At 45.2% G+C, this 144,179-nt stretch overlaps 2 protein-coding genes across 2 annotated transcripts in view; both read right to left on the reverse strand.

Annotated features, from left to right (window-relative positions):
* The window catches only part of LOC138671605 (G-protein coupled receptor 37-like 1), a 16,770-nt gene extending 5,897 nt beyond the window's left edge, over positions 1 to 10,873 (reverse strand). Inside the window, exons 1-5 of the mRNA XM_069759780.1 lie at positions 10,722 to 10,873; positions 10,490 to 10,632; positions 6,904 to 7,025; positions 5,100 to 5,191; positions 1,465 to 1,960 (exon numbers count right to left, since the gene is read on the reverse strand). Coding sequence (XP_069615881.1) covers positions 1,465 to 1,960; positions 5,100 to 5,191; positions 6,904 to 7,025; positions 10,490 to 10,632; positions 10,722 to 10,873 — 1,005 coding nt within the window. The remainder of the gene's footprint in view (positions 1 to 1,464; positions 1,961 to 5,099; positions 5,192 to 6,903; positions 7,026 to 10,489; positions 10,633 to 10,721) is intronic.
* Positions 10,874 to 47,069: 36,196 nt separating this feature from the next.
* Positions 47,070 to 114,594, reverse strand: TBC1D22B (TBC1 domain family member 22B). Its single transcript, XM_069756311.1, has 13 exons — positions 114,361 to 114,594; positions 105,858 to 105,902; positions 94,689 to 94,963; positions 87,077 to 87,256; positions 86,078 to 86,148; positions 79,869 to 79,997; positions 79,153 to 79,218; positions 77,158 to 77,272; positions 71,121 to 71,227; positions 57,843 to 57,918; positions 56,943 to 57,070; positions 56,148 to 56,243; positions 47,070 to 48,200 (listed from the first exon to the last, which is right to left on the reverse strand). The coding sequence occupies exons 1-13, from the start codon at positions 114,411 to 114,413 to the stop codon at positions 48,072 to 48,074; spliced, it is 1,470 nt and encodes a 489-aa protein (XP_069612412.1). The 5' UTR covers positions 114,414 to 114,594; the 3' UTR covers positions 47,070 to 48,071.
* Between the last annotated feature and the right edge of the window lie 29,585 nt (positions 114,595 to 144,179).

A 144,179-nucleotide genomic window follows, 5' to 3' on the forward strand; every position in this document is an offset into this window, starting at 1 on the left:
CCAGCGCTGTATCACTTACTGAACTGTTTGCTGCAGTTTTGATAAAATCATTGTTTTATCTGATGCAGATCTAGCAGTTCTCTGAATGCTGAGCTCTGTATAACCTCGCCCACACCACTGATTGACACTGAGTGTACCCTCTGCATAGGCAGAAAGCTGCCAATTAGTGGTGGGGGCAGGGTTATACATGAATATGAATATGGAGAACTACATGGTAGCAGGTCTACTAGTCCACTGGTCTTAATGATTAGTTATTTTATCAAACTTATATGAAGCAGCCCAGTAAATGACACAACACTGGAATCAGGGTATCTGCCCCTACATAATGCTGAACTCAGATTAGGTGGCAAAAACTTGGTAACAGATTCCCTTTAAATGACTTGATAGTAATTCTAAGGAGACCACAAATAATACAACTGGTCTGAGAAGAAGCAGTACCAGTGGGCACAAATATCTTTCAGTCAGTACAAATCTAGATTTGGATGTGTTAGGCTATGTGCCCACGTTGCAGAAATGTTGCCGAAATGTCCGCAGCATTTCTGCAACTCCCTGCCGCGGGTAAAACGCATGTGGAATTCGCATGCGTTTTCCCGCAAAACATAAGCGTTTTTAGCTTGCAGAATGCTTGCGCTTTACAAGCGATTTGAAGCATCAATAGTAAAAGATAGAATATTAAGAATGATAAAAAAAAATAAAAAATATGGTTATTCTCACCTTCCGACGGCCCCCGGAGTCCTCCCGGGGCTCCCGGTACGTTCCGTTCCCAGGGATTCTTTGCGCGGGATTCTTTGTGACGTCACGGTCGCGTGACCGCGACATAATCTCAGGTGATTCACGCAATGCATCCCTGGGAACGGAAGACGCCGCATGCACCGCTGAGAGCCGGGAGGACTCCGGGGGCCGTCGGAAGGTAAGTATATGAATATTTTTTATTTTAATTCTTTTTTTTTTACAGAAATATTGTACCCAGGGCCTGGAGGAGAGTCTCCTCTCCTCCAGACCCGGGTACCATACGCACATGAAGGGCTCACTTTACGCATGGTGGCCATAGCCACATGCGTAAAGTGAGCGTTTCAATGCAATCTTATGGCGGCAGAATCGCCGCGATTCCGCAGAAATAATGAACATGCTGTGGATTTTACCGCTATGCGATTCCGCAGCTGTGAAATCCGCAGCATGGGCACAGCAACTGCGGAATCCCATAGGATTGCATGGGAATGAGTTTTTTAAGCGTTTCCACTGCGGCAAAATACATGGCGGAAACGCATAAAAAACGCAACATGGGCACACAGCCTTATCCTTGTTATTATTCTGGTCATTAAATAGTGATGCAAATATTACTTCACTTGATTATGTCTAGTAACACAAATTATATTCCCTTCTCTTGAGAATTTCACATTTTGACAAAATTCATTTGTTGCATTTTTTTTGTTTGCGTAATACATAAATGAAGAAGAATCTTACCTCCATAAAGGGTACGATGCGGCAGGACAGGACCCCCAGAAGTCTGCGATGTGTGATCTCTTGGAAAACTACCACGGGCAAACAGAAGAAGAGAAGCAGAAAGTCCCAGAGGGCGACACCGGCCAGGATGGAGTCCCAGGCGCTCTTCATCGACAGGCTGTGCCACACGATGCACATGATGGACAGGTTGCCAACGATGCCCACAGCAAACACCACCAGTGACAGCAGGAGCACTCCGTAGGCACTCAGCGAGTTCTCGCTCAGGGGATACAGCGAGTTTTTCAGCTTTGGTCCCCAGGTCGGAGACTGTGACGATCCATTTTGCATCCGATTCACGTCTGGTACTCCAGTAGTTGGGGAATAGATGAGCCTCGGGTAGCCTACATTCCCAGCATCTTTTTTGGATCCTTCTCCCTGTGACCCTCTCCTGACTCTAGTTTTGGCAGCCGCATGTACTGCTCCTGTGTGTCTGGATCCTTCATTACAAGAGCTGCTCCTGATGTTAGTCAAATGTAAAAACAGGAGGAACAGAACAGAGTCCAATAAAACCCCTGAAAGTTTCATACTTTCAAAAAGACAACAAAAATATCCGTCTTTACAGCAGAGAGGAGAGTGCGGAGATCAAGCAGTGATACTGTGGCCAGAAACAACACAAAGGAGCACTTATCTCTCTGTGAATGCTGCACAATGTCTTTCCCACATGACCTGATACTGTGCCAGACACTTTCCTCATTCCCTATTTACATACATTGTGTACCAGCCTCTGCTTTCTGCTCTCTGCCGCCTCCTAGTGGTGGAACTTAGAGGTCTATAGTGCCGTGCATTTCAGCTTCTAGTGCAGAAAAGCTTGACATCATATACATACAGCTCTGGCAAAAATTAAGAGACCACCACATCCATACCCTGTCATAGGCGGCCCAATCTCCAGACCTTAACCCCACTGAAAACCTCTGGAATGTAATCAAGAGGATGATGGATAGTCACAAGCCGTCAAACAAAGAAGAACTGCTTAAACTGCAGTGTGAAATACTGGTGGAAAGCATGCCAAGACGCATGAAAGCTGTGATTAAAAATCATGGTTATTCCACAAAATATTGATTTCTGAACTCTTCCCGAGTTAAAACATTAGTATTGTTGTTTCTAAATGATTATTAACTTGTTTTCTTTGCATTATTCGAGATCTGAAAGCACTGTTTTTTGTTTTTTTTAATTTGACCATTTCTCCTTTTCAGAAAAAAAAAATACAAAATTTATTGCTTGGAAATTCGGAGACATGCTGTCTGAAGTTTAAAGAATAAATGAAAAAAATACATTTTACTCAAAAATATACCTATAAAAAGAAAAATCAGACAAACTGAACATTTTGAATTGGTCTCTTAATTTTTGCCAGAGCTGTATAATGCACAGCCCATAGTCCTCCATATAGTATAATGCACCCCTATATATAATGCACAGCCCATAGTCCTCCATATAGTATAATGCACCCTTATATATAATGCACAGCCCATAGTCCTCCATATAGTATAATGCACCCCTATATATAATGCACAGCCCATAGTCCTCCATATAGTATAATGCACCCCTATATATAATGCACTGCCCATAGTCCTCCATATAGTATAATGCACCCCTATATATAATGCACAGCCCATAGTCCTTCATATAGTATAATGCACAGTGATCCATGTAGTAGTATGACTACTGGCACTATGTACTCACTGATTTTAAAAAAAGAAACTATTATACTCACATTCTCCCCGCTCCTCCTCCAAGCGGTGTTCTTTTCTGAAGCTGACTTCAGCGTGCAAGCGATGGGAGCATCCAGACACATGCACAACAACATTAGCTGCTGGCCTCTGACTGGTCGGCAGCATGTATTGCTGAGAACAGACCCGACGGACACATCCAGCTGAAGTATTGGCTGGCGTCGGTGGGACCCTCATCCGCTGGGCCTGGCCATAGAGGCAACTGCTGCAACCGCAGAAGTTACACCCCGGATATCACGTGAGCCCTGGGAGAGCCAGTGCTGACACCATTGGGACGGCGCCGGCACCAGAGGAGAATATTGTGTTATTTTACTGGGGAGAAACATGAGTATTGAGAAGGGGTTGTGCAGCGCCACAGGGTCCTGGTCGTTGCAGTAATATCATTCTCCTCTGGGGGAAGTGATGTTATGGTTGGAGGCAATAAAGGAGATCTCTTTACCAGGTACCACAAACATACAGCACATTTCATACTCCAGTCCACCAGGGGAGCCTATTTATTAGGGCACTCTTCACACTTAGGTAAAACTGGTGGCCTGGAGAGGAAGTTAGGCAGTTGCTAGCTGAGCTTTGCTCAGGGAGTTGATCCCTGACAGGGTGGGATCCTGTCAGAGGCCTAGACAGTAGGTCACGGAGCTGCGCCTGCCCCAAGTGCGGCAGTTCCTAAGAAAGGACACGAATAGAGAACTGTATTGTAGAGAGGGTGAAGAAGTCGTAGCAAAGGAGTGGAAACCAGAAGGAGTTTGGCCATGCACTGGCTGCCTCCTTCTGAGGCGCAGGATCTCGATAGCCGGAACACTGAAGGAGCATCAGTCCATTATGCCTTGCTCCAGAGACCGGCAGGTCAGCTAATTGCAAGTTACTGATCCGCCCTATACCGAGGAGGCAAGGTGACACCCACGAGAGGCCGGGGCATGATAGAGTCCCTGTAAAAAGCCTCACACCATCGGTCATACGGGTTTGTACTATCCATCTGGGGGACAGAGCGATAACATCGATAACATCTACAACAGTTGTGAGGACCTTATGAGAGGCTCAGCAGTAAGGTACTACAACACCCAAGGCGCTAGAGGAAGGCTACTGATTTCCACCTGGATAAGGGGACTCTGGATTTGCCTCCAAACCGGCCGGACTCTGCTTGCCCTATGACCTGGTGCCCTGGACTGTGGATGCTGAAGCCTTCAGTAAAAGGTAAAGAGACTGCAACCTCGTGTCCTCGTTCTTCACTGCGCCTTACACCATCCACCATCTTACACACTGGGAAGCCCTGGGGACATACTTCACCTGTGGGAAGGTATACCATCCAGCTGCCATAACATCACCCCAGCGGACCCCTAAGCAGCGTTGGTCACCCTGGCCGAATACCACAGGTGGCATCACGAACATTACCCCTTTAAAGACCTTTCCCTTTTACAACGGATGTCCCGAGGGCCACGGACCGGGTCAGCCACCGTGACATCCCCCTTGAGAACCGATGGACCCGGTACCGAGTACCCCAATGCCCACGGTGTTGCTCCATCTTTGGGAGTAATGGAAAAATAGAGCTTTTTAGATAAGAAACAGAGATACGGCTTTTTTCTTTTATTCTATTATACCCTATATATAGATAAAACCTAATATAGAAACAAAATGATACACCCTGCTCGGAGGCGTAGCTAGGGTTTTGGTTCAGGGGTGGGGGCTAAACTTCTGAGTGGGCCCCTAACCAGGTAACCTTGGTTATAACTGGGTGACACAACCTAATAGTGGGGAACCTCAGCAGATGACCGCGCTGTTACTGAAGATATTAATTTACCACCATATGGTCAGTGGTAAATACCAGCCCTACAGAACATATAAGAGATCACTGCACAGTTACAGATGGTGACTTACCGCTGATGTCCTTTCTGATGGAATCGTTCACTTTTCCCGTCTTTTCCATCTGGCCCAGACCGACATGACAACTTCTTCCAGCAACGACTCACCTGCAGAGAATACAACAAAGACACATTTCACTTCTCATATTCAAGCCATCATAATCTATTCCAAACCTACAGCATGGTGGCTCAGTGGATAGCATTGCAGTCTTGCAGCGCTGGAGTCCTGGGTTATAATCCCACCTTGGACAACATCTGCAAGGAGTTTGTATGTTCTCCCTGTGTTTGCGTGGGTTTCCTCCGGGTACTCCGGTTTCCTCCCACATTCCAAAGACATACTGATAGGGAATTTAGATTGTGAGCCCCATTGGGGACAGTGATGATAATGTGTTAAAAAAAACCTGTAAAGCGCTGCAGAATATGTTAGCGCTATATAAAATAAAGATTATTATTATTTATTATTAACCTGCACAAACTCCTCATCCTGCTGATACCCCAATACTGAGCCGCTGCTGCCCTATGTGACCCTATAACTGCACCTGATACCCCAATACTGAGCCGCTGCTGCCCTATGTGACCCTATAACTGCACCTGATACCCCAATACTGAGCCGCTGCTGCCATATGTGTCCCTATTACTGCACCTGCTGTGTGGTTCTCTGTGCCCTCTAAATTCTAAAACATCCCTCTATAATATAGTAATGCCAGATGCAAGTGCCCTAGAAAACAGTGCCCACATTTTGCCCTTAGAAAGTAATAATGCCCTCTGTGTGCCCCTTTGATAGTCACAGTAACCTGAGTTCCCCTATAACAATAAGGGCCCACTTCACATTGACTAATGTCTCGAGTCTCCCCCTGTACAACTCCCCTATACATAGTATGATGCTCTTATACACAGTATAATGCCCCCTCACTGTATAGTACCACCCACACAGTATACTGACCCTTTAGTAGCCCCCAAACTGCTTGATGGCCCAAGCACTGCATGGTGGCCCCTTCACTGTAATCCCCACTGTACGATGGCCCACTAGATGGCCTCCATATAGTATAATGCACCAGATAGTCCTCAATATAGCATAATGCACTCCCCATAGGCAGACTCTATAGCACAAGGCAGCACCCCATAGGCAGACTCTGTAATATAAGACAGCACCCCCATAGGCAGACTCTGCAGTATAACACAGCACCCCCATAGGCAGACCCTGTAGTATAAGACAGCACCCCATAGGCAGACTCTAGTATAAGGCAGCACCCCATAGGCAGACCCTGTAGTATAAGACAGCACCCCATAGACAGATCCTGTAATAAAAGACAGCAACCCATAGGCAGACCCTGCAGTATAAGACAGCACCCCCATAGGCAAATACTGTAATATAAGGCAGCACCCCCATAGGCAGACCCTGTAGTATAAGGCAGCACCCCATAGGCAGATCCTGTAGCATAAGCCAGCATCCCCATAGGCAGACCCTGTAGTATAAGACAGCACCCCATAGGCCAATTCTGTAGTATAAGGCAGCATCCCCATAGGCAAATCCTGTAGTATAAGGCAGCACCCCCATAGGCAGACCCTGCAGTATAAGACAGCACCCCCATAGGCAGATCCTGTACTATAAGGCAGTACCCATATAGGCAGACCCGGTAGCATAAGTATAGTATAAGCAGCACCCCATAAGCAGAACCTGTAGTATAAGACAGCACCCCTATAGGCAGACCCTGTAAGTATAAGACAGTACCCCCATATGCAGACCCTGTAGTATAAGACAGTACCCGCATAGGCAGACCCTGTAGTATAAGGCAGCCCCCATAAAAAAAAACAAATACCTCTCTTTCTCCTTGTTTCAGCAGTGCTCCAAGCTCCCGCTCTTCTCCTGACAGCAAGCGCTGTGTGGTGACATCATCGCGCCCACTGTCAGTTCCCTCATCAATGCGGTCAGCTGTATCAGCTAAATATCGACACAGCTGACCTTGCGTTGACGGGCAGGGGGGCCACTGCTGGCATCAGCCCCCCCGCCTGGTCAGGGGCCCCATACCAACCTACAGCCAGCGATGCTGATTTTTCCACCTCAACGGGTGAACTCATTAATCTCCATAAATTCCTAACAAAGGTTTGGTGGAACATCAGAAGTTTAGAGGAATACAATGTCACTAAACTAATGATCCCTGTGTGGCCTATCATGAAAAAAAAAAAAAATAAACAAAACAAAAAAAAAAGTTCCTCGTATCATGTTCTCATTCACTTTATGCAGTTAATAGCCCTCTGTGTCTGTACTGTTACATACTTAAGCAGTTAACTGGTTCATGCAGCTTTACATGAACACCTGAGCCTTACACTATGGCTGGTCCGAATAACTATAGCAATTGTTACCATCCACCTCTCCCTTTTCCTCATAGTTTGTAAGCTTGCGAGCAGGGCCCTCATTCCTCTTGGTATCTATTTTGAACTGTATTTCTGTTATGCTGTAATGTCTATTGTCTGTACAATTATTCTCTATAATTTGTAAAGCGCTGCGGAATAAGTTGGCGCTATATATAAATAAAATTAATATTATTATTATTATGTCACTGGATTAATTCCATGTGGACTAAGGGTACAGTTATTCCCAGCTTGGGAGGCAGACAAAACTTTCCAAAAAACATAGGAAGCAGGTTTAACCAAGTGTTTCTTCATACTCATGATTGCTCATGACCAAACACTTCTGACCAAATTAAAGGAAGATTATTATTATTATTTATTATTATAGCGCCATTTATTCCATGGCGCTTTACATGCGAGGAGGGGTATACATAATAAAAACAAGTACAATAATCTTGAACAATACAAGTCACAACTGGTACAGGAGGAGAGAGGACCCTGCCAGCGAGGGCTCACAATCTACAATCTATCTATATAATAATATATACACATGTATTATATATATATATATATATATATATATATATATATATATATATATACATATATATATATATATATATATATATATATATATATATATATATATGTATGGTTATATATATCTATATTTTAATTCTTATTCATTATTTATTTTTTGTCTTGGCTGCTATTGCACAATAATAAAATAATATTTTTTAATATTCCCTGTTATCTTTTGTATCCTTTGGTCTTATCCATATTTGGTATATGCTTCTTCTGTCCATGTAGTGGTTTCATTACATTTTTTGACACAGGTGGTACTGGGTATAGCAGTGATATCATACATAGGGTATACATACTATTGGTAATAATCTGTATATATATATATATATACCTGGTATTTACTCCTGTGTTTCCTTTATAAGGGAAGGGTGAGGATACAGTAGGTAAGGATAGAGCTGGTCATGCAGTGGTTTGGTCGATCGGTGATTACTGCAGGTTGTAGGCTTGCCGGAAGAGGTGGGTCTTCAGGTTCTTTTTGACGGTTTCGATGGTAGGCGAGAGTCTGATGTGTTGTGGTAGAGAGTTCCAGAGTAGGTGTGATGCGCGAGAGAAATCTTGTATGTGATTGTGGGAAGAGGAGATAAGAGGGGAGTAGAGAAGGAGATCTTGTGAGGATCGGAGGTTGCGTGCAGGAAAGTACTGGGAGACGAGGTCGCAGATGTATGGAGGAGGCAGGTTGTGGATGGCTTTGTATGTCATGGTTAGGCTTTTGTACTGGAGTCTCTGGGTAAGGGCTCCTTTTCACTTGCGAGAAACACGTGCGAGTCTCGCATGTTAAAACCCAGCTCTGGCGCCGGCACTTGGGAGCTGAGCGTGCGGCTCCATGTATTGCTATGCAGCCGCACGCTCCGCTCTGGAGTGCCGGCGCCAGAGCTTGGTTTTAACCTGCGAGACTCGGCCGTATCTCGCTGTGTGTGATGCAGGCCTAATGGGGATCCAGTGAAGGGATTGACAGAGGGGAGAGGCTGGGGAACAGCGGGGGGACAGGTGGATTAGTCGGGCAGCTGAGTTTAGAATAGATTGGAGGGGTGTGAGAGTGTTAGAGGGGAGGCCACAGAGCAGGAGGTTACAGTAGTCGAGACGGGAGATGATGAGGGCATGGACTAGGTTTTTGCAGATTCTTAGTTTAGGAATGTACGGATCCGTGAAATATTTTTGAATTGAAGGCGGCAGGAAGTGGAAAGGGCTTGAATATGCGGTTTGAAGGAGAAATCAATGTCAAGGATTACCCCGAGACAGCGAGCTTGTGGGACTGGGGAGAGTGGGCAGCCGTTTACTGTAATGGATAGGTTCGTTGGGGGGGGGGGGGGGGTTACGTGAGATGTGGGAAAGACAATGAATTCTGTTTTTGTCCATGTTAAGTTTTAGAAATCTAGCAGAGAAGAAGGATGAAATAGTGGATAGACATTGAGAGATTCTGGTTAGTAGGGTGGTGATATCTGGTCCAGAGATGTAGATCTGTGTGTCATCAGCATAGAGATGATACTGAAAACCGTGAGGTTCTATGAGCTGTCCCAGGCCAAAAGTGTAAATGGGAAGAGCAGGGGCCCTAGAACTGAAATTTGCGGGAATCCGACAGATAGGGGGCGAGGTGAGGAGGTGGTGTGTGAATGGGAGATGCTGAATGTTCTGTCAATTAGGTATGACGAGATCCAGGATAGGGCCAAGTCTGTGATGCCAAGGGATGAGAGGGTCTGTATTAATAGGGAATGGTCCACTGTATCAAAGGCAGAGGACAGGTCCAGGAGGATAGAATAGTGTCGCTTGCTCTTGGCGGTTAATAGGTCATTGGTGACCTTAGTTAGGGCAGTTTCAGTGGAGTGGTGTGACCGGAAGCCTGATTGTAAGCGGTCGAAAAGGGAGCAGGAAGATAGATGGGAGGACAGTTCAAGATAGACGTGTTGTTCCAGTAGTTTTGAGGCATAGGGGAGAAGTGATATAGGGCGATAGCTTGTGATTGAGGCATGTTTAAAGCTTGAGGGGAAAGCACCAGTTGTTAGTGATAGGTTGAAGAGATGGGTTAGAGTTGGGATGAAGACTGTGGCAAGGTTTGGGATTAAGTGGGAAGGGATCGGGTCACAAGCGGGAGACAAGATTCAACAAGAGACGGTAAATCTTTCTTCGGCTACATCTTCCACATGATTAACCTCAACAGACACAGGTAACCTACAAATTATTAACTTGTCTTCCTATACCCTCTCCAAAGCAGAGGAGACACTATTGCAACATGGCCTCTCCTTTGCACTCATGAATACTTTGGACAAATTTGTCTTAACCAAAGATATTTATCTTTCCTGTCAACAACTGACTTAAACTTCTGTACCATCAACTTTCCCTCGTAGAGCAGTTGCCAAGAGATGAAGAACAGGCCTTTCGAGATCTTATGGACCTTCTGCAGGAGAGTGATTGTCCCAGTACCAGGAGGAGGTTCACTGGTCGCCTTCAATCACAGCCCACACCCTCCTTTACCTTTTTTCTGGCAGTCCAAATATTCTTCACCAGTGTCTGTAGGGATATCCAGGATCTTAGTGTGGACAGAAACAAGCAAAATAATTTTGCTTGAACGGAGCGGCAAGCATTGTTGCATCAGCAGAATAACAAGGATTTCATACCTAGACAAAGCCAGGTAGACAAAGGAGGTAATATGGTACTGTGGCCACATTCTCTTTATGTCAGGGACTCCACACACTTGATTCAACACCTTACAACTTTGATTGTGCCATCTAATACAATCTTGGTGACACTTGATGTGGAGTCACCGTACGCAAGTATCAGACATGATCTTGGTCTGAAGGTGGTAGCCAATTTTTTCAACAAGTAATCCACTGGTAACAGGGAGTTTGATACATTCATCCTTGGCCTACTACATTTTGTCCTAAACAAAAATTACTTCGTATTTGACTGCACCTTCTTTAGACATGTTACTGGGACTGCTATTGTTGCCCGTTGCGCACCCTCCTATGAGAACATCTTCTTGGGGTGGTGGGAAGAAACAATGGTTTACAAAAACGAGAAATTTGCTATCCATGTTTGCACATGGTTACGTTTTATTGACTACATCATCTTGTTTTGGGCAGGCACTATGGGGGAGTGTGACGAGTTCATTACAGAGCTTAATCACAACAATTTTCACATCAAATTGACCTCCACTATGTCCTCTACATCGGTTGACTTCTTGGATCTAAAACTAACATTGGATGGTTCATATGTATCAACATCTCTATATCGAAAACCGACAGCCACTAACAATTTGTTACACTTTTCCAGTTTCCATCCTAACCACCTCAAATGCGGTATTCCCACTGGTCAATTTGACGTGTACGAAGAAATTGTAGTAGTACATCGGAAGTCAAAATCCAGACCAAAGACCTCACTGAACGTTTCAAAAATCATGGCTATCCCAAAAAGATCATCTCGCGAGCATTTAGCAGAACGCAACAGAGTGTTCGCTCTGATCCTCTACAAAGACGCGTAGATGAGTCTACTAGACCTTTAAGTATTGCTACCACCTTAACAATCAAGGCATACATAAAATCCTTGACAAAAATTGGGGAATCCTCGTGGGGAACCCAGGCTTACCCCCCATATTTCAAGTGTATCTTGTATGACAGCTAGACGTGCCAGGAACCTTAAAGGGAACCTGTCACCCCCCAAAATCGATGGTGAGGTAAGCTCACCGTCATCAGGGGCTTATCTACCGCATTCTGTAATGCTGTAGATAAGCCGCCGATGTTACCTGAAAGAGAAAAAGAGGTTAGATTATACTCACCCAGAGGCGGTCCTGCTCCGATGGGTGTCTCAGGTCCGGAACAGCGCCTCCCATCTCCATTCCATGACGTCCTCTTCTGGTCTTCACGCCGCAGCTCCTCAACAGGGCAGACAAAGTGCGCCTGCGCTGGAGCCGCGGCGTGAAGACCAGAAGAGGACGTCATGGACTGAAGATAGGGGGCGCCAGAGCGGACCTGAGACACCCATTTGACCGGACCGCAGCGGCACCGCCCCTGGGTGAGTGTAATATAACCTTTTTTTCTCCTCTTTCAGGTTACATTGGGGGCTTATCTACAGCATTACAGAATGCTGTAGATAAGCCCCTGATGACGGTGAGCTTACCTCACCATCCATTTTGGGGTGACAGGTTCCCTTTAAGGACACCTTATGCAACAGTCATTACATCCGCTCATCTACTCACCTGAACAGGGATTCCAGAATCTATGACACTTACCCCTGTGGGGGTTGTAATATCTGTCAATATACTGTGGCACAGGATGGTTTTTCCATTTCTGTCTCCCCATTCCATATTAGGCCCAAGAAGTCTTATTTCAACTGCAGATCTCGTAACTTGGTTTATGCTCTCATTTGCAGCTGCCCAAAGATATATGTGGGTCAGACTACGCAAGAACTCTAATATATCCACAGCCAAAACTGACAAAGAGAAGAATAAATCTTTGAGCTCTGTAGCTGCACATTTCCTTGATTTTCATAAGAGCTGGCCTTCAGCTTTAAAGGTAATGGGACTGGAGGAGGTCTGTACGAACATCAGAGGTGGGGATATTACTAATAAACTGCTTAGATGTGAGTCCAAATGGATCCACAACCTAAGCATCTACCACCACATGAACTGAATGAGGAACTCTTATTTGCTGGATTCTACAAAAGGGTTTAATTAAAGAAGAGTATGTCAACCCGTTTGTTCCTCGCTTATGCAACTTGCCTTGTTTGCTTGATTTTTGTACAGATCCTCCATGCAGAGCCCTAGAATCTGATAATATACAACATTAACGCCTTCCCGACCTTTGACGCAGCGTATGCGTCATGAAAACCTGTGCCAATCCGACCTGTGACGCAGCATATGCATCATGGCCGGATTGGGCTCCTGCAGGCCGGGTGAAAGGGTTAACTGTAATTTCACCCGGCCTGCAGGGACAGGAGGAGTTGTACTTTAGCCCAGGGGGGGGGGACTTCACCCCCCCCCCCCCCCATGGCTACGATCGCTCTGATTGGCTGTTGAAAGTGACGTTTCACTTTCACTTTCAATCAGAGCGATAGTAATATTTCACCAATGAAAATTGGTGAAATATTACAATCCAGCCACGGCGATGTGCCCCCCCCACCACCACCACCAATCACCTCCCCTCCGTCCTGTCATTTCCTGTCCTCCGCTCCCCTCCGTCCTCCTGTCCGCTCCCCCCACTGTCCGATCCCCCCCCCCCCCGCTGTCCGATCCCATCATACTTACCGACCTCCCTTGTGCCTCCCGGTCTCCATCCGGCTGCTGCATGGGCGCTGCCATCTTGGAAAATGGCGGGCGCATGCGCAGTGCGCCCGAGGAATCTGCCGGCCGGCAGATTCGTTACAAGTACATTTTGATCGCTGTAATAGGTTCTATCACAGCGATCAAAATAAAAAAAATAATAAATAAACCCCCCCTTTATCACCCCCATAGGTAGGGACAAAAATAAAATAAAGATTTTTTTTTTTCTTTGCAGGGTTAGGGTTAGGGTTAGTTCACACTGCGTCTAAGCAGTCCGTTAGATGGACTACGTTACGCTGCTAGCGTAATGTGAACCTGGCCTTAGGGTTAGGGTTTGGGTTACGGCTAGAATTAGGGTTAGAACTAGGGTTAGCGTTAGAATTAGGCTTTGTGCACACGGTGCGGATTGGCCGCTGCGGATTCGTAGCAGTTTTCCATCAGGTTTACAGTACCATGTAAACCTATGGAAAACCAAATCCGCTGTGCCCATGGTGCGGAAAATACAGCACGGAAACGATGTGTTGTATTTTCCGCAGCATGTCAATTCTTTGTGCGGATTCCGCAGCGTTTTACACCTGTTCCTCAATCGGAATCCACAGGTGAAATCCGCACAAAAAACACTGGAAATCCGCGGTAAATCCGCAGGTAAAATGCAATGCCTTTTACCTGCGGATTTTTCAAAAATGGTGCGGAAAAATCTCACACGAATCCGCAACGTGGGCACATAGCCTTAGGGTTAGGGTTGGAATTAGGGCTAGGGTTGGAAACAGGGTTAAGATTAGGCTGTGGTTAGGGTTATGGTTAGGGGTGTGTTGGGGTTAGGGTTGGGATTAGGGTTAGGGGTGTGTTGGGGTTAGGGTTGTGATTAGGGTTATGGCTAGAGTTGGGATTAGGGTTAGGAGTGTGGGGGGGTCAGTGTTAAAGTTAGAATTGAGGGGTTTCCACTGTTTAGTCACATCAGGGGTCTCCAAACGCAACATGGCGCCACCATTGATTCCAGTCAATCTTGCATTCAAAAAGTCAAATGGTGCTCCCTCCTTTCCGAGCCCCGACATGCACCCAAACAGTGGTTTACCCCCACATATGGGGTACCAGCATACTCAGGACAAACTGGGCAACAATTATTGGGGTCCAATTTCTCCTGTTACCCTTGTGAAAATAAAAAAATGCTTGCTAAAACATAATTTTTGAGGAAAGAAAAATGATTTTTTATTTTCACGGCTCTGCGTTGTAAACTTCTGTGAAGCACTTGAGGGTTCAAAGTGCTCACCACATAACTAGATAAGTTCCCTGGGGGGTCTAGTTTCCAAAATGTGGTCACATATGGGGGGGTTTCCACTGTTTAGGCACATCAGGGGCTCTGCAAATGCAACATGACGCCCGCAGACCATTACATCAAGTCTGCATTTCAAAAGTCACTACTTCCCTTCCGATCCCCGACGTGTGCCCAAACAGTGGTTTACCCCCACATATTGGGTATCAGTCTACTCAGGACAAACTCAGCAACAACTATTGGGGTCCAATTTCTGCTGTTACCCTTGTGAAAATAAAAAATTGCTTGCTAAAACATAATTTTTGAGAAAAGAAACATGATTTTTTATTTTCACGGCTGTGCGTTGTAAACTTCTGTGAAGCACTTGGGGGTTCAAAGTGCTCACCACATATCTAGATAAGTTCCTTGGGGGAGTCTAGTTTCCAAAGAGGGGTCACTTGTGGGGGGGTTCTACTGTTTAGGCACATCAGGGGCTCTGCAAACGCAACGTGACGCCCGCAGACCATTCCATCAAAGTCTGCATTTCAAAAGTCACTACTTCCCTTCCAAGCCCCGACGTGTGCCCAAACAGTGGTTCCCCCCCACATATGGGCCATCAGCGTACTCAAGACAAACTGGACCACAACTTTTCGGGTCCAATTTCTCCTGTTACTCTTGTGAAAATAAAAAATTGTGGGCTAAAAAATAATTTTTGAGGAAAGAAAAATGATTTTTTATTTTCACGGCTCTGCGTTATAAACTTCTGTGAAGCACTTGAGGGTTTAAAGTGGTCACCACACATCTAGATTAGTTCCTTGGGAGGTCTAGTTTCAAAATGGGGTCACATGTGGGGAAGCTTCAATGTTTAGGCACACAGGGGCTCTCCAAACGCGACATGGTGTCAGCAAACGTTGGAGCTAATTTTTCATTCAAAAAGTCAAATGGCGCTCCTTCCCTTCTGAGCCCTACCGTGTGCCCAAACAGTGGTTTACCCCCACATGTGAGGTTTCAGTGTACTCAGGAGAAATTGCCCAATACATTTTAGGATCCATTTTATCCTGTTACCCATGTGAAAATGAAAAAATTGAGGCTAAAAGAAATTTTTTTGTGAAAAAAAAAGTACTTTTTCATTTTTACGGATCAATTTGTGAAGCACCTGGGGGTTCAAAGTGCTCACTATGCATCTAGATAAGTTTCTTGGGGGGTCTAGTTTCCAAAATGGGGTCACATGTGGGGAAGCTCCAATGTTTAGGCACACAGGGGCTCTCCAAACACGACATGGTGTCCGCTAATGATTGGAGCTAATTTTTCATTCAAAAGTCAAATGGCGCTCCTTCCCTTCCGAGCCTTGCCGTGTGCACAAACAGTGGTTTGTGACCACATATGAGGTATCGGTGTACTCAGGAGTAATTGCCCAACACATTTTAGGATCCATTTTATCCTGTTACCCATGTGAAAATGAAAAAATTGAGGCTAAAAGAATTTTTTTGTGAAAAAAAAGTACTTTTTCATATTTACGGATCAATTTGTGAAGCACCTGGGGGTTCAACGTGCTCACTATGCATCTAGATAAGCTCCTTGGGGGGGTCTAGTTTCCAAAATGGGGTCACTTGTGGGGGAGCTCCAATGTTTAGGCACACGGGGGCTCTCCAAACGCGACATGGTGTCCGCTAAAGATTGGAGCCAATTTTTAATTGAAAAAGTCAAATGGCACTCCTTCTCTTCCAAGCCCTGTCGTGTGCCCAAACAGTGGTTCCCCCCCACATATGGGGTATCGGTGTACTCAGGACAAATTGTACAATAACTTTTGGTGTCCAGTTTCTCTTTTTACCCTTGGGAAAATAAAAAAATTGTTGCTAAAACATCATTTTTGTGACTAAAAAGTTAAATGTTCATTTTTTCCTTCCATGTTGCTTCTGCTGCTGTGAAGCACCTGAAGGGTTAATAAACTTATTGAATGTGGTTTTGAGCACCTTGAGGGGTGCATTTTTTAGAATGGTGTCACTTTTGGGTATTTTCAGCCATATAGACCCCTCAAACTGACTTCAAATGTGAGGTGGTCCCTAAAAAAAAAATGGTTTTGTACATTTTGCTGTAAAAATGAGAAATCGCTGGTCAAATTTTAACCCTTATAACTTCCTAGCAAAAAAGAATTTTGGTTCCAAAATTGTGCTGATGTAAAGTAGACATGTGGGTAATGTTATTTATTAACTATTTTGTGTCACATAACTCTCTGGTTTAACAGAATAAAAATTCAAAATTTGAAAATTGCAAAATTTTCAAAATTGTAGCCAAATTTCCATTTTTTTCACAAATAAACGCAAAAATTATCGACCTAAATTTACCACTAGCATGAAGCCCAATATGTCACGAAAAAACAATCTCAGAACCGCTAGGATTCGTTGAAGCGTTCCTGAGTTATTACCTCATAAAGGGACACTGGTCAGAATTACAAAAAACGGCCAGGTCTTTTAGGTCAAAATAGGCTGGGTCATGAAGGGGTTAAGGATTGGATTCCATATACAGCAATACATATATGCTAGCCACCTTAGGGAGAGACCCAAGTTGGGCTAAATGTAGCGGGACGAAAGAGACCGAAAAGCCCTCTACTGGGGTGGAAAGAGATGATTTGCATAGCTCCGCCTACTGCAAAGGATTCTGGGTAAACCTGCTATTCTTTGTATTATGCTGCTTGCAAGTACTTTCCGTTTCAGGAAAGCATCCACTACATATACAGCAAGGAACTCAGTAGTGGAATTTGGGAATGCAACACTGTTTGAGAATTCTGGACTATCTGAGGTTTCAGTACCTTATTCTATGAAGGATGGGTATCAGGAGGCGGTGATGGACCAACCAGTGAAGTGGATTCTAATTGACAATTTTTTTTTTATTATGAAACATCATTTGAGACTATCTGGTCTGTGCAGCCAGCTATGAACTTTGCCCGTTGGTGAAATTCGTCTTTGCCGTTGACTAAGTATATTAGATCATGACCTATTTTACAGGGAGTTTGTTTTCGGAACCAAGTGTATACATCTGGTTTCCGCCACGTTACCATCAGCTCTTTGTAACTACACTTTATACTGGTTAATAAGTCTTTTATATGGGTTGATTTAATTCAGCCTCTCTAATCTGTAATTCTGGACTATCTGAGGGCTTTAGCGGCATACACAATATAGGATGGGCACCAGGAGGTGGTGATGTTTTATTGACTATTTCCACATGAAACATTGATAGAGAATCAAATTGTGTGGTTAATTAAGGACTTCGCTTTTGTGGTTAACTAAGTGACTAGATTATGACCTATCCTTTATGGAGGTCTTATTAGTATTAAGCGTACACATCTAGTTTTAGCCACGCCGTCATTAGTCCTGTGTAAGTACACTACATATGGGTTAAAAAAAATTCCCTTGTATGGGGTGATTCAGTTCAGCCACGCGGTCTTACAATTCTCGTCTATTATGTAGACCTTTTTGTTGGTATGTCTCTAACCATGTGTACTAAACACTCCTTTATTATTCCCGTAGATTGTGCATATATTTACCCCATGTGGTACAATTGTTAATTGTGTATCTATTTGTTATACCATTCTCTAATGTCATCTCAAGTTACATCCTCATGTGTTAGGTGTTGCTAATTTGTGGCTAGGGTTTTTATAATTACCCTATGTGTGTGTCTCTCTTCTATGCCTAGGTCTATGTGTCACATGTTTTACTAATATTTTTGCCAATTGTGATCCTCAACCTCTATTTCTTCTATCTATTACACATTATAGACAGCAGATAAACTGTGTTCTATCTGTATGAGACCATGGTCCGTGTCTTTAACTTCATTCTTGCTTTCCATTTAATCCCTTTGAATTTATATTCAATTATATATATGTTAATCAGGCGCTAATATAAGTCTATTGTATTGGGGTCTTTGCCTGTCATCAGTCTTGAGTGAGACCCTGGACTTCTACTATTATTGGCATGGTCTTTACAGGACCAACATAAGGTATATCCTTTTGTAAATTGCTTGCGTATTGTGACAATCCAGGTAAACACACTGATTGAGCATCTCCGGTTACCATGAAAACTTGTTGTCACTTCCGGAAGCGCACAGCTTTGAAGACTGCCGCCTCTTAGTGAGTCTTTACACTTGATTACAATCAGGGCTTGGGGCTTGATCAGTAGCCTTATTATGGGCTTTCATGTTCTTTATACCCGTTAAGGTTTTTAATGTTTTTATCTTTGGAGTGTACTTATATGTCAATAAAGATTTATTACTTTATTTATGAGTGATCCTTGGTATTAGTATGCTCTCTTTTTCTTCTTAGTGTTTGAGGTTCCTATTGGTCACAGGCTCACAGTATACTACAGGTGATCCTTGTTTTTGGAGTGGTACCCTCCATTGCTTCTTAGTGATACAGTAGAGGACCTGACTTTAAAATAGTTTGTAGCAACTAGTGTGTTATAGAGGCATGATCTAGAAACCACAAAATTTTTTTCTGTTCCTAGTGTCATACAGTAGGGGACATATGACTTTCAAATTGCTTGTAGCATATCTTCTTTGTCATACAGGCATCATCCACACTCAAACAATTCTTTCTTCTGTGACTAACACGATACAGCATGCCATATTTCACCTTGGAATTTACTGTTGCTAAAATTCATCTGTTTGAAGTGGTAGTGCAGAGTTTAAAATCTAATTTTTTGTTGCTAATACTGTGCTCCTACCACACTATCTGAGCAACATGACTGGCAAAAAGCGAGGTCGTGGTGGAACGGGAATTAGGCTTGGTGTTCAAGGTGTACGTGCAGTAGGTGGTGATGTTTGTGAAAGCACTAGTGAACCAACAACATCACGTCCTATGCAAAGACAACTGACAACTTCTGTTACTGGACGGGCTACTCCACTACCTTTTTTTGGCAGACACACAGCGGTATGCTTTGTTGACGAGGCCCAGAAAGAGCATGTGCTCGAGTGGATGGCAAAGACAACTTCTTCTTCCTCCACCTCAACATCACACCCAGTACAGTCCACAGAGGTGGCACCCAAATTCCCCTTGCTTCCCCCTGTATCCCAACTCTCAAATCGTACAACTAACTGTACAAAACCACAGATGGGTGAGTCTGAAGAGCTATGGTCACCAGAAGTGTACTCAAAAGCTTCACAGAGTCAAGAGGAGGAAATTTGCACCGATGCCAACTTTTTTTTTAGCTTGGATCCGGGGCAGGACAAAGATGGTTCTGAACAGTATCCTGACCCTCGTCATCAGACGTTAAACCCTGGGAGGAGGTGATCCTGGTGAGACTCAGATATCTGAGGTTCATGCAGACTGTACTGTGCTGTCAGGGCAGGAAGAGGAGGAGGGTGACTCCAAGGGCGAGGAAGGTGATAACACAGAGGATGATGTGTTAGATCCCAGTTGGTGTGAACATAGAGGCATGCAGCTGACTAGGTCATCTGAGGAAGACAAGGTTACGTTGCACAGTACACCGCAGACATGCAGTGATGCAGCCACGATGAGCAATGCATCCTCAGCCACAACTGTGGCTGTGACCAGCAGCATCTGCGGGTCTGCAGCTCGCAGGGGTATCAAGGGTTGCCTAGCCTGGGCTTTTTTTGACACTGCAAAGGGTGAGCCAACTCACGTAATCTGCCAACTTTGCAACAAAAAAAAACCTGAGTCAGGGTAAAAAGTGCAGTAATTTGATTACTACATGTATGAACCTTCACATGCGCAATCGACATGCGCTACTGTGGGAATACCACTGCTGTTTTTGACCAATCTCAGAATGAGCACACCACAACTTTCTCAATCTACTGTAGCATCTCCACATGCACCTCTCTCATGGTCGAGTAGTTTTTCGGTTCACTGTACTCCGCCCTCTCTCAGCATTGCAGCCAGCCCACTTTTGCACAGTTGTGTTCACATAAAAATTATTTCCTCCTACGCATGACAAAGCTAAAAGTGTTATGATCTGGTGGCCTAGGAGCAGCATGAGACGGACTCTGGAGGTGATCCCTGTACTGACCGCAAACCCTGAACCTAGCAGCGCAACTAGAAGTAGCCGTGGGGGGTACCTAACACTCTAAGATCTAAGATCTAACTACCCCTAAAGACAGAAACAGGAAACCTATCTTGCCTCAGAGAAAATCCCCAAAGGATAGATAGCCCCCCACAAATATTGACTGTGAGAGGAGAGGGAAATAACATACGCAGATATGAAATCAGATTTTAGCATAGGAGGCCATACTAGCTAAAAAGAATAGGACAGAGTACTATGCGGTCAGTATTAAAACACTAGAAAATATCCACCATAGAAAATACAAATCACCACATCTGACTAAAGACATGGAGGGTATATCTGCATTTCCAGAGACACAGCTTGGCTGCAAAAAATTCTTCACAGACAAAGCTGGACAAGACAAAAACATGAATATGCACAGAACTATAAGGTCCACAGCAGGTGGACAGCAAAAACAAAGCCAGGACTTATCTTTGTAGAAAAGCACAGCAAACTGGAGAGACCAGCAGGGAAGTAAATCATCCAAAAACAATGGACAACTGGCAGGGACTAAAGAGTCCTGCAAAGCTATATACCCCAGCCAGTTTTGCAATTAGTAGATACACCTGTCCAATCCTGCAGTCCAGGCACAACTGCATTACCCTCTACAACCACCGGAGGGAGCCCAAAAGCTGAATTCACAACATAAAAGGTTGAACTCCACCATCTCCAATCTGTTGGCCACGGAAATGCTGTCTTTCCGCCTGGTAAATACAGACGGTTTCTGAAAGCAGATAGCCATTGTAGTCCCCCAGTACCAATTGCCCAGTCGCTATTACTTTTCTAAGAAAGCTGTGTCTGCGCTACATCAGCATGTCGCAGACATCAACTGTTCCTTGACTAAATCAATGTCTGCCAGGATCCATTTCACCACAGACACTTGGATGAGTTAGCATGGCCAAGGGAATTACATCTCGCTGACTAGGCACTGGGTGACTCTGGTGACTGTAGGGGCAGGCGCTTCTCCACAAGTCTTGGAATCCCCAAGTCTTGCAGGACAAACCTCTATATTTAACACTTCCTCCACTGCTTCTGCCTCCTCCTCTATCTCCTTTTCGGTCTCCACCTGCGCCCTCAACCAATTGAGGATTAAGAGGTGATGAGCTAGCAACTGTCAGATGAAGAGGATAATCCTCCCCTCTCTGTTGTTCATGGTTGGTGGGAGGGGACGGAGGAAACAAACCTAATTTTTACCCAACCACCACAACACAGCATGGGCTTGGACTTCATGGCAGAGCCCAACATGATCCCCGTATAGTTATGATTAGGAATGCTGCTGACTACTGGTTTGCCACTCTGTTAGATCCACGTTATAAAACCAAATTTTGCCAGATGCTATGCGTGCTGGAAAGGGGCCTGCGAATGCTGGAGCATCGAAACACGCTTTTACGCAACCTTAAGAGAGCTTTTCCCCAAGACAGCAGTGAAGCTCACAGTTCACATAGTAGCTCTAGACTTCCAACCTCTGGCACATCAATTCTTCAATGCCAAAACATGAGCAGCAGCATTAGCAGTGGTGTAAGTGGAAGAAGCAATTTCTGTGAGTTCTTTGACACTTTTTTGGACCAGCTCATGCACCAGCACAACAGAGTCCAAGTTTTACACATGGTCAATGAGTGAAGAGGATAGTGCCGGAGTATCTAGAACTGAATATCAATACCATCAGGGAGAGCTTGGACCCTTTCACATTTTGGTCTTCCAAAATAGATGAGTGGCCTGAGTTCGCCTCACATGCCTTGGGGATTTTATCGTGCCCGGCAGCCAACATTCTCTCAGAACATGCCTTCAGCGCTGCTGTTGGTGTACTGACGGATAAGCGCAGCCAGATGTCCCCTGAAAGTGTAGACCGCCTAACTTTCATCAAGTTCAACAAGTCATGGATTTCCAAGGACTTATGAACCCCAATCGCAGATTGTACAGACTAGGTGGTATTGCATTTTTTAGTGTGCTGCATTACTGTCACGTAACTGCTCTGTGTGATATATTTAGTGTCGCTTTTGTGGCTACTGCTGCTGATGTTAACACAAATTTGTGGACATGTGAACAGTCATGGTTGGTCTACATCTGCTGGATTAGCTCTAGTGGAAGACATGTCGGTCCCAATTATACTATTTCTATTCTCGTAACAGTTATTCCACTTCTGTGGTGTAAGGCCCTCATTTTTTAAAATGTGAACACTCCTGGTTGGGTGTCCATCTGCTGGATTGGGAGTAGTGGAAGACCTGTTGGTCTCTATTATACTATCTATAATGGGGTGAAATTGATGCCACTTTGGTGGTGTCTGCCAATAATTTTTGGAAATGTGAACACTCCTGGTTGGGTGTCCATCTGCTGAATTGGGTGTAATGGAAGACCTGTCAGTCCATATTATACTTTTTCTACTCTCGTGAAATTTATGCCACTTATGTGGTATAAGGCGCTCATTTGTTTAAATGTTAACACTCCTGGTTGGGTGTCCATCTGCTGGATTGGGCGTAGTTGAAGATCTGTCGGTTCCTATTATACTATTTCTACTGTGGTAAAATTGATGCCACTTCTATGGTGTAAGGCCTTCATTTGTTTAACCCCTTAGCGACCGCCGATACGCCTTTTAACGGCGGCCGCTAAGGGTACTTAAACCACAGCGCCGTTAATTAACGGCGCTGTGGAAAAAGTCCATAGCGCCCCCCAGAGGCCGATTTTTTCCGGGGTCTCGGCTGCCGAGGGTAGCCGAGACCCCAGAGAACATGATTCGGGGGGTTTTTAACCCACCCCGCATTTGCGATCGCCGGTAATTAACCGTTTACCGGCGATCGCAAAAAAAAAAAAAAAGCGATCTCTTTTTAATTTCTCTGTCCTCCGATGTGATCGCACATCGGAGGACAGAGAAAAGGGGTCCCAGGTGGCCCCCCAATACTCACCTAGCTCCCCCGATGCTCCTCGTGTCTCCCGGTGGGCGCCGCCATCTTCAAAATGGCGGGCGCATGCGCAGTGCGCCCGCCGGCCGGCACCAGGAGAATCTTTGGGGTCTCGGCTGCCGGGGGTAGCCGAGACCCCAAAGAGCATGATCGGGGTCGGTATTACCGACCCCTGTTTTGCGATCGCCGGTAATTAACTGTTTACCGGCGACCGCAAAAAAAAAAAAAAAGTAAAGTGTAATTCTCTGTCCTCTGATGTGATCGCACATCAGAGGACAGAGAAATAGGGGGATTCGGGGACCCTAGCATACTCACCTAGGTCCCTGGATCCTCTTGCTGCTCCTCCTGGCCGCCGGCAGAAGAACATGGCGGACGCATGCCCAGTGCGCCCGCCATCTGTCTCCATCTGCCGGCCGGCAGGAGAACAGCAGTTGGGGCTAAAATTAGGGGTAGGGTTAAGGGTAGGGTTAGGGGTAGGGTTAGGGGTAGGGCTAGGGTTAGGGCTAGGGTTAGGGCTAGGGTTGGGGCTAAATTTAGGGTTAGGGTTGGGGCTAAATTTAGGGTTAGGGTTGGGGCTAAACTTAGGGTTTAGGCTTCTTTCACACTTACGTTGGTACGGGGCCGTAGCAATGCGTCGGCCCGACATACCGACGCACGTTGTGAAAATTGTGCACAACGTGGGCAGCAGCTGTAGTTTTTCAACGCATCCGCTGCCCAATCTATGTCCTGGGGAGGAGGGGGCAGAGTTACGACCACGCATGCGCGGTCAGAAATGGCGGATGCGACGTACAAAAAAACGTTTCATTGAACGTTTTTTTGTGCCGACGCTCCGCCAAAACACAACTGATCCAGTGCACGACGGACGCGACGTGTGGCCATCCGTCACGATCCGTCGGCAATACAAGTCTATGGGCAAAAAACGCATCCTGCGGGCACATTTGCAGGATCCGTTTCTTGTCCAAAAGATGGATTGCGACGGATGCCAAACGACGCAAGTGTGAAAGTAGCCTTAGGGCTAGGGTTAGGGTTGGGGCTAAAGTTAGGGCTAGGGTTGGGGCTAAAGTTAGGGTTAGAGCTGGGATTAGGGTTAGGGTTTGGATTAGGGTTGGTATTAGGGTTAGGGTTGGCATTCGGGTTACGCTTGGGATTAGTGTTAGGTTTGGGATTAGGGTTAAGGTTAGGGTTGTGATTAGGGGTGTATTGGGATTAGGTTTGAGGTTAGGGTTGAGATTAGGATTAGGGGTGTGTTGGATTTAGGGTTTTGATTAGGGTTATGGTTAGGGTTGACATTAGGGTTGTTTTGGGGTAAGGGTTGTGATTATGGTTAGGGTTAGTGATTAGGATTATGGATCAGGTTGGGATTAGGGTTAGGGGTGTGTTGGGGTTAGGGTTGGAGCTAGAATTGGGGGGTTTCCACTGTTTAGGTACATCAGGGGGTCTCCAAACACGACAGCCAATTTTGCGCTCAAAAAGTCAAATGGTGCTCCCTCCCTTCTGAGCTCTGCCGTGCGCCCAAACAGTGGGTTACCCCCACATATGGGGCATCAGCGTACTCGGGATAAATTGGACAACTTCTGGGGTCCAATTTCTCTTGTTACCCTTGTGAAAATAAAAACTTGGGGGCTACAAAATCTTTTTTGTGAAAAAAAAATATTTTTTATTTTCACGACTCTGCATTCTAAACTTCTGTGAAGCACTTGGGCATTCAAAGTTCTCACCACACATCTAGATAAGTTCCTTGGGGGGTCTAGTTTCCAAAATGGGGTCACTTGTGGGGGGTTACTACAGTTTAGGTACATCAGGGGCTCTGCAATCGCAACATAATGCCCACAGACCATTCTATCAAAGTCTGCATTCCAAAAAGGCGCTCCTTCCCTTCCGAGCTCTGCCGTGCGCCCAAACAGTGGTTTACCCCCACATATGGCGCATCAGCGTACTCGGGATAAATTGGACAACAACTATTGCAGTCCAATTTCTCCTGTTACCCTTGTGAAAATAAAAACTTGGGGGCTACAATATCTTTTTTGTGGAAAAAAAAAATATTTTTTATTTTCACGACTCTGCATTCTAAACTTCTGTGAAGCACTTGGGCATTCAAAGTTCTCACCACACATCTAGATAAGTTCCTTGGGGGGTCTAGTTTCCAAAATGGGGTCACTTGTGGGGGGTTTCTACTGGTTAGGTACATCAGGGGCTCTGCAAACGCAACATAATACCCGCAGACCATTCTATCAAAGTCTGCATTCCAAAATGGCGCTCCTTCCTTCCGAGCTCTGCCGTGCGCCCAAACAGTGGTTTACCCCCACATATGGGGTACCAGCATACTCAGGACAAATTGGACAACAACTTTTGGGGTCCAATTTCTCTTGTTACCCTTGTGAAAATAAAAACTTAGGGGCTACAAAATCTTTTTTGTGAAAAAAAAATATTTTTTATTTTCACGACTCTGCATTCTAAACTTCTGTGAAGCACTTGGGCATTCAAAGTTCTCACCACACATCTAGATAAGTTCCTTGGGGGGTCTAGTTTCCAAAATGGGGTCACTTGTGGGGGGTTACTACAGTTTAGGTACATCAGGGGCTCTGCAATCGCAACATAATGCCCACAGACCATTCTATCAAAGTCTGCATTCCAAAAAGGCGCTCCTTCCCTTCCGAGCTCTGCCGTGCGCCCAAACAGTGGTTTACCCCCACATATGGCGCATCAGCGTACTCGGGATAAATTGGACAACAACTATTGCAGTCCAATTTCTCCTGTTACCCTTGTGAAAATAAAAACTTGGGGGCTACAATATCTTTTTTGTGGAAAAAAAAATATTTTTTATTTTCACGGCTCTGCATTATAAACTTCTGTGAAGCACTTGGGCATTCAAGGTTCTCACCACACATCTAGATAAGTTCCATGGGGGGTCTAGTTTCCAAAATGGGGTCACTTGTGGGGGATTTCTACTGTTTAGGCACATCAGGGGCTCTCCAAATGCGACATGGCGTCCGATCTCAATTCCAGCCAATTCTACATTGAAAAAGTAAAACGGCACTCTTTCTCTTCCAAGCTCTGCGGTGCGCCCAAACAGTGGTTTACCCCCACATATTGGGTATCGACGTACTCAGGAGAAATTGCACAACAACTTTAGTTGTCTAATTTCTCCTGTTACCCTTGTGAAAATAAAAATTTGTGGGCAAAAATATCATTTTTGTAGAAAAAATGCAATTTTTTTTTTCACGGCTCTACGTTATAAACTTCTGTGAAGCACATGGGGGTTCAAAGTGCTCGCCACACATCTAGATAAGATCCTTAAGGGGTCTAGTTTCCAAAATGGTGTCACTTGTGGGGGGTTTCCACTGTTTAGGCACATCAGGGGCTCTCCAAACGCGACATGGCGTCCAATCTCAATTCCAGCCAATTCTACATTGAAAAAGTAAAACGGCACTCCTTCTCTTCCAAGCTCTGCGGTGCGCCCTAACAGTTGTTTACCCCCACATATTGGGTATCAGCGTACTCAGGAGAAATTGCACAACAACTTTTGTGGTCTAATTTCTCCTGTTACCCTTGTGAAAATAAAAATTTGTGGGCAAAAAGATCATTTTTGTGTAAACAAAAGCGATTTTTTATTTTCACGGCTCTACGTTATAAACTTCTGTGAAGCACTTGGGGGTTCAAAGTGCTCACCACACATCTAGATAAGTTCCTTAAGGGGTCTAGTTTCCAAAATGGTGTCATTGTGGGGAGTTTCCACTGTTTAGGCACATCAGGGGCTCTCTAAACGTGACATGGCGTCCGATCTCAATTCCAGCCAATTCTGCATTGAAAAAGTCAAGCGGCGCTCCTTCACTTCTAAGTTCTGCGGTGCGCCCTAACAGTGGTTTACCCCCACATATGGGGTATTGGCGTATTCAGGAGAAATTGCATAACAAAATTTATGGTTACATTTCTGTTTTTACACTTGTGAAAATAAAAAAAATGGTTCTGAATTAAGATGTTTGCAAAAAAAGTTAAATGTTCATTTTTTCCTTCCACATTGTTTCAGTTCCTGTGAAGCACGTAAAGGGTTAATAAACTTCTTGAATGTGGTTTTGAGAACCTTGAGGGGTGTAGTTTTTAGAATGGTGTCACACTTCATTATTTTCTATCATATAGACCCCTCAAAATTACTTCAAATGTGATGTGGTCCCTAAAAAAAAATGGTGTTGTAAAAATGAGAAATTGCTGGTCAACTTTTAACCCTTATAACTCCCTAACAAAAAAATTTTGTTTCCAAAATTGTGCTGATGTAAAGTAGACATGTGGGAAATGTTATTTATTAACTATTTTTCGTGACATATCTCTCTGATTTAAGGGCATAAAAATACAAAGTTTGAAAATTGCAAAATTTTAAAAAATTTTGCCATATTTCCGTTTTTTTCATAAATAATCGCAAGTAATATCGAAGAAATGTTACCACTAACATGAAGTACAATATGTCACGAAAAAACAATCTCAGAATCAGCGGGATCCGTTGAAGCGTTCCAGAGTTATAACCTCAGAAAGTGACAGTGGTCAGAATTGCAAAAATTGGCCTGGTCATTAAGTACCAAATTGGCTCTGTCACTAAGGGGTTAAATGTGAACACTCCGGGTAGGGTGTTCATCTGCTGGATTAGGTGTAGTGGAAGACCTGTCGGTCCCTATTGGACAATTTCTACTGTGGTGAAATTGATGCCACTTTGGTGGTGTCTGCCAATAATTTTTGGAAATGTGAACACTCCTAGTTCCTAGTTGGGTCTCCTTCATGCGTGTTGCCTGTAGCAGTAGGCCTCCGAGGCCGTCAGGTTTCTATCTCCTTGGACTCAACTACCTGTGTTACTATCCTTAAATTTTTCTGACAATGGTAGTCTACAAAATTTATATTTATGTCACCTGAGTGTGGCTCAGCATGAAAGCAGGTTGAGCTGTTGCATGTGGTATCAGGGCTTTCAACACATTAGGCCTACACTGATCCCTCACCCACCTTGTCTTACTGTGACATTCAACAAAGATGTAAATGCTGTCCCAGACCCCAATACCTCACACCTGGCTGATTGCTGCAGTGCCATGCTACAATTTGTACTGTGGGTGAATTGAGGCCACTTTCCTGGTGTCTGTCCCTCATTTGATGTGTTTTCGCAGCATTTCGGGCTGTTATAAGGTATTGCGCATGCGTTTGTTTTTGCCTCCCATTGACATGATTGGCGTTCGGTTATGTTCGGCGAATATTAGACGAATTAATTGGCGAATATTGCAAATTCGGCAATCGTAATCCGAACCGAAAATTGAAATATTCGCTCCACTCTAATTGTGACGTGTTCATATTATGACCAGAACAATAATGTGACAATACGGCAGCAATAGCCCCACAATAAGTATCAAACAAATGACATCAGACACTTCACAAGATGATCAATGATATAGACCCCAAAGATGGCAGATATAAAAGGCCAGATAGTTCTAGCAGGATCCAACATGGCTCTACTCATACTTGCTGGCAAAAAGTTATATAATATTTTGGCAAGTGAAAGTATCATTTTTAATCGTTCCTTCAATTAAAGATGGCTCAATCATGATAAAGATATTTTTTTAATTTTCTGTTTTATTACTTTTTTACAGGAGTGCCAAATATAGGTTGGTCATACAGCTCGCTCACAAAGTAAAAACAGAGCTCATGAAGGTGAGCAATATCCATCCCTTTACCTAATACCAATGGTGATGGGGAAGAGATTGATGCGAAGCTCAGGACCAAAAAAATAAAAAATGTAAAAACAAAAACACACCAACTTTGACTGAATAAATTGTATTTTGTGACAGGAGTCTCTGCAGTGAAGAAAATTACCTTTTTTTTAGGTAGTATGGCTGGCAGGGAAAGTAATACATTTATTTAATTTTGTTATGATAAAGAACGAAGCCCCGCCATGTTTAACCCTAGAAAAAAAAAAATCGAGGCACTTTTTTGAACATTGGACCTGTCACTGGTTTGTACGATGCATAGTGCCTAAACTATTACATGGCTTTCCTAGACTTAATGAGACTGGTATACTTTCTTTGACGATCTATTTAAGAATAGCTTAATAATCCTTTTTGAAAGTTTAATATCAATCTCCGCCCATTAGCCTGATTGATGGATAGCCCCTCAGTAGCCCTCCTACCTGGTGCCACTGAGATTTAACAATACTCGGTACAAGCTGCAGCTGTTAATCAGGCTGGGTGGGAAGACACTATAACAGTTGGACACCAACCCTCTCATTCATTAGCTGTACTCATCAAATGCAAATTTTGATAGGATTATGCAGCCATTTTTTATGTCGATTTTAAATATAAGTTCACCAACTATATTAAGTCTAAGCAATCTATTTAAAGTGTAACTGTTGTTTCTGATGAACTTTCAGAACATCAGTCAGCCGCCAGCTCCTTACCCCACTGTAGAACTCATGTTATGAAAGTGGTAAAGTTAGGTAGCATGAAAATAAGAAAGTTTGTAATCGGCTTGCTTTTTTCGAATTGCTGTCATTCCTCCACTATGAAAGCTTTTATCTTAGTCGTTACATTCCAGACTGAGGAGTTAACTCACGAGATCTCATTCACCACCTTCCAACCCATTGATTTCTATACCGCAGTTAGCTGCTCACATTTATCTCAGTTCCTGACCTATCAGCGCTGCAAAGTGACAATAATTTATATAATAAATAAAATTATTATAATTGCATCATGTTCTCATACACTTTATGCAGTATTAGCCCTCTGTGTCTGTACTGCTACATACTTAGGCAGGTAACTGGTTCATGCAGCTTTACATGAACACCTGAGCCTTACACTATAGCTGGTCCGAATAACTAAAGCAATTGTTACCATCCACCTCTCGTGTCTCCCCTTTTCCCCATAGTTTGTAAGCTTGCGAGCAGGGCCCTCACTCCTCCTGGTATCTGTTTTGAACTGTATTTCTGTTATGCTGTAATGTTTATTGTCTGTACAAGTCCCCTCTATAATTTGTAAAGCGCTGCGGAATATGTTGGCGCTATATAAATAAAATTATTATAATTATATTATTATTATTATTATACCCCAGCCTCCACCATCAGCAGTTTCCAGAGCAGTTCTCATAATCACTTCTCTCACTTTCCTGAGCCATGTGATTGTTTAAAGGCCCGTTATCTGTATATGGAAAATATAGTAATAAATTTAACTTTCAGTCAGGCACCGAAATGCTACTAATGTGTCACAGCAACAAAAGCTGAGCAATAGGATGTAGCTCCGAGCAGAACTGTCACTCAAAGAGTGCCCACCCCAGCAAGAAGGAAGTGAAAGGCTATGCAGCAGTGTGGTGCTGAAGACACAAGTTAGAGTACTCCTTTAATGAGCACCAGATGTGACCTCCTATCTCAGTAATGGGAAAGTCTGTTTTCAATGAAGATGGATTTTGCCTGTGAAATGAGAATGGATGATCAGCCCAACATATGTTGCTGTTAAGTGTCAGAGGCAACTAAATGATTAAAATGAAATGCAGGGCTCACTTTTTCTTCTCATTGGCATAAATGGTTTCCAAAAGTCTAACAATGGTGAAATGGCTATATGCACTGCCATCTACCAAAAATATAAAAGTAGAGCACTAAGGTATATATACCATAGGAAACAGTGAGTAGCTATAAGGGCATGTTGGTGGTCCTCTAACACTATACATCGTTCAGCATAAGCGATCTTTAAAGAGGGGTCAGCAGTGGTATGTGTAGATAAGAGTCCATGCATACCAGTTTGAGATTAGCCCTTCAAATATTTTCTAGGGAAGCTACTAATGCAGACTATGGGCTGAAGTATCCACAGAAACAATGTTTGCTGCAAATTTCTTAATTTATTGGATCTACATCAGATGTCAGGACGTATCTCTGTCTCAGGAGCAGTCAACCAGAGGATTAAGTTGGTGGATTTTAGAGAAGTGATCAAATGTCGAGACCTCGTGTCTTCTTTTTTAAGAGCAAAATAACATAAAAAAAGGCTTCAGCTTCAAGTCTTCTTTTCTAGAGAAGATTCTTGCATGTTGTTCCAGGAAGACACAAGAATTGGTAATCTCTTCAATGGCTGGAGCTTGAGGTCCAACAAACACCACTGCGCTTTTAGAAGGAGTTTAAGCCTAAGCATACTGAAACATTGTATTGAGTTGATAATTGGTCTTTTCAGCCCATAAAATTCTCACGATCTTTTGGTATGTATGGGATCCTGAACAGAACCTTTGTCAAGACGCGGTGATAGCTGAAAAAATGTTCTACTTACATTGGAAAGATCTTGTAAATGGAAACACAAATTACAACTTGGCATTTCCTTCTGTTTCTTTCTTGTTTTAAAGGAACAAGTGAGACTACTCAATTAGTTTTGTGGAGGTATTTAAAATGCAGGTAGATCTAAGGAGTTCTTGAAGACCGATAACCTATTTGTAGAAAGACAACCAGTAAAAGGCTCCATGAGGTCTCGAAGGCATTAATAGCATGGAGAAATATACAGACTGTTGCACTGGACTAGAAACTGGATGAAAGATGCGATTCAAGGGCACATTCAACTCATGACATATTTCGGGCAAACAGGAATCATCTTTCTACTAATATTTTGCAATGTGTAAAGCAAGAAACACAATGCGTTCTTCAGTCATTACAACCTAGCAAAACCATTTATCCACCGCTTACTTGACGTGTTCTATGTTGTTTATGGATTAAAGGATGCGAGTCCCTTATCCTGAAAAAGGGGGCACACGTGTGAGCTGCGTGAATATAGAACTCTTTCATTCTCAAATGTGCACAATCTCTTCCTTCTAGCAGGTACTTAAAGGGGATTTTCAACATTTTATTTTTTAGCCTTGGATTTATTAAAATAATAAACGGATCCAGTGCAGGCCACTACAGAGGTCTCCACCGGCTGACCACTACAGCAAATGACAGGCTGCAGTGGTGCTGAGACTTCCGAACGGGGCAGACACTGCTTCCAGAGCGGCCTGCACTGGATCCACATGGGCACTTAAAAGGGAGAAGTATTAGTGATGAGCGAGCATGCTCAGGTGCTATCAGAGTATCCTGGGCGTGCTCGAATAATATGTTCAAGTCCCCGCACCTGAATGTCTCACGGCTGTTCGACAGCTGCATCATACGGGGATTGCCTAGCAAACAGTTGCGAGACACACAGCCATGGGGTCTCCAACATATTATTCGGGCGCGCCGAAGATACTTGGATAGCACCTGAGCATGCTCGGATAACACCTTATCCCAGCACATTCGCTCATCACTACTGAGTATGATTCTGTATATTATTTTTAATCAGTCCATGGCCACAAATTTTTTGTTTTTCTGTGGAACAACCCGTTTAAAATAAAGATCTGTCAGATAAAAATCTATGCATACTTAGAATACACTGTGCTTCCACTATCTTAAGGTACCTTCACACTGAACGATATCGCTAGCGATCTGTGACGTTGCAGCGTCCTTGCTAGCGATATCATTCAGTTTGACAGGCAGCAGCGATCAGGATCCTGCTGTGATGTCGTTGGTCGCTGCAGAAAGTCCAGCACTTTATTTCGTTGCTGGACTCCCTGCAGCGCAGGGCCGCGCTTAGTAACCCGATGTTTACCCTGGTTACCAGCGTAAAAGTAAAAAAAAAACAAACACTACATACTTACCTTCCGCTGTCTGTCCCCCGCTGTGCTTCTCTGCACTGGCTGTGAGCGCCAGCCAGCCGGAAAGCAGAGCGGTGACGACGTCACCGCTCTGCTTTCCGGCCGCTGTGCTCAGTCAGTGCAGGAAAGCACAGCGCCGGGGACAGACAGCGGAAGGTAAGTATGAAGTGTTTGTTTTTTTTACTTTTACGCTGGTAACCAGGGTAAACATCGGGTTACTAAGCGCGGCTCTGCGCTTAGTAACCCGATGTTTACCCTGGTTACCGGCGTCGTTGGTCGCTGGAGAGCTGTCTGTGTGACAGCTCTCCAGCGATCAAACAGCGACGCTGCATCAATCGACATCGTTGTCGGTATCGCTGCAGCGTCGCTGAGTGTGAAGGTACCTTTAGTCAGATTTTCTTTTCCTATATACAGAGAATCATCCATCCTGTCCATGGATTAGGATCGCTCATGAATAAGGGCTGAACTGCAATAACAAACACAGCAAGTAAAAAAAAAAAACAAAAAAAAACCTTTTTCTAGTTTAACCCCTCTGTGACCTTAGACGTACTATCCCGTCGAGGTGCCCTGGGCTTATCTGACCCTGGACGGGATAGTACGTCATAGCCGATCGGCCGCGCTCACGGGGGGAGCGCGGCCGATCGCGGCCGGGTGTCAGCTGCTTATCGCAGCTGACATCCGGCACTATGTGCCAGGAGCGGTCACGGACCGCCCCCGGCACATTAACCCCTGGCACACCGCGATCAAAGATGATCGCGATGTGCCGGCGGTGCAGGGAAGCACCGCGCAGGGAGGGGGCTCCCTGCGGGCTTCCCTGAGCCCCCCGCAGCAACGCGATGTGATCGCGTTGCTGCGAGGGTCTCCTCACCTCCCTCCCTGCTCGAGCCCCGGATCCAAGATGGCCGCGGATCCGGGTCCTGCAGGGAGGGAGGTGGCTTCACAGAGCCTGCTCAGAGCAGGCACTGTGAAGCAGCCTGCACTCCTATCAGATCAGTGATCTGACAGAGTGCTGTGCAAACTGTCAGATCACTGATCTGTGATGTCCCCCCCTGGGACAAAGTAAAAAAGTAAAAAAAAAATTTTCCAAATGTGTAAAAAAAATAAAAAAAAATATTCCAAAATAATGAAAAAAAAAAAAAAATATTATTCCCATAAATACATTTCTTCATCTAAATAAAAAAAAAAAAACAATAAAAGTACACATATTTAGTATCGCCGCGTCCGTAACGGCCCGACCTATAAAACTGGCCCACTAGTTAACCCCTTCAGTAAACACCGTAAGAAGAAAAAAAAAAAAACGAGGCAAAAAACAACGCTTTATTATCATACCGCCGAACAAAAAGTGGAATAACACGCGATCAAAAAGACAGATATAAATAACCATGGTACCGCTGAAAGCGTCATATTGTCCCGCAAAAAAAGAGCCGCCATACAGCATCATCAGCAAAAAAATAAAAAAGTTATAGTCCTGAGAATAAAGCGATGCAAAAATAATTATTTTTTCTGTAAAATAGTTTTTATCGTATAAAAGCACCAAACCATAAAAAAATGATATAAATGAGGTATCGCTGTAATCGTACTGACCCGAAGAATAAAACTGATTTATCAATTTTACCAAACGCGGAACGGTATAAACGCCTCCCCCAATAGAAATTCATGAATAGCTGGCTTTTGGTCATTCTTCCTCACAAAAATCGGAATAAAAAGCGATAAAAAAATGTCACGTGCCCATAAATGTTTTCAATAAAAACGTCAACTCGTCCCGCAAAAAACAAGACCTCACATGACTCTGTGGACCAAAATATGGAAAAATTATAGCTCTCAAAATGTGGTATTGCAAAAAATATTTTTTGCAATAAAAAGGGTCTTTCAGTGTGTGACGGCTGCCAATCATAAAAATCCGCTAAAAAACTCGCTATAAAAGTAAATCAAACCCCCCTTCATCACCCCCTTAGTTAGGGAAAAATAAAAAAAAATGTATTTATTTCCATTTTCCCATTAGGGCTAGGGTTAGGGCTAGGGTTAGGGCTAGGGCTAGGGTTAGGGCTAGGGTTAGGGCTAGGGTTAGGGCTAGGGTTAGGGCTAGGGTTAGGGCTAGGGTTAGAGTTAGGGCTAGAGTTAGGGCTAGGGTTAGGGCTAGGGTTAGGGCTAGGATTAGGGTTAGGGTTGGGGCTACAGTTAGGGTTGGGGCTAAAGTTAGGGTTTAGATTACATTTACAGTTGGGAATAGGGTTGGGATTAGGGTTAGGGGTGTGTCAGGGTTAGAGGTGTGGTTAGGGTTACCGTTGGAATTAGGGTTAGGGGTGTGTTTAGATTAGGGTTTCAGTTATAATTGGGGGGTTTCCACTGTTTCGGCACATCAGGGGCTCTCCAAACACGACATGGCGTCCGATCTCAATTCCAGCCAATTCTGCGTTGAAAAAGTAAAACAGTGCTCCTTCCCTTCCGAGCTCTCCTGTGTGCCCAAACAGGGGTTTACCCCAACATATGGGGTATCAGCGTACTCAGGACAAATTGGACAACAACTTTTGTGGACCAATTTCTCCTGTTACCCCTGGGAAAATACAAAACTGGGGGCTAAAAAATAATTTTTGTGGGAAAACAAAAAGATTTTTTATTTTCACGGCTCTGCGTTATAAACTGTAGTGAAACACTTGGGGGTTCAAAGTTCTCACAACACATCTAGATAAGTTCATTGAGGGGTCTAGTTTCCAATATGGGGTCACTTGTGGGGGGTTTCTACTGTTTAGGTACATTAGGGGCTCTGCAAACGCAATGTGACGCCTGCAGACCAATCCATCTAAGTCTGCATTCCAAATGATGCTCCTTCCCTTCCGAGCCCTCCCATGCGCCCAAACGGTGGTTCCCCCCCACATATCGGGTATCAGCGTACTCAGGACAAATTGGACAACAACATTTAGGGTCCAATTTCTCCTGCTAACCTTGGAAAAATACAAAACTGGGGGCTAAAATATAATTTTTGTGGAAAAAAAAATATTTTTTATTTGCATGGCTCTGCGTTATAAACTGTAGTGAAATACTTGGGGGTTCAAAGCTCTCACAACACATCAAGATGAGTTCCTTAGGGGGTCTACTTTCCAAAATGGTGTCACTTGTGGGGGGTTTCTACTGTTTAGGTACATTAGGGGCTCTGCAAACGCAATGTGACGCCTGCAGACCATTCCATCTAAGTCTGCATTCCAAATGGCGCTCCTTCCCTTCCGAACCCTCCCATGCGCCCAAACGGTGGTTCTCCCCCACATATGGGGTATCAGCGTACTCAGGACAAATTGGACAACAACTTTTGTGGTCCAATTTCTCCTGTTACCCTAGGGAAAATACAAAACTGGGGGCTAAAAAATAATTTTTGTGGGAAAAAAATTTTGTTTTATTTTTATGGCTCTGCATTATAAACTTCTGTGAAGCCCTTGGTGGGTCAAAGTGCTCACCACACATCCAGATAAGTTTCTTAGGGGGTCTACTTTCCAAAATGGTGTCACTTGTGGGGGGTTTCAATGTTTAGGCACATCAGTGGCTCTCCAAACGCAACATGGCGTCCCATCTCAATTCCTGTCAATTTTGCATTGAAAAGTCAAACGGCGCTCCTTCCCTTCCGAGCTCTCCCATGCGCCCAAACAGTGGTTTACTGCCACATATGGGGTATCAGCGTACTCGGGACAAATTTGACAACAACTTTTGAGGTCCAATTTCTTCTCTTACCCTTGGAAAAATAAAAAATTGGGGGCAAAAATATAATTTTTGTGAAAAAATATGATTTTTTATTTTTACGGTTCTGCATTATAAACTTCTGTGAAGCACTTGGTGGGTCAAAGTGCTCACCACACCTCTAGATAAGTTCCTTAGGGGGTCTACTTTCCAAAATGGTGTCACTTGTGGGGGGTTTCAATGTTTAGGCACATCAGTGGCTCTCCAAACGCAACATGGCGTCCCATCTCAATTTCTGTCAATTTTGCATTGAAAAGTCAAACTGCGCTCCTTCCCTTCCGAGCTCTCCCATGCGCCCAAACAGTGGTTTACTGCCACATATGGGGTATCAGCGTACTCAGGACAAATTGGACAAGAACTTTTGAGGTCCAATTTCTTCTCTTACCCTTGGAAAAATAAAAAATTGGGGGCAAAAATATAATTTTTGTGAAAAAATATGATTTTTTATTTTTACGGTTCTGCATTATAAACTTCTGTGAAGCACTTGGTGGGTCAAAGTGCTCACCACACATCCAGATAAGTTCCTTAGGGGGTCTACTTTCCAAAATGGTGTCACTTGTGGGGGGTTTCAATGTTTAGGCACATCAGTGGCTCTCCAAACGCAACATGGCGTCCCATCTCAATTCCTGTCAATTTTGCATTGAAAAGTCAAATAGCGCTCCTTCCCTTCCGAGCTCTCCCATGCGCCCAAACAGTGGTTTACTGCTACATATGGGGTATCAGCGTACTCAGGACAAATTGGACAACAACTTTTTGGGTCCAATTTCTCCTGTTACCCTTGGTAAAATAAAACAAATTGGAGCTGAAGTAAATTTTTTGTGTAAAAAAGTTAAATGTTAATTTTTATTTAAACATTCCAAAAATTCCTATTAAACACCTGAAGGGTTAATAAACTTCTTGAATGTGGTTTTGAGCACCTTGAGGGGTGCAGTTTTTAGAATGGTGTCACACTTGGGTATTTTCTATCATATAGACCCCTCAAAATGACTTCAAATGAGACGTGGTCCCTAAAAAAAAATGGTGTTGTAAAAATGAGAAATTGCTGGTCAACTTTTAACCCTTATAACTCCCTAACAAAAAAAAAATTGGTTCCAAAATTATGCTGATGTAAAGGAGACATGTGGGAAATGTTACTTATTAAGTATTTTGTGTGACATATCTCTGTGATTTAATTGCATAAAAATTCAAAGTTTGAAAATTGCGAAATTTTCAAAATTTTCGCCAAATTTCCGTTTTTTTCACAAATAAACGCAGGTACTATCAAAGAAATTTTACCACTATCATGAAGTACAATATGTCACGAGAAAACAATGTCAGAATCACCAGGATCCGTTGAAGCGTTTCGGAGTTATAACCTCATAAAGGGACAGTGGTCAGAATTGCAAAAATTGGCCTGGTCATTAACGTGCAAACCACCCTTGGGGGTAAAGGGGTTAATACAATCTGCCGACCCATTCTTTTTACTCTGCAAGCAAGCATATGCAGAGTTCACTACTGAATGCTGCGGTGCATGTAATGAAATATTACGTTCTGATGCTAGCCAATGACAAAGTACTTTGCGCATGATGTGCTCTCACTCCGCCGAAAACAGAAGCAACAGCCTATACCACAGCCTTGTCTCCTGTGATGTCTATACCGCACCTCCTTCTACTGTGATGTCTATACCGCAGCCTCCATGTCTCCTGTGATGTCTATATCGCACCTCCTTCTACTGTGATGTCTATACCGCAGCCTCCATGTCTCCTGTGATGTCTATACCGCAGCCTCCATGTCTCCTGTGATGTCTATACTGCACCTCCTTCTCCTGTGATGTTTATACCGCACCTCCTTCTCCTGTGATGTCTATACCGCAGCCTCCATGTCTCCTGTGATGTCTATACTGCACCTCCTTCTCCTGTGATGTCTATACCGCAGCCTCCATGTCTCCTGTGATGTCTATACTGCACCTCCTTCTCCTGTGATGTATATACCGCAGCCTCCATGTCTCCTGTGATGTCTATACCGCACCTCCTTCTCCTGTGATGTCTATACCGCAGCCTCCATGTCTCCTGTGATGTCTATACCGCACCTCCTTCTCCTGTGATGTATATATCGCAGCCTCCATGTCTCCTGTGATGTCTATACCGCACCTCCTTCTCCTGTGTCTATACCGCAGCCTCCATGTCTCCTGTGATGTCAACACTGCAGCCCAGGTCTCCTGTGATGTATAAACAACAGCACCATGTCCCCTGTCTCCAGTGATGTCTATACCACAGCCCCCTGTGATGTCTATACCGCAGCCCCATCTCCTGTGATGTCTATACCGCAGCCCCCATGTTTCCTGTGATGTATATAAGGCAGCACCATGTCTCCTGTGATGTTTATACCGCAGCCACCATGTCTCCTGTGATGTCAACACTGCAGCCCCATATCTCCTGTGATGTATATACGGCAGCACCATGTTTCCTGTGATGTCAATACTACAGTCCCGTCTCCAGTGATGTATATACGGCAGCACCATGTCTCCTGTGATGTATATATGGTTGCCCCATGTCTCCTTTGATCTAACTACTGCAACACCATGTCTCCTCTGATGTCTATACCGAAGCCGCATGTCTCCTGTAAGGTCTATACTGCAGCAGCATGTCTCCTCTGATGTCCATATCACAGCCATGATATCTCCTTTGATGTCTATACCACAGTCCCCAAGTCTTGTGTAACGTATAAACTGCAGCCCTTCTGTTTCCTGTCATGTATATTTTCCAGCCCCGATGTCTCCTATGTGATGTATAAAGAACAACCTTCGTGTCTCCTATGTGATGTATATACAACAGTCTCGGTGTATCCTATGTAAATGTATATACAGCAGTCTCTGTATCTCCTATGTGTTGTATAAACAAGTTTTGATGTCACCTATGTAAATGTAACTAGAGCAGTCACAGTCCTCCTATGCTTTGTATATACAGAAGTATCTGTGTCTCTTATGTGATGTATATACACCAATCTTGGTGTCTCCTATGTGATGTATACAGCAGTCTTGGTGTCTTTTATGTGTCATATATACAGCAGTCTCGGTTTCCCATATGTGATGTATATTGGAGATCTCCCACTGCTTGAGTTCTATAAATGTTACATGAGCAGTGATGAAGTGATGAATTTCCCACTGTGAGGAGACCTGCAGTGTAACATACAGCTTTGTTTGGTACGACTTACTACTGCTAGTTCTTTACAAAACTTATCGACAAAAGTTGCCTGCACCTCTTGGAAAAGCAGTTGCGAGTAGCAACATCATCAATATCCCCTAACATCGTCGCACCAAAAAGAAGTAGTCCCAGTCATCACATTAGGGGTAAGTTAAATATTTGACCAAATAACAGGATTTTTGGTTGCTTACCGTAAAATCTGTTTCTTGAAGCCTCCATTGGGGGACACAGGAACCATGGGTGTATGCTGCTGCCACTAGGAGGCTGACACTATGCAAATAAAAAAATTAGCTCCTCCTCTGCAGTGTACACCCCACCGACTGGCATTAAACTCTTCAGTTAGTGAGAAAGCAGTAGGAGAAAGAACAAGGTTGAAAAACCATAACCACAAACTTGAGAACTGTAAACGTGAGAACAGTCAGAGAACATATAACAAAAACATTGGGAGGGTGCTGTGTCCCCCAATGGAGGCTTCAAGAAACAGATTTTACGGTAAGCAACCAAAAATCCTGTTTTCTTTATCGCCTCTCATTGGGGGACACAGGAACCATGGGACGTCCCAAAGCAGTCCCAAGGGCGGGAAAACAGACTTCCATCAGGTCAGAGGACTCACCACTGCCGCCTGCAGGATCCTTCTGCCTAGGCTGGCGTCCGCCGATGCGTAGGTATGGACCTTGTAAAATTTGGCGAACGTGTGGATGGAAGACCAAGTTGCCGCTTTGCAAAGCTGTAGGGCGGAAGCCCTGTGGTGCACCGCCCAGGAGGCGCCGACTGCCCGGGTAGAGTGAGCCTTAATCCCAGGAGGGGGCACTCTGTTCTTGACCCGGTAAGCCTCCAAAATTGCCGTTCTGATCCAGCGAGCAATAGTCGCTTTAGAAGCCGGCTGGCCTCTGCGCGTGCCATCAGGAATGACGAAAAATGAATCCGTCTTCCGGAAAGAGGATGTTCTATCCAGATAAATCCTCACTGCCCTGACTAGGTCCAGCTTGTTCAACGATCGCTCCAGAGGATGAGTCGGAGCTGGACAAAAGGAAGGTAGAACGATGTCCTCGTTGAGGTGGAAGGTGGAAACCACCTTAGGAAGAAAAGAAGGTGGAGGTCGGAAGACCACCTTGTCCTGGTGAATGACCAAAAACGGAGGGCGGCAAGACAGTGCCGCCAGCTCGGAAACGCGGCGAATGGACGTGATGGCCACAAGAAAGGCCACCTTCCAAGATAAAACTGATAGAGGAATCTCCCTAAGAGGTTCAAAGGGAGAAACCTTCAAAACGTCCAGTACCAGGTTTAGGTCCCATGCCTCCACAGGGGCCCTGTACGGCGGGACGGCGTGGGCTACCCCCTGAAAGAAGGTCTTAATCTGTGGCCGAGAGGCCAAGGTCTTCTGAAAGAGGATGGAAAGCGCAGAGACCTGACCCTTCAGGGAACTAAGAGCCAGGCCCGAATCCAGTCCTGCCTGAAGGAAGGCCAAAAGAGAAGGCAGGGAAAAAACCATAGGCGGCACGCGGTTGGACTCGCACCAACGGAAGTAGGCCTTCCAGGTGCGGTAGTAGATCCTGGAAGACGAAGGCTTCCGAGCCTGAATCATGGTGTGAATGACCCGGTCCGAAAGGCCGGACGCTCTTAGAACCGCGGTCTCAACAGCCACGCCGTTAAACTGAGCGACCGAGAATTCGGGTGGCAGATCGGACCCTGGGACAGCAGATCGGGCCTGTCTGGAAGGCACCAGGGAGCGTCTGCGAGAAGGTTGACGAGCTCCGCGAACCAAGCTCTCCTGGGCCAATCCGGGGCGATCAGGATGACCGGCACCCCTTCCGCTTTGATCTTCTTCAACAGTTTGGGAAGTAATGGAAGGGGTGGGAACAGATAGGGCAGCTCGAACTGTGACCAAGGAATGGCCAGAGCATCGACGCCCACTGCGAGAGGATCGCGTGACCTGGAGACGAATTGTGGAACCTTCCTGTTGATCCGAGACGCCGTGAGATCCACATCCGGAGTTCCCCATCGAAGACAAATCTGATGGAAGACCTCCGGATGCAGGGACCATTCCCCTGCCGCGAGACCCTCGCGGCTGAGGAAGTCGGCGGCCCAGTTTTCTACGCCGGGGATATGCACCGCGGATATCACCGGAACCGTTGCCTCTGCCCAAAGGAGGATCTTGGACACCTCGGCAAGGGCCAAGGAGCTCCGAGTCCCCCCCTGATGGTTGACATATGCCACAGCCGTGGCATTGTCCATCTGGATCCGGACTGGAAGGCCCCTGAGAATCCTTTCCCAATGGCGGAGGGACAGAAAGATGGCCCGAATTTCGAGGACGTTGATCGGCAGCGCGGACTCCTGCAGCGACCAACGGCCCTGAACCGTCAGGTGGCGAAAAACCGCACCCCAGCCGATCAGGCTGGCATCCGTTGTCACCACCTGCCAGTGAACCGGAAGGAAGGACCTGCCCTGGGAGATGAGAGGAGACGTCAGCCACCAGTTGAGAGACCGCTTGACCCGAAAGGAGAGTCTGATCGGCCGATCCAGGGAGAAGACCGACCTGTCCCACTGAGACAGAATGGCTTGCTGAAGGGGTCGAGAATGGAATTGGGCGAAGGGAATCGCTTCCAAGGTAGCTACCATCCTCCCCAGAACCTTCATGGCCGATCGGAGGGAGGGAGGCCGAGGACCCTGGAGCAAGAGAATGTCCCGACAAAGGGTGGATCTCTTGTCCTTGGGAAGGAAGACTCTGGACTGACGAGTGTCGAAGAGCATGCCCAGAAAGATGATGCGCTGAGAAGGAATAAGGCAGGACTTCTTCCGGTTGACCAGCCATCCGAAACGGGATAAGGTGTCGAGAACAATGGACAAGCTTTCGTGGGCCTGAGCAAAGGACGGAGCCTTGATGAGGATGTCGTCGAGGTATGGAAACAGAACCAAACCTCTGACTCTCAAAATGGCCATCAGCGCCGCCATGATTTTCGTGAACACCCTTGGCGCCGTTGCGAGACCGAACGGCAGGGCGACGAACTGAAAATGATCTTGTTGCACTGCGAAGCGCAGGAAACGGTGATGTCCGGGAAATATTGGAACATGTAGGTAGGCGTCCTGGATATCTATAGAGCATAGAAATTCCTGAGCCTCCATGGAAGCAATTACTGAACGAAGGGATTCCATCCTGAAGTGTCTCAGGCGAACCCTCCTGTTCAACAATTTGAGGTCCAGAATGGGACGAACCTTGCCGTCTTTTTTCGGTACCACAAAGAGGTTCGAGTAGAAACCCGTGTACCGTTCCTTTTCTGGGACGGGAACGATTACCCCGGATTTGAGCAGAGAAGCGATGGCTGCGAAGAAGCCCGGAACCAGAGCGGGATCTTTTGGAGGACGGGATTGGAAGAAACGATCCCTGGGTCGGGAGGCGAACTCTATTTTGTATCCCGAGGATACAACTTCCCTGACCCATGCATCCTCTACTGCGGAAATCCAGACGTCCCTGAAACGGAGAAGACGGCCCCCCAACTTGGGAGTTGGGCTGGAGTCTTGCCAAGAGTCATGCGGAGGTGGATCTTCCAGTCCTGGGCCTGGACGATCTACCCTGGGAAAAGCGAGGACGCCAGGACGGAGTGGGCCTGAAGGACACCGCCTTCCTCTCTTGACGTGCCTGTGGCCTCTGTTGCTGCTGGGAAAAGGAGTTCGACGCAGCGAAACGCCGAAAAGGCCGAAAGGAGCGAAACTGCCGTCTAGGAGGAGGGCGACGAGGTTTAGCCTGGGGGAGAAGAGAACTTGTACCCCCGGTGGCGTCCTTAATGATTTGGTCCAGCTGGGAACCAAAGAGACGAGAGCCCTGGAAGGGCAGACTAGTGAGGGACTTTTTGGAGGACAAGTCCGCCTGCCAGGCCTTGAGCCAAACGGTCCGGCGGATGGCAACGGCATTGCTGGAAGCCTGAGCCGCACACGACGCGACATCCAGGGAGGCGGAAACCAGGTATTCACCAGCGTGGGAAATCTGGTTGGCAAGTTCCGCCAATTGCGCGGGAGGTGCCCCGTCAAGGATACCTCGCCGTAGATCCTTGGCCCATTTTGAGATGGATTTTGAAGCCCAGGTGGAAGCAAAGGCTGGGCATAGCGCTGCTGAAGCCGCTTCAAAGGCAGATTTCGCGAAGGATTCTATAACTCTGTCGTTAGAATCCTTCAGAGATGCTCCGCCGGACAGTGGAAGCACCGTGTTGGTGGACAGCCTGGAAACAGGGGGATCCACCGAGGGAGAGACCGTCCAATTGGCGGTAAGTTCTGGTGAAAACGGATATAACACCCCCAAGCGTTTTCCCCTCTGAAAACGTCTGGTTGGATTCTCTCTCTCTCTGGCCAGGATTTCCTCGAATTCAGGATGAGGAGCGAAAAATTTTGAAGGTGGTTTGGCCCGTCTAAACGAAACCGCCTGATCTGCGGGTTCTGTAGCGGGATCCTGAATGCCACAGGTTTGGTTTATAGCCCGAATGAGGTTCTGGACCGTCTCACTCATGGTGGCGATCTGGTTAGGATCCAGCTCCGAAATATCCTCTGAGGGCGCATCAGATAATGCCTCGCCTGACTCAGGGGAGGAGGATCGGTGGGACACCAACCGCGGGGGAGGGCCGTGCGGCGAGATGGAACGCGAAGAGGACTCAGACCGACGTTCCTGTCTGGACCTTTTGTAGCTTAGCAAGGAGGTCTCGGGCGGCGGTTTCTGCGACCCGCTGGCCACGGCAGGGGTCTGCAGGGGTAACCGATCCAGCGCGGACACCAGGGTTTGAGATACCCGTGTTAAATCGGCCACCGATTGGGACAGAGAGGCGGCCCAGCCTGGGATGGGGGGATCACTCTCGGGCGGAACAGCCGGAGGATCCTGGGCGGTGGGAACAATTGGGTTGCTGCAGGACTGACACAGCGGGGAGGACTGACCTGAGGGAAGTTTGCTGTTACAGGACGAACATGCAAAGTACGTTACTAAGGTAGAAGATGAAGAAGTAGGGGGACGAGAGCGGCCCCCTTTAGAAGACATTTTAAGAGATCCCTGAAGATGCCAGTGGGTTAGGGGACAGTGGGGCAGAGAAGGGTGTCAGTCTGCAGTGCAGCTACTCACGGACCCGGTCCTGGAAGATGTCCCACTTGTCCTCGGCGGAGGACTTCCCTGAGGTGCTGATTCTGCGATGCTGAGTCACAGAAGATGCGAGTGAAGGAGCGTGGCGCGCTGTGTGAGGCACTGCGAGGGCTGAGAGAAGCGTTGCACACCGGCCGAGAGATCCACGAGGAAGGGGGTGGAGCCAGACGCAGAGGCGCCGGTGGGCAGGGCGCAGAATGTCGGGCGGGAAAAAACCCGCCTGCAGGAAGGCGGAAATGGAGAGGCCGACAAACCGGAAGTAGGCCCCGGCCGAAGCCGGGGCCTAAATTAGGCACCGGCGGCCGAGAAAAGAAGCCGCGGCGCCGAAATAGCGCACCGGAACGATGCGGCGAGAGGAAGGCTGAGCCGCAGGCGCCGCGGCCAGCTAGGCTGCGCCGCTGAAGGGCGCCGCAGGAAAACACCCTCCAGAGCGATGCGCCGCAGGGGAAAGCGGCACGAGCGCCTGCAGAGCTGCGCCGCAGAAGGGGCCGCAGATAACAACCCCCTGCGGCGCCAGAACAATGCGCCGCAGCGAGAAGCGGCGCGACCGCCTGCAGGGCTGCTGAGGATGTGTCCCCTCCGGTCTAGGGATCCGGCCACAGGGGATAAGAGCGCGGTGGCCTAAAAGGGGCCCCGTGAGACAGAAGGCCCCTGTCAGAAAGGGAGGAGAAAGAATACCGGCCGTCACTGGAAGATACAGTCAATGACCGGGTAAGAAAACGACAGGGAGCCTCTAACAAGAACCCCCCTAACAAAGATCTGGGATGGGAAGGGAGAATACTCACCTAAAAACATCCCACGCCGGTACTAACCTTAAAAGGGGGTGAGACGTCCAGGGGCTAATGGACGTCCTCGTCTCCGCCGACCGACAGGCTCTGGTGGGCGAGTGGGTGGGGGACGGAACCAGGACCGGACTTCTGAGCACGCTTCTGTGCTAGGATCTTGGTCCTGGAAAGGGATCTATGAGGATACGGGGTGGCAGTACACGCCGTACTCATAGTCCGTTTTGTGGGACTACAGGTGTGACTGCTCACCCTGTATCCCTCCGGGAAACCGGTAAAGGAAACGACGCACATTGAGGTAGATAAGGGTCTAATGAAAGACCCGTGTCCACCTCCTACTGACACTAAGCTAAACTGAAGAGTTTAATGCCAGTCGGTGGGGTGTACACTGCAGAGGAGGAGCTAATTTTTTTATTTGCATAGTGTCAGCCTCCTAGTGGCAGCAGCATACACCCATGGTTCCTGTGTCCCCCAATGAGAGGCGATAAAGAAATAGAAATAAGTTTCAAGTTGATAATTCTGGATGGCCCCCAAGCGATAGTATTAAATATCCAAATGGACCTTGGCAGAAAAAGGTTCCACAACCCTGCCTTAGACAAAGAATTCATCAAAACAAAATATTAAAAATAAGCAATATTTTATTATAATACCCAAACCTACTGCTTATGTAAGCTTTGGGTGTTCTTTATGCTGAATTAAAGGTGGTGCAAGGTTCTTTTGCTTGTTATAAATATCCTTTACATTTATTTAAGAGGTTTTCTTTTTTCATGGTACATTAGCTCCAAGTCTTGAAGTACTTGAAAACAAAAGTATCCCTACTGACCTGCTGCCAACTCTTCGCTGCCCCCCAGTCCATCTTTGTTGACAAAACTGCAAGTACATGACTGCTGCAGCCAATTATTGAGCTCAGAGGTTCTATGACATTGTCATTGGCAATCGATTTGCGGCAGAAGTCACAAGCTGTCAACATGAAGTCACTGATTCAACCATTTCAACACAGGCAAGTGGGGAGCATCGAATGGAGCTGCAATGGGGTAGGGAAGCTGACATTTTCAAACAGTTCACACTTGCATGAAAACTAGAAAACCACTTTAATATAGAGCAAATAAAAGTGCCGTAATGCAGAGAAATGTATTCACATAGCATGGATGTGTGTACTTTATTCATTGTCACAGTTGGATGGTCAATGAACAAAGGCATGCATTCCAGTCTGCTTCCGATACGATTCCATAATTGCACTTTACTGAGCATGATTCTCCACTGCTTGCGCCAAAATTGGGGAACAGACTCCTCCACTTTTCTTTCTCCAGTGATTTTCAAACAATGGTGATTCCTTATGGACACGGGTACAAAAAAAGCACAAATGGAGTAGGCCACGGCACGGCTTGTTAGTCCACAATTGTAGTACCTCACAGAAATCACAGTACAAGTCTGAGCCTCAAAGTACATAAAAACCATATCCTAATTTTTTTTTAAAAATTCTTATACTTTTCTGCCATCTTGAAGGTTAAGCACCCCGGTCAGGAAAATGCACATTGATATGTGCTCCAGTGAAGAATACGGGACTGTTCACATTTGCTGTCATTTCCTACTGCTGTCCCTGAGTGATGCTCATACAATTCTTATGCACATTCAAAGGGACTAAAGAAGCTGTAAGTAGTTCATGTGTCAGAGAAATGGAGGCATCCCTGTTTTTGTGTTTGGTGGTGTCTGATAGAACATTCAAAGTACCAAAAACGTTTGCTTTGTGTTGGAGTGTCACTATTATTACTTGGTTAATAACCTTAAAATGTTGCACGTTGTACACAGTAGCCACAATCCTCAACAGAGACAATGCATATAGGCCTGAATGAGATAAAGACAATCACATCTTACAAATAAATTTAAATTATGTACATTTCTATCCATATACATATGAAAGTCTGCTAATATACAAATAATCTGTACAGGGTTGATCACAGGTTCAGTCATTAGTCTTTAAATAACAGACATTGTACGCACTCACACACAAACGCTTAAAAAAAGTCCAAATGAGTGAGTGACTGGTAATGCAGAGGCACTGGTGCAAAATGCTCACGCCTCTTCCTGGGAGCAGGATTTCTGGAGTGGGAAGCTGTGGAACAGAAGACCTCTTATCGACGATAGTGGTTGGGAGCATCTGCAAACATGTACTTCAGTCTGTAGGCTTCTGCCAAAAGGAGGCCAATTTCTTCGTTGCCCCAATGGATTGTAGGCAAGTTCTGGAGCAACATAAGTAATCCCTAAGAGAAAAGAAAAATTATATTCTTATATACAAAACTTAAATGTATTTGGTTTTAAGCTGAGTTGACCTGTAAAGGGTTTGACTTAACTTTAAGAGTAACTGGCACACCAAAAAAATTAGTTAAGTACTTTGTAAAAATCCCTTCTCTTCCCTGATTCTGCCACTGTTTTCCTTTTTGTGCTGCATGACTGCATTGCAAAGATATACTGCTTCTGGAGAGCAGTATGTGAAATTTCGGCTTGCAGCCAACCGGGTGTTTCTGCAGAGTCTTTTGTCGGGCCTACACTTTAAACCTGCCCTCTCAGATGCTGCCAATTAGCAGCTATTTTTTTATTGTTGATGTTTGTCTTGTATGTGTTTTTTTTTTATATAAATCTATCAATTAAAGGTTGTATTTTAATATTTTTGCTTAAAAGTACTTTTTGCCCATTGGGAATCCTTTCAAACACAGATTGGCAGCATCTGAGTCAGCTAGACTGCCAGATTAGCTGCCAAGCTGTGGTTAGCAGTGTCTGAAAGTGTGGGGTAAAAGCGCAGATCCCCCTGAAGAAATGCCCAGTTCAACGGCAAGCAGAGATTTCACATACTGCACTCCAAATGTAACAAATGTGAATATTACTGCAATAGTTTCACGCAGAGCAGAAAAAATAGCACAAGGATTTTTACTAGGTATTTAACAACCTTTTTGAGCAAGTGACAGGTCTTATTTAACCACTTGTAGAATGTACACTGTATATGCCACAATTTCGAATAGAGGGAGTTCTCCCTCTGGGAGACCCAAGTGGTGGCCACCATATCCAGCTGAGAATGAAGAGTAGTGATCTTGCACATGCATTACTGTCAATCTACACAACTCAATAAAAAGTTACAGAAATAAAAACATTTTCAGGACTTTTCATCCAGTTGCAATGGAGCATCTGGATGCTGGCACCAAATTTATCGGGTGGATTGGGAGTCTGTTCTCCAGAGGAGTGGAATTCCCACCTATCAGATGCAGATGTCTTATCTTAAAAGTATTGCCATACATTTTCAGAGTGGGTAAACCCTGTAAGCTGGTCATGCATGTAAAGATTGCCATCTGATCCACAAACATTTCATCAAAGGTAAGATCTGTCAACAGTAATAAAGACACTACAGTAATAGGGAAGATCTTTGGAGAAAAGTTGGAATGAAAGCTACAATTTGCATTAACGGTTCTGGAGAGTAATTCCTTTCCTGATGCTTTCACTAGCCATGTAGAAATTCTTATTTACGACCAAAATCTTCCATGCTGATAGGAAGTTTTCCCTACACTGTGTGCAGAATTATTAGGCAAGTTGTATTTTGACCACATGATACTTTTTATACATGCTGTCCTACTCCAAGCTGTTCAGGCTTGAGAGCCAACTACCAATTAAGTAAATCAGGTGATGTGCATCTCTGTAATGAGGAGGGGTGTTGTCTAATGACATCAAAACCCTATATAAGGTGTGCTTAATTATTAGGCAACTTCCTTTCCTTTGGCAAAATGGGTCAGAAGAAAGATTTGACAGGCTCTGAAAAGTCCAAAATTGTGAGATGTCTTGCAGAGCGATGCAGCAGTCTTGAAATTGCCAAACTTTTGACGTGTGATCACCGAACAATCAAGCATTTCATAGCAAATAGCCAACAGAGTCGCAAGAAGCGTGTTGGGCAAAAAAGGCACAAAATACCTGCCCATGAATTGAGGAAAATCAAGCGTGAAGCTGCCAAGATGCCATTTGCCACCAGTTTTGCCATATTTCAGAGCTGCAACATTACTGGAGTAACAAAAAGCACAAGGTGTGCGATACTCAGGGACATGGCCAAGGTAAGGAAGGCTGAAAAACGACCACCTTTGAACAAGAAACATAAGCTAAAACGTCAAGACTGGGCCAAGAAATAGCTTAAGACTGACTTTCCGACTCAGATGCCAGCAAGGTGGAGGTGGGGTACTGGTATGGGCTGGTATCATCAAAGATGAGCTTGTGGGACCCTTTCGGGTTGAGGATGGAGTGAAGCTCAACTCCCAGACCTACTGCCAGTTTCTGGAAGACAACTTCTTCAAGCAGTGGTACAGGGAGAAGTCGGTATCGTTCAAGAAAAACATGATTTTCATGCAGGACAATGCTCCATCACATGCCTCCAACTACTCCACAGCGTGGCTGGCCAGTAAAGGTCTCAAAGAAGAAAAAATAATGACATGGGCCCCTTGTTCACCTGATCTGAACCCCATAGGGAACCTGTGGTCCCTCATAAAATGTGAGATCTACAGGGAGGGAAAACAGTACACCTCTCGGAACAGTGTCTGGGAGGCTGTGGTGGCTGCTGCACGCAATGTTGATCATAATCAGATCAAGCAACTGACAGAATCTATGGATGGAAGGCTGTTGAGTGTCATCATAAAGAAAAGGTGGCTATATTGGACACTAATTTTTTGGGGTTTTGTTTTTGCATGTCAGAAATGTTTATTTCTAAACTAGATGGTGGCCCGATTCTAACGCATCGGGTATTCTAGAATATTCATGTCCACGTAGTATATTGCCCAGTCACGTAGTATATTGCCCAGCAGGGCCAGCGTCAGCACCCGGCGCACCCGGGCAAATGCCGGGGCCCTGGCAAGACGGGGGGGCCCATTTATGGTAGTACACGTCAGCCGCCAGCGCTCGTCATTCACTACATCCACACGTCGCCCGGCAGCGCCTTGGCTGCAGGGGGCGCAGTCAGCTATGTCTGAGGCCATTTCGCTGGCGCCTGGCGCTGCGCAGCTGCAATAGCAGCAATACTCACCTCTGCCGGCCCTCACCATGGATACAGAAGACACTTCCGGGTCGCTGGGTCATCTATTCTGTTACATCCGGTCGGCGGGCTCGTCATCCTAGAGCAAGGAGAGGACAGAGAGAGAGCCGTTCGGAGTCGGACCGCACCGTTCGCTGGCGCCGCTGAAGCCTTCCCACTCCGGTCCAGCGTCCACCATCCAGGACATGAGGAGAGGACAGGTCCGGCAGCGCCAAGCGGGAGGAGAAGACGAGCAGCAGCTGCAGCCTGCAGTGAGGACGGTGCACCCTCTCCTGCTGTCCACAACGAGGGGGCCGGCGAAGCAGTGAGTGTGAGTCAGTGACTCGTCTTCGGTGAGGGGGGTGAGGGTCTGTCCCAACGCTGCACTTTGCGGGGGAAAGGGGGGGGGACCGGGAGTGGAATTATATGGGATGCAGCCTGGCTGGCTGCTGCTGAGCCTGGCTGGTCAGTGGGTCAGGTCTGCCCTCAAATTAATAAAGCTCATTCAGGAGCAAGATGGTCAGAAAGCTGCGTGCAGTGCCAGTGATTATGTGGGTGCTGCACTGCCCCCAGGCCGGGTGTAATGTGCTGGACATGGTTTTGGGGGCTCTGGGGCCGCTGTGACGTGATCTCAGGGGGATTCCGGGGCACACCCCCTTTCTTAACCCTTTGCAGACCCGGCGACTTTATTAGGCTACGTTCACATTTGCGTTGTGCGGTGCTGCGTCGGCGACGCAATGCACAACGCATGCAAAATGCAGCTTTTATGTGTTAAAGGGGGGGGTTGGGGGGGCCCACTGAGACTCGTTCGCCCGGGGCCCTCAAAAACCTGGAGCCGGCCCTGTTGCCCAGTCACGTAGTATATTGCCCAGTCACGTAGTATATTGCCCATCCACGTAGAATATTGCCCAGCCACGTAGTATATTGCCCAGCCACGTAGTATATTGCCCAGCCACGTAGTATATTGCCCAGCCACGTAGTATATTGCCCAGCCACGTAGTATATTAACCCAGCCACGTAGTATATTGCCCAGCCACGTAGTATATTGCCCAGTTACGTAGTATATTGCCCAGTGACGTATACAGCAGAGCCACGTAGTATATTGCACAGCGACGTAGTATACAGCACAGAGCCACATAGTATATTGCCCAGCCACGTAGTATATTGCCCAGCCACGTATATGTCACAGGTTAAAAAATAAACATATACTCACCTTCCGAGGGGGCCCTTGTAGTCATGTCGCCTGTGTGTGCAGTGAACTCGGCAGCTTCCGGTCCCAGGGTTGGTAGCGCAGGACCCGTGATGATGTCACGGTCACATGGTCATGGCAGATCCTTGTTGCATACCATCCTTGCCACCGGAACCTGCCGCTTGCATGGAGCGGTTACCGGAGCGTCGCGAGGAGCGGGAAAGGCGGCGGAAGGGGAGTATATAATGATTTTTTATTTTTTTTAACATTAGATCCTTTTACTATTGACGCTGCATAGGCAGCATCAATAGTAAAAACTTCGTAACACAGGGTTAATAGCGGCGGTAACGGAGTGAGTTACCCGCGGCATAATGCGGTCCATTACCGCTGGCATTAACCCTGTGTGAGCGGTGACTGCGGGGAGTATGGAGCGGGCGCCGGGCACTGACTGCAGGGGAGTAGGGAGGGACTAATCGGACTGTGGCCGTCACCGATTGGTCACGGCAGCCATGACAGACAGCTGGCGAGACCAATCAGCGACTTGGATTCCATGACAGACAGAGGCCGCGACCAATGAATATCCGTGACAATAGGACAGACATACAGAAAGACGGAAGTGACCCTTAGACAATTATATAGTAGATTTTGTGCAGTTATATTGGTTTACCTGGTGAAAATAAACAAGTGAGATGGGAATATATTTGGTTTTTATTAAGTTGCCTTATAATTCTGCACAGTAATAGTTACCTGCACAAACAGATATCCTCCTAAGATAGCCAAATCTAAAAAAAAAAAACACTCCAATTTCCAAAAATATTAAGCTTCAATATTTAGGAGTCTTTTGGGTTGATTGAGAACATAGTTGTTGATCAATAATAAAAATAATCCTCTAAAATACAACTTGCCTAATAATTCTGCACACAGTGTAGTAGGTGTATGGCCAGCTTTAGAGTACAAGTAAAAGAAATGTATCATCAGAAAACGAAGCACTATTTGAATAAGAACCCTACTACAAAAGGTTTTTAGTGTTGTTTTGGACGTCACTACTCTGAAATATTAAAGCTTTCAAGTTGGACAAAAGAGCAGACACAATCGGCTTGTTCATGGCAGCTCATTTGTCATCTTGGCTATAGATTTTTAGAGAAGAAGTCTCTTATTACAGCAGAGAAATGTATGCCAGCTCTATTCTACTCCTAGGGGCCTAGATAAGGCAGGACAGCCAACACTATAGAGCTAGGTCCTGTAAGCATTCTCCTTACACTTTGGTCTATGGAGGAAGGTCATCAATTCCTGGAGACTGTACAGTCACCGGTACACTTAACTCCTCAGTCGAGCTGCTAGAAAGCACAAATCATGTCATACCCTCTATCCCAACAATAAAAGAATGCCCAAGGAAGATTAAAAAAAACTACAATACTTTAAACAATAAACTCATTAATTCTCGTCTATGAACTTATATCTCATTAACAAAACTCTAAATTAAATGAGAAAATTCCTCTAATATTTCTAGATCCACAGAGAATGTATCACCTGATTTTATAATACACTGCACACATAATTAAATTATTATTACACAAATCTCTTAAGGATTATTTACTCTTTGTTACTTTCAAATCCATATCAGGATGGCTGAATATTCCTTCTTGAAAAATATTTGGACTGATAAGATAATGAGCACTTTAGTCCAGCTTAAGACTGTGTATTTATGCGATAAACCCAAGGTCTGCCCACTACTGTACAACACTTCAAAATCGGCCCCAGAGTGTTGCAGCCAGTCAGCGGTGCCGTCAAAGCCACAAGAAACAATGTGTACTGCGTACCTCCTCCACTGCTGAGCTCTCACGCTACACTGGACAAGCTACACTAAAAGGAGCTTGTCAATTCGTCAAGATGCAAACGAGATTGAGATTAGCTCATGAATTTACTGAACTCAACACTTAATATCAAGCATGGAAAATTTTCAAAAAGGATATGTACATTGTGACTTGGATTTTCAAAAGTACATCAGCCTCAACTAGCCTATGAGAGCTATTTAAAGGGTACCTATGAGTTCACAAGATAATGATGATAGTGCAGAATTCTGCACTATAGTAATTTTATAAATCACTCTTTTAGCAGTTTGTGCCGATAAATCAGAGTACAGTACTGCCCAAAATCCTAATTGTCACACTTATTTACCTTTTTCAGTGCAGGTATGTGCACTTTGAAATCCTATGACACTGGCTCCCACTGTCACAACTCTGTTGTCAGGTATCCTGGGACCAGGGGCTCCTTCCCGGTCCCTAACAAAAGGGGCACCCTAATTCGCCCTGTTCTCCGGATTACTTCTGATGGTGAAGATGCTGAGGCCACATACCTTGCCTTAGCTCCTGAATCTGCCCTCAGTCTGTACCCTTCCGCCACCCAGGGAAGAGGGGAGTATTAGTGCACTGTAATACATCAACCAGACTAACAAGCTAATATGAATAAGGGTAACAAAAAATACCAAACAGACAAATATACACACAAACAACAGAAGGGATGAACTGGGGAGTGGAGGATGGGGTTAAACTAAAGTAGAAGAAAGGGAATTATCACACACTCAAAACCTAGCAACAGTCACAGATAAAAACCCACCAAACGCCTTCTCCAATAATAACCACCAACAACCTCCAGCCATGCAGCATAAGCCACTCTGACAATGAGTGCTAGCCAGGGCCAGTTTATATGGGAGATAGAAGGGGCTACACAGTGCACAGCTGAAGGCCTGAATGCTCCAGGAGCTCTCAACAGAAAAGATTAACTCCTGCATTGCTAAAAGAAATGTACACCGTTTAATAAGAAGGTGAAGTGCTTCTAATCAGTGCAAGAGTAGGAGAAATCAGACGCTGTAGTCTTCTGGTTCCACACTGAATATGGTAGCCTACCATCAGGAGAAGAATACTGCTTAGTTTAGTGTACTACGGGCAATTCTGTCTGTATGTGATCAACAAAAATCGCTAATAGAGTGATTTAGAAAAAATAGGATATTGCAGAGTTCTACATTTTTCAGGTGAAACCCTATGTAAGCTTTAATAATGTACGCAACTTGCATTGTGAAATCTGGTGACAGATTCTCTTAAAGGTTTAGATAAAGAAGGCATGTATCTATATGTACTGTAGCTTCCTCTACGCGTTACTAACAATTCCTACAAGCATAAGATGGAAGAGTTCCCATACCTTGCCATTACAGAAGATAGTGAAATATATTATGCTCTTTTATGATTTCAGACTGCATTGTCCTTCAATGTGAATACAAACAAGAAATCAGAGGAGTCATGTTGAATTTGAGGTTCAAAGGGGAATCTAGAACTATAATTAATAAACAAATATTTGTATATTTTTGGAGTTTTTAAAGGAATATCTATTATGATGTTACGATGATTTTACGTAACAAATGTGAAAAGGGTTATTTTTTTTTATAAGTCATTTTCTGTTTATTTTTGCATATATTATTAGGAATTTATCAGGCATGCCATTTTTTACTCTAGACTTTAACAAAAGACAACTGCAATAAAATGCACCAAATTTATTAAGTGGTGCACTGCTGCACTGGAAAGGTGATCTCCGTCTGATAAGACCAAGCAACTTTGGAGTAGGTGGCAATGCAACTTCTTGCTCTGTTTACACATCACTCAATAAATGCTCTTTATGCAGCATCAGTAGGGATGGTAAATAAACAGTTTCTACCTTCTTCATAGGGAGTCAAGATTGTCTTACAGCTCTCTCTGCTCTCCTGCACTTCGAGAGGTTCAGCAGACCAAAAAATAGTTAAAAGTGCACATATGACCCACCATAACCCAACAATCCAACGGCTGCATGTGGTGTGGGATCAGCTTCTGAGCCCACTCCATACATATGACCCTATCTAAGATGTACTATTACGGGTTACGTCGGGAAGGGGTTAACCAAATAAATACATGTTATGTACGTATATTATTGAAGCATGTATTCAGTACTTACCTGAAAATCTTCTTCATCTAGAATTTCTTTACGCCATTTAATTAGAAATGCAGCACAAACATAAAGGTGGAAATGGGAAAATCCTTCTGGTTCTGCCTGTGAATGTGGTTAAATTAACATCCATTACTTACATGGAAACTTCCATTTTTCTTATTTATGGCACTTTTTGGTAGCATTAGAAATCATTAATGTAGTTTACCAATAAATTAAGTTAAATGCAGAACACAGTTAGAATGGGTCCGGACTGCTGGTCGCCGCACTTATCACTATGGCTGTAGAGAACTTGTGAGAATAAAAGGCATTAGTGATTAGTGTAAGGCCTCCACACACATTAGACTTACATCAGCTGAACCTGCGGATAGCGACAGGTTCTGCAGATGGTCCAGTGTGCACGGGGGCAGCAGCCGTCAAATGCTTGGGAGAGATGAAGATAATGCCCGACTTCGGACTGCTGATAGCAGTGTTCTCCCTGAGATAAGCCGCCAGCTGATTTATCAGTTGGCAGCTTTCCCGTACAGAACACAGGAGTACTCGGCCAAATGAGCGCTCGTATATGTGAGTGTCAGCTGAGATGGCTGTCGGCCGAATGATCGACCGAAGTATTGTTCGACTGACAGCCATCTAGTGTGTAAGGCTGGCCTAAGAGGAGTATAAAAAATAAGCAAACCTACTCTTAGAAAGTAATTCAAGCTTACCAGATGCTGCTGGCCTGCTAGAATTTTGATGACCAATAACAAGCAAAAAGAAGTCAGAATGCCGTCAGTAAGTATTAGGCACACATCTGCGTTGACCTACCTGGTAAGTATCCCACAATCGTATCGTACATCTTAAAGGAAGTTCTCGCATTAGCAGATTGTTCATCCAACGAAAGGCAAATTGGAGGTATTCCACTTCATATTTTTGTAGATGGCTGTGTACCTGGCCTATTGTAACAGTAAGAAATTGCAACATGAGAGGGAGATGGTAAAGCTGCCTGTATAATAGGTCAACCAACAATCCATCACCACAGTGACCTTCTCAACAGAAGATTGTCAGCACAGATGTCCTCCCGACCAGTGTGCCAGCCCCCCAATATTATGCCAATCACAGTCGCTTACCCCCCAGTAGGGTGCCAGGTAAAAGTGCCCCCCATAACAGTGTCGGCCAATAATGACTCTTATAATAGAGCCAGACAAAGATACTCCTCAAGATTGTGAGAAAAGCAGCTGATTTCACTTTTCATATGATATCCTCCTCTCATATCCAATAACTCCAATCGGAAGGTGCTGCATCACATGAAGTAACGTTCCCTGGTCACATAGGCCAAGTAGACTGCCAACAGAATTGACAGTTCAAAGTGCCTTGGAGGTAATGATATATGCTTGGGGATGGCAGTCATGACAGTCACCGAAGACTGGTGGCCAAGCATTAGATCTAATTGAGAATCTGAGAACTAATCAGGGCCATCAGACCTTCCCTGAGGATTATCCTGGGGGAAACTGCAGACAGATCAGAGTCCTGCACTCTCAACTACTAAAAATACAATTGACATGGAGAATATCTTAAAGATATACTACCTCAATGGCTATTAGCTGTGCTATTTAGAGTATTATCCAGTGAAAGGGGTTTTTGACCTTCCGATTGCTGAGATCCAGTCCAGTTTTAAAAAATAAAGGTGTTATTATCACAAGTGACCCAGCAATAATATCAACGCACCATCAATTCGGCTCACAAGTTCTTCAAGGGCCTTCACATTCTTCTGAATTCCAGGCTGTGCAAATGTGTAATTATCCTTAAGGGAAAAACAAACAATGCAGTTCACGTCGACACAGTTAAAGAGAACCCGTCATCAGAAATAAACAAAATCAATAGGCTGTTCTTTATTAATTTTTATGTTACAGTGAGCTCAATATGGTGTAAAAATAAAAAACAGATACTTACTTATAAGATCCCAAGATCCCCTATCAAATCAGACGCGATAGATTGGCGCGAAAAACTTCATAGGCCAGCAGACAGATTATTTCAAACTGGTAGATGGCCTGAAAGTCTGCCATGATAGCATGCCATGTACCATACTTTTTCGCCCATGTTCAACTGTCTGACTTTACATACAGTGCTCAGCAAAATAAGTACACCCCAATAGATTTCGCAGAAAAAGGAGATTTTTGTGTTCTCACCGTAAAATCTCTTTCTGTTAGCCTCTAATTGGGGGACACAGGACCATGGGTGTTATGCTGCTGTCCACTAGGAGGTTAGCCTTCTCCAGTTTTGGGCAAAAGCATTAGGAGGAACGTAACATGAATAACATAACCATGCCTATAATAAGGCAACTATGTACGAGCTCAAAGAACAATATGAGAACTCAACAGTAACAACGGCCCGTAAAGGGCAACAGGGTGGGAGCTGTCTCTCCCAATTAGAGGCTAAGAGAAAGAGATTTTACTGTGAGTACACAAAAATCTCCTTTACTCTGTCGCTTCATTGGGGGACACAGGACCATGGGACGTCCCAAAGCAGTCCCTGGGTGGGAAGCAATGGACGAATATTGTGCAGACAGGCCCCTAAACTTGGGGCACCGCTGCCTGCAGAACCTGTCTACCCAGGGTCGCATCCGCTGAGGACGGAGTATGAACTCTGTAGTGTTTAGTAAACGTGTGTAGGCTATTCCAAGTGTCCGCCTTACACACTTGTTGTGCCGAATGGCCCAGGAGGCCCCTACGCCCGTGTAGAGTGTGCCGTAATACCGGCCGGAAGAGGAGAATTTTTAAGGCGGTAGGCCTCTTGTATGGTGGATTTGATCCACCTGGCAAGGGTAGCTTTGGAAGCCGGCAGACCCTGGCGGTCGCCTTCCAGAAGAAGGAAAAGAGAATCAGACTTCCGGAAGGGCGCAGTCCTGGACAAATATATACGCAATGCCCTGACGAGGTCAAGCGTATGCAGAGCCTTCTCCACTTTATGAACCGGACAAAGGGATGGCAGTGAAATTTCCTCATTGAGGTGGAAGTTGGACACAACCTTCGGAAGGAAGGATGGGACCGTACGGAGAACTACGTTGTCCTGGTGAAAAGCCAGGAAGGGCAGTCTGCAGGAGAGTGCTGACAGTTCAGACACCCTGCGTAGAGAGGTTATTGCCACCAGAAAGACCACCTTCTGGGATAGAAGGCGGAGTGGGACCTCCCTAAGGCTACTTTCACACATCAGGTTTTTTGTGTCAGGCTAAATCCGGCTAATAGAGAGAGAATGATTCTTCTTTCACACCTCCGTTTCATCTGTTTTTGGCCGATTCCGTCACTGCGTTTTTTTCCACCGGACAAAAAAACATTGCAGTGGACGTCTTGTCCGTCTGCCGGAAAAGACTATTTGGACGGATCCGGCAAAAAAACGGATGAAACGTGTGGCCATCAGGCACAATCCAGCGCTAATACAATTCTATGGTAAAAAAGCGGATCCGGCGTAAAAAAAAACGGATCCGTTTTTTTTTTTTTTAAATTGCGGGATTGTGCCTGAAACAAAAAGCCTGATGTGTGAAAGTAGCCTAAGGGGTTCGAAAGTTGGTCCCTGCAATGCTGTCAGGACCAGATTGAGGTCCCACGTTTCTAGTGGTCGTCTGTAGGGGGGAACCAATCGGGAAACCCCCTGAAGAAAAGTCCGTACTTGCGGCTTGTTAGCAATGCGTCTCTGAAAAAGCGCTGAGAGAGCTGACACCTGGCTCTTAAGCGAGCCCAGGGACAGCCTGGCCTCCAGACCTGATTGAAGAAAACCAAGTACTTTGGGGACGGAATAAGGGAGTGTTGTCTGGCCACGAGATTCGCACCAGGTAAAGAAAGCTTTCCAGGTACGGTAATAAGTCTTGGCAGAGGCTGGCTTCCGTGCCCTGATGATGGTTCCAATGACGTCCGGCGAGAGCCCAGCCTGGGTTAGAACCCAGGTCTCAAGGGCCACGCCGTCAAATTGAGAGCCCCTGAGTTCTGGTGGTAGAACGGGCCTTGTGATAGAAGGTCAGGGCGATCAGGGAGACGCCAGGGCGCATCTGCTGTAAGTTGTACGATGTCGGCGTACCATGTACGTCTAAGGCTACTTTCACACTAGCGTTAACTGCAATCCGTCACAATGTGTCGTTTTGCAGAAAAAACGCATCCTGCAAAAGTGCTTGCAGGATGTGTTTTTTCCCCATAGACTTGTATTGACGACGCATTGCGACGGATTGCCACACGTCGCATCCGTCGTGCGACGGATGCGTCGTGCTTTGGCGGACCGTTGGGAGCAAAAAACGCTACATGTAACGTTTTTTGCTCCTGACGGACCGCTTTTTCCGACCGCGCATGCGCGGCCGGAACTCCGCCCCCACCTCCCCGCACCTCACAATGGGGCAGCGGATGCGCCGGAGAAATGCATCCGCTGCCTCCGTTGTGCAGTGCGTTAAACACTAGCGTCGGAATCTCTGCCCGACGCATTGCGACGGGGAGATTCCGATGCTAGTGTGAAAGTAGCCTTAGGATGGTTGGAACTCCCTCTTGCTTGATCTTCCTCACCACTCTGGATATCAGGGGGAAAGGTGGAAAAATGTACAGAAGCTGGAACTGGGTCCAGTCCTGGACCAGGGCATCTGCTCCGAGCGACCGCGGATCGTGTGTTCTGGCCATTAGGTCCACGTCCGGAGTCCCCCAGCGATGGCAGATCTGGCAAAAAATTTCGAGACGGAGAGACCACTCTCCCGAGTCCATTCCTTGTCGGCTTAGGAAGTCGGCTTCCCAGTTGTCCACACCCGGAATGTGGACCGCAGAGAGCACCGACCCTGTGGTTTTCGCCCAGTGGAGGATGTGTGTCTCTTCTCGCATCACCTGGGTACTGCGGGTCCCTCCTTGGTGGTTCACATATGCCACAGCCGTGGCACTGTCCAACTGTACTCTGATGCGAAAGGCTGCCAGTAGGTGACGGAAGGCTCTCAACGTCAGGAGGATGGCTCGAATTTCCAGGATGTTGATGGGCATAGTCGCTTCCACTGGTGACCACTTGCCCTGTGGTGTAGGTGCACCACACCCCAACCTGTCAGGCGCGCGTCGGTGGTCAGGACCTTCCATTGACCTGTGAGAAAGGATTTCCTCATTGCTAGCGAGGTTGGCTTGAGCCACCAGTGCATGGACCTCCTGGTTGACGACGTTAGCTGGAACTCCCTGTCGAGAGAAAAAGGATTCCTGTCCCAGGACTTGAGAACGGCTAGTTGGAGAGGCCTGAGGTGAAACTGGGCAAATGGGACAGCTTCTATTGCTGCCGCCATCCTGCCGAGGACTCTCATGGCAAACAGGAGAGATCGGGGGGGTCTTGGGGGTGCGGAGGAGGGTGCGAACTCCTAGGCGGAGCCAGTGCCTTGTCCTTGGGAAGGAGCACCAGACCCCTGGAGGTGTTGAATAGCATTCCCAGGAAGGTCAGAGACTGACTCGGGGTTGGCGATGACTTTTGTAGGTTGACTAACCAGCCCAGGCGACTCAGATTGTTGATTGTGATTGAGACGCTGAGCTCGCAGTCCTTGAAGGTGGAAGCTTTGATGAGATCGTCCAGGTATGCCTACTATGCCTCTGGAGTGCAGGACGTCCATGGTGGCTGCCATGACCTTGGTAAACACTCTGGGAGCCATGGCGAGTCTGAACGGGAGAGCCACGAACTGGTAGTGGTCCTGGTCGATTGCGAACCTGAGAAATCTCTGATGGGCGGGTGCAATCGGTATATGCAGGTATGTGTCTTGTATGTCTATGGAGGCGAGATATTCTCCCTTCTCCATGGACACAATGATGGATCAAAGGGACTCCATGCGGAAGTAATGAACCCGTACATATTTGATGAGTTGTTTTAGGTCCAGTATGGGCCGTTCGCTGCCTCCTTTCTTGGGGACTACGAATAGATTGGAGTAGAACTCTCGGAAGCGCTCGGACACGGGAACCGGTACTATGACTCCTGCTTGAAGCAGCGAGGAAACCGCTTGGTGGAAGGCACGAGCCTTGGCTGGCAGTTTTGGGGGAACAGAGAGGAAGAATCAGTTCGGTGGGTTGGAAGTGAACTCCATCTTGTATCCGGAAGACACGAATTCCCTGACCCACCTGTCTTCTGTAATAGGCAGCCAGACTTGCTGAAAGAGCAAAAGTCGGCCGCCTACGGGTGGGATGTCTTCCGGAGTCCATGAGTCATAATGAGGAGAAAGTCTGAGGTTTTCCTCCTTTGGGCTTTGACTGGCCTGCTTTTGACTGCCAGGTCTTGTCCGACCTTTGCGTCGACCGTGAGTTGCCCTTGCATGGGGAATGATTACGATTTTGTGCTGGATGCAAGATGGACCAGCCCGAAGAATTCCGAAAGGATCAGAATTGGGTTTGGTTACGCTTCTTGTAAGTGCGTTTAGGTTTCAGTTGAGGGAGAGAGGTACGCTTACCCCCGATGGCGTTGGATATCATTGTGTCCAACTTTTCACCATAAAGTCACCCACTGAGATACGGGATGTGCGTGCGGGACTTCTTTGAGGCTGTGTCCACTTTCCATTCCCGCAGCCAGGGGATACGCCGAATCGTGATGGCGTTTGATGCTATCCCCGCTACACCCTTTGCTTGGAAAAGAACGGAGTACGAAATTTTAGGTGTGCCTCCTATGCGACACTAAGCCAAAACTGGAGAAGGCCAACGCCGTCCAGGGGCGTATACTGCAGAGGAGGAGCCATGGTTAATGTTTTTCAGATTATGCATAGTGTCGCCTCCTAGTGGACAGCAGCATAACACCTATGGTCCTGTGTCACCCAATGAGGCGACAGAGTAATCTTTAGTTTCCTTTCAGAATCAACAATTTCTATGAGATACCATACTACAAAAATAGTCCCACAAATTTGGGACAATGTAATAAAAGTTTACTTTCATGTTATGGGTTAACAAAATGTTCAATTAAACTCAGTCTTGTCAAATTTTTGGAAATTGTTCTTGTGTTCCGTGAGATATTGTTTAAAATCTTACTTTGCAAAGGCATTGTACCAATTTATGCTGAGCACTTTAAGTCAAACATTCATAGCATTCTAGGTGTCTGCCAAATTAGGGTGAATTTGACATATGACGGTAGTATTGGTAGGCGTCGCTTTTTATGATTTTGTAAGGAGCAGAATCCAGTAGTTCATCCCATTATGTTTTCATCCACATTTATTCTATTGTTTCAGTGATAGTGGTAACAAATGTAAGGAGTATATTTCTCTACATCTCAGGAGATCAGCAATTTTGCCTCCTCCTGCTCACAAGTCTCAGATCAGATTTGTCTCTTACTGTAAGGGTTTATGAATAGTTGTAGGTTTGTCACGATTTTGCCATGCAGTATTGTAAAATAAAAAAATTAGGATTTCCTAGTTACCATTAAAATGAATGAGACACTTGAAATCTCATGCGCCTGTTTCTTATTGCTTCCTTGCAGTTTTTCACCAGATTCACCGGTGTCAATTTTAATGTCAATTTTTGCAGCAGATTTCACCCGTACAAATGACAGGGGAAAAATCAGCATCAAACACACATCTAAATAAACCCCCCAAAAAACATGTAAATAAAATGCAAAAAATATTTTTCCCTGCCAACAAATCAGGATTTGCAGCTACAAATCCTGAGCGTGTGCACATACCCTAAGCTTCTGACATCTGGCTACAGCAGGCGCATCAGTAAACCAGGAATACTGAGCCACATCCCCGACCTCCCTATTCTATAACTATTATATAACCTAGAACATAATGGATTATTATTGGATAATTTTATTAGGGGCTCGTGGTCAACATTTTTGCTAAAATTAATATTTATTTTCAAATAAAAACTTGACCCCTTCCCCATTTACTTAACCCCTTCCCGACCTGTGACACAGCGTATGCGTCATGAAAGTCGGTGCCAATCCGACCTGTGACGCATATGCTGTGTCACAGAAAGATCGCGTCCCTGCAGATCGGGTGAAAGGGTTAACTCCCATTTCACCCGATCTGCAGGGACAGGGGGAGTGGTAGTTTAGCCCAGGGGGGGTGGCTTCACCCCCTCGTGGCTACGATCGCTCTGATTGGCTGTTGAAAGTGAAACTGCCAATCAGAGCGATTTGTAATATTTCACCTAAAAAAATGGTGAAATATTACAATCCAGCCATGGCCGATGCTGCAATATCATCGGCCATGGCTGGAAATACTAATGTGCCCCCACCCCACCCCTCCGATCGCCCCCCCAGCCCCCCGATCTGTGGCCCGCTCCCCTCCGTCCTGTGCTCCGCTCCCCCGTCCTCCTGTCCGCTCCCCCCGTGCTCCAATCACACCCCCCGCGCTCCAATCAAACCCCCCCGCACTCCGATCCCCCCCCGTGCTCCGAACCACCCCCCCTGCACACCGATCCCCCCCCCCTGCACACCGATCCACCCGCCCGCACACCGATCACTCTCCCCCATGCTCCGATCCCTCCCCCCCCGTGCTCCGACGCCCCCCCGTGCCCTGATCTCCCCCCCCTGTGCCCTGATCTCCCCCCCTTATACTTACCGATCCTGGCGGGGTCCGTCAGTCTTCTTCCCCGAGCGCCGCCATGTTCCAAAATGGCGGGCGCATGCGCAGTGCGCCCGCCGAATCTGCCGGCCGGCAGATTCGTTCCAATGTGAATTTTGATCACTGTGATATAATCTATCACAGTGGTCAAAATAAAAAAACAGTAAATGACCCCCCCCATTTGTCCCCCATAGATAGGGACAATAATAAAATAAAGAATTTTTTTTTTTTTCACTAAGGTTGGAGTTAGAACTAGGGTTAGGGTTAGGGGTAGGGTTAGGGGTAGGGTTAGGGTTAGGGTTAGGGGTAGGGTTAGGGGTAGGGTTAGGGTTAGGGTTAGGGGTAGGGTTAGGGGTAGGGGTAGGGGTAGGGTTAGGGGTAGGGTTAGGGGTAGGGGTAGGGTTAGGGGTAGGGTTAGGGTTAGGGTTTCGGTATGTGCACACGTATTCTGGTCCTCTGCGGATTTTTCTGCAGCGGATTTGATAAATCCGCAGTGCTAAACCGCTGCCGATTTATGGCAGATTTACCGCGGTTTTTCTGCGCATTTCACTGCGGTTTTACAACTGCGATTTTCTATTGGAGCAGTTGTAAAACCGCTGTGGAATCCGCAGAAAGAAGTGACATGCTGCGGAATGTAAACCGCTGCGTTTCCGTGCAGTTTTTCCGCAGCATGTGTACAGCGATTTTTGTTTCCCATAGGTTTACATTGAAATGTAAACTCATGGGAAACTGCTGCGGATCCGCAGCGTTTTCCACAGCGTGTGCACATACCTTTAGAATTAGGCTATGTGCACACGGTGCGGATTTGGCTGCGGATCCGCAGCGGATTGGCCGCTGCGGATCCGCAGCAGTGTTCCATCAGGTTTACAGTACCATGTAAACCTATGGAAAACCAAATCCGCTGTGCCCATGGTGCGGAAAATACCGCACGGAAACGCTGCGTTGTATTTTCCGCAGCATGTCAATTCTTTGTGCGGATTCCGCAGCGTTTTACACCTATTCCTCAATAGGAATCCGCAGGTGAAATCCGCAGGTAAAACGCAGTGCCTTTTACCCGCGGATTTTTCAAAAATGGTGCGGAAAAATCTCACACGAATCCGCAACGTGGGTACATAGCCTTAGGGTTAGGGTTGGGTTGGAATTAGGGTTGTGGTTAGGGTTAGGGGTGTGTTGGGGTTAGGGTTGTGGTTAGGGGTGTGTTGCGGTTAGGGTTGTGGTTAGGGTTACGGCTACAGTTGGGATAAGGGTTAGGGGTGTGTTGGAGGTAGAATTGAGGGGTTTCCACTGTTTAGGCACATCAGGGGGTCTCCAAACGCAACATGGCGCCACCATTGATTCCAGCCAATCTTTTATTCAAAAAGTCAAATGGTGCTCCTTCCCTTCCGAGCCCCGACGTGTGCCCAAACAGTGGTTTACCCCCACATATGGGGTATCAGTGTACTCAGGACAAACTGGGCAACAATTACTGGGGTCCAATTTCTCCTGTTACCCTTGAGAAAATAAAAAATTGCTTGCTAAAACATCATTTTTGAGGAAAGTAAAATGATTTTTTATTTTCACGGCTCTGCGTTGTAAACGTCTGTGAAGCACTTGGGGGTTCAAAGTGCTCACCACATATCTAGATAAGTTCCTTGGGGGGTCTAGTTTCCAAAATGGGGTCACTTGTGGGGGGTTTCTACTGTTTAGGCACACCAGGGGCTCTGCAAACGCAACGTGACGCCCGCAGACCATTCCATCAAAGTCTGCATTTCAAAACGTCACTACTTGACTTCCGAGCCCCGACATGTGCCCAAACAGTGGTTTACCCCCACATATGGGGTATCAGCGTACTCAGGACAAACTGGGCAACAATTACTGGGGTCCAATTTCTCCTGTTACCCTTGAGAAAATAAAAAATTGCTTGCTAAAACATCATTTTTGAGGAAAGAAAAATGATTTTTTATTTTCACGGCTCTGCGTTGTAAACGTCTGTGAAGCACTTGGGGGTTCAAAGTGCTCACCACATATCTAGATAAGTTCCTTGGGGGGTCTAGTTTCCAAAATGGGGTCACTTGTGGGGGGTTTCTACTGTTTAGGCACACCAGGGGCTCTGCAAACGCAACGTGACGCCCGCAGACCATTCCATCAAAGTCTGCATTTCAAAAGTCACTACTTCCCTTCTGAGCCCCGACGTGTGCCCAAACAGTGGTTTACCCCCACATATGGGGTATCAGCGTACTCAGGAGAAACTGGACAACAACTTTTGGGGTCCAATTTCTCCTGTAACCCTTGGGAAAATAAAAAATTCTGGGCTAAAAAATTATTTTTGAGGAAAGAAAACGTATTTATTATTTTCACTGCTCTGTGTTATAAACTTCTGTGAAGCACTTGGGGGTTCAAAGTGCTCACCTCACATCTAGATAAGTTCCTTTCGGGGTCTAGTTTCTAAAATGGGGTCACTTGTGGGGGGTTTCTACTGTTTAGCCACATCAGGGGCTCTGCAAACGCAACGTAACGCCCGCAGAGCATTCCATCAAAGTCTGCATTTCAAAATGTCACTACTTGACTTCCGAGCCCCGACATGTGCCCAAACTGTGGTTTACCCCCACATATGGGGTATCAGCGTACTCAGGAGAAACTGTACAACAACTTTTGGGGTCAAATTTCTCCTGTTACCCTTGGGAAAATAATAAATTGCAGGCTAAAAGATCATTTTAGAGAAAATAAAATTTTTATTTTATTTTCATGGCTCTGCGTTATAAACTTCTGTGAAGCACTTGGAAGTTCAAAGTCCTCACCACACATCTAGATTAGTTCCTTTGGGGGTCTAGTTTCCAAAATGGGGTCATATGTGGGGGATCTCCAATGTTTAGGCACACAGGGGCTCTCCAAACGTGACATGGTGTCCGCTAATGATTGGAGCTAATTTTCCATTTAAAAAGCCAATTGGCGTGCCTTCCCTTCCGAGCCCTGCCGTGCGCCCAAACAGTGGTTTACCCCCACATATGGGGTATCAGCGTACTCAGGACAAACTGGACAACAACATTTGCGGTCCAATTTCTCCTATTACCCTTGGCAAAATAGGAAATTCCAGGCTAAAAATCATTTTTGAGGAAAGAAAAATTATTTTTTATTTTCATGGCTCTGCATTATAAACTTCTGTGAAGCACCTGGGGGTTTAAAGTGCTCAATATGCATCTAGATAAGTTCCTTGGGGGGTCTAGTTTCCAAAATGGGGTCACTTGTGGGGGAGCTCCAATGCATAGGCACACAGGGGCTCTCTAAACGCGACATGGTGTCCGCTAACAATTGGAGCTAATTTTCCATTCAAAAAGTCAAATGGCGCGCCTTCCCTTCCGAGCCCTGCCGTGTGCCCAAACAGTGGTTTACCCCCACATATGAGGTATCGGCGTACTCGGGAGAAATTGCCCAACAAATTTTAGGATTCATTTTATCCTATTGCCCATGTGAAAATGAAAAACTGAGGCGAAAAGAATTTTTTTGTGAAAAAAAAAAGTACTTTTTCATTTTTACAGATCAATTTGTGAAGCACCTGAGGGTTTAAAGTGCTCAATATGCATCTAGATAAGTTCCTTGGGGGGTCTAGTTTCCAAAATGGGGTCATTTGTGGGGGAGCTCCAATGTTTAGGCACACGGGGGCTCTCCAAACACGACATGGTGTCCGCTAACGATGGAGATAATTTTTCATTCAAAGAGTCAAATGGCGCTCCTTCCCTTCCGAACCTTACCATGTGCCCAAACAGTGGTTTACCCCCACATGTGAAGTATCGGTGTACTCAGGAGAAATTGCCAAACAAATTTTAGGATCCATTTTATCCTGTTGCCCATGTGAAAATGAAAAAAATTGAGGCTAAAAGAATTTTTTTGTGAAAAAAAAGTACTTTTTCATTTTTACGGATCAATTTGTGAAGCCCCCGGGGGTTCAAAGTTCTCACTATGCATCTAGATAAGTTCCTTGGGGCGTCTAGTTTCCAAAATGGGGTCACGTGTGGGGGAGCTCCAATTTTTAGGCACACGGGGGCTCTCCAAACGTGACATGGTGTCCGCTAAAGAGTGGAGCCAATTTTTCATTCAAAAAGTCAAATGGCGCTCCTTCCCTTCCAAGCCCTGCCGTGCGCCCAAACATTGGTTTACCCCCACATATGAGGTATCAGCGTACTCAGGACAAATTGGACAACAACTTTCGTGGTTCAGTTTCTCCTTGTACCATTGGGAAAATAAAAAAAATGTTGCTAAAAGATAATTTTTGTGACTAAAAAGTTAAATGTTCATTTTTTCCTTCCATGTTGCTTCTGCTGCTGTGAAGCACCTGAAGGGTTAAAAAACTTCTTGAATGTGGTTTTGAGCACCTTGAGGGGTGCATTTTTTAGAATGGTGTCACTTTTGGGTATTTTCATCCATATAGACCCCTCAAACTGACTTCAAATGTGAGGTGGTCCCTAAAAAAAATGGTTTTGTAAATTTCGTTGTAAAAATGAGAAATCGCTGGTCAAATTTTAACTCTTATAACTTCCTAGCAAAAAAAAATGTTGTTTCCAAAATTGTGCTGGTGTAAAGTATACATGTGGGAAATGTTATTTATTAACTATTTTGTGTCACATAACTCTCTGGTTTAACAGAATAAAAATTCAAAATGTGAAAATTGCGAAATTTTCAAAATTTTCGCCAAATTTCCGTTTTTATCACAAATAAACGCAGAATTTATTGACCTAAATTTACCACTAACATGAAGCCCAATATGTCACGAAAAAACAATCTCAGAACCGCTAGGATCCGTTGAAGCGTTCCTGAGTTATTACCTCATAAAGGGACACTGGTCAGAATTGCAAAAAACGGCCAGGTCATTAAGGTCAAAATAGGCTGGGTCATGAAGGGGTTAAAGGGGTTGTTCACTACTTACAGAAAAATCTTAGACTCACCTACTGGCCCAAAAACCAGAATATAAATAAGGACAGCGCCTCACAAGTTGGTGAATTTGCATCACATTTATTCTGCTTCCAGTTGCGACATTTCGATCAAAAGAGATCGACCAGGCGCTTCTCTGTACTGCTGCTGGCGTCCCATGGTGGTCTCCTGGCTTCTTCTTCCAGAGCTCATCAGGTGACTACTGCAGCCAAGGGGCCACTGTAGTGAAGTTGCTTGGCACAATCCAAAAAGAAGAGCTAAAAGACTGTCTTACATCTCGGACAAAAAGTGACTGCTGCAGGCAATCACTGGCTGCTGACAAACTACAGCGCTCACTTGATGCCCCAAACCCAGGATAGGAAGCCAAAAGACTAGCGCGGACACCATCAACAGTAGAGAGGACCTTTGATGGTCCTCTAGGTGAGTGTGTTTGTTTTAGCACTGCAATTGATCAATTTTTTAAAATTTTTGTTAATAATGGAAAACCCCTATACCACCTTCCTGACATGTGAGCTAATAGTATGTCACAGATTGGTCCGCCATCAATGGAGGGGGCTCGAGAGCTGAGCTCACTTCATACCAGTGAGACGTTGGCTGCTTTACACAGGCGACACCTTCCTATAACAGCAGCGACTGGTGCGAGCTGTCACTGCTCAATTATTTAAACTCGCTGTAAATCTTTGACGGGGGCATCCTACTGACCCCCCACACGAGATCATAGGGAAAATAATAGTTTGTCATGGCAACCGGGGGCTGCTGAAGGCTTCCAAGGCTGCTATATTTGTCCTCCTGTGAATCCCATCCTGTGGAGAATGTCATTTTAACTACGTACTGCAATACAGTTGGAAAATTAAAGATAAACAAAAAAGTAACAAAAAAAAAAAAAATTAAAAACAAAATCAATCCACTCCCACCTTTAATAATAACAACAAATATGCACATGTGGTATCGCTGTACAATTCTTACAATAATGCATGGTGAATTAATATTACAACAAGAAAAGTGAACTTTGAACATTTGATAAGTAGAAAAGGAATCTTTATCAAAACAGCAGGCAGGAAATGATAAAGGTTGAGAATGCTTAAACTAGAGGGAATCCGTCAGCAGGTTTTGCTATTTAATTTGAAAGCAACGTAATAGTAGAAGCAGAGAGCCTGATTTCAGGGATAGGTCACTTGCTTAGCAGCTTGTTGTAGTTTCAATACAATCAGTGTTTTATCAGCAGGAGATGATCACTGCCTGACTAGGTCTCATGTGCATACCAGTCAGACTAATCTGGGTAACCCCGGTCCCTCCACTGTTTGTGTACTGTCAGCAAGCTGAAGAAGATGCTAATCAGGAGTGTTGGTGAGTTTATAAGAGCACAGCATTCTTACCACTCTTACATCTACAAAAGAGAAAAAAGGGATATTATCAAAATTGCATGAAGCAGCCCAGTGATATCACTGGAATCAGCCTCTCTGCCAAAAACCTGCGGACAGATTACCATTAAAGGTGTATTAAGCATTAACAAAGAAAAACATTGCATTAATGGTTATGGACACACCCATGTGATACACCCATCATACCTGAATGCCATCTAGTAGTTTACTCATTGACCAGAAACTATCTGCTTCAATGTTCTTCAGCGTTTCTGGCGACAGTGTACCTACATCAAAGTTTTCAACATCGTCTTCTATAACCATGAAAAAGAAAAAAATATTTAGCTCATTGTGTTTCTAAAAAAATTGCAGCAAGGGGCTAAAGAGGAGTCAGCCAAATATTACTTTAACCCCTTTACCCCCAAGGGTGGTTTGCACGTTAATGACGGGGCCAATTTTTACAATTCTGACCACTGTCCCTTTATGAGGTTATAACTCTGGAACGCTTCAATGGATCCTGGTGATTCTGACATTGTTTTCTCGTGACATATTGTACTTCATGACAATGGTAAAAATTATTTGATAGCACCTGCGTTTATTTGTGAAAAAAACGGAAATTTGGCGAAAATTATGAAAATTTCGCAATTTTCCAACTTTGAATTTTTATGCAATTAAATCACAGAGATATGTCACACAAAATACTTAATAAGTAACATTTCCCACATGTCTACTTTACATCAGCACAATTTTGGAACCAAAATTTTTTTTTGTTAGGGAGTTATAAGGGTTAAAAGTTGACCAGCAATTTCTCATTTCTACAACACCATTTTATTTTAGGGACCACATCTCATTTGAAGTCATTTTGAGGGGTCTATATGATAGAAAATACCCAAGTGTGACACCATTCTAAAAACTACACCCCTCAAGGTGCTCAAAACCATATTCAAGAAGTTTATTAACCCTTCTGGTGCTTCACAGGAATCTTTTGAATGTTTAAATAAAAATGAACATTTAACTTTTTTTCACAAAAAATTTAATTCAGCTCCAATTTGTTTTATTTTACCAAGGGTAACAGGAGAAAATGGACCCCAAACATTGTTGTACAATTTGTCCTGAGTATGCCAATACCCCACATGTGGGGGTAAACCACTGTTTGGGCGCATGGCAGAGCTCGGAAGCGAAGGAGTGCCATTTGACTTTTCAATGCAAAATTGACTGGAATTGAGATGGGACGCCATGTTTCGTTTGGAGAGCCCCTGATGTGGCTAAACATTGAAACCCCCCACAAGTGACACCATTTTGGAAAGTAGACCCCCTAAGGAACTTATCTAGAGGTGTGGTGAGCACTTTGACCCACCAAGTGCTTCACAGAAGTTTATAATGCAGAGCTGTAAAAATAAAACTAAATTTTTTTCCCACAAAAATTATTTTTTTAGCCCCCAGTTTTGTATTTTCCTGAGGGTAACAGGAGAAATTGGACCCCAAAATTTGTTGCCCAATTTGTCCTGAGTGCGATGATACACCATATGTGGGGGGAACCACTGTTTGGGCACATGGGAGGGCTCAGAAGGGAAGGAGTGCCATTTGAATGCAGACTTAGATGGAATGGTCTGCAGGTGTCACATTGCGTTTGCAGAGCCCCTAATGTACCTAAACAGTAGAAACCCCCCACAAGTGACACCATTTTGGAAAGTAGACCCCCTTAGGAACTTATCTAGATGTGTGCTGAGCGCTTTGACCCACCAAGGGCTTCACAGAAGTTTATAATGGAGAGCCGTAAAAATAAAACAAACATTTTTTCCCACAAAAATTATTTTTTAGCCCCCAGTTTTGTATTTTCCCGAGGGTAACAGGAGAAATTCGACCCCACAATTTGTTGTCCAATTTGTCCTGAGTGCGCTGATACCCCATATGTGGGGGGGAACCACTGTTTGGGCGCATGGGAGGGCTCGGAAGGGAAGGAGCTCCATTTGGAATGAGGACTTAGATGGAATGGTCTGCAGGTGTCACATTGCATTTGCAGAGCCCCTAATGTACCTAAACAGTAGAAACCTCCCACAAGTGACACCATTTTGGAAACTAGACCCCCTAAGGAACTCATCTAGATGTGTTGTGATAGCTTTGAACCCCCAAGTGTTTCACTACAGTTTGTAACGCAGAGCCGTGAAAATTAAAAAAAAAAATCTTTCCCCCAAAATTATTTTTTAGCCCCCAGTTTTGTATTTTCCCGAGGGTAAGAGGAGAAATTCGACCCCAAAAGTTGTTGTCCAATTTGTCCTGAGTACGCTGATACCCCGTATGTTGGGGGAAACCAACGTTTGAGCGCATGGCAGAGCTCGGAAGGGAAGGAGCGCCATTTGGAATGCAGACTTAGATGGAATGGTCTGCAGACGTCACATTGCGTTTGCAGAACCCCTAATGTACCTAAACAGTAGAAACCCCCCACAAGTGACCCCATATTGGAAACTAGACCCCCCAGGGAACTAATCTAGATGTGTTGTGAGAACTTTGAACCCCCAAGTGTTTCACTACAGTTTATAACGCAGAGCCGTGAAAATAAAAAATCTTTTTTTTCCCCACAAAAAATATGTTTTAGCCCCGAGTTTTGTATTTTCCCAAGGGTAGCAGGAGAAATTGGACCCCAAAAGTTGTTGTCCTATTTGTCCTGAGTACGCTGATACCCCATATGTTGGGGTAAACCCCTGTTTGGGCACACGGGAGAGCTCGGAAGGGAAGAAGCACTGTTTTACTTTTTCAACGCAGAATTGGCTGGAATTGAGATCGGACGCCATGTCGCGTTTGGAGAGCCCCTGATGTGCCTAAACAGTGGAAACCCCCCAATTATAACTGAAACCCTAATCCAAACACATCCCTAACCCTAATCCCAACAGTAACCCTAACCACACCTCTAACCCTGACACACCCCTAACCCTAATCCCAACCCTATTCCCAACCGTAAATGTAATCTAAACCCTAACTGTAACTTTAGCCCCAACCCAAACTGTAGCCCTAGCCCTAACCCTAGCCCTAACCCTAATCCTAACCCTAGCCCTAACCCTAGCCCTAGCCCTAACCCTAGCCCTAACCCTAGCCCTAACCCTAGCCCTAACCCTAGCCCTAACCCTAGCCCTAACCCTAACCCTAGCCCTAACCCTAGCCCTAGCCCTAATGGGAAAATGGAAATAAATACATTTTTTTAATTTTTCCATAACTAAGGGGGTGATGAAGGGGGGTTTGATTTACTTTTATAGCGGGTTTTTTAGCGGATTTTTATGATTGGCAGCCGTCACACACTGAAAGACGCTTTTTATTGCAAAAAATATTTTTTGCGTTACCACATTTTGAGAGCTATAATTTTTCTATATTCTGGTCCACAGAGTCATGTGAGGTCTTGTTTTTTGCGGGACGAGTTGATGTTTTTATTGGTAACATTTTCGGGCACGTGACATTTTTTGATCGCTTTTTATTCCGATTTTTGTGAGGCAGAATGACCAAAAACCAGCTATTCATGAATTTCTTTTGGGGGAGGCGTTTATACCGTTCCGCGTTTGGTAAAATTGATGAAGCAGTTTTATTCTTCGGGTCAGTACGATTACAGCGACACCTCATTTATATCATTTTTTTATGTTTTGGCGCTTTTATACGATAAAAACTATTTTATAGAAAAAATAATTATTTTTGCATCGCTTTATTCTCAGGACTATAACTTTTTTATTTTTTTGCTGATGATGCTGCATGGCGGCTCGTTTTTTGCGGGACAAGATGACGTTTTCAGCGGTACCATGGTTAGTTATATCTGTCTTTTTGATCGCGTGTTATTCCACTTTTTGTTCGGCGGTATGATAATAAAGCGTTGTTTTTTGCCTCGTTTTTTTTTTTTTTTTCTTACGGTGTTTACTGAAGGGGTTAACTAGTGGGCCAGTTTTATAGGTCGGGCCGTTACGGACGCGGCGATACTAAATATGTGTACTTTTATTGTTTTTTATTATTATTTAGATAAAGAAATGTATTTATGGGAATAATATTTTTATTTTTTTTTTCATTATTTTGGAATATTTTTTTTTATTTTTTTTTACACATTTGAAATTTTTTTTTTTTACTTTTTTACTTTGTCCCAGGGGGGGACATCACAGATCAGTGATCTGACAGTTTGCACAGCACTCTGTCAGATCACTGATCTGATAGGAGTGCAGGCTGCTTCACAGTGCCTGCTCTGAGCAGGCTCTGTGAAGCCACCTCCCTCCCTGCAGGACCCGGATCCGTGGCCATCTTGGATCCGGGGCTGGAGGGAGCAGGGAGGGAGGTGAGACCCTCGCAGCAACGCGATCACATCGCGTTGCTGCGGGGGGCTCAGGGAAGCCCGCAGGGAGCCCCCTCCCTGCACGGTGCTTCCCTGTACCGCCGGCACATCGCGATCATCTTTGATCGCGGTGTGCCGGGGGTTAATGTGCCGGGGGCGGTCCGTGACCACTCCTGGCACATAGTGCCGGATGTCAGCTGCGATAAACAGCTGACACCCGGCCGCGATCGGCGGCGCTCCCCCCGTGAGCGCTGCTGATCGCATATGACGTACTATTGCGTCCTTGGGAAGTAAAGCCCACCCCACATGGACGCAATAGTACGTCTAATGGCAGAAAGGGGTTAAAGTATATTGACATATTCTGGGCCACTTTTTTATTTACTCAAATTCAAGCATTTTCAGCTAAAAATCATTTTTGAAAAAGGGTTTTATTAAAAATGTTGCTCTAGTTAGTATATACAGTCTCTATGTATGACTGCACATAGCAGGCTGTAGAATGAGCGAGCCTGTAGCTGAGCATATGAGCAGGGTGTGTAAGCCCTTATGTTTGTCCTTTTCATCTTTATGACCACATTTAATCAGCTGATAAAAAAACAAGTTAACCAGAAAACCTCACTGCTATCTCATTCTGCAGTCTGCGATAAACTGTGATACATAGAGGCTGTAGAAGCTAACTGGTTTAACATTTTTAATAAAATTGCAAAGCAAAAACGATTTTTAGCAAAAAAAATGCATACATTTCAGCAAGAAAAAAAAGCTTGCCAAGATGTCCATATTCTTTAAAGTATATATCAACACATAAATGACACATAAATATAATGCATTTTGTAGCATTTTTAAAGGGGTTAGCAGTTTATTTTTTGGTAAAAGTTTTTCTACGGGACTTAAAGCACCAACCCAGCGTTTGAAATTATAGCAGCGCTGGAGTAGCTACTAATCTAAGTTCCCTGCCCCTAGACTTATATTTACCAGGCGCGGTCTTCAACTATTATTGGCGCCACTCATGTCGCTCTCAGCAGTTGGTGACCGGCAGGATCGCTCCAGTGTTTTTTTAAGTGAACCGGAAGTCACTGCTCAATATAAGTCTATGGGAGCCAGAAGACGGCCAGAACGTGGGTCCCGTGGACTTACACAGAGAGCTTGTGACGTTACCTGTGACTTCCGGTCAGTCAGAAGCTGTGGTCACAAGATGGTGGTGCGGGACAGAAATAGCACCAGAAAAAGCTGAAGATGGCGGCTGGTAATTATAATAATAGGGTCAGGGAACTTACATTGGTAGCACAAAAAAAAAAAAGCTAGAGTGGTGCTCTAAAACAAGAATGTTTTACAAACGCTTTATACAAACATATAAAAAAAAGTGTACATAAAAGAGGCTTTACAGGTTAGTAATTGAGCATTACTATTTTACCAAACGAATAAAAATCCTTATAAAGTAGTGATCGTCTTAGCACAGATTTCAGACTCGTACAATAGTTTCCCAGAAGTTCATTTGAAAGCATAAGCTGAAAGCAGTATCAAGTTTAAAAATGGTCCCCTACCCGAGGGATAGGGAATATCCTCATCTCGCTGGGACTCCCACCGATCATGAGAATCGAGGCTTATAAGAATCCAGAAGAATGGAGCAGAGGCCGCTGACGAGCACTGCCGCTCCATTCACTCTGATGGTAGTGCCGAAGACCAACCAAGAGCAGTGCTCTACTATCTCTGGCGATTCCATTAAGTGTGCATCTAATGGCAGTGTGCATGATCGACCTCCGCTTCATGTACAGTAGCTGAGAGTATTCAAAGCTCTGGTTCTGAATATCAGTGGGGGCCTCAGCGGTCTCCCCCAATGATCGGGAAGATGTTCTCTTTCCAAAAAAATAGGGGATAAGTTGCAAACTTGGGAATATCCCTTTAAGACAAAACATACATTGGAACACAACGTGATCAGTGCATCCTCACCAACATGTTCAGTCAAAAACACCACGAAGAACGGAGTGACCAGATCATTGATGCCCTGGACATATCCGCTTGCAGGGTGCCGGATGGCCCAGATAAACAAGATTCTCTCAAAAATCTGTTATGAGCACAACACATAAAAATGCAAAGGTTACTTTGGGAGCACAAACATACACCAATGAGCACAAATACAGTACGTGATAGACTATTTCCTGCTAACTGCACTCATGTAGGGCCTAAAGTTAGTCATTGTTCCAATAATATCTAATAGCTAAAGGTTTTTTGTCATCTATTTTTGGCAGAAAATCTTCTTGACGTGCATAGATGTAGACGTTTACATCATCAATAGCCGTGTGTGAGATTGTAGGAGTAGGGGGAGATGGCTGTTGGCCAAAAAAAATTGCTAACAGGTCTCTTATGTGTCCAGCCTTGGGGTGTGTTAGCATAAACTGACAGGCGGCACTAAACGACCACCGTTTGGTTGTTTACAAGCCTTTTTACACCAAAACACCACGCTCAATGATGTGCACGGAGTCATCTGTAATAGACTGCTCAGGGCGCAAAGACTGCCATAGTTCTCGCAGGGGGGGTCCTGTTTACACTGAGCGATGAGCTGCCAAGAATAAAGATGGGGAAGAAATGCTCTTTCACTATAATCTTTCCATAAAAATGGATCTGAACTTTAAAGCACCACTCTAGTGCTTCTATTTAACACTCAGAGTGGTATCAATAGTGTATTTTGCCTGCCTGTAGTAAAATACTTCTCGGTCACGGTCTTCTTCTGTATTGGCGCCATGCTAATGTTTGCTGGGCGACCCCGAAGTTACAACTCAGTGTAAGGCTATGTTCACACGATCCTGATTTCCATCCTTTTTTTCAGGACTAAAAACCGCAGCTCTTGGCAGAAAACGCAGGTCCTTTTTTTTATGCGTTTTTGGTGCGTTTTTTGATGCGTTTTTTAATGCAGTTTTCTATGCAGAGTCTGTGTGTTTTCTAGGAAGTTTTTAGGGTTAAAATGGCTGAAAATACCCTAACCCTACCCCTAACCCTATTCTAACCTTAGTGGGGAAAAAAAAAAAAAATTCTTTATTTTTTTATTGTCCCTACCTATGGGGGTGACAAAGGGGGGGGGGGGGTCATTTACTATTTTTTTTATTTTGATCACTGAGATAGATTATATCTCAGTGATCAAAATGCACTTTGGAACGAATCTGCCGGCCGATTCGGCGGGCGCACTGCGCCCGCCATTTTGGAAGATGGCGGCGCCCAGGGAGAAGACGGACGGACGGACACCGGGAGGCCGGGTAAGTATAAGGGGGGGAGATGAGGGCACGGAGGGGGCGTCGGAGCACGGGGGGGTGGCATCCATACTGCAGCGGTTCTGCACCACAAACCGCAGAAAACCCGCAGATATTTTTTTCATCTGCGGGTTTTACTGCGGGTTTGACCTCACAATGGAGGTCTATGGGTGCAGAACCGCTACAGTTCCGCAAAAAGTAGTGACATGGTACTTCTTTTTTACCGCAGCTATTCAGCGCGGCTTTTTTCGGGATTTTCCGCAATGTGGGCACAGCAGTTCCTGCTTTCCATAGGGTACATTGTAATGTACCCTGCATGGAAAACAGCTGCGGACCCGCAGCGGGAAAATCGCGGCGATTCCGCATTAAAAAAAGGATGGTGTGAACATGGCCTTAGTCTATGAGAGCCAGAATGAGCCCCCCATAGAGTTACACTGAGAGCTTTTGACTCTGACCTCCAGTCAGTCACAAGGTGGTAGATCAAGACCGAAGTGTCGCCGGAAAAGCCAAAGACTGGGACTGGTAGGAATATAACTAGGGGCAGGGAAAATACATTCGTGATAACACTCCAATGGTGGGTAAAAAAAAAAACAGTGTGGTGCTTTAAGTGACTTGTCACAGAAAACAGGTGCCTTTAGTTTGTGAAAGCCAAAACCAGTGCGTGAAATATATAAATATAGTAACAGTAGTTAACACTCACTTCTTGTACTAACGCTTGCTGAAACAATGGTATTAGAGGATTAGTCCGCGGTATGTCAATATGGATCTACAAGACAAAAGCACAGCTATTATATAAAGGAATAATAATAATAATTTTTATTTATATAGCGCCAACATATTCCGCAGCGCTTTACAAATTATAGAGGGGACTTGCACAGACAATAGACATTACAGCATAACAGGAATACAGTTCAAAACAGATACCAGGAGGAATGAGGGCCCTCCTCGCAAGCTTACAAACTATGAGGAAAAGGGGAGACACGAGAGGTGGATAAGGAAGAGCAAACTAATATAAAACACAGAAAATAAACTGTAAAAGGTAGTCATATATATGTAAAAGGGGTAACAGACATGACCCTGTGTAGTAGACACACTTTACAATGGACCCCAGTATCAGGGCCTGCCGCTATTAGGCACAATCTGCTTACATGTAATCTTACATAAAAAAAATTAATAAGGTTTTCATACAACTTTGTCTCATCTCGGTAAGTGATGGAGGCTGATGTTGCCTCTACAGGGGGTCAGCCAGACGTCATCAGCACAATTAGAAAGACTCAAGACAACCTTACAGCCTATTGCGCAGACACACTTCTGCACTGTCTGTACGCAGCATGTATAAGAAAAGTGGGGGCAGAGATGGTGAGAAGACTGGGATACTATGAAAGGACGTAATAGAGTTGATTCAACAATTCGTACCTGTCGATAAGTGTCTTGATGATGCTCTTCATTCCGGGAATCATAATACTGTTCAATAAAACCAAAATATTCTGCACGCTTTCTTTCAAGTGTCATTTGGCGTCTGTCTTTATTGGCAGGAAGATAACCCTAGGGAGGAAAAAACATCATAACTCCAGCCGCTACTTATACAAAAAGACAAACATAACAAGTGCTGTGTGCTAAATCAGTTGTTCGCTTTACCTGAAAGAAAACGCTAGTGTTCTATTAAAGGGATATGCTCATGTTATTACATTGTGGTCATGGCTGGGCCGAGCAGACTGTTACGTTCAGCTGTGGCGCACAAGGATTTTTGGATCCACTTTGCCACAGGGACGGTCCTACCCAGGAAGGGGCATAACTAAGTGGCTGCCTTGGTGTTCACTGGAGCCTCCAGTGGGGAGGCCAGGCTTGTGAGGTAGGTAGCCGCCAGGTACCACTCCTGGACAGAGTCCGGGTACTGCAGCTGCTGATCCCAGGGGTCAGGCACGCCGACACTGATTTAGGGCTAGTTCAGACTCGCCGGTCTAGGATTCAGAGTCAGGCCACTCATGGACTGGGGAATAGTACTCATGCACTGGCCTAACAGGGACCAGGGGACTTTGGGAACAGGACTGGCCACTCCGGGACCAGCTGACAATGTATAAGCTCTGGCAGCTCTGGGAAAGGGTTCAGGCACTGGCAGGGCCGGACTGGCCATCTGGCAAATGCCAGAAGGGCCTGTCTGGTCATGAGCTGCCTTGTTTACCACGTTGTTAACAGAATCAGTGTTCTCAAGACACCCATACTGCTAAGAGTTGTGATGGAGCACAAAGTTGCTGCCGCCGTCACTTACCCCACCAGGCCATGGGTACCTTTAGAAATATTGGTCTGATAGAAAATCTTCCTTTCCTCCATCCAGGGTAATATTAGTAATATATCCCATCTGGTACATGGGGACGAGGACAACATGGGCCTGTGTGATTTCAAATGCCAGGGCTAAATTTCAGCCCCAGTCGATACCTGGGCACTGGCCACTCTGGGACCAGGAGACAGGGTTCAGGAACTGGCCACTCCCGAAGCAGGGGATGAGGTTCAGGCACTAGCCACTCCTGGAGAGGAAAGAGGTACATTCCACAAAACAAGGGTAAAATGTGGGGATGGTTAGGACAAAAGGGATCAAGGAGGGAGGTATTATGGTCGGGACTTCAGCAGGCTACTGGCAAGTTGGTTATGGAGTGATAAACATTCATGGGGTCCCAGACCTGCAGAACTTTGTCCAGGGTGTTGCTGAGAGAAGCCGATAGGCGCTTCAGTTAGAGGACTTCCTTTAGTAACCCATATATATCTAGATGAGATGGGGGAGCTGTTTGTTTCCAGGCTCTTGCTATCAGAGTCTGTACAAATGTAAAAAAACAGCCTGGCTGACAGCTTTCCCAGCTACCTGGGGGGGGGGAGCTTTAGATTAGTAATTTAGGGAGTCCAGAGAAAGGTAAACAGAGGAGAGGCCCTCCACCAACTACCCCACTATACTCCAAATTGGGTAATAAGGCTACATTCACAGAAGATATGAATGAGGGAGCCAGTGTGTGCTAAGAGCCTCCAGCAGGTGGGTGGCAAAGGTTTAGGAAGTGAAGAGGAGAGCCATGGTATGGTGCCCATGCATGAGTGGCTTGAACTGAATTTCTTTGTGGGTGGTACATACAGAGGATTTAGCTGCTCTGTCCCATATAGTACTCCATATTGCTGGGGAGAGGCCCTGCTGGAGAAGTCTCTCAAAGGGAGTTGGGGTGTTAGACTTTCTGGCAGCCCAGGGAATGAATAATGAATAGTGGCAGACTTGTTGGGAATGGAAATATTACCCAAGGTGTAATTTTCTGGAACTGAACAATCCCCATAGGAGTTTAGTTCAAGGGCGAGGGTATTAACCATGTACACTATTCTGAAAATTCCTATGGAGGACCAGAGCCTGACCATTCTGGGATCACTTGATAGTAAAGGATATGTTAGAGGCTAATGGGAAGCATGTTTGAGAAGCACTCCACAAGTTTCTCATAAAGTACATTGGACAAGGTCAAAATGGGTCTTAAGAGGAAGGTGATGCCATAACAGAGCAATAGTTTATACTAGAGCTAGTTACAATGTCTTAATTTTCAACCCATCTAGAGTAAACAAACTAGGTCGTCCAAGAGGGAATTCATCTAAGGTGGATGACTCAGTAGTATTTTTCCAAATCTGTGACAGCAAGGCCTTCCTGTGACATTCCCGACAGCATCACTGACTTTGGTATTCTGTGATGCCTAGTGTTCCATATGAAGTCAAGGATGCTAGTTTGCAGAGATTTCAGTTCCCGAAGTGGGATTTTTACATGAATGGTCTTGAAGTAATATAACAGCTAAGGTAGCAGGGACATTTGCTATGAGCGCATTTATTTTACATACTGTAAGGCTATGTGCACACGTTGCAGATTATTTGCGGTTTTCTAGCGTTTTTGCGCTATAAAAACGCTATAAAACCGCAAATAATCTGCATACATTAAGCATCCTATCATTTTTAATGAAATCCGCAATTTCTGTGCACATGATGTGCGTTTTTCCGCATGAAAAACGCATTGCGGAAAAATAATGAACCTGCTCATTAATTTTGCGTTTTTTTCGCGGTTTTCCCACTGTCTAATGCATTGGGAAATGTCCGGGAAAAAAAAGCGCAAAAAGCACATCAAAACCGCACAAAAAAACGCATGCGGATTTCATGCGGAAATCTGCCAGAAATGTCCGGATTTTCTCAGGAATTTTCTGCATGAATTCCTGAAAGTGTGCACATAGCCTAAAGCTTGTTGGCAATGAGATCTGCCACCAAAGCATGGCCAACAGTAGATTCATTTCAGGCTGAGGACTTAACTCCTGAGATCCAAGCCACTTCTCTCCAGTCCACTGATTTCTATACAGGAGTTAGCTGTTCACATCCCTAGCTCTCAGCTGCTGTTATCAGTTCTGAAAAATCACTAGCCTCAAGCATTGGCATTTTCCAGAGCAGTCCTCCTAATATGCAAATATAATGATAGCAGTGTAGACTTCCCCCAGCAGCAAGGAAGTAAGGAGACTGGAGAGACACATATTGAGACTAAAGGTACCGTCACACATAACATATCGTTAACGATATCGTTGCTTTTTGTGACGTAGCAGCGATATCGTTAACCTCTTAGTGACCGAGCCAAATTTTTGAAATCTGACCAGTGTCACTTTATGTGGTAATAACTCTGCAACGCTTCAACAAATCCCAGTGATTTTGAGACTGTTTTTTCGTGACACATTATACTTTATGATAATAGTAAATTTAGTTCAACATTTTTTGTGTTTATTTATAAAAAATTTGAGAAAAATGTTAAAACATTAGCAATTTTCTAAATTTGAATGATTATCCCTTTAATCCAGATGGTCATACAACAGCAAACCATTAATAAATAACATTTCCCACATGTCTGCTTTACATCAGCACCATTTGTAAAATGTTATTTTATTTTGTTAGCATGTTAGGAGGTTTAAAAATGTAGCAGCAATTGTTCATTTTTTCAAAGAAATTTACCACATTTATTTTTTTAGGGACTTATCCATGTTTGAAGTGACTTTAGGGGTCCCATATATTGGGAAACCCCCAAACGTGATACCATTTTAAAAACAGCACCCCTAAACTTATTGAAAACTGCTGTCAGGTAGTTTATTAACCCTTCAGGTGCTTTACAGGAATTAATGCAAAGTGGCATGACAGAAATGAAAATGTGTATTTTTACCACCTAAATGTTGCTAACTTCTAAACAGATTACTATAGCCGTCAGACTCTAAGGCCACTATTTGGTCATGAATTGCCATGGCAAACATCAGGACAACAAAATCATGATCTGAGGGCACCAATTGGGATAAAGAAGAAGCCCCCACACTCTGTTAACCATTTATAATAATGTAGTCACTATTGACAACAGCATCTAAGGGGTTAAACAGATTTAGAAGGTGCAAATACTGATCGTGGCTGATACAGCAAGTTGTCAGCTATAGTGTACAACCAACAGCTGCTGGATTGTCATCTGTATGGGGAGGCTATTCTCTTATATCTCAGGTCAGTTAAAAGACGTATTGGCGGTCATTAAGGGGTTAAGGAAATCGTTATGTGTGACAGCGACCAACGATCAGGCCCCTGCTGGGAGATCGTTGGTCGCTGCAGAAAGTCCAGAACTTTATTTCATCGCTGGACTCCCTGCAGACATCGCTGAATCGGCGTGTGTGACGCCGATTCAGCGATGTCTTCACTGGTAACCAGGGTAAACATCGGGTTACTAAGAGCAGGGCCACGCTTAGTAACCCAATGTTTACCCTGGTTACCAGCGTTAACGTAAAAAAAAAAAAACACTACATACTTACATTCCGTGTCTGTCCTCCGGCGCTGTGCTTCTCTGCACTGGCTTTATGGCTGACCGGCGCTGACAGTGCAGAGGAAAGCAGAGCGCCGGAGGACAGACACGGAAGGTAAGTATGTAGTGTTTGTTTTTTTTACGTTAACGCTGGTAACCAGGGTAAACATCGGGTTACTAAGCGCGGCCCTGCGCTTAGTAACCCGATGTTTACCCTGGTTACCAGGGGACTTCGGGATCGTTGGTCGCTGGAGAGCGGTCTGTGTGACAGCTCTCCAGCGACGCTGCAGCGATCGACATAGTTGTCGGTATCGCTGCAGCGTCGCTTAGTGTGACGGTACCTTAAAGGTACCGTCACATTAAGAGACGCTGCAGCGATATAGACAACGAGCCGATCGCTGCAGCATCGCTGTTTAGGTTGCTAGGAGACATCAGACACCGGCAACACCAGAACGATGCAGGAGCAATCCAGTGACATACTTATCGTTCTTGCTGGTCGTTGCTCCATGAAAAAACATTGCAGGCATCGTTGCTTTTGCTGTCAAACATGACGAATCACGCCGACCTGACGACCAAATAAAGTTCCGGACTTTCAGCGACGACCAGCGATGTCACAGCAGCATCCTGATCGCTGCTGCTTGTCAAACACAACGATATCGCTATCCAGGACGCTGCAACGTCACGGATCGTTGTCGTTCTCGTTAGAAAGTTGTTCAGTGTGAAGGTACCTTAACCCTTTAAGCCACAGCAAACAATAGACAGGGTTAAAAAAAAGTCTATACTGTTAAGGTACCGTCACACTCAGCAACTTTGCAACGAGAACAACAACAATCTGTGATGTTGCAGCGCCCTGGATAGCGATCTCGTGTTTGACACGCAGCAGCGATCAGGATCCCGCTGTGATATCGCTGGTCGGAGCTAGAAGTCCAGAACTTTATTTCGTCGTCAGGTCGGCGTGTATCGTCATGTTTGACATCAAAAGCAACGATGCCTGCAATGTTTTACATGGAGCTAACAACCAGCGAGAACGATAAGTGAGTCGCCGTTACGTCACTGGATCGCTCCTGCATCGTTCTCGCGTTGCTATGTTTGAAGTCTCTACAGCGACCTAAACAGCGACGCTCCAGCGATCTAGTTTAGGTCGGATCGTTGTCTATATCGCTGCAGCGTTGCTGAGTGTGATTGTACCTTTACATTTCTGGATAAAGTTGAAGGTGTCATCCACAACTAGACAAACCAATCCTTATCAATTCAGGGAGCCTTATAAAATAAAAACAATGAATACTGATCTTCTTCCAGGAGTGCTGTTCCAGCAATGCGGGCACCGCTGCTCAGAAATTGACATGACACTATTGTGTCATGTTCGGCTGCAGCCTTCATCATTTCCTTAGAGCAGGACGTCTGTCCTGATGGTATATAGATAAGCTGCAGCTGACAGGCAGCCACTTATTGGCCGCAGCTGGCACATGACACAATCTGCTTGCTGATAAACGCAGGTGCTTGGCTATATAAACACAGCCGGGCCCAGCTCCATAGCTAGCGATGCTCCTAAACCCTCATTGCACCCATGATGTACATTTACATTATATAGTTGCGAAAGGCATAAAGAATCCTCTAGGCACTACAGGGAACATTGCACAAATAACAGGTCAGTGTAAATCACAATGAGGTATGTCAAAATTCATAGCTTCCCTGAAGAGATCAAGCCCTTTAATTACTATATGAGCAGTTTCTTTGGACATATTCCATATACTCAGCATGTATGTGAGGGAAATGCAGATATCTGACTGACGATAAATAGAATTACCGATAGCAGTCTCCATGTGATCGGCCGCACGTCTCGAGGAATCCCAGGCCAACTACACGTTCTCAGCTCATCTGGAAGAAACATGTGGTCAGTAATGGCAGCACAAACACCCTGTACATTTCTTATAAGCTGGGGAATAAGAGAAAGCAGGTAGTGATGCATGTATTTGTACTAAAGATCTAATATGGAGAAGACTAAAGAAAAATCAGAAATGAGGGCCATTGCTAGTGTATGCAAAATATAATCACGGTCCAATTATCAATGGAAATACAGACGGATTATTACCTAATGTACCAGTAATGAGAAATCTCTAACCACAGGACCATGTGCAGATGTGAGAACATGAAACCTCAAAATATCTGGGGACATGAGAAATGTCAATGTTACTGACAATTTGGCTCTTAAAGGGGTTGTCCACCTTTGAGGATTTTTTTTTCAATTTAATACATGTAATTTCAGTTAAAAAAAAATTGCAATTAGATTTCATTAAAAATTTTGCACTGTTTGGCAAATGCGTTTTTGTGTTGCACTGTTTATTGCTGGCTACAGAATGAGTTAACCGAGATTGCGTCAGTGAGCTCATTTTCACTGAAGGGTTTGTAACCATCTGCCCTGATGTAACTGATTTAGGACCACCGATTGCATTATAATTCAACGGCCTGTCAAAGCCAAATGGTGCAAATTTTTTAATGAAACAATTGCAAAAATGATTTTTGCGCAAAATATACTAATTTAAGTACAAATAAAATTTTCCTCAAAGTGTCAATTCCTTTAAACACATCATGTTTCTTCTGTCATTATCTGTGCACGATTTTGCCAATCCCTGCTCAGTTCATACCGAATAATATATGGTTACGCCAAAATGGCCACAGCCAGACTTCATTTTCCCCCGAGATAACTCAACTGTCTACAAGTTAAATGGAGCGTATAATAGAATTTCATAATGCTGGTATTTATACCAATTGATGTGCAGACACATGTAGAATGGCGATGTCTCACCAAGGTCTGTGCTTGAGCAGGAAAGCAGCTGTCGGAATTTTTCAAGGCGCGTTTTTTCACGGAGTGTCATAGAAGGGGCTCCAGAAGCATTCTGATCAGATATTCGGGCAACGAGTGGAATAATAGGGCGGAAGGTATGGGATTGCAGTTTTTGGAGTGGCTTTCGCACCACAGGGGCTTCTAGAAGCAAAGGCAGAACATGAGCAAAATGAGCACATTTTCCAATCACAATATAGTAATTTTTGTGTACTCACCGTAAAATCCTTTTCTCCGAGCCATTCATTGGGGGACACAGACCGTGGGTATATGCTGCTGACACTAAGTGATACAAAGAAAGTTAGCTCCTCCCCTGCAGTATACACCCTCCTGCTGGCTCTCGGCTAACCAGTTTGGTGCAAAAGCAGTAGGAGATCAATAACAATATATGAGCGTATAGCATGTCATATTATATATGAGAGTATAGCATGTCAGATTATAAAACAAGCATAAGCTAATAACAGGGTGGGAGCGGTGTCCCCCAATGAATGGCTCGAAGAAAAGGATTTTACGGTGAGTACACAAAAATCCCTATTTCTCCTTCGCCTCATTGGAGGACACTGACCGTATGACGTCCCAAAGTAGTCCCTGGGTGGGGACAACATTAGATCAGGCCCTGTGTAACCGCTACTTACAAGTGCGCCACCACGGCCTGCAGAGTCCGCCTGCCCAGACTCACATCTGTGGAAGTGTGGGAATTATAGTGCTTCAAGAATGCATGTGGACTGGACGAACCAGCAAGCTTGTAGGCGTGCTTTGCCGACGCCTGGTGCCTAGAACCCTCGATAGACAGGGATATAGGCTGACATCTAACACGGAAGGACTCCTGGATGGTGAAACGAATCCACCAGGCTAACATGGTGGATGAAACGACTAAACCCTTCCTGTAAACGTCAGAGCACTCACTTCGTGAGAATGAGGTCCTCATAACAATGGTAATACAATACCACCTTGGTAACAAGGGATGGGGATGGCCTGAGGACAACCTTGCCTTGAAGGTAATAAGGGAAAAAAGTCTGAAAGAACAGAGCAGCTAGCTCCGAAGACTCATCAGGATGAGGATATCGCAGAGAGAAAAAAGGGCGACCTTCCCTGATAGTAAAGTCTGTCCGGATCAAAAGGAGTCTACTGTAAGACTCTCAGGACCATTAACCCCTTAGTGACCGAGCCAAATTTTTGAAATCTGACCAGTGTCACTTTATGTGGTAATAACTCTGCAACGCTTCAACAAATCCCAGTGATTTTGAGATTGTTTTTTCGTGACACATTATACTTTATGATAATGGTAAATTTTGTTCAACATTTTTTGTGTTTATTTATAAAAAATATCAAAAATTTGAGAAAAATGTTAAAAAATTAGCACTTTTCTAAATTTGAATGATTATCCCTTTAATCCAGATGGTCATACAACAGCAAACCATTAATAAATAGCATTTCCCACATGTCTGCTTTACATCAGCACCATTTGTAAAATGTTATTTTATTTTGTTAGCATTTTAGGAGGTTTAAAAATGTAGCAGCAATTTTTCATTTTTTCAAAGAAATTTACAAAATTAATTTTTTTAGGGACTTATCCATGTTTGAAGTGACTTTAGGGGTCCCATATATTGGGAAACCTACAAACGTGATACCATTTTAAAAACAGCACCCCTAAACATATTGAAAACTGCTGTCAGGTAGTTTATTAACCCTTCAGGTGCTTTACAGGAATTAATGCAAAGTGGTATGACAAAAATGAAAATGTGTATTTTTACCACCTAAGTGTTGCTAACTTCTAAACAGATTACTACAGCCGTCAGACTCTAAGGCCGCTATTTGGTCATGAATTGCCATGGCAAACATCAGGACAACAAAATCATGATCTGAGGGCACCAATTGTGACAAAGAAGAAGCCCCCACAATCTGTTAACCATTTATAATGATGTAGTCACTATTGACAGCAGCATCTAAGGGGTTAAACAGATTTAGATGGTGCAAATACTGATCGTGGCTGGTACAGCAAGTTGTCAGCTATAGTGTACAACCAACAGATGCTGGATTGTCATCTGCATGGGAAGGCTATTCTCTTATATCTCAGGTCAGTTAAAAGACGTATTGGCGGTCATTAAGGGGTTAAGGTCCCAATGATCTAACTGTATGTGATAGGGAAGAACTACGTGTGAAAACTCTGCGTCCCTACTTGCAGTTTTGTTGCAATAAGGCGGAAAGATACTAGCTCCGCAAACAAAAAACTGACGTGGTCAGTGAGGATCTCCGAGGATCACTGGGGCCCTTTCTGCTTCCGAAAGGCTTTCGGAAGTAGTGGAAGGGGAGTTATAGAAACTGGTACCACAGAAGAACCAGAGCATGCAGTGCGATGGCTCTTGGATCTCGAGGCCGAACCATGAACCCGAGTACATTGGCGTTTTGGCGTTTAGTCTGGACGCCATCCGATCTACAACTGGAGAGCTCCAGTGAAGGCAGATCTGATGGAAGACTTCCGGGTGAAGTTCCCACTCACTTGAGATGGAACCCTGATGGCTGAATATGTTTGCCGCCCAGAGTTCTACTCCTGGGATATGTACTGCCGAGATCACCGAATGATAGATCTCGGCCCATCAGAGAATGTAAGGTACCTCGGCCATGGCGCCTGACCGTGGGTACCTGCTAGATGATTGACGTATGGCACAGCCGTGGCATTATCCAATGGAATTCGGATGGGGTGACCCGCCAGAAGGCAGTGGACCTGCTGTTGGACTAGCCGTACCGTTCGGATCTCCAGAGCAATGATCGGGAGAAGAAGACTGGCATTGGTAGTTACTAATAACCATTGAACCGAGAGAAAGGCCCTTGATGAAGAAGGAGCTCAGAGACTACCGTCTGAAAGTCTGTTTGACTTGCTGAAAACGAACGGAGCGAAGGAAACTGCTTCCATTGTCTTCACCATTTTTCCTCAGAACTCTCCTAGCAAATCGAATGAAATGAGGGGATGAGTGATCAAGTGCGCGAGCTCCCTGTGGAAGGGCCATGACCTTGTCTTGAGGGAGAATTACCATGCTTCTGGAAGTATGCAGGATCATCCTCAAAAAGGATATCTGTTGGGCTGGAAATGAGGAGAACTTGTCTAAGTTTAGCTGCCAGCCCAGGTGAGAGGGTATCACAAGTGATATAGACGACTCAGCGTAGTCCTGGAAGAGAGGCTAGACAGTCGACCAAACAGGGCAGGACGACCACGCCTCTAGGGTGCAAGAGGAACATGACAGCCGCCATGACCCTTGCGAACACTCTGTGTGTGGTAGCAAGGCCGAAGGACAAGATCATGACTTGAAAATGCTGTTCGCGAATGGAAAAGCGAAGGAATTTTTGAAGAGGGGAAAAATAGGAATAGGATGGTAAGCATCCCGAATGTCGATGGATGCCAGAAACTCCACCTTTTCCTGTTGAAGTAATAGCTGAGCGGAGGAACTCCATCCGAAGACGGAGGACCTTGTCAAAGGATGTTAAAAGTTTGAGGTCCAGGATCGGTCTTACTTTTCGTTCCCCTTTTTGGAACCAAGATCCCTTAGATCTAGACAGTCCTCGACAACCCTTCCACTGCTGGTTGGGTCTGTAGGAAAAATACGATCCTTTGTTAGTCTCCCGCTCAAAAAATTTGATTGGCCAGTGGTACTTTCTTCGGGAAAAGGTTACTGGTGTGAATCAAAGTAGTTAAGGTCTCCGACCAGGGGACCATTGCTCTAGCAATCCATGCGGTGGCTAGGGAGGGTAAAGCGCTGAATCCAAAGCCGCAAGACGGAACGAACCAGATTTGCTATCTGACAGTCCGTGGTATTTTTGACTGATAATACATCGGGCAGGGATACTGGTAGGTATACCACAGGAGATTCTACCTAGTTAATCTGCCAAGTGGCAGAATGTGCGGCTGCATCCAGCAGGTCATCGTCTCTTGCCATTGCCGCTCTCTTTTGTCGGTGCAGAGTTAAAAATTAGGAACCCACGATAAATAGTGGTGATGCAGAGGGGGGTGCTCGGATGCCAAAAAGGGTGCCTCTGCACGTCCACAGAGTTCAGGTCCCCGGGTGTACAGGACAGGTTGTTCGGCGTTATGCCTGGATGCAGAAGAGGATACATGGAGGCGACACTCCGCGTGCTCGTCTGTTGATGGTGTGGGGAGATGGGTGCCCTTTAAAGGACCTGTCGCCCTTAAAAATCAGACCAGACATGGCATCCCACGTAGAGCAGAGGTGTCAAACTGCATTCCTCAAGGGCCGCAAACAGGTCATGTTTTCAGGATTTCCTTGTATTGCACAAGGTGTTGGAATCATTCTGTGCAGGTGATTAAATTATCACCTGTGCAATACAAGGAAATCCTGAAAACATGACCTGTTTGCGGCCCTTGAGGAATGCAGTTTGACACCTCTGATGTAGAGGCTTCTGTCCAGTGAATCCGGACTGAATGGCAAATGCTCTACGATGGAGCTTAGTCTCCTTACTAGGAACACTGCGTAGTCTAGAGCAGAACCGGAGTTCTCGTCAATGTACAGAGATGATATAAATAGGCGAGTTCATCCTTTTCTGAGGGTATGTGCACAAGTTGTGGATTTTGCTGCAGATCCGATCCATATTCAGAGTCTTGTTCTCAGCAAATCATTGGGGAGAGAGAGATCAGGAAATGAAAACTTCCATTTTCTAGATGCCTGTACGTTTCTAGACGCCTGTATGTTTCTAGAATACTTGCGGCCCCTGCTAGCCGACGGCTCCCATGTAGGAGAGGGACCATCTATATCGGTCCTGCGAGCACTCCGAGCCACAGAGGGATCACGGAGGGATTCAATCTCTTGGTCAGAGAAACCATGGATTGCGGTCAGTGACGAAGTCCACTGAAGGAACTAGGTACTCTGGGATAAACTGGGATCAGCGGCGGAGGGCTCCTGAGCTCATTTAGGTGACCAGCTTTGGATTGGTCATGTGCCTTTAAGACCAGGGAATACTGGTCATGTGCCTTTAAGACTAGGTAATACTGGTCATGTGCCTTTAAGACCAGGGATTACTGATTATTGTTGCAGAGTCGTTGTCGCCCCTTTAATGCAAAATCTCGCAGAGAGCGAGAAGCGCAAATTCGGGGGCGGAGCCACAGGCATGATGTGGGCGGAGCCTCAAGACTTCCATGAATAGGCCCAAGCTGGGGCCTAAATTTCTGCAGCCGGCGGGAGCGATACCAGCAGTAGAAGTGAGGGACATTGTAGTGGCCGCGAAAACTGAGCGCTCCCGTGCTAGGCGAGAAGCGCCAGAAAAGCGGGCGGAGCCGCCTTAGGGCGGGCGCGGCTTCCGGGATGCGGCCTACATCATCGGCCGAAGCCGGGGGCTACATTTTTGCAGCCGGCCGGAGCGTTACCTCAGGGAGGTGGGCCACAGGAAAGCTGAGACTGCCTGTCAGCATGTGAACATCCCACTGCATAGGCCCACCGCTGACTGGATCCACTCACCATCGGTGCACGTCCCGGCTTGGAGCTGCCGCGGATGACTAGGTTTCAGCGCGGAAAAAAGCGCCCGCACTCTACTGTTCTGCTGCAGGTCAGGTATTGCAGCGTGGACGGTGCAGGGATAGAGGGATAAACCTCAATCCACCATCCCTTTGTTAGGAAGGTGGAGAGTGACTGTCCGCCTCCTTGTGCCATCCGCTTTAACAGTGGTGGGACAGTGGGGGCTGCTCGGACGCCGAAGAGAGGGGCCTCTGTACATCCACGGAGTTCAGTCCCCGGGTGGACAGGGCCAGTTGTCTGGCAATAGGCCTGGCTGGGGAAGAGGGTACGTGGAGGCGACACTCCATGTGCTCGTCCGTTGAAGGTGTGGGAAGATCGGTGCCCTTGAAGGGGCCCGTCGCCCCTAAGAATCAGCCCAGGCTTGGCATCCCACGTCGCAGGAGAGGGTACGGAGAGGCGACACTCTCCGTGTTCGCCTGTTGATGGTTCAGGGAGATCGGAACTTCGAAAGGATCCGTTGCCCCATTCGTCCGTGGAAAGAACAAAATAAAAAATGTATAAGGTACAAATAAAATAAAGCGTTTTGGGTCTGAATAGCAGACCCGTCCGAGTGCCTCCTACGGACAATAAGCAAGAACTGGTTAGGCTTCTTTCACACTTTCATCGTTCGGGGTACGTCCTAATGCAGTGAAGTGACGTATCGACGGATGTTGTGAAAATAGTGAGAGAGAGACGGATCCAGTGCACGACGGACGAAACGTGTGGCCATCCGTCCCAATCAGTCACTAATACAAGTCTATGGGAAAAAACAGGATCCTGCAGAAACATTTGCAGGATCCTGCTTTTTCAAAACTCGACGGATTTCGACGGGAGGAAAAAGAGGCCTAAGGCCTCTTTCACACTTCCGTCGAGATAGACTTGTATTAGCGACGTATCGCGACGGATAGCCACACCTTTCGTCCGTCGTGCACTGGATCCTACAGAATTTGACGGCCCGTCTTTAACTTTTATATCTGAGCATGCGTGGAAGCATATTCCAACCCGGGGAAAAGTCAGTCTCTCTCTCGATCGAAGCCTCCGTCGAAATACTGGAAACGTTGCATACGTTTTATCAATATTTTCTAACATCCGTCGGCACGCCTCGCTGACACATTAGGACGGGACACTCCCGACGGAAGTGTGAAAGAGGCCTTAGCTGAGAGCCAGCAGGAGGGTGTATACTGCAGAGGAGGAGCTAACTTTCTTTGTATCAGTTAGTGTCAGCCTCCTAGTGGCAGCAGCATACACCCACGGTCTGTGTCCCCCAATGAGGCGAAGGAGAAATTTAATTTTTACCTTATGTAACTAACCATTACTAGAGAGCAGAACAAGCCCATCAATACACATAAGAAAAATCACAAAATGACAGCGTTATTATTTACTACACCAATATTTTGTTCAGCCAGATCTCACAAATGCAGATAGAGTTGACAGCGTTTATAGGGCACAAAGAGCTCCCCTTAGTCACATACAGCGGTTTACTGAACTGGTATATTATGCACAGTGATCAGCATCTTTCACCGATCAAGTGGATCACTAATAATTTGGTAATCCGGATTCATTTATAAGGATGCAACGTACAACAAACTGGGCCACTTACTGGGAATTAACCCTTTGGGAAATACCAGTCTGACAATAGCCGTAATAATGTGTAAGGCTACGTCCCCACGGTCAGTAATCGGCAGCGGTTTGGACACAACACATGTCCGCTCCTTCCAAAGAGCTGCCGGCTTTTGAACACAGTGTTCAATGAACAGTGCGTAATCACCGTGCCCAATACATTGGACTGGTGATAATTATCTTGCATCTCCGCAAGATAAGTAAACATGCTGTGGTCTGGAAAGACGCGCCGCATGTAAGTCTCCACAGGGAAGCAGCGGGCACCGATGCACGCTGAGTGGAGATGGGATTTCTTGAAATCCCATCCACTTTGCTGTAACATCTGACCGCTGCGAGTTGGACACTGCAGAAGTACACAGCATCCAAGCCACAGCATTTACTGACCATGGGAACATACCCTTACTGTGAAAATGTGGAAACCCTCAGGTGTGTAGAGACCCTCTGGCCATTCCCACCTGCAGTGACCCTGTGCAGCTGGTCCTCACTGATGGACGTCACTATCGTCTGGCTGGAATTATCTTCAGGCCTTTTGAAGTTCGATGTGAGTTCTACCTCGGTATTGCTGATTTTAGAACCAAGGGTCTGATACGATACAGAATGTAAAATCTCTTCGCTCTCATCATCATCGATATCCCAGGCATCACTTGTACTTCTTGCAAACTCATGGAAGCTGGAGGCTTTTCTACTTTTCGGATGATTTAGATGTATTCGCTGGTGATTGGATTGGAAACTGTGGAAGAAAAAATAAAATGAGTTTATTAATGAACATGCCATCATTACACCATGCAGGAATAGTTCTTAGGACAATGTGTGATGATGACATTCAGGTTAGGCTAAATTTATAAAACCCTTTCCGTAAAAAAAAAAAAAACAAACAAAAAAAAACACATTTACAGAAAACGTTAACAGCAGAGACAATAACATTTTACTGATTTTCTACATTAAAAGCCTTTTTTTTTAATTTTTCAAATGCATGTATTTCTGGCTAAAAACATTTTTGCAATTGGGCTTCATTAAAATTGTTGCGCCGTTTGCCTTCTATAGCCTCTGTGCTGCACCTATCGCTACTGCAAAATGGGTTAAATGAGGATCCGCCAGTAAGCCTGTTCTCACTATCCAATAGGAGACTTTCTAACTCTTATCTGGCATTTCAGCTGCTCGACTATGCTATGATCTTCGACCGACCACACCAATGGCGAAAGTGCCAGGAAACAAACCGCCTGTAAAAAAGCAAAACAGTGCAAGACTTTTAATGAAACTTAAAATCAAAAATGTGTTTTAGACCCCAACACATGAAGTTAAGTTACAAAAAAGGTAATTCATGCAGATTTACTCCATCTGATACATTAGGGCAGCATTGTGGCTCAGTGTTAAGCACCTGCAGCACTACAGCGCTGGGACAAATCCCACCACAGACAACATCTGCAAGGAGTTTGTATGTTCTCCCCGTGTTTGCGTCTCGGTGTTAGGCCGGGGACACACACAACGTATAAAAAAAACGGTCCGTTTTTGACAGACGAGAATCGCACAAATTTTTACAAAACAGTGATCCGAGTGCAGTGCGAGGATGCGATTTTCTCGCATCAAATGATCAGTTTGACATCCGTATGGCATCCGTATGGCGAGAATTTCTCGCAGGCTTGCAAAATGGACTTACAACGGTTTTTCCACCTGAAAAAATTTAAATCATCACCAAGAACATTATTTAATGGCCCAAAACACAGGTGCCACCCACCAATCTATGCAGTAGAGTCCCTGCTTGTGTTGATGCACTTCGGATTGATGAGCAACATGTCTGATCGACTGACTTTCAACACCACAGAGCGTGTGCTTTTCAACTGGGTACTTTCCCAACGTTTTGGCCAGCCATACCCAGTTATTGTAGATCCGAGGAGGCGGAGACGGATGTGGGTACATCCACTTATCAAACAACGTATCAATAAAGGCCATTTCAGCCGTCTGTATGCTGCTCTGAGGACTAATCCGGACAAGTTCTTCAACTATTGTCGGATGAGGATTCAAACCTTTGACATTTTGTTGGAGATTTTGCGTCCAGGGATCACGAAGAAGGACACCAGGATGCGCAAATCTATTTCAGCTGAGGAGCGCCTTATCCTTACCTTGCGGTATGCCTTAATACTAATTGACCCAATATGTTACACATTTTTTTGTCGATCCCCCTTATTCAAATTAGATACTTAAATGGTTAAGTAACTTCAACATAATTTGTCCTTATTTTCTTAATGTAAATTTTTGAAAATATCAAAGCCATAGCATCTCATTTTTTATTTTTTTCTTAAAAAGGGTTTTATTGCCCCATATCACCCTGTATTGTGTTAATTTTATCTTTGAAAACAATATTCTTTTGTCTTTTAGCTTCCTTGCCACTGGCCTATCATATGCGGCCCTGCATTTAGAGTTTTTATTGGGCAAATCTACAATTTCTGGGATTGTGCGGGATACATGCACAGAAATCTGGAGAAGACTCCATCAAGAGGTGATGCCTGAACCCAAAATTGCAGACTGGTTACGTATTGCTCAAGGATTTCAGGACACATGCCAGTTTCCGCACTGTATTGGGGCTCTTGACGGAAAGCACATCCGTGTGTGTAAGCCGCCAGGTTCAGGGACCCAATTCAGGGACCCAATTCTATAATTATAAACAGTTTTTCTCTGTAGTGCTGTTGGCCCTAGTCGACAGCAACTACAGGTTTTTAATTGTAGATATTGGGGCCTATGGGAGAACTGGAGACTCTAGAGTCTTCAGTTCTTCCATTATGGGTCGGCGGCTGCGCAACAATGAATTGGATCTCCCACCCCCAAGTCACATACCAGGTGCTAATTTGGATGCGGTGCCTTACATGATGGTAGCAGATGAGGCCTTTCAATTATCAAGGAACGTCATGAGACCCTATCCACGGAGAGGCCTGGACTACCGGCGCAGAATCTTTAATTTGCGTCTTTCCCGTGCCCGCCGTCTGGTCGAGTGTTCATTTGGCATTCTCAGTGCAAAATGGCAGGTCCTTCAGTCTGCAATCCAACTGAGTGAAGGCAATGTAAATGGCGTGATTAAAGCATGTGTTGTTCTTCACAACTTTACAAGAGACCATGATTGCCCATCATCTGCTGCAGATGACATCGATTATGCAAATACTGTCTTGACAACTACACGTGTTCGTCCTTCACGTCGTCAGCCCTCTGGCCTAAAAGTGCGTGATGTTTTAACCAATTTTTTTGTGTCACCAGAGGGATCTACAGTTTGGCAAGACAATGCTGTTTTGCCTTAATTTTATTTTATAATTTGCTTCAGAAATTGGTGTAATATGTATCTGATGATGAAAAGATGTAAGTGTAGCTGGACCAATACATAAGACTCTGTTTTCAGAACAAATTTTTACTGCTCAGCGCATATATATATATGTATTCCAAAAACATATTTCAATTTTCATATGTAATTTAACCAAAACAAACAACACAGCTTTACATGCCATGGTCACAAAAAACTAAGGCCAACAAAAAGCCAAAATGACAGGCAAAATATAACATCCAAAACATTACAGGTTATGGTAGGTTGGGGGTGTTGATGGTGATGGCGGGTGTCCAGCATGTGCGGAACTTGGCCTGGGTGGTTGACCAACCACTCTGTCTACCTGTGTTATTGCAGATAGAAATTGCGGGTGTTGCTGCAAGCTGCGATCATGTGTATGACCTAACACTTGATGTGGAGGGTAGAAGGGCATCAAGTCCTGGCTACTGGCTTGACCCATTTGTTCAGAAACCCCAATATGGCCATGTCGAGCAGACACATGTTGGGACCAGCCTCTAAACATGTGTCTGTTCAAGTGGTCAGATTGGGGATGTGCTGCAAAATCATAAATACCCCTGTTTTGGCCTTGTTGTGTGGTTTGTGCAGGCTGTTGTTGGGGAGCTATAGGTTGCGGGGGTGGTGCTGACACAGTTTGTGATTGGTCCTGTGGAAGGTCTTGCACCGCCAGAAGGTTGGTAGATGACATTTGCCACCGTTCCAGATAATTAAAGATATTAGTCGGGTTGTTTGGGGGTGTTGCCGCATCTAGCAAAATTTGGATGCAACCTCTGGTCCGCAGCCTGAGTGAGCGGGGAATGGGCCGTAAATAGCGGGCAAGACTGCGGAAGTAAGCTTCCTCCCCATCATCATTGGCAGCTCGGGACAAATAGTCCAACACCCCGGTATCAACTTGCTTCCTGGTGCCAATGTTCAAAGCCACCCTTCTGCGACGACCACGGTTTGGTCTGGTAGTAGGCTGTGGTGATGTATCCAGAGCCAATGTTGGACTGCTGCTCTGGCCTCCTTCATCAACCTCAGGATTTGCCTCCTGTGGAGCGGTAGACGCTGCTGCTGGTTGTCGTGGTGGTGGAGGGTGGTTGCTGCCTGTTGCTTGCCCAGATGGTCCAGCCAATTCTGCATCTTCAGCAACAGGGTCAATCAGCAACTCAGAGTCAGATCCAGTCTCTCTTTCAGTCAGATTTGACTCTGTTCTGTATTTCACAAAACATTATTTATTTTAAAAAATACATACATATTCACATCATAAAATGTGTTAAATATTTGTAGACATGCATGCACTTACGGTCGTAGCTCCATCACCGGGGCAAGAAAATTTAGACGGTCATAATAAAGGTATTTCCTTTTTTTGGGGGCTGCATCACCACTCCGACCAGAAAGTTGTCGTTCACGGCGGTATTGGTCCCGGCAACTCCGCCAGCGTCTATTTACATCATTGACTGCAAATATACAAAATATTTGAGATAAATATCACACACAAACAGTTACAGGCTTTGCAAAAACACATGGGCCCAGGAGGCTAGGGGGACATAAAATTCCTTTGGCCCTATATTAACGGACTATAGCTAAAATAATTTAAAGCCATATTTGTGTCTCTTGGTAATGTTTTTGCATCTTCAACCAAGAGCATGGATGATTTACTCACATCATAAGCAAAACACATATGATGCTTTCAGGCTTATTTTTTTATCAGGAAAAAAACAAACAAACATAATTTATTTGAAGAATGGTACTTACATATTTCTTGCTGAACCTCTTGAGGTCGCTCATCAAAATCGGGGAACATGTGGCGACATATTGCCCTCCATGCTGCGTCTTTACGTGCACGGTCCGCATAATGTGCGTCGCGTTGGTCCCATAATTCGGGCCTATCATGGACCAGAGCAATGAGCATCTCCACATTAATATGCCTGGCCATGCTGCTACAACAGAACACTCCGTGGAGGCGTGCTTCTTGGTTTGCAATCCAGCGTGGGCCAGAAATTAGCATTCCAAAGCTTCCTGATAATGGATGATTCAATTTCCTGTCACCTGGAGAAGTCTTCCGTATTTCTCGCAATGCACACGCATGGTCCGTATGTAATCCGATGTTTTCTCGCACCCATAGACTTTCATTGGCGATTCTCGCCCGAGATACGCTGACAATCGCAGCATGCTGCGATTTCACTCGGATCCTGAATACGGCCGAGAAAATATCGGATGATGGGAGCTGCCCCATAGATTAACATTGGGGCGAGTGCTATGCGATTTTTTAGCGCACTGCACTCGTCCGTATTACGGTCTAGTGTGACCCCGGCCTTATTTTCATCCTTCTGTCCCATCATAGAAGCAGGAAAATGAAAGTAGCAGAAGTGCTGTATTCATCAGGTGATTGCTGCCGACAGTTCCCAATACACCGGTCATTTTTGTCTCATGGTGTCGGGTATTTTATCTAACTGACCTGCAGCAAGCTGTGCGACACCATTCAGCAGGTTTGGTGGATTCTGTAACAGAGGCTCCTGAGTCTCCGACACAAATGTGAGCACAGGCTTACAGGAAATCTGTCAGCAGGTATTTGCTCCCCCATCTGAAAGCATCATAATGTAGGAGCAGAAACCCTGATTCCAGTAATGTGTCACTGACTGGGCTGATCACTTTTATCTGCTATTGATCTAGCAGTTCTCTGAATGCTGAGCTCTATATAACCTCGCCCACACCACTTATGCTGTGCATAAGCAGAAAGCGGCCAATCAGTGGTGGGGGCAGATTTATAATCACCTTAAGAATATGGTGGATTACATGGCAGCAGGTTTACTAGTCTACTAGTGGTATCCTTCTGCTGATACAATAGTGATTTTATCAATAACACATTAAGTAGCCCAGTAAGTAACACATCACTAGGATCAGGGTCTCTATCCATAGATTATGTGCACATTCTCCTAATTTTTTTTTATCCTATATTATTAAGGCTAAGTTTTCACTACTTTTCTTTGGTACTGGAAAACATCTCCCTTTTGGACCACTGAAATACTGGAGTGTTTTATCAGGAAACAAACCTGGATACAATCCTACACCTGGGGTTCTAATACAGGCTTGTGGTTTGGGCAGCATGACGCGCCTGACAGATTCCCAAACTGGGCAGTTGAAACACATTTTGTCAAGAGCTGACCAAGCCATTTATAAAGAAACTAGATGGTAGCCCGATTCTAACGCATCGGGTATTCTAGAATATGTATGTAGTTTATTTATGAAGATTTTAGAATAATACATTGAATACACAGGATTCGGCCAACCGCGACCAATTAGCGAAGCGTGGTTCAAATCCTGCGCCAATTCGCTGCCGGACTGCGCCTGTCGCTGATTGTTCGCGGCCAGCCACGTAGTATATAGCACAGCCACGTAGTATATAACAGCCCACGTAGTAAATAGCACAGCCACGTAGTATATAGCACAGCCACGTAGTATATTGCACAGCCCACGGAGTATATAGCACAGCTCACGGAGTGTATAACAGCCCACATAGCATATAATACAGCCACGGAGTGTATAACAGCCCACATAGCATATAATACAGCCACATAGTTTATAACAGCCCACGTAGCATATAACACTGCTCACGTAGTATATAACAGCTCACGCACGCAGTATATAACACAGCCCATGTAGTGTATAACACAGCCCACGTAGTGTATAACACAGCCCACGTAGTGTATAACAGCCCACGTAGTATATAGCACAGGCCACATAGTATATAACAGCCCATGTAGTGTATAACACAGCCACATAGTATATAACAGCCCACGCACGCAGTATATAACACAGCCCACGTAGTGTATAACACAGCCCACGTAGTATATAACAGCCCACGTAGTATATAACAGCCCACGTAGTGTATAACAGCCCACGTAGTGTATAACAGCCCACGTAGTGTATAACAGCCCACGTAGTGTGTAACAGCCCACGTAGTGTATAACAGCCACGTAGTGTATAACAGCCCACGTAGTGTATAACAGCCCACGTAGTGTATAACAGCCCACGTAGTGTATAACAGCCCACGTAGTATATTGCACAGCCCACGTAGTATATTGCACAGCCCACGTAGTATATTGCACAGCCCACGTAGTATATAGCAATATGGGCATCATATCCCTGTTAAAAAAAAAAAGAATTAAAATAAAAAATAGTTATATACTCATCTTCCGTTGGCCCCCGGATCCAGGTGAAGCGTTTACCGATGCTCCTCATGCGCTCCGGTCCCAAAAGTGCATTGCGGTCTCACGAGATGATGATGTAGCGGTCTCGAGAGACTGCTACGTCATAATCTTGCGAGACCGCAATGCATGGAGCGGTCACCGGAGAGTCGCGAGGAGCGGGAAAGGTCTGTTCGGGATCCGAGGGGCCGACGGACGGTGAGTATATAACTATTTTTTATTATTTTTAACATTAGATCTTTTTACTATTGATGCTGCATAGGCAGCATCAATAGTAAAAAGTTGGTCACAAAGGGTTAATAGCAGAGTTAACGGAGTGAGTTACACCACGGCATAACGCGGTCCGTTAACGCTGCCATTAACCCTGTGTGAGCGCTGACTGGAGGGGAGTATGGAACGGGCACTGACTGCGGGGAGTAAGGAGCAGCCATTTTGCCACCGGACTGTGCCCGTCACAGATTGGTCGTGGCTGTTTTGCCGCGACCAATCAGCGACTTGGGATTTCCGTGACAGAGAGAAAGAAAGACAGAAGAACAGACAAAGACAGAAGTGTCCCTTAGACAATTATATAGTAGATTCCCTGGTGCCCTGCACTTCTGCACTGGAAGGTAAGAGATGCTGGAATGCCCTGCTTAAATAACCGAACTCATGCCCAAATGTGTCTGATTAACTAATAATGTTTATTAAGAATAGGATACACCAACTAGTGGGGGGGGAGGGATACCAAAAAAGAAGGGCACTACACCAGGAGACGGAAACGGATTCTTACAATGTTTTGAGGTGACTACATGATACAAATATAAATAAATAAGTACATACATGGCACCAAAAAAGGAAAAGAAATAAAAGTAAATAAGAGTAAATTGCACAGGAATGATGTAATAAATATGTGTATAAGGGTATGCCTTAAAAATAAAGTGCAGGTGCAGAGAAACTGTAGGTTGGGATTACATAACCAATAAATGCTCTGAAAATAAAGTGCATAAAGTGATTGCAGTTAATGAGTCATTCAGCAGGCGTGTATATAGGGTACACAATAAAGATAAGGTGCAAGTGCAAAGTCGCTGTAAGCCAAAATGGCAAAGACTGGTGAATGCTCAAAACATCAAGTGCATATATTGCTGCTGATAATAAATCGTAAGGTGATAATGGCCACCAACACAATTACCTGTGGATGATGTGAGAACCGTCTCCTGGAAGCGCCCAACGCGCGTTTCGGCGTCTGCCTTATTTATTTATATTTGTGATCTATTTATCATCATGTAGTCACCTCAAAACATTGTAAGAATCCGTTTCCGTCTTCTGGTGTAGTGCCCTTCTTTTTTGGTATCCTCCCCCCCCCCCACTTGGTGTATCCTATTCTTAATAAACATTATTATTTAATCAGACACATTTGGGCATGAGTTTGGTTTGTTTTGTTCTTCTTTATTGCTTATAAATTGACGAGTTGTCCGTTATTTTGTCCATATTGGCATACATAGTAGGATTGACTGTGGAATTTCTGTTTTTTGTGATACATTTCTTGGACTGATTTATTCTCTATGTATACCCTGCCGTGAGAATTAGGCCGGCTTCACACTCAGCGTATGAAAATACGGTCCGTATATTACGGCCGTAATACGCTGAAAAGTCCCGAAAATAGTGGTCCGTAGCTCCTCCGTAGGCAGGGTGTGTCAGCGTTTTTTGCGCATGGCATCCTCCGTATGTAATCCGTATGGCATCCGTACTGCGTGGTTTTCTCGCAGGCTTGCAAAACCAAAATTAAAGGGTTAAATGGCGGAAAAAATTGGCGTGGGCTCCCGCACAATTTTCTCCGCCAGAGTAGTAAAGCCAGTGACTGAGGGCAGATATTAATAGCCTGGAGAGGGTCCACGGTTATTGGCCCCCCCCTGGCTAAAAACACCTGCCCCCAGCCACCCCAGAAAAGGCACATCTGGAAGATGCGCCTATTCTGGCACTTGGCCACTCTCTTCCCATTCCCGTGTAGCGGTGGGATATGGGGTAATGAAGGGTTAATGCCACCTTGCTATTGTAAGGTGACATTAAGCCTAATTAATAATGGAGAGGCGTCAATTATGACACCTATCTATTATTAATCCAATTGTCGTAAAGGGTTAAATAAAACACAAACACATTATTTAAAATTATTTTAATGAAATAAAAACAATGGTTGTTGGAGTATTTTATTCTACGCCCAATCCAGTCACTGAAGACCCTCGTTCTGTAAGTAAAAAAACATAATAAACCAACAATATCCTTACCCTCCGCAGATCTGTAACGTCCAACGATGTAAATCCTTCTGAAGGGGTTAAAACATTTTGCAGCAAGGAGTTCCGCTAATGCAGGCTGCTCCTTGCTGCAAAACCCCGGGGAATGAGGCTAAATATAGATCAATGATCTATATTTAGCTTCATTTGCGGTGAGGCGCCCTCTGCTGGATGTTCATAGATCGTGGGAACTTTCCTAGAAAGCCTGGGAGCTGCGGAGGGTAAGGATATTGTTGGTTTATTATGTTTTTTTAGTGCCAGAATAGGCGCATCTTCCAGATGTGCCTTTTCTGGGGTGGCTGGGGGCAGATATTTTTAGCCAGGGGGGGCCAATAACCGTGGACCCTCTCCAGGCTATTAATATCTGCCCTCAGTCACTGGCTTTACTACTCTGGCGGAGAAAATTGCGCGGGAGCCCACGCCAATTTTTTCCGCCATTTAACCCTTTATTTTAAGAGCTAGAATGGCCAAATTTTGCAGATACACACTACTGACATTAGTAGTGTGGAATCTGCAAAAAAAATGGAGAGAAGACATGGTTTACTGCATGTAAACCATGTCTCAAATCATGTCGTGTTTAGGAAGGAGAAAGAAAAAGCCGGTAATTGAATTACCGGCTTTCAAGCTGTATAGCGCTGGAATAAATATTAATATATATACATATATGTGTCTCACTGACATATATATATATATATATATATACACCTATTCTATGTGTACACATTTATTCTACCTATTGGACTGTAAGCTGTCAGTGTGATTTTACTGTACACCGCACTGAATTACCGGCTTTTCTCTCTAACAGCGCTGCGTATTTCTCGCAAGTCACACTGCTTGTCCGTGTGTAATCCGTATTTTCCTGGCTTCCATAGACTTTCATTGGCGTATTTCTTGCGCAGTACGATGACAAACGCAGCATGCTGCGATTTTGTACGGTCGTAGAAAGCCGTATAATACTGATCAGTAAAATACGGCAGATAGGAGCAGGGGCATAGAGAATAATTGTGCCGTATTTTTTGCGAGTTTTACGGACGTAGTTTCTGCGCTCTTACGTCCGTAAAACTAGCAAGTGTGAAGCCGGCCTTAGTGTTAAATAGTATATCCAGAACATCGAGAGCTTATCATTACTTGTGCAGGGATAAATGTCACAATGGTGGAATAATGGACATTACGGTGCACATTGTAGGGCTAGTGCTCAGAGTAGTGTCACACAGATGGGTAATGCACACATTGATGTCACGTTTTAGAAATAAGACGCAAAGTAATGTCAACATAGTGGGGTAATGCACACAGCTATGTCACATTTTAGGGATAACATACAAAGTAATACCACAGTGATAAGATAATGCACACAGTGATGCTACATCTCAGGGATACCTCACGGTAAAGTCACAAAACTGGGATATTGCACACAGATGTCACAACACTGAAATAAGATTGATTGTCCTCAGTTATAGAAACAAAATACTAATCTTATAATTATGATAACTCTTAATTGCTAACAGTAGCAGGATGCCGCACACACAGATGTCACAATATTAAGATAACACACAGATGTCACAAAGTAATGCCAGCCGAGTAGGACAACACACAGACTGATGGCACAGTAGTGGGATATTGCACACAGAGGAGTCATATTTTAGAGATAATACACATAATTTCACAATTGTCAGATAACGCTCACACAGTGATGTCACACTTGGGCATTATTACGGCCGGTCATATACATGTTCTGCCAGAGCAGCCGACTATACACACAATTGTACGATGCCCCATAGGGCTGAGCTTAGTGAGGCTCTTCATTGGGTTTCAGTACAAAACCTTGAATGTGAAAGTTCTCACCTCCTTTCAAGCGGTGGTTGCTGGGCTCCATATACCGGCTGGATACTGCGGAAACACAATCAGAATGTACAGGTGTGAGAACTATAATAGCACAGGAAGGCCGAACACCTCTACCACAGGGCTGGTCCCTCCATCTTACTGACAGCTGAAGAGTTACTGGCAGGGCTGGTCCCTCCATCTTACTGACAGCTGAGGAGTTACTGACAGGGCTGGTCCATTCATCTTACTGACAGGAGTTACTGACAGGGCTGGTCCCTCCATCTTACTGACAGGAGGAGTTACTGACAGGGCTGGTTCCTCCATCTTACTGACAGGAGGAGTTACTGACAGGGCTGGTCCCTCCATCTTACTGACAGCTGAGGAGTTACTGACAGGGCTGGTTCCTCCATCTTACTGACAGCTGAGGAGTCACTGACAGGGCTGGTCCCTCCATCTTACTGACAGGAGGAGTTACTGACAGGGCTGGTCCCTCCATCTTACTGACAGGAGGAGTTACAGACTGGGCTGGTCCCTCCATCTTACAGACAGGAGGAGTCACTGACAGGGCTGGTCCCTCCATCTTACTGACAGGAGGAGTTACTGACAGGGCTGGTCCCTCCATCTTACTGACAGGAGGAGTTACAGACTGGGCTGGTCCCTCCATCTTACAGACAGGAGGAGTCACTGACAGGGTTGGTCCCTCCATCTTACTGACAAGAGGAGTTACTGACAGGGCTGGTCCCTCCATCATACTGACAGGGCTGGACCCTCCATCTTACTGACATGAGGAGTTACTGACAGGGCTGGTGCCTCCATCTTACTGACAGGAGTTACTAAGAGGGCTGGTCCTCCTTCATACTGACAGGAGGAGTCACTGACAGGGCTGGTCCCTCCATCTTACTGACAGGAGGAGTTACTGACAGGGCTGGTCCCTCCATCTTACTGACAGGGCTGGACCCTCCATCTTACTGACAGGAGGAGTTACTGACAGGGCTGGTGCCTCCATCTTACTGACAGGAGTTACTAAGAGGGCTGGTCCCTCCATCATACTGACAGGAGGAGTCACTGACAGGGCTTGTCCCTCCATCTTACTGACAGGAGCGGTTACTGACAGGGCTGGTCCTTTCATCTTACTGACAGGAGGAGTTACTGACAGGGCTGGTCCCTCCATCTTACTGACAGGGCTGGACCCTCCATTTTACTGACAGGAGGAGTTACTGACAGGGCTGGTGCCTCCATCTTACTGACAGGAGTTACTAAGAGGGCTGGTCCCTCCATCATACTGACAGGAGGAGTCACTGACAGGGCTGGTCCCTCCATCTTACTGACAGGAGGGGTTACTGACAGGGCTGGTCCCTCCATCTTACTGACAGGAGGGGTTACTGACAGGGCTGGTCCCTTCATCTTACTGACAGGAGGGGTTACTGACAGGGCTGGTCCCGCCATCTTACTGACAGGAGGAGTTACTGACAGGGCTGGTCCCTCCATCATACTGACAGGGCTGGACCCTCCATCTTACTGACAGGAGGAGTTACTGACAGGGCTGGTGCCTCCATCTTACTGACAGGAGTTACTAAGAGGGCTGGCCCTCCATCATACTGACAGGAGGAGTCACTGACAGGGCTGGTCCCTCCATCTTACTGACAGGAGGAGTTACTGACAGGGTTGGTGCCTCCATCTTACTGACAGGAGGAGTCACTGACAGGGCTGGTCCCTCCATCATACTGACAGGGCTGGACCCTCCATCTTACTGACAGGAGGAGTTACTGACAGGGCTGGTGCCTCCATCTTACTGACAGGAGTTACTAAGAGGGCTGGCCCTCCATCATACTGACAGGAGGAGTTACTGACAGGGCTGGTCCCTCCATCTTACTGACAGGAGGAGTTACTGACAGGGCTGATGCCTCCATCTTACTGACAGGGCTGGTTCCTCAATCTTACTGATAGGAGGAGTTATTGACAGGACTGATCCACCCTACTGACAGGAGGAGTTACTGACAGGGCTGGTTCCTCCATCTTACTGACAGGAGGAGTTACTGACAGGGCTGGTCCATTCATCTTACTGACAGGAGGAGTCACTGACAGGGCTGGTCCCTCCATCTTACTGACAGGAGGAGTTACTGACAGGGCTGGTCCATTCATCTTACTGACAGGAGTTACTGACAGGGCTGGTCCCTCCATCTTACTGACAGGAGGAGTTACTGACAGGGCTGGTTCCTCCATCTTACTGACAGGAGGAGTTACTGACAGGGCTGGTCCCTCCATCTTACTGACAGCTGAGGAGTTACTGACAGGGCTGGTTCCTCCATCTTACTGACAGCTGAGGAGTCACTGACAGGGCTGGTCCCTCCATCTTACTGACAGGAGGAGTTACTGACAGGGCTGGTCCCTCCATCTTACTGATAGGAGGAGTTACTGACAGGGCTGGTCCCTCCATCTTACTGACAGGAGGAGTTACTGACAGGGCTGGTCCCTCCATCTTACTGACAGGAGTTTCTGACAGGAAAAGTTACTGACCGGGCTGTTCCCTCCATCTTACTGACAGGAGGCGTTACTGACAGGGCTGATGCCTCCACCTTACTGACAGGAGGAGTTACTGACAGGGCTGGTCCCTCCATCTTACTGACAGGAGGAGTCACTGACATGGCTGGTCCCTCCATCTTACTGATAGGAGGAGTTACTGACAGGGCTGGTCCCTCCATCTTACTGACAGGAGGAGTTACTGACAGGGCTGGTCCCTCCATCTTACTGACAGGAGTTTCTGACAGGAGGAGTTACTGACCGGGCTGTTCCCTCCATCTTACTGACAGGAGGCGTTACTGACAGGGCTGATGCCTCCACTATACTGACAGGAGGAGTTACTGACAGGGCTGGTCCCTCCATCTTACTGACAGGAGGAGTTACTGACAGGGCTGGTCCCTCCATCTTACTGACAGGAGGAGTTACTGACAGGGCTGATGCCTCCATCTTACTGACAGGAGGAATTATTGAAAGGGCTGGTCACTCCATCTTACTGACAGGAGGAGTTACTGACAGGGCTGGTCCCTCCAACTTACTGACAGGAGGAGTTACTGACAGGACTGATCCATCAACCTTACTGACAGGAGGATTACTGAAAGGGCTGGTCCCTCCATCTTACTGACAGGAGGAGTTACTGACAGGGCTGGTCCCTCCATCTTACTGACAGGAGTTACTGACAGGGCTGGTCTCTCCATCTTACTGACAGGAGGAGTTACTGACAGGGCTGGTCCCTCTATCCTCCTGACAGGAGGAGTTACTGAGAGGGCTGGTCATTCCATCTTACTGACAGGAGTCACTGACAGGGCTGATCCCTCCTTCTTACTGACAGGAGGAGTTACTGACAGGGTTGGTGCCTCCATCTTACTGACAGGAGGAGTTACTGACAGGGTTGGTCCCTCCATCTTACTGACAAGAGGAGTTACTGACAGGGCTGGTCCCTCCATCATACTGACAGGGCTGGACCCTCCATCTTAGGCTATATTCACATTTTGTAAACATATTACCCAAACCCATACCCTCAAACTCGGGGGGGGCAACACTCTGGTTATCACAATAAGTGGTTCCAATTTAGGCGGATTATTGAAAAACATTGGTCTGTGTTGCAAACTGATCCGGTCTTAAAACAAATTTTGCCTTTAAAACCTTCTATTGTGGCTAAGAGATCCAGGAACATCCAGGACATATTAGTACACAGTCATTACGTGCCAATCAGGAAGAATAAAGGACCAAGCCACGATCTCATTGGATTTTTTCCTTGTGGTAGATGCAAGGCCTGTGCCAACTGTGTCAAAGCCAAAACATTTTCTAACTTTGATGGGTCAAGAGTTTATGAAATTAGAACATTTCTCTCGTGTGGATCTAAGGGAGTGATATATCACTCGACCTGTCCATGCGGTAAGATCTATATAGGTCTCACGACGAGAGAACTTAAGATACGTGTCCGTGAGCATTGTTTAGACATTATAAAGGCTAAAACAGTAAATGACATTACTAGTCTTAAAACACTCCCAAGGCACTATATGAAATTTCATAATTGTGACCCAAGCCTGATGAAGGTAAAGGCTATTGATACTGTAAACATGGGCCCAAGAGGAGGCGATTTGGCCAAGAAATTGGCTCAAGTCGAAAGCAGATGGATCTACCGTCTGGGGACCCTGGCACCTCAGGGCCTCAACGAGAATTTGGGCTTTGGGGCCTTTTTGTGACTTGCATTTTCTCAGTGTCGTTATTATTCATGGTTTCACTTCGGTCATTTTTAACATTTAGTTTGTGTGTCTTTTGAGGTTGTTTTTAGTGTTTTTATTGGTTTTTAATTCTATTTTCTTTTTCATAGAGTCTTTCCATCCTATCATGTGGTGTGTGTCCAAGGATTTATCATCTGATTTTTTGTCCTGTGATTGAGGACAGCCAATCTTGGCCTCATCTCATCTCATATGGACCATTGTGGAGTGTTATGTAACCAAGCTGTGGATACTGACGACATGGAATACTTATAATTGCCTGCATCAATTCCCATCAGTGGACAAATAGCGCTGAGCCATGGTTTTTCAGCCCTGGCTCGACCTCTTCTGCCAGAGATGGATATGTTGACATCGGGATTCTTCAGTCACCAAGCATGATTAAGACTTTGTGCATTATTATTCTGAATGAAATACCTGCATGGTTCATATGCTCTGAATGCTCCTACTACAAAAATATGGACTTGAGGGGCCTCTTCAATATATTTAAATTAAGCGCTAAGGGATGAATATATTTGTTTGACCATGCAGTGTTATATATAGCTATAGTCTCTTCTCAAATTTTGTTCTACAATCGATTAATAACAGAGTTTGTGTATCTAGTGTATTCACAGTAATGAGTTTGTCAGGCTTTATTTAAGAGAGACTGGTTTTGGCTGTTGTTAATACTTTCTCTATCCCTCATACATGCATTGTTCATACTTAGTATTTGTAATTTCATCAATTATCTTTTTTTAAAATAACACATATATTTTTCACACTTAGATATTGGTGGTTTGATATTTTATTTTTTGAGGCTCCTGTGGCCATTACGGTGGCGACTGTGATTTAATTTATTAGTTACATTTCTATTTGTATGAGTTTGTTATTTCACTAGAATATGTTGTTTATAATTGGTAGTTTTGCACTTGGTATTCTACTTTTAGTATACTTACCTGATCGGAGGCTAAGTGTATAGCTGGGTATCTCTACCTGCAGGGGAGCTCCCAGCCGTCTCTTGCCATCCGTGGTGGTTGTTTTTTCACTGGCAATTTTTTTTTTTTTTTTTTTTTTTTTTTTTATTTATTTATTTATTTAAATTATTCATTCATAATTTTTGACGATATTTGTATAAGGTTAGTAAATAAATTTATGAATGTAGTAGGTCCACATGCCTCTAGTCCCTGTGGATTATTTAGGTCTTCCAGTGTGGTTGAATCATTTTTTAGCGGTCCATTTATTTGTGCACGGTAATGGGTCTAATAGTTTTGTGAGTACTATACATATGAGATACAATATTCTGATTTCGGTTCCTTTCTTTACAGTAGGAATAAGGCTTTGTCAGCCCTTGTTGTTCAAGTTGTCTGCTGACTCTTATATAGGTCTGACCTGTATGTATAAGGTTACCAATTTTATCTAAACATGGCTGAAACGGGCTCATCCTTGTTTGCCGTTGGGGTTAAGTAACGTATAATTAATGTACCCACTCTGTACGTTCCGCACCGCTATGGGTCTGCCAATTCTAGTATTACCATGTTTAATGCGGTATTCACTGCCGATAACAAGTGCTATCTATCTACAGGTGTGGGTGTAAATAAAGTTGCAGCCAGCCTGATATTGTCATTTTGGACACACTAATGAGTAGGTTGCGATGAGTGAATATCACTACTATGAGGGAGCGTCAGTGTTTTGAATTACGGAGAGAATCCAGCAAGGTTTATACTTACCCACGTAATTCGGCTATTGTGGTTACCATGGAGATATGAACAGACATAGAGTAGACCTGCTGGTGTTACTCCGTATGGATATATAGCCCGTCTGATGTTGTTACTTTTAATTATACTCGGTGCAGCTCGCCTGTTGTTACCATCTTCGTGTGGATATACAGGCGGTTTGCGGGGAGCTGTTAGCATGATCAGCTGTTAGCGTTGTGGTTCGGGTTGCCGTGACAACTTGGCGGCGCTCATACTTACCACGTAACCTCGCGTCCTAGTGTTACTATAGAGATGTGTGGGGAGGTAGTGAGAAGTCGGGACCGCCTCTTCATGAATGTGATTGGTCAAGGGTTGGTTAAAGGCTCTGTGATGCCTCTGTATAGACACGCCCCCAGGAGGAAGCTGTCGCGAAACGCGCGTCGGGGTTCTGACAAGGAATAGCGTGCCACGCGGCTGCTAGCAAGGATCACCAATCTTTAGGGTAATATGCATTTGACTGAGATAGTTTTTGACTCTATGTGCACTCTCTATTATGGTTAGCAATATGTGCCTTTAGTGAGGATTATGTGTTAGAGGATACGGCATGCATTTGTTGGTGAGCACGTACACATTGGATTGTTTGTTTAATTGATTCGTATGGCTCAGTGTCCGGCTCACCATTCATAGTTACATTTGGTCTTTGCATTGCCTTACAAATGGTATTCTCGGTAACAGCAACACTGATTCATTGTAGGAGGGTATATAAGCGGGTTTGATATTGATCTGGACTAATTTTTGGTCTAGTTTAATTCACATCTGTTTGTATTCTGCTTACTTTTTGCCATATAGGAACTGTATTTGTTTATGATATAGTGCCTTGTCTGAGAGAACACGTTTCTCCAGAACTATTACAATATATCTAAATTTTTGTATTGGTGATCCCGCTTGAACAATTGTTGTTTATAACGCTTACCTGTCAGTTATTTGGTTCAGAGGTATTGTTGGATTTTAAATATATGTGTATTTATGTGTTTTCAATAAAGTTATAACTTTTTACAAAAAAGAGCATTAACACTTTTTTCCAGCGCACGGTTTAATAACCGTTTATGTTGGTTGATATGTTGATATATTCACATTTTGCGGATTTTGCTGCGTATCCGCAGCGGATTTGGCCGCTGCGGATCTGCAGCAGTTTCCCATGAGTTTACAGAACAATGTAAACCTATGGGAAACAAAAAACGCAGTGCACATGCTGCGGAAAAAACCGCGCGGAAACGCTGCGGATTACATTCCGCAGCATGTCACTTCTTTTCTGCGGATTTTCACCTGCTCCAATAGAAAACTGCAGATGAAAATCCGCAGAAGAAAACGCAGTAAAAACCGCGATAAATCCGCAGTAAAAACCGCAACGGGTTTTCACTGCGGATTTTGGAATTCCACTGCGGAAAAATCCGCAGTGGAATCTGCAAAGTGTGCACATAGCCTTACTGACAGGAGGGGTCACTGACAGGGCTGGTGCCTCCATCTTACTGACAGGGCTGGACCCTCCATCTTACTGACAAGAGGAGTTACTGACAGGGCTGGTGCCTCCATCATACTGACAGGAGGAGTTACTGACAGGGCTGGTGCCTCCATCTTACTGACAAGAGGAGTTACTGACAGGGCTGGACCCTCCATCTTACTGACAAGAGGAGTTACTGACAGGGCTGGTGCCTCCATCTTACTGACAAGAGGAGTTACTGACAGGGCTGGACCCTCCATCTTACTGACAAGAGGAGTTACTGACAGGGCTGGTGCCTCCATCTTACTGACAGGAGGGGTTACTGACAGGGCTGGTCCCTTCATCTTACTGACAGGAGGAGTTACTGACAGGGCTGGTCCCTCCATCTTACTGACAGGGCTGGTCCCTCCATCTTACTAACAGGAGGGGTCACTGACAGGGCTGGTCCCTTCATCTTACTGACAGGAGGGGTCACTGACAGGGCTGGTCCCTCCATCTTACTGACAGGGCTGGTCCCTCCATCTTACTGACAGGAGGGGTTACTGACAGGGCTGGTCCCTCCATCTTACTGACAGGGCTGGTCCCTCCATCTTACTGACAGGAGGAGTTACTGACAGGGCTGGTCCCTCCATCTTACTGACAGGAGGAGTTACTGACAGGGCTGGTCCCTCCATCTTACTGACAGGAGGAGTTACTGACAGGGCTGGTCCCTCCATCTTACTGACAGGAGGAGTTACTGACAGGGCTGGTCTCTCCATCTTACTGACAGGAGGAGTTACTGACAGGGCTGGTCCCTTCATCTTACTGACAGGGCTAGTCCCTCCATCTTACTGACAGGAGGAGTCACTGACTGACGGGCTGTCCTCAGGTAGTTCCTCCTGTCAGTCCACCACTCATGAGAGGCAGTGACAGCCCCCACCATGTGATGCTCCTGGACCTGTCAGACCTTCTATTCATATAGCAGGTGGGCAGGTTCTCCTCAGCCGGCTGATACCAGAGAGCAATAGAACCCAATGGTGATGACACCTGACCAGTGCCCCTCTGCAGCTGGCATCGTGCACCATTTATTGTGCCCCCTCACGTCTACCAACCTGCCTGGTAGTTTTGCACTTCTCTTCCAGAACTGCCGCCTGTTCTCTGACATCCCGGCGGCCTTGTCAGATTCCCCCTGTTAGAAACTCTCATCCACTTCCACCACAGCAGCCTGGTTAATTCAGCAGCGCCTTCCAGACGCAGCCAATCAGCAGTGGCGATGCTGCGAGGTCACTTCCAACAAGAAGGGCAGCGGCTAGTCCCTATCCTCTACTAGGACCTTGATGACGTCCGGGTCACATGACCGTGATGCCAGCACACCACGTGACCGCGCAGATTCCGCAGAAAGTACTGACTGCGAGTGTAATAAGCGGGAACCATGGAGACGGAGGAGGCAGTGCGCGGTGCTTGTGAAGACCCCCAGACTGTGGGGCCCCATCAGTGTGTGTAGGGTGGTGTCTGTAATGGAGGGGCTCCAGCTTTCTAATTGGAATGATTTCTGGCTTTTTTTAGTTATTGCTCAAGTTTTCCATGGCGTCCACATCACAGAGTGCACGAGGGTATTTTTAGATACATTTTTGTACAGCCCCCAAAATTTAGCAAAATTCTTTTTTTTTTTTATAACTTGAATTTTTATTATTGCTTTTCATACCATGAGAACATGACCCCTAGCGCCGATTGTGCAGTCCTGATAGAATGACTTTGTCCGCCGTGCTGGGCCCGCGCCTCCGCTGTAAGGAGTGCGGGGCGGCGTGACCGTAACGGAGCGCTGCTGACAGAATCATCGGGAGATACAACAAAAGCCACAAATGAGGCCAATCGTCGGGTCCTCCGCACACTTATGTACTTACAGGCAAAGTCCGATTCTGTGCAAACTGAGCAATCGGTGCTATGTGTGAAGTTATGAGATATGAAACGTGATATATAAATGTGAATGTTATTAATGGCTAAAAAATAAATGCACAAAGAGGCAAGGCTTCCTCCAGCTAACCAATCATTAATTGTGAAATGGCAGACTTCACGTATCGGGACCGAAGTCTTGAGGAAGGCTATGTGCCCACGTTGCGGATTTTTCCACTCAGTTTTTGAAAAATCCGCAAGTAAAACACTACAGAGATGAGTAGATCAGAGTTGATACATGGAGGTTCATGATTTCTCTGCACACAGCACTGTCTATAAGGACGTCCTCTATACAGTAACGCCATTCTAGCTGTCTCACTACAGAGATGAGTAGATCAGAGTTCCTCCACTGAGGCTCATGATTTCTCTGCACACAGCACTGTCTATAAGGACGTCCTCTATACAGTAACGCCATTCTAGCTGTCTCACTACAGAGATGAGTAGATCAGAGTTGATACATGGAGGTTCATGATTTCTCTGCACACAGCACTGTCTATAAGGACGTCCTCTATACAGTAACGCCATTCTAGCTGTCTCACTACAGAGATGAGTAGATCAGAGTTGATACATGGAGGTTCATGATTTCTCTGCACACAGCACTGTCTATAAGGACGTCCTCTATACAGTAACGCCATTCTAGCTGTCTCACTACAGAGATGAGTAGATCAGAGTTGATACATGGAGGTTCATGATTTCTCTGCACACAGCACTGTCTATAAGGACGTCCTCTATACAGTAACGCCATTCTAGCTGTCTCACTACAGAGATGAGTAGATCAGAGTTGATACATGGAGGTTCATGATTTCTCTGCACACAGCACTGTCTATAAGGACGTCCTCTATACAGTAACGCCATTCTAGCTGTCTCACTACAGAGATGAGTAGATCAGAGTTGATACATGGAGGCTCATGATTTCTCTGCACACAGCACTGTCTATAAGGACGTCCTCTATACAGTAACGCCATTCTAGCTGTCTCACTACAGAGATGAGTAGATCAGAGTTGATACATGGAGGCTCATGATTTCTGTGCATTCAGTACTATTAAAGAGACTGTCACCTGAATTTGGCGGGACTGGTTTTGGGTCATATGGGCAGAGTTTACGGGTGTTTGATTCACCCTTTCCTTACCTGCTGGCTGCAATATTGGATTGAAGTTCATTCTCTGTCCTCCGTAGTACATGCCTGTATGGCAATCTTACCTTGCGCAGGCGTGTACTATGGAGGACAGAGATTGAACTTCAATCCAATATTGCAGCCAGCGGGTAAAGAAAGGGTGAATCAAACACCCGAAAACTCCGCCCATATGACCCAAAACCAGTCCCGCCAAATTCAGGTGACAGGTTCCCTTTAGGGCTCATTCAGACGTCCGTGTACATCAGTCCGATCTCAGACCCCGGTGCTAAAGTTTGGCTGCTGGTCTCTCAAGCTGAACATGATGACTTCATATACCTCTATGAGGCTGTCACATTTGGGTCCAGTGAGCCTCGGCCAATCCATGCATTGTGGTCAAAGATCAGACCGATGTACATGGACGTCTGAATGAGCCCTTACACAATACACTAAAGCTCCCATACATATAAGACTGAAGTCAGCAGGATCAGCCAACAATCTGATTTCTATGGGAACGTCCCGATTCTCAATAATTGATGTCACGGGAGGGAAGGATCCAGTGTGTTGGATTCAAATGGTAGGTCTGACCACTGCTCTACTCATTCTCAACGTGGCTGCTGGGAAAACCAAAGCACATCGCTTTTCAGCCCCATAGGGCAACAATGGAGCTCAGACTGAGCTTGTGCATTGCTGCTCATTTCTACAAAAGGTAAAATAGCTTGGCTAAAAATACTCCTAAAATTTGCAATAGGGGTTTTCATCCCACGTCCAGGAGCAGGTATGTTCATCCATCATAATGGTCTTTTTCCTCCTCTTTATATTGGGACTTCCCTTTTCCTATGGCTGCTGCTTTTCCTCCTACTATGGTATTTAATTCCCACTTGCTGTGACCACGTCATAAATATATTTGTGGCACATTTTGGCCTTTAGATATTTGTCAGCCCATATATGTACTTTTAAGAGGATAAATATAGTGAGTGACTAATACTTATTACTCAATCTCAAGTGTATGGAAACTGTGTTTTATATTGTGTGCCCCCAGAGAGGTTTTTGATATAGTGTAGTCGCCATTGTACGCTTATTTGGACCACATATATAGCACTATTGGCACTTTACATACGTCTACATTATCTGTTATATATGGATCTGTTATGATAGTTTGAACCATTAGTCCACATATAGTATTCTGTTATCTATCTTCATAACTTCTTAGAGGTATAAATTTGAGACAATCTATTTATGTATATGAGTAGTTTTTATGAAATACGTAGTGGCTTATATATTAAACCTGCATTGCTCTCTCCCTGCACTTGGTACTAGGTTGTTATCTATCTCTTAGGCTGGTTTCACACTTGTCTTTTAAAATGCAGCGTTTTAAACGCAAACGCATTTGGTGCAAAAACGCGTTTAAATGCGTTTAAACGCAGCGTTTTTTAGGCGCATGCGTTTTTGCATGTTTTAACGCAAACGCGGCGTTTTGACGCGTTTAAACACATTTTTTCCTGCATTTGCGTTTTTGAAACGCATGATGAGAAGTGTTACATATATGCTAGCCACCTTAGGGAGAGACCCAAGTTGGGCTAAATGTGGGGGGACGAAAGAGACCGAAAAGCCCTCTACTTAAAGGAAATACATAGTGGATGCTTTCCTGAAACGGAAAGTACTTGCAAGCAGCATAATACAAAGAATAGCAGGTTTACCCAGAATCCTTTGCAGTAGGCGGAGGGCTAGAGGGCTTTTCGGTCTCTTTCGTCCCGCTACATTTAGCCCAACTTGGGTCTCTCCCTAAGGTGGCTAGCATATATGTATCGCTTGCTCACCGAGCCCCACTCCATACAGCCAACCAATTCCAGCCCTGTGCTGATGAGGGCCTAAAGCGCGAAACACGTGTCCACAGGTAGGAATTGGTTGGCTGTGTAAATTTAGAAACTAATCCGCAGCATTGCACGCTTGGCAGTTCCAAGCGCTGTGGATTAGACAGGGGTGAAAAGAGATGATTTGCATAGCTCCGCCTACTGCAAAGGATTCTGGGTAAACCTGCTATTCTTTGTATTATGCTGCTTGCAAGTACTTTCCGTTTCAGGAAAGCATCCACTATGTATTTCCTTTAAGTAGAGGGCTTTTCGGTCTCTTTCGTCCCGCTACATTTAGCCCAACTTGGGTCTCTCCCTAAGGTGGCTAGCATATATGTATCGCTTGCTCACCGAGCCCCACTCCATACAGCCAACCAATTCAAGCCCTGTGCTGATGAGGGCCTAAAGCCCGAAACACGTGTCCACAGGTAGGAATTGGTTGGCTGTGTAAATTTAGAAACTAATCCGCAGCATTGCACGCTTGGCGGTTCCAAGCGCTGTGGATTAGACAGGGGTGGAAAGAGATGATTTGCATAGCTCCGCCTACTGCAAAGGATTCTGGGTAAACCTGCTATTCTTTGTATTATGCTGCTTGCAAGTACTTTCCGTTTCAGGAAAGCATCCATGATGAGAAGTGTGTGACAGCTGCCAATCATCAAAATCAACTAGAAAACCCACTATAAACAAATACCTAGGGTTAGGATCCCTAGTAACCCTAGGGATCCTAACACAAACCCTAACCCTAGGGATCCTAACCCTAACACAAACCCTAACCCTAAAACACAAACTCTAACCCTAACCCAAACTGTAACCCAAACTGCAAAACAAACTCAAACACAAACTCTAACACAAACTCTAACACAAACTCTAACCCTAGGGATCCTAACCCTAACACAAACCCTAACCCTAAGGGATCCTAACCCTAAGGGTTAGGGTTAGGATCCCTAGGGTTAGGATCCCTAGGGTTAGGGTTAGAGTTTGTGTTAGAGTTTGTGTTAGAGTTTGTGTTAGAGTTTGTGTTTCAGTTTGGGTTAGAGTTTGTGGGTTAGGGTTGGGGGATGGCTTATAAGTGTGTATTCTTGTGTTTTTCTATAAAAACGCATGCAAACGCATGTGCTTAAAAACGCATGCGTTTACATAGACATCGATACGTTTTTTTGCCGCGAAAAAACGCATGCGTTTTTTCGCAGCAAAAAAAACGCCGCTAAAATTACTACATGTTGCATTTCTGCAACACAACGCATGCAGAGAAAAAACGCATGCGTTGCAAAAACGCGTCAAAACGCATGTGTTTTTAATGTTAAGTTTTTTACCGCAAAAAAAAAACACATTTGCGGTTTTTTTTGCGTTTTTGCGGTAAAAAACTTAACATTAAAAACGCATGCGTTTTGACGCGTTTTTGCAACGCATGCGTTTTTTCTCTGCATGCGTTGAGTTGCAGAAATGCAACATGTAGTAATTTTAGCGGCGTTTTTTTTGCGTACTAAATTGATTCTAACATTTGTAATGGTTGTTTTAATATAACTTTTAGAATATTTTCAATAAACTTTCTAATATTTTATTAGCTCCAGTGTCCATTTTCTTTTGGGTTCTTGTAAATACCACATGGCGGAGCTCATATAATATTTGCCCCGTTTTTGGTCTGTTAAAATTTGCAAGAGGAGTAGTGTGACATCTGTCCAAGCACGTCCTGTGGAACAGTAAGGGTATGTGCACACGTCAGGATTTCTTGCAGATATTTTCCTGACAAAAACCGGACATTTCTGCCAGAAATCCGCATGCGTTTTTTTTCGCGTTTTTTTACGTGTTTTTTGTGCGTTTTTTGTGCGTTTTTTCCCAAATGCATAGAATTGCGGTAAAAACGCAGAAAATCCGCAAAAATAATGAACATGCTCATTTTTTACCGCGATGCGGGTTTTTTGCGGAAAAAAGGCATCCATGTGCACAAAACATGCAGAATGCATTCTAAATGATAGAATGCATAATGTATGCGTTTTTAATGAGTTTTTATAGCATTTTTAGAGCGAGAAAAACCTGAACGTGTGCACATAGCCTAAGGGGCACCAGCAGTGTTACCCTCAGCTAAAAGCAACCTATGGCTCTGTAACAAAAAAATCTGTAAAACAATGTGTGAAGAAACCAGGTTGTATCTTAATTTCCCAGACAACCATATTTTTGCTAAACCAAAAGAACTGTTTTTTTATCTGTATATTGGCTTGTGAATTTAAGTGTTTATGTCTGGTGGGTCAAGAAGACAGACTTGCCAACTGATATACTATCTGACATACTGTGTAAGTCTGTAATAGTGACTGTACATAGGGTGTCTAAAGGTACCTTCACACTGACCAACTTCACAACGATATCGCTAGCGATCCGTGACGTTGCAGCGTTGGTCGGAGCAGAAAGTCCAGAACTTTATTTCGTCGCTGGATCTCCCGCAGACATCGCTGAATCGGCGTGTGTGACGCCGATTCAGCGATGTCTTCACTGGTAACCAGGGTAAATATCGGGTTACTAAGCGCAGGGCCGCGCTTAGTAACCCAATGTTTACCCTGGTTACCAGCGTAAACGTAAAAAAAAAAAAACACTACATACTTACATTCCGGTGTCTGTCCCCCGGCGCTGTGCTTCTCTGCACTGTCAGCGCCGGCCTGCCGTAAAAGCAGATTACAGTGGTGACGTCACCGCTGTGCTTTCCGGCCAGCCGGCGCTCAGTCAGTGCAGAGAAGCAGAACGCCGGGGGACAGACACCGGAATGTAAGTATGTAGTGTTTGTTTGTTTTTTTACGTTTACACTGGTAACCAGGGTAAACATCGGGTTACTAAGCGCGGCTCTGCGCTTAGTAACCCGATGTTTACCCTGGTTACCAGGGGACTTCGCATCGTTGGTCGCTGGAGAGCTGTCTGTGTGACAGCTCTCCAGCGACCAAACTACGACAAATCGGCATCGTTGTCTAGATCGCTGCAGCGTCGCTAAATGTGAAGGTACCTTTAAGGTACCGTCACACTCAGCAACTTTCCAACGAGAACGACAACAATCTGTGATGTTGCAGCGCCCTGGATAGTGATCTCGTTGTGTTTGACACGCAGCAGCGATCTGGATCCCGCTGTGCCATCGCTGGTCGGAGCTAGAAGTCCAGAACTTTATTTGGTCGCTAGATCGGTGTGTATCGTCATGTTTGACATCAAAAGCAACGATGCCAGCAACATTTTTACATGGAGCGAGAACGATAAGTGAGTCGCTGTTACGTCACTGGATCGCTCCTGCATCGTTCTGGCGTTGCTGTGTTTGACGTCTCTACAGCGACCTTAACAGCGACGCTCCAGCGATCTAGTTTAGGTCGGATCGTTGTCTATATCGCTGCAGCGTCGCTTAAGGTACCGTCACACTGAGCGACGCTGCAGCGATATAGACAACGAGCCGATCGCTGCAGCGTCGCTGTTTAGGTCGCTAGGAGACGTCAGACACCGGCAACACCAGAACGATGCAGGAGCGATCCAGTGACGTACTTATCGTTCTCGCTGGTTGTTAGCTCCATGTAAAAACATTGCTGGCATCGTTGCTTTTGCTGTCAAACATGAGGAATCACGCCGACCTGACGACGAAATAAAGTTCTGGACTTTCAGCAACGACCAGCGATGTCACAGCAGGATCCTGATCGCTGCTGCGTGTCAAACACAACGAGATCGCTATCGAGGACGCTGCAACGTCACGGATCGCTGTCGTTCTCGTTGTAAAGTTGCTCAGTGTGAAGGTACCTTTAGTGTAATGGTACCTTTAAGCTTTGTTTATTGATGTGTGCTTATATGCTAATAGTGCTTCTTAATCCCATCACCATTGTTTACCTTATCTTGCTGTTGGACTGAAGGACCCTGGGTAATTCTAAAAATAGCTTACATGGCTTGGGTATAAAAAGACTCAGAGATCACATCCTGGGAGACTGAAGTAACACAAAGCTACCAGCCGGACATTCTGCAAACCGCCCAACAGACAAGAGAAAGGACTGCAGCCAATTCATCATGGCACCATCACGAGGGACACTGATCTATGATTCTATAGGAAACAACCTAGGGGTTTTCGGCCCCGGTTGAATGGACACAGATCTGATCCAGTGACCAACTCTGAACCATAGATATGTTTGGAGAAAGCCAGGTTTGGGACCTGCTGGTCGCCTGGTTCCATGGAGATGGTCAGATAAGCCAGGTGGTGACTGTCATGTCAACTGGCTTTGGACCTTGTATGGACTCTATGGACAGTTCTTGGTCATCTCCCTATGCTTGTTGTTACCTCTTCTCTGTGTGTGTATCACAGGTGGAATAGCGACCCTGGGAGCTCTGATATAACATCTACCATTATCCCGGCAAGACAACGCAAGAGTAAAGGTACCTTCACACTGAACAACTTTCCAACGAGAACGACAGCGATCCGTGATGTTGCAGCGATCTCGTTGTGTTTGACAAGCAGCAGCGATCTGGATCCTGCTGTGACATCGCTGGTCGTTGCTGAAAGTCCGGAACTTTATTTGGTCGTCAGGTCGGCGTGATTCGTCATGTTTGACAGCAAAAGCAACGATGCCTGCAATGTTTCTTCATGGAGCGAACAACCAGCGAGAACGATAAGTACGTCACTGGATCGCTCCTGCATCGTTCTGGTGTTGCCGGTGTCTGACGTCTCCTAGCGACCTAAACAGCGATGCTGCAGCGATCGGCTCGTTGTCTATATCGCTGCAGCGTCGCTTAATGTGACGGTACCTTAAGACCCTGTCATGTGCACTATCTTGGGGTAATTGTTGAGATTGTTCTGTTTGCTATTGTGTGCTGTGGTTCAATAAAGTATTACCACACTGTTTTACCTTAACCCTGTGTTGTCTGTGTAGTGTATTGCCCACCGGGAGATAGAGTGGGTGTTCAGTGGTATGAGCCCTGGTCCATGCAGTCTTGCTAAAGACATCCGGGCCAGCGGACGAGAGCACCCACTGACCCAGTTTCTCCACACAATGTTTTGTCCCCTATGATTTGTGCAACTAATCAGGCTGTATGGGCCAGATGGAAAGCTATGTAGCCACAAAAAGCTGGGATACACCAAGAAACATTACTGGGACATAATACATTGGCCGGATAAGTGAAAATCATGTAAAGGGAGCTGCTGAAGACAGAAAAGAAAATGTCAGTGAGATCTGAATGATTTAGTGTGGGTCATCATCTGAGGACTTTGCTGAAAGTTTTCCCAAAAATCACAATGTGTGAACATACCCTGATATAGATCCAATTTGCAGTTACTTTTCACTAATGTCACACCAAGCTTTACAAAATGGAAATTCAGCCGATTGTTCTCAAACAGTTTTTTATTAAACAAATATATAAATATTTCTACTAAAAGAGAAAGCTATATGAATACAGACAAAATGTATAAAAATGAACTTTACAAATCAGTATGTAGGATTATTCCTTGTTGGAGGTTAGTGACAATGCCAGCAAAAACCTTTTGTATCAGAGTCCCCTGCGCTTCAGTTGTCGAAATTTGCTGGAAAATTGGATTTATTTTACATAAAATTCTTTTCTTGTTGAATACATTGTAGGACACGAGCGTGGGTATATGCCCTGCAACTAAAAGGTATGCGATCTTGTAGTTCCGAGATATACCAGAGTGATGGAGGTGGTGGCCACGTGAGGCATCCAGATCTCCATGAAGGAGTGCCAGTGGCGCAGGAGGCTGCCTGTGGGGTTCCCAGTGAAAACAGGCCCAGAAGCAGGGCTGGTGTCAGCGCCAGGCACATCCGGGCATGTACCGGGGCCCTGAGCAGGCGGGGGCCCACTCGCTGTCGGGGACACCAGCAAGCTATGGGGGCCCAGTGCCAACACCCATGAGTGGGCCCCAAATTTGCTCAGGGCTCCGGTACTTGCGATGCTTACCTCTCCCCCATTACTCCGCTGCGGCATCATCTGATTTTGACGTTTCAGGCGAGAGGACGACGACGTGACTAGTGTACGTACTCTGCCTGAACAGTCACAGTGCAGAGAGCCGGAAGAAGCCAACAAGGAGTTCTGAGCAGAGCAGCGGCCAGCAAGGAGAGGTGAGTGTTTCATGTTTTTTAATGTTTGGAGCAATATATGGTGCCCATTCTGTATGGAGCATTATATGGGACCCATCATATACTGTATAGTTCAATATTTGGCTCATTATACTGTATTAAGCAATATATGGGGCTCATTATTATGACACAATATATGGGGTCCATTATTCTGTATGGAACAAAAATATGGGGTCCATTATTCTGTATTTAGCATTATATGGAGCTCATTATTCTGTATGGAGCACTATGTCGTGCCCATAATACTGTATGGAGCAATATACTGGGCTCATTACGCTGTATGGAGCACTATGTGGTGCCAATTATACTGTATAGTTTCTGACCTATTGTACAATGTACTATAGATATCACTCATGTAATGTAAGAAGTGAAATCTTTGACATTGCACTTATACCTATATTTCTCTGCCGTATCATGTGCATCATGAATCTTGGTATGTGTTAAAGGGGCCCATTGAGACTCTTTTGCCCAGGGCCCATGAAAACCTGGAGCCGGCCCTGCCCAGAAGGGCACCTATTGCTAACCAGTAGGTACAAGAGCTGTGAAACCACGCTACTGTGTACCCAAATGGCAAAGGTTACAGAAAGCCCCTAGATCTTCTGTCTGGATGCTTGGTGAGGAAAGGAAGTGTTCCAGGACGGGAGAAAAGAGGCAGCAACAGTGTTTGATGCAACGTAAACACAGCCTGGGAAAGAAAACAGGAAAATAAAACTCGCCTCAAGTAAAAACTCAAAACTGCTTGAGGGGAGAAAAAGCCCACTCTGACACCCGTCATCTACCTCCACCACTGGCTCCAAGCTGGGTAGGGAGGTCGAAGTGGTAACATGCCACCTTGTAAGAAGAAAAAAAAATGTGCAACCTAGTTGCGAGAAAACGAGGTTTGCCGTGAAGGGGCAGTGGGCTTCATACAGTCTGATCAGAATGTTAAACTGAAAACCTCATATTCAGTTATATTAATTTTTGCCTAGCGGCTTTAGATCAACGTATGATTTTGGGATGTGCGGTTCATGCTCTTTTTTTTTTTCTTTTTTGTAAAGCATGTTCTAGTTGCGAGAAAAGCCTCAATTAGTGAGACTACCTGGCACCCTTAGGCCGGCGTCACACTAGGCGTGTGAAAATACGGTCCATTTTTTACGGCCGTAATATGCAGTAATTGTCCCAAAACACTGTTCTGTATTCAATGCGAGGATACGATTTTTACGCACAAATTTATCCGTGTGTCATCCGTATGGCATCCGTATGGCTTCCGTACAGCAATTTTTTTTCTTGCAGGCTTGCAAAATGGACATATCATAGATCCATCGGCTCAAATATTCTTAAAAACATATATACAGTCTATGTATATATATATATACTAGCTATTGAACCCGTTCTACGCCCGGGTGGCGAGCATTTATATTGGTATATGGTCTCCATCCTGATATGTGCTGCTCCATCCTGCGTCCCCATCCTGTCATGTGCTGCTCCATCCTGCGTCCCCATCCTGTCATGTGCTGCACCCATCCTGCGCCCCCATTCTGTCATGTGCTGCTCCCATCCTGCGCCCCCATTCTGACATGTGCTGCTCCCATCCTGCGCCCCCATTCTGACATGTGCTGCACCCATCCTGCGCCTCCATTCTGACATGTGCTGCTCCCATCCTGCGTCCCCATTCTGTCACTGGCTGCTCCCATCCTGCGTCCCCATCCTGTCATGTGCTGCTCCAATCCTGCGCCCCCGTTCTGTCATGTGCTGCTTCCATCCTGCACCCCCGTTCTGTCATGTGCTGCACCCATCCTGCGCCCCCATTCTGTCATGTGCTGCTCCCATCCTGCGCCCCCATTCTGACATGTGCTGCTCCCATCCTGCGCCCCCATTCTGACATGTGCTGCACCCATCCTGCGCCTCCATTCTGACATGTGCTGCTCCCATCCTGCGTCCCCATTCTGTCACTGGCTGCTCCCATCCTGCGTCCCCATCCTGTCATGTGCTGCTCCCATCCTGCGCCCCCGTTCTGTCATGTGCTGCTTCCATCCTGCACCCCCGTTCTGTCATGTGCTGCTCCCATTCTGCGCCCCCGTTCTGTCATGTGCTGCTTCCATCCTGCACCCCCGTTCTGTCATGTGCTACTGCCATTCTGCGCCTATGAAGGAGTAATGCCCTCAGTGCTCACCTATGAAGGAGTAATGCCCTCAGTGCTCACCTATGAAGGAGTAATGCCCTCAGTGCTCCCTTATGAAGTAGTGATGCCCTCAGTGCCCCCTTATTAAGGAGTGATGATCCTCAGTGCCCACTTATGAAGTAGTAATGCCCTAAGTGCTCCCTTATGAAGTAGTAATGCCTTCAGTGCCCCCTTATGAAGTAGTTATGCCATAAGTGCTCCCTTATGAAGTAGTAAGTGCCCTGGCGCCGGAAAGGAATGGAGTAAGTAACAAATTGCTGTGGCGTGAAGTGCCACAGCCTCATGGCACAGCAAGTTTTTACTTACACTATTCCTTTCGCGCGCCATTGTCTTGCTCCTCCTGGTGCCGGAATCGGCGCCTGCGCAGTCCGCGCTTTCCGGCGCCATTTTCTTGAATACACACTGCTGTGCATTTGCATAATCAGGGCGCAAATATGTAGGCGGCGTCCCCGTGCTCCCGACCCCCTGCTCTCGGCGGCATTTTTTCTATAATGTAACGCTAGGAGCATCGTGCCTGCGCAGTCTATTAAGGCTTTGGACAGAGTGACGCTCCCAGCGTTATATTATAGATATACAGTGGGGCAAAAAAGTATTTAGTCAGTCAGCAATAGTGCAAGTTCCACCACTTAAAAAGATGAGAGGCATCTGTAATTTACATCATAGGTAGACCTCAACTATGGGAGACAAACTGAGAAAAAAAAATCCAGAAAATCACATTGTCTGTTTTTTTAACATTTTGTTTGCATATTATGGTGGAAAATAAGTATTTGGTCAGAAACAAACAATCAAGATTTCTGGCTCTCACAGACCTGTAACTTCTTCTTTAAGAGTCTCCTCTTTCCTCCACTCATTACCTGTAGTAATGGCACCTGTTTAAACTTGTTGTCAGTATAAAAAGACACCTGTGCACACCCTCAAATAGTCTGACTCCAAACTCCACTATGGTGAAGACCAAAGAGTTGTCAAAGGACACCTGAAACAAAATTGTAGCCCTGCACCAGGCTGGGAAGACTGAATCTGCAATAGCCAACCAGCTTGGAGTGAAGAAATCAACAGTGGGAGCAATAATTAGAAAATGGAAGACATACAAGACCACTGATAATCTCCCTCGATCTGGGGCTCCACGCAAAATCCCACCCCGTGGGGTCAGAATGATCACAAGAACGGTGAGCAAAAATCCCAGAACCACGCGGGGGGACCTAGTGAATGAACTGCAGAGAGCTGGGACCAATGTAACAAGGCCTACCATAAGTAACACACTACGCCACCATGGACTCAGATCCTGCAGTGCCAGACGTGTCCCACTGCTTAAGCCAGTACATGTCCGGGCCCGTCTGAAGTTTGCTCGAGAGCATTTGGATGATCCAGAGGAGTTTTGGGAGAATGTCCTATGGTCTGATGAAACCAAACTGGAACTGTTTGGTAGAAACACAACTTGTCGTGTTTGGAGGAAAAAGAATACTGAGTTGCATCCATCAAACACCATACCTACTGTAAAGCATGGTGGTGGAAACATCATGCTTTGGGGCTGTTTCTCTGCAAAGGGTCCAGGACGACTGATCCGGGTACATGAAAGAATGAATGGGGCCATGTATCGTGAGATTTTGAGTGCAAACCTCCATCAGCAAGGGCATTGAAGATGAAACGTGGCTGGGTCTTTCAACATGACAATGATCCAAAGCACACCGCCAGGGCAACGAAGGAGTGGCTTCGTAAGAAGCATTTCAAGGTCCTGGAGTGGCCTAGCCAGTCTCCAGATCTCAACCCTATAGAAAACCTTTGGAGGGAGTTGAAAGTCCGTGTTGCCAAGCGAAAAGCCAAAAACATCACTGCTCTAGAGGAGATCTGCATGGAGGAATGGGCCAACATACCAACAACAGTGTGTGGCAACCTTGTGAAGACTTACAGAAAACGTTTGACCTCTGTCATTGCCAACAAAGGATATATTATAAAGTATTGAGATGAAATTTTGTTTCTGACCAAATACTTATTTTCCACCATAATATGCAAATAAAATGTTAAAAAAACAGACAATGTGATTTTCTGGATTTTTTTTTCTCAGTTTGTCTCCCATAGTTGAGGTCTACCTATGATGTAAATTACAGACGCCTCTCATATTTTTAAGTGGTGGAACTTGCACTATTGCTGACTGACTAAATACTTTTTTGCCCCACTGTATATATATATATATATATATATATATATATATATATATATACGTATATATATAATGTCAGTGAGACACAAATATATATTTATATTTAATGCAGCAATAGATAGCAGAAAAGCCGGTAATTCAATTGCCGGCTTTTCCTATCTCCTTCACAAACCCGACAGGATATGACACATGGTTTACATACAGTAAACCATCTCATATCCCTTCTTTTATTACATATTCCTCTTTAGTAATGTAAGAAGTGTCTTTGTGTCAAATTTGGGGTCTCTAGCTATTAAATTAAAGGGTTAAATCCTGGAAAAAATTGGCGTGGGTTCCCGCGCAATTTTCTCCGCCAGAGTGGTAAAGCCAGTGACTGAGGGCAGATATTAATAGCCTATAGAGGGACCATGGTTATTGCCCCCACCCCCCCCCCCCCCCCCCGGCTAAAGACATCTGCCCCCAGCCACCCCAGAAAAGGCACATCTGGAAGATGCGCCTATTCTGGCACTTGGCCACTCTCTTCCCATTCCCCTGTAGCAGTGGGTTATGGGGTAATGAAGGGTTTATGTCACCTTGCTATTGTAAGGTGACATTAAGCCAGGTTAATAATGGAGAGGCCCTAAATTTGACACAAAGACACTTCTTACATTTTTAAAGAGGAATATGTAATAAAAGAAGGGATATGAGATGGTTTACTGTATGCAAACCATGTCTCGTATCCTGTCGGGTTTGTGAAGGAGATAGGAAAAGCCGGCAATTGAATTACCGGCTTTTCTGCTATCTAGCGCTGAATTAAATATAAATATATATATATATATGTGTGTGTGTGTGTCTCACTGACATATATATATATATATATACCTATTCTATATGTACACATATATTTTAGCTATTCTATTCTATCCTGTCAGTGTGATTTTACTGTACACCGCACTGAATTGCCGGCTTTTCTATAGAACACCGCTGCAAATTTCTCGCGCATGGTCCGTGTGTAATCTGTAATTTTCTCGCCCCATAGACTTTCATTGGCGTATTTTTTGCGCAATACGCTGATAAACGCAGCATGCTGCGATTATCTACGCCCATAACATACCGTATATTACGGATGTATACGGCAGATAGGAGCTGCCCCATAGAGAATCATTGGGCCGTGTGCAATGCGTATTTTCTGGACGTATTTTCTGCGCTCATACGTCCATAAAACTCGCTAGTGTGATGCCAGCCTTAGAGCAAGAGCCAGTGGAGGTTGACCAGAGGCTGGAAAAAGAGGCCACCATTAAGAGTGAAGGGGATTTGGGTGCGCACCGTACCACAGATCACACCTCCTAGAATGGCGCAAAAAATACCAGAACTCCAGAAAAAGCCATAGTAAAGCGTCAAGAAAGAACAGACAGGAGCTGGAAATGGGCGAAAAGAATGCCCAAAAGAAAAGGTGGGATACCCTCAGAGGACCGAACCTAGCAAGCGAATAGAAATGGAGATGGGGAAGGGGATTTTGGAGGAACTATACTCATCTATCTGCCATCATCGGACACCCACAATGTCTTCCCTTTGGTGACCTCACATGGATTGTGGTAACACTAGCAATCCACTAGGTGAAGAGAAGGCCAGTGGCATCTGCAGGGAGGTACACTACTATGGAGTGCAAGGGTTGGTGCAAAAAGATGGGGAAATTCTGCAATACCTATAATAAAAACAGAAAAAAAATTATACAGAAGACTCAAATACTAGTGCATGACTCCTATGGACACTAGGCTAAAATTAAGCTGCATAGTGTCTAAGCAAGGAATGTAGCCTGTCTTAGAGAAAAATTGTAAAAATCCATTAAGACATCTCTGGACAGGGTACTTATCAGTCATTGAACATATGGGATTAATTATAGCTGGGGAAGTAAGAAAGAGCTGACACTTTAACCTCCATTAAAGCAGGACCCCTGCTGTGAACAGGTAATTACCACAGGGACATTTGATGAGAACCAGCCAACAAGCCAAGGAATCGTAGTACTCCGAGGTAGAGAAATACAGGGGCTTCTTCTGTTCAAAGTACCGTAGTTATCTCAGACCCTCTGGAGCCAGTAGTCGGTGATTAATATCAGGGCTTACATCGATCTGATATTTATGGGAGATATGTTCTCCCCTTTGCTACGACGCCTAAAATATAACGCATTTTCTCACATAACCGTAAGGCCGGCCGAATACCTCCAACTTAATATCATCAGATGGATGATGCTATCCAGGCCATGTTTCATCTCTATATAAAGGTAAAATGGTGATAGGAAACATGACTATGATATCTCCTGCCTGGGACCTCCATGGGCAAAGATGTCCTGAAAGTTGGGGATTTTAAACTTCTAAAAGACCTAGCACATCCCATGACCATCCCCCATATAGCTCATTAAGGGGAGGTATGTGGGCGTAATCTTGAGCTAATATAAATCAGAGTCTTGGTTTAAGTCATTTATCAGTCCTGGAAGATACAGCAAGCTGTAGTTCTGTTCATTTTCCTAAGGAGTACCTCCATCTGCTAAGCTCTGAGCCATTTCTGTGGCACAAGTTTGGTATTTTTTCTTTTGTTATCCCTTTTATGATATGTGATTGTATATATGTATATACTGTATTGTTTTGCTCCCATTCTGTACATTTGTATATTTTTTAAAAACTCTGCTTCATTTCCAGATTAAATGTATCAGCTATGTTCCTCTTGCTCCGCAAATCATATATATATATATGACATGGGAGGAGGTAAATACACACTTCCTGCGCGTACATGTTAAGCATTTGACATCGGCATTTAGCATGTTAACAGCCGCGGTGAATCGCGATTCACCCGTGGCTGTTCAATGTACATGTCAGCTGATCAGATCAGCTGTCATGTGTCAGAAAAGGTGCAGCTGGAGCCCGCACCAAACGGGAGGCATCCAATGACAGACTATGTCCACCACTGGACATTAAGGGGTTAATGTTCAACTCGCAGCAATACACAGCACACGATGTTAGATGTCGAGTTCCTGCCGCTGCACAGGGGGAATCGAAACCATGTCTGCTGCGGTCTCCCATTCTCCTCCAGCCACAGTGGAACCTGCTCAGCGGAGACAGTGGTCCCAGTGTCTGGCTCAGCCTGATACTGTGCGAATAGTTACTGCTGCCTTTCCAGGCTCTGCCTTTGTACCCAGCACTGGCCGGCGGCAAGCAGACTTTTCTGGGACTAAGTCCTGCTTTTCACGCACTGAGCATGCCCACGGGAGGACCTCTCATTGGAGGTCAGGGGTCACACGCTCAGGCCCTGTAGCAGCTCCCATTGGTCCACCAGGAAGGTCCTGAAAGAGCTGCAACTATAAAAGGTTTGCATGGCCGCACGGCCATGCGCTAGTATCAAAAGTGTTTGGCTTATGCCAGTGGATCCTTTACCACTCTATACATATGTGGTGTGAGGCTGTAGCTTTGAAACTGTACACTCAGGCAGGCAGCTAGCGTCAGTGGGGGCAATTAGCCTTGGCTTAGCATCTGGTTCCTTCATGTGTGTGGTTAGCACAGAAGAGTTCCAGAGCAAGCACAACCCTTAGTTAGGGTAATAGCATGTGTACAGCGCAACTATGTGAGTCAACAGAGATCGCTTCCATTTCACATGGGGTGAAGCTTAACCCACGTGTGAGCTTAGTGATTATCCGCCATTACTTTGCAGCAGATATCTCTGCACGGTGGACCCCGGGCTGCGAACGCACCTTGTAGCTATCTATTTATACTCGGTGCATTCCGCTAGCCCTAACACACGATATCCTCCGGATCACAGCCAGGAACCATATCCTCCAGATTGCAGCCCATAAACACACCAGTCCACCTCCAAGACTAGTTGCCGTGGGCGACTGCACCGCTGTGTATGCTGTGGATGCCAGGCCTCTCAGCTCCACCTGCTTGTGTTGCCTCACACAGGTGGAGCTCTGCAGAGCTGTGTGCTCTGCACAATTACCAAACCAAAACTGACACTGACACACCCAATCCTCTGTTTCATGGGCTTTTACAAGCAACTTGTGGCATTAGGCCACATGGAAAACCAGGCCCAGAGAGGGAACGGACCAACCCCACTACCATCCTGTAGTCCGTTTAAAAAAAAAGCCCAGAGCAGATTTTCTTAAATGTGCCCTGGACACATAGCATGTACAAGACCAATACTCACTTTTATTCTGCATTGCAATCACAGCTATGCCTGTGGCTGCAATACACTCCCATGGCCTCAATACTCCTTCGTGCGCATCCTGGGGGGGACACACAGTGATCCTCACATGTGACACCAGTCACTGCCTCACACAATCCTATGGATAGATTTCTGAGATCTCATGTAGCTTTGACCAGTGGCGTAGGAAGGGGGGTGCGGGGGGGGCGGTCCGCCCCGGGCGGCACAATGCGGGGGGCGGCCGGCGCTGCAGGAGAAAGGGAAAAAAAAAAAAAGACGACCCTTTAAATCTTCGGGCGGCGCCGTCCGCCGCCACGACCAGGCTCCCCCCGCCCCTGGGCCCCCGCCCCCCGCTCTATACTCACCTCTCCTGGTTCCTGCAGCGCCGGCAGCTACAGCGTCCTCTGACTCTGCGACGTCTCAGAGCAGAGGGCGCGATGACGTCACTACTGTGCGCGCCGCTCTGCCTCTCTGTCCTGAGCGTCGCAGAGCCGGAGAGACGCTGACTGCATCGGACCTGCGCTAGGAACGGGAGAGGTGAGGATTTTACTTTTTTTTTTTTCTTTATGTCTGACTCTGGGGGCAATGCTGGAGACTATTGGGCAGATTGCTGGACACACCGGGGCAATACTGGAGACCATGGGGCAGATTGCTGGACACACTGGGGCAATACTGGAGACCATGGGGCAGATTGCTGGACACACTGGGGCAGTACTGGAGACCATGGGGCAGATTGCTGGACACACTGGGGCAATACTGGAGACCATGGGGCAGATTGCTGGACACACTGGGGCAATACTGGAGACCATGGGGCAGATTGCTGGACACACTGGGGCAATACTGGAGACCATGGGGCAGAATGCTGGACACACTGGGGCAATACTGGAGACCATGGGGCAGATTGCTGGACACACTGGGGCAATACTGGAGACCATGGGGCAGATTGCTGGACACACTGGGGCAATACTGGAGACCATGGGGCAGATTGCTGGACACACTGGGGCAATACTGGAGACCATGGGGCAGATTGCTGGACACACTGGGGCAATACTGGAGACCATGGGGCAGATTGCTGGACACACTGGGGCAATACTGGAGACCATGGGGCAGAATGCTGGACACACTGGGGCAATACTGGAGACCATGGGGCAGAATGCTGGACACACCGGGGCAATACTGGAGACCATGGGGCAGATTGCTGGACACACAGGGGCAATACTGGAGACCATGGGGCAGAATGCTGGACACACCGGGGCAATACTGGAGACCATGGGGCAGATTGCTGGACACACTGGGGCAATACTGAAGACCATGGGGCAGAATGCTGGACACACTGGGGCAATGCTGGAGACCATGGGGCAGAATGCTGGACACACTGGGGCAATACAGGAGACCATGGGGCAGATTGCTGGACACACTGGGGCAGATTGCTGGACACACTGGGGGTAATATGCTGGACACACTGGGGGTAATATGCTGGACACAATGGGGGTAATATGCTGGACACACTGGGGCAGATTGCTGGACAACATGGGGGTAATATGCTGGACACACTGGGGCAGATTGCTGGACACACTGGGGGCAGGACTTGGGGCATGATTGGAGACACGGGGCAGGATTGGATCATGGGGCAGGACGGATACGATGGAGGCTGGTGGGGCAGGATGGGGAGATCATATGGGGCAGGATGGGGAGATCATATGGTGTAGAATGGATAGTCATGAGGGCAGGATACGAGAACATATGGCTGGAGCCAGGAATGAGATAAACGGGCCAGGGTGGGGAATAGTGTTACCATAGGGGCTAATTAAGGGATATTATTACTGCAGTGATGTATTTATTTTATTTTTTGAGTATACTGTTTTAAATGGGGGGGCGGTACTGTTATTGTGCAGAGTGACACTATATCGCCTTTTTGTCTTCATGTGGTGTAATGTAGAAGTTGTGAAAAATTAAGTAATGTGTTCTGCAAGCGGAGCTCGAGATAACTGTGTTATTTCCTGCAGAAACGAGTCCTGGCTGGAAGGAATGATGGCTGTCTGTGCTGGATGAAAGATGAAGGACTTCACCTAGAGACGTCACTGGTGAGTGAGTGTTACCTATACACTGACACTATACACTGTATACTATATACAGAGGTCCTGTGTACAATGTCACCAGTGATCTCTGTATTACCTCTACACAGACACTGCATACTAAGTACAGATCTCCTGTGAATACTGGCACTTATGGTGATAGTATTGTGTTGTTGTTTTTTTTATTACTGATCAGTATTGTAGTATTCAGTCACTATGTGGTGGTAATATGTGGTCTGGAAATGGTGTTGTGGTATTTGTCCCTTGTATGTAGTACTATTCGGTCACTATGTGGTCTGGTCATGGTGTGGTGGTATTAAGTCACAGGTTTGGCATGTGGGGGTGACACCATTAGGCCCAGTTTAAGTTCTACAAAACAGGAAAACCATTTTTGGTAACCTTTGTGTGTATTGAGGGGGGGGGAGGGCGCCAAACTCGGGAACAGCCCCGGGCGGCAAAAGCTCTAGCTACGCCTCTGGCTTTGACCTTCAAAGCATTTTTTACAAATCTGCAGCATGTTAATTCAGAATTTTTGCAACAATTTGTCACCAATTCAGATGGGGCAAAAACGCTCATATTTTATGCAGCAATTTTTTCTGCCAAATCTCCGTTTTGGTAGTTTAGTGAAAAAAAGGATGAGGAAAAAAAAAACAGATGAAAAACAGTCCATTGTATGGACACTTATGATTTTCCTTGGATCTAAAGCGCGTCCATTTTTCACTGATGAAACCCAGACAAGATTTTCATTGTCCAAATACAGCCTCTTCCATACGAGCGCATTTGTCATCTGTTTTATGTGAACCGAAATATGATACAAATATAAGTCAATAGGATTAGTCACATGGAGGGGTTTCCAAAATATTGTATCTGCTATGTTATGGAAACTTCACACTAGACCTCAAGCAGCTTGGATTATCTGTCTCTCCACTCTTCCTTCAGACTCAGGTACCTTGATTTCCAAGGTCTGGTGTGAAATAGCCACAATCAATGATGGTTTCGGGAGCCATATCATCTGCTGGTGTAGGCCCACTGTGTTTTATGAAGACCAAAGTCAGCATAGCCGTCTACCAGGAAATTTTAGAGCAATTCATGCTTCCCTCTACCAACAAGCTTTTTGGAGATGGAAATTTCATTCTCCAGCAGGACCTGGCACCTGTCCACACTGCCAAAAGTACCAATACCTGGCTTAAAAACAACAGTATCACTGTGCTTGATTGGCCAGCAAACTCGACTGACCTTAACCCCATAGAGAATCTATGGGGTATTGTAAAGAGGAAGATAAGAGACACCAGACCCAACAATGCAGATGAGCTGAAGGCTGCAATCAAAGCAACCTGGGCTTCCATAACACCTCAGCAGTGCCACAAGCTGATTGCCTCCACGCCACGCTGCATTGATGCAGTAATTGATGCAAGAGGAGCCCAACCAAGTATTGAGTCTGTATAATATATGCATTTCCCTTTTTGTATTGAAGAACTGAAACAAAAGAACTTCTTTATGATATTCTAATTTAGTGAGAAACACCTGTAGGTGTTGGCAGACATAGCGGGATATAGGGACATGGTGACATCCCAGTGTTTTACATAAATATTGCCTGGGTACGTCATGTCCGTGTGCTGCAACTCCTGTGCACACTTCTGCTTACTGCAATGTTTGCTGCTAGCAGAAAGTCATATCATCCACAATCAGCAGGAATCTGTCACAGAACAAGCTGGACAACATTTCTTCAGCTGTGTGTGACCAAGCTGAACGTACACAGCTCTTCTAACAACAAAGCCTGGAGAATAAACTGCACAAGAGACAATCCACAACTGATTATTCATCTGTTGATTTCCCTACAACTTTCTGTTTTCATCCCCGAGCCTGTTTTCACTTTCCTGACCAAGCCAAATTTTCAAATTTTGCCCAGTGTCACTTATGTATTAATATCTCTGGAACGCTTCAACGGATTCCACTGATTCTGTGACTGTTTTTTTTGTGACATATAGTACATCATAATAGTGGTAAAGTGTATGCGATATGACTTGCATTTATTTAAAAAAAAAAAACGGAAATTTGGGGAAAATTTACAATTTTCAAACTTTTAAATTTCATGCCCTTAAATCAGAGATATGTTACGCAAAATAGTTAATAAATAATTGTAAAAAGAGAATTAGGCACCAGTTGCTGAAAATAAGCAATGTTCACTGGTTCACACCTCAATTTGCCTCCTTAGGATCTCTGTAGGGTGGTGCATTTGCAGCGCCCCAGAGATCTGGTCATTGCAGTAACGTCGCTCTGCCACTAAGGGGAGTGATGGTACGTCTGATGGCACTAAAGGAGTTCTCCTGACCAGGTATCACCAGCACACATTACACTTCACACTCCGGCCACTAGGGGAGTAAAAGGCTTTATTTATTGGGCCACTCCTCACACTGGTAAAACTAGGGGTTGGATAGGAAGTTAGTCAGAAGCTGACTGGGTTGGATTCAGGCAGCATCCCTTGACCGGGGGAGCTGCAGGGAGAAGATTCAGGGGGGGTCCCTGTCAGGCGTGGGAACCTGGCAGGCACCTAGCAAACAGAACAGAACGTTACGGAACCGCACCTGCACACCCCGCGGCGGTATCTTAAGAAAGAGACATGAAGCGAAGAATATTGTGGAACAGTGAGAAACGAGATCAAGCACAAAGGAGAGCCAGTAGGAGTCGTGCCCCGAGAACGGCAATATCCTACTGAGGCGCGTAGCCGGTGGCCGGAACACCAAGGAAGTAACTGACTCTATGCCTTACTTCAAACTCCGCAGGACAGTTAATTATAGGTTGGCTGTCTACCTTACATCACCTACGCAGACATAGGGGGCAACACGTGGAGAGGGGCATCTCTAGGGTCCCGGAAGAGCTCCGAGCCTACCCGTCAAACGGGTGCGTCCTAGCCATACCATACCTGGGGGACGAGAAACTAGAAACATCTGGAACGAATTAGAAAGAACTAGAAAGAACGAGAACAGAAGTTGAGAGGACTATTCTGAATGCTCAGCAGGGTAGCACTACAACACACAGGCGCTATTGGTAGGCAACGATTTCCACCTGTAAAGGGAACTCTGGATGTGCCATCGGACCGGCCGGTCTCAGACAGCCCTGTTAACTGTGCTCTGGATTGAGGATCCTGAAGTCTTCAGTAAAGAGGTAAAGAGACTGCAACCCTGTGTCCTCGTTATTGTCTGCACCTCACACCATCACCATCCACCTGACTGGGAAGCCCTGGGGACATACTTCACCTGTGGGAAGTTACACTATCTAGCTGCCATTATATCACCCCAGTGGACCCCAAGCAGCGTCGGTCACCCTGACCGAACACCACAGGTGCCGTCACGAAACCTTGACAGACTCGCATCACCTCTCATTGGACGCCCCTTAGCAGGGTCATGGACCGGGTCCAGCCACCGTGACATCCCCAGAACTGAGCCAGCAGAGGACCGGTACCGAGTAACCGCATGCATAACATCACGGTAAATCATAAGAAATTGAAAGGATTGGAGCACAATAAATAAATTAATTGGAACACAATAAATGTTATTAATAAATAACATTTCCCACATGTATACATCATAATTTTTGGAAACATTTTTTTGTTAGGAAGTTAGAAGATTTAAAAATTGACCAGCGATTTTTCATTTTTCCAACAAAATTTACAAACCCATTTTTTTTAGGGACCACATTACATTTGAAGTGACTTTAAGGGTCATACATGATAGAAAATACCCAGAATTTACACCATTTTAAAAACTGCGCCCCTCGAGGTACTCAAAACCACATTCAAGAAGTTTATTAATCCTTCAGGTGCTTCACAGGAATTAATAGAAACTAGACCCTCAAGGAACTTAACTAGATATGTATTGAACACCTTAAACCTCCAGGTGCTTCACAGAAATTTATAACGTTGAGCAGTGAAGAATCTTTTTTCCACAAAAATGTTCTTTTAGCCCCATTTGTTTTATTTTCTCAAAAGTGAAGAGGATAAAATGAACCCCAAAAATTGTTGTGCAATTTCTCCTAAGTATGCCAATACCTGATATGTGGAGGAAAACTACTGTTTGGGCGCACAGCAGGGCTTGGAAAGGAAGGAGCGCCATTTGACCTTTTTGAATGCAAAACTTGCTGGAATCATTAGTGGACTGAATGTCCCATTTGGAGAGCCCCTAATGTGACTAAACTGTGGAAACCTCCCATAAGTTACCCCATTTTGGAAACTAAACCCCTCAATGAATGTACATATGTGGTGACCCCCCTAAACCCCCAGATGCTTCACAGAAGTTTATAAAATTAAGCAGTAAAAATAAAAATACATCAAATTTTCCCCACAAAGTAATTTTATCCCCAATTTTTTTATTTTCACAAGGGTAACAGGAAAAACAACTGTTTGGGCACACAAGAAGGGATCAGAAATAATGAGTGATGTTTTAGAACACAGACTTTGATGGAATTGTGTGCAAGTGACATGTTGTGTTTGGAGAGCCCATAATGTGCCTAAACAGTGGAATACAAGTGACCCCATTTTTGGAAATTAGACCCCTCCAGGAATTTACCTAGACATGTGGTGAGCAACTTGAACTCCCAGGTGCTTCACAGAATTTTACAAAGTTGATCTGTGAAAATGAAAAAAAAATTTTTCCCTACAAAACTGTTGTTTTTACCCCAATTTATTTTCATTTTCACAACACTACCAGGAGAAAATTGACCCCAAAATTTGTTTTACAATTTCTCCTGAGTACGCCAATACCCTATATGTGGTTGAAAACTACTTTTGAGGCACAGTGCAAAGCTCAGAAGAGAAGAAGGCTTGAGGGTGCCATGTCACATTGGCAGAGCCCCTGAGGTGCCAGGATAAACAGAACCGCCTATATGTGAACTCATTTTACAAACTACACTCCCCCATTAATTCATCTAGGGGTGCAGTGATCATATTGACACCACATGTGCCTCCCAGAATTATATACCAATGAGTGGTGAAGAAAATATAATTACATTTTTACCACTAAAATGTTTTAGCCCCAAGTTTTTAATTTTTCTAATAGGAAAAAATGGACCTCACTTTGTTGTAAAAACATCACCTGAGTGTGCCAATACCCTACATGTATTCAGGGAATACTTCTCAAGCACAGTTCAAATCCGAGAAGGGAAGAAGTGCCATATTATAGTGCAGATTTTACTGTACTATTATGGTTTGTGGGTGCCACAACCCACTGGGAGAGCCCAGAACAGCTGAACTCTACATACAGTTAGGTCCATATATATTTGGACAGAGACAACATTTTTCTAATTTTGGTTATAGACATTACCACAATGAATTTTAAACAAAACAATTCAGATACAGCTGAAGATCAGACTTTCAGCTTTCATTTGAGGGTATACACATTAAAATTGGATGAAGGGTTTAGGAATTTCAGCTCCTTAACCCTGCTGTTCTGTTGGTCAAAAATGACCGACTTTGAACTTCAATATTGTTTAAAATATTCAAGATGCGGCTCTGAAACCCGTGGCCGACCGACCCATCCTCATTTAAGTCAATCAACCACAAGTTTCAGAACCGCATCTTGAACACCCCAAAAAATACCAAAGTTCAAAATAGGTCTCCCCAGACCGAACAGAACAGCAGGGTTAACATGTGCCACCCTGTTTTTAAAGGGACCAAAAGTAATTGGACAATTGACTCCAAGGCTATTTCATGGACAGGTGTGGGCAATCCCTTCGCTATGTCATTCTCAATTAAGCAGATAAAAGGCCTGAAGTTGATTTGAGGTGTGGTGCTTGCATTTGGAAGGTTTTGCTGTGAAGTAAACATGCGGTCAAAGGAGCTCTCCATGCAGGTGAAACAAGCCATCCTTACGCTGCGAAAACAGAAAAAACCCTTCTGAGAAATTGCTACAATATTAGGAGTGGCAAAATCTACAGTTTGGTACATCCTGAGAAAGAAAGAAAGCACTGGTGAACTCATCAATGCAAAAAGACCTGGGCGCCCACGGAAGACAACAGTGGTGGATGATTGCAGAATTATCTCCATGGTGAAGAGAAACCCCTTCACAACAGCCAACCAAGTGAACAACACTCTCCAGGAGGTCGGCGTATCAATATCCAAATCTACCATAAAGAGAAGACTGCATGAATGTAAATACAGAGGGTTCACTGCACGGTGCAAGCCACTCATAAGCATCAAGAATAAAAAGGCTAGACTGGACTTTGCTAAAAAGCATCTAAAAAAGCCAGCACAGTTCTGGAAGAACATTCTTTGGACAGATGAAACCAAGATCAACTTCTACCAGAATGATGGAAAGAGAAAAGTATGGCGAAGGCATGGTACAGCTCATGATCCAACGCATACCACATCATCTGTAAGATACGGCGGCGGCAGTGTGATGGCTTGGGCATGCAGGGCTGCCAGTGGCACTGGGTCACTAGTGTTTATTGATGATGTGACACAGGACAGAAACAGCCGAATGAATTCTGAGGAATTCAGAGCCATACTGTGTGCTCAGATCCAGCCAAATGCAGCCAAACTGATTGGTCGTCGTTTCATACTACAGATGGACAATGACCCAAAACATAAAGCCAAAGCAACCCAGGAGTTTATTAAAGCAAAGAAGTGGAATATTTTTGAATGGCCAAGTCAGTCACCTGATCTCAACCCAATTGAGCATGCATTTCACTTGTTAAAGACTAAACTTCAGACAGAAAGGCCCACAAACAAACAGCAACTGAAAACCACCGCAGTGAAGGCCTGGCAGAGCATCAAAAAGGAGGAAACACAGCGTCTGGTGATGTCCATGAGTTCAAGACTTCAGGCAATCATTGCCAACAAAGGGTTTTCAACCAAGTACTAAAAATGAACATTTTATTTAAAAATTATTGAATCTGTCCAATTACTTTCGGTCCTGTTAAAAACAGGGTGGCACATGTTAAGGAGCTGAAACTCCTAAACCCTTCATCCAATTTTAATGTGGATACCCTCAAATGAAAGCTGAAAGTCTGAACTTCAACTGCATCTGAATTGTTTCGTTTAAAATTCATTGTGGTAATGTCTATAACCAAAATTAGAAAAATGTTGTCTCTGTCCAAATATATATGGACCTAACTGTAAGTGACCCTATTGTACAAACTACACCTCTTGCTGAAGTAATCTATGGTTGCAGGGGTTATATTGATAGCACAGGTGTGTGTCAGAATTTTATACCATTGGGAAGTAAAGAAAAAAAAATTACCGTATATACTTGTGTATAAGCCAAATTTTTCAGGACTTTTTTGTATGCTGAAAACGCCCCCTTGGCTTATACATGAGTCATTGTCCCAGACAGATAGTGGGGGAGGGGGAACGGGGAACAGCGGGTCACAGAGGCAGGAGCCGCTGCTGCTGCTGTAACTGTGCCCACTGCTAAAGAGAAATGAATATTCACTGCACTAGCACAGTTACAGCTGCGGCCACCGGCTTCCAGCACACATCCTACTTACCTTCCCGGCGCGCCCTCTGTGCATCTCCTTCCGGTGCCAGTCTTCTGGCCGAGCAATCACGTTTCCCCCGCATATTAAGGTAATGAATATTCACCCCTCTCCACTCCCATAGGTGTGGACTGAATATTCTTCTTAATGAGCAGGGACACGTGATCGTTCAGCCTGGAAGAGCTACTGGCGCCGGAATGAGATGCAGTGGAACCATACATACAAGGATGGGGTATAAGGAGCCATGCATAAAAGGATGGGGAGCCATGCATACAAGGACGGGGAGCCATGCAAACAAGGATGGGAATGGGGAGCCATGCATACAAGGACAGGGATGACAATGCATACCTGGCTTATACTTGAGTCAGTAAGTTTTCCCAGTTTTTCGTGGCAAAATTAGGTGCCTCGGCTTATACTCGGGTCTACTTATACTCAAGTATATATGGTATCTTTTGTATCTCTGCATCTGTTACAACTTGATTTATAAAACGGTCACACTATTTATCCCTTAGTGTTAACCCCATAAAAGAAACAGGTCAGACATGCTGATTTTTTTCATCATTACAAAAATTGGAATGAAATGTAATAAAAAGTTGTATCTAAATTAAATTAGTTTCATTAAAAATGTCTTCTTATCTTGCAAAATAACAGGCCTACACTCATCCCTGTTATTAAAAAAATAAAAAAGTTATAGCTCTCAGAATATGGCTAAATATAAACATTTTTCTTTCTTACAAAATTGTTCTTAGTGTGTGAAAATAAATAAAACCTTTACATAGTTACATAGTTATTAAGGTTGAAGGAAGACTTTAAGTCCATCTAGTTCAACCCATAGCCTAATCTAACATGCCCTAACATGTTTATCCAGAGGAAGGCAAAAAAAAACCATGCGGCAAAGAGTAAGCTCCACATTGGGAAAAAAAATTCCTTCCCGACTCCACATACGGCAATCAGACTAGTTCCCTGGATCAACGCCCTATCAAGGAATCTAGTATATATACCCTGTAACATTATACTTTTCCAGAAAGGTATCCAGTCCCCTCTTAAATTTAAGTAACGAATCACTCATTACAACATCATACGGCAGAGAGTTCCAAAGTCTCACTGCTCTTACAGTAAAGAATCCACGTCTGTTGTTATGCTTAAACCTTTTTTCCTCCAAACGCAGAGGATGCTTCCTTGTCCCTGTCTCAGGTCTATGATTAAAAAGATGATCAGAAAGGTCTTTGTACTGTCCCCTCATATATTTATACATTAAAATAAGATCACCCCTTAGTCTTTGTTTTTCCAAACTAAATAGCCCCAAGTGTAATAACCTATCTTTGTATTGCAGACCCCCCAACCCTCTAAAACCTTGGTCGCTCTTCTCTGCACCCGCTCCAGTTCAGCTATGTCTTTCTTATACCCTGGAGACCAGAACTGTGCACAGTATTCTAAGTGTGATCGAACTAGTGACTTGTATAGAGGTAAAATTATATTCTCCTCATGAGCATCTATGCCTTTTTTAATGCATCCCATTATTTTATTTGCCTTAGTAGCAGCTGCCTGACACTGGCCACTGAATATGAGTTTGTCATCCACCCATACACCCAGGTCTTTTTCATTGACAGTTTTGCCCAGAGTTTTAGAATTAGTTATACATCTTATTACTTCTACCCAAGTGCATGACCTTACATTTATCCCCATTAAAGCTCATTTGCCATTTATCAGCCCAAGCTTCTAGTTTACATAAATCATCCTGTAATATAAACTTGTCCTCCCCTGTATTGATTATCCTGCAAAGTTTAGTGTCATCTGCAAATATTGAAATTCTACTCTGAATGCCCCCTACAAGGTCATTAATAAATATGTTAAAAAGAAGAGGGCCCAATACTGACCCCTGGGGTAC

This window comes from Ranitomeya imitator, chromosome 3 (genome assembly GCF_032444005.1).
Source record: "Ranitomeya imitator isolate aRanImi1 chromosome 3, aRanImi1.pri, whole genome shotgun sequence".
Lineage (NCBI taxonomy): Eukaryota > Metazoa > Chordata > Amphibia > Anura > Dendrobatidae > Ranitomeya > Ranitomeya imitator.

Coding starts and splice junctions, on each gene's coding strand:
- TBC1D22B (XM_069756311.1), bottom strand. CDS start 114,413: ATGTCAGAGAACAGGCGGCAGTTCTGGAAGAGAAGTGCAAAACTACCA. Junction 79,219..79,868: donor ATCAAGACACTTATCGACAG/GTACGAATTGTT, acceptor TTTGTCTTGTAG/ATCCATATTGACATACCGCG. Junction 56,244..56,942: donor GATTGTGGGATACTTACCAG/GTAGGTCAACGC, acceptor CCACATTCACAG/GCAGAACCAGAAGGATTTTC.